Source organism: Crocodylus siamensis, chromosome 1 (assembly GCF_052110815.1).
Source record: "Crocodylus siamensis isolate JL-2025a chromosome 1, ASM5211081v1, whole genome shotgun sequence".
Lineage (NCBI taxonomy): Eukaryota > Metazoa > Chordata > Crocodylia > Crocodylidae > Crocodylus > Crocodylus siamensis.
This window is the reverse complement of record NC_143395.1, coordinates 180,734,986-180,879,164: the sequence shown is the minus strand read 5'-3', so window position 1 is coordinate 180,879,164 and position 144,179 is coordinate 180,734,986. Positions and strand designations below refer to the sequence as shown.

The window sequence follows — 144,179 nt, the reverse complement described above, 5'->3', positions numbered from 1 at the left end:
TGGCTCTATGCTTGAAATATAGAACCATATGCTGTCTTTTACAAAATATTTCTCTATTCTACTCCTTCCAAATTAAATATTTTAGCACAGTCTTCCCTATTCTTCATTCTGTTCTGTGTAGATCTAATACTGCATTATTCATTGTCATACCCGAGTGCCTAAACTCCTTCTTTTCTACCCTTTGAACAGCTCATCAAGTAATGAGGTACTGTGGCATGACAAATATGTGGGTAGTAATACAGTGTGACAGGGCCATGGTGGTAATAATGTGTACATTTAATATTTCTATAGGGAGAGAAAGAACATCACAAACCAACTTGGTATTTCAAGATTGAAACCGATCAAGCTTTATGTCAACATAATAAAGCAACAAGAAAAAATGTTACTTGAAATAAAGGGGCTAAGTCTGGGATCCAAATACTTCTGAATTCTCTCTTTACATACATGGGATGTAATCTCCAAGTTTGAAAGCCTTTATATTGATGTGTAGACTTCTTAGCTCCACCTACTTCTGGTAACTGCCTGTCTTTTAAAACTACTGTATAACAGAAGAGTTTAAGAATGAGTGATCCAGTCTGTAAAGCTCTAAGGTTCATTCTGGCAATAGTGTAATTTAGAATTATTTTCTTTGAACAATTAATTTATCTGAAATGACAAACATGGGGCACATCCACATGAGTGGGCACGTCCGTCTTACAGTGTCTCAAAGCTCTTTGAAACACTGCAACAGGCACATGCAGGAATAAAAAAAACATTCCCTATGCTGCAAGTTTGCAGTGCAGGGGCAAAATTAAACCCTTGGAAATTAGCTCTATGGAAAACATGCCCGGCCAGCCCAGCCCAACCCAATCTGGCCTGGGCTGTGCAGCTAGTGTGAGTTTGCGCAGGAGCCATGCCTCCTTCAGTCGTTCATCCTGCTCTGGTGCAAATCCAGACTAGCGAGATGCGCTGGGCCAGGTCTTGCCATGTGCCTCCTCCCTACAGGCACCATGGGACAAGCAATGCTGCCACCAGAAGCAGGACCCAGCATGGCAGGCAGGGACAGTGTGCCGAGCCAAGTCAGGTCCTGCTGGCACTGGGGCCACTCGCACTACCAAGCCAGGCTGGTTCCATGGCTCTCTGCGCTGTCCCTGTACACTGCGTCGGGTCCTGCCACCATGGAAACAGCCTGGCCTGACACGCAGTCCCCACAAGTGGTGCCAGTCCCTGATGAGCAGCACAGGCGGTACTGGCTCCAAGCCGCTCAGAGCCACTCCATGCTGGAGGGGGCGGGCGGCGTTGGCAGCAGCAAGTTCTGAGAGCCCCACTCCCGCTGCTGCAAGGAGTAAATTGTGGGCCCTGTGCAGGGTAGCTGTGGCCCTGCAGGGTGGCTTGGACCCTGCATGGGGGGGCACTGTGGCCCTGCAGGGTGCCTGTGATCCTGCGGAGGATAGGGCCTGTGGCCCTCCAGGGGGAAGCTGGGGCCCTTCAGGGGGGGCAGTCCATGTGCTATGGGGGGCGGGGTCTAGGGGACCCACTCCTCCTGAACATCCTCCCCACAAGGTCCCCCCACACATATAGTCCCCCCGCAATCGCCCCACACCTACCGATACACCAACCCACATCCCCCCACATCCCTTCCCACCCTGATCCTGCAAACCCCACATCCCCCTATGACATGAGAAGGAAACCAAAAGCACACATCAACACATACAGATATTTACAAATTCTTTTATTATGATGATAGAGACACTGGTAGGCTTCCAAATTGCTTTAGCATTGTAAATATATCAATAAAGCATTGCCCAACTGATCAATCCCTGTCTGTCTGTCTCTCTCTCTCTCATATTTTATATATATAACTATATATCGAGAGAGAGAGAGAGAGAGTGGCCTTTTGTTCTAATTGTGGAAGAAGGTGGATTTTAGAGTATTTTAAAAAATTGATTTGGGATGCTGGTGCAGCAGTCCAGCTGGTACAGGGAGTAGTGTCCCCGGATACCAATTGGCTGGGCAAAAGCTCCTGTCTATTTGTAACACTCATACCGTGGGCCCTAAGGCCCACCTGGCTATCTAGTAACCCTGTGTGGGGCTAATGAGTGAATGGTACAACTAAATTCTTGGGACAACTAATGAAAAAAAACAGGATAGGAGTGTCATGTGGGTCAGAGGGTCAAAACATAAAAATAAGTGTGCTCGAGGGGGACAATGAGCCGAGCCCCCTGGGCCATACCCACCGGTCCTCAAAAGCATCCAGGGAGCTGGTGGATGCTGCCCACTGGTGCTCTGCCTGGAAATGTGCACAGCCAAGTGAGAGGAAAGCAGCCCCACAGTTTCTGGGCACTTTCCCAGCCAGAGCCTCCTTTCTGGTCAAGTACAGGGCCCACTTCACCAAAGCCAGGAGGAGGTTGGTCAGGAGGTCCTGGGACTTGGTAGGGCTATAGATGGGGTGAGCAAAAACAAAAAGGTGAGGGGTATTCAACAGGTGGAGAGGCTGCAGCCTGGTGTACTCAAGGGTCATGTGTGCCAAGGTCTCCCTCAGCCTGCAGAAGGGATAGGAGACCGGGGTGTCTGTGAAGCTTGCCACATACACACCCATGGCAATGGCTCCATGGAGGAGCCACCAGCTGAGGTCCCCAGTCGCTCATGGAATGAGGGTGGAGTACAGACTGAGCCACTGGGGTGCCTCAACCATGACCTCGCCCAACAGGTCCTGCCACTTGGTGTCTGGGCACGATGCGAGGGCGGCGTGATGGATCATGCAGCATGCAAGCATCTATAGGTGGCAGCAATGGATGGTGGAAAAGTGAATGAGTCTGGTGTCCTCCAGCTGGCTTAGGTGGTAGAGCGGGAAGCACAGTGAGGCCAGGAAAGGCGGTGGCCCCAGAACAAACTTTGGTGGGCTGGAGGACATGGGTGGGGGTTGGACCATCACTGTACAGGACCTGGTCAACAAGGGAAAAGGCGTCGGGAGGTATGGCAGTGTCACGGATGGCCCCGCGAGCGGCCGTGAGCTCGCGAGCGCCCCTTTGCCGTGCCAATTAGGGTGGTCTGACACCCTCTACTCGCCCGCCACGTCTTAGATCTTATTGGTTCAGTATGGGAGGCTGCCTACTCGCACCTAACGGCACCTCAATGGTCTCACTACCGCTCCAAAGTGGGGTCCTCTCCCCCAGCCTTATGGGCAAATGCGTGCCTCCAAGCCTCCCCCTTAGCACGCCCCAAGCCTCGCAGCTGTCCCGGGGGACGTTGTCTGGTCCCCTTCCTGTTCTGCGCCCTCTCCGGGCCTCGCCCTCTCTCTGGGGCCTGTATCCCGCTCTCCGCGCTGCGCCCTCTCTCTGGGGCCTGTATCGCGCTCTCGGCGCTCCGCCCTCTCCGGGCCTCGCCCTCTCACTGGGGCCTGTATCGCGCTCTCGGCGCTCCGCCCTCTCCGGGCCTCGCCCTCTCTCTGGGGCCTGTATCGCGCTCTCGGCACTCCGCCCTCTCCGGGCCTCGCCCTCTCTCTGGGGCCTGTATCGCGCTCTCGGCGCTCCGCCCTCTCCGGGCCTCGCCCTCTCTCTGGGGCCTGTATCGCGCTCTCGGCGCTCCGCCCTCTCCGGGCCTCGCCCTCTCTCTGGGGCCTGTATCGCGCTCCCTCGCTCTGCGCCCTCTCCGGGCCTCGCCCTCTCTCTGGGGCCTGTATCGCGCTCTCGGCGCTCCGCCCTCTCCGGGCCTCGCCCTCTCTCTGGGGCCTGTATCGCGCTCCCTCGCTCTGCGCCCTCTCCGGGCCGTATCTGCGCCCTCTCCGGGCCTCGCCCTCTCTGGGGCCCGTACCGCGCTCTCTTGGCGCTACCCCCTCTCTGGGGCCTCGCCCTCTCTGGGGCCCGTATCGCGCTCTCCGCGCCGCGCCCTCTCCGGGCCTCGCCCTCTCTGGGGCCTGTGTACCGCGCTCTCCGCGCCGCGCCCTCTGCGGGCCTCGCCCTCTCTGGGGCCGGTGTACCGCGCTCTCCGCGCCGCGCCCTCACGCGCTTGGGGCTCAGGTGGCCGTAGCCGTGCCTGGCCCCCTTGACCCTTTCTTGGGTCTTTTGCCCCACTGGGCAAAGCGCCACCCTTCCGGGCTGGGGTCCAACCCCGTGCTCTGTGCCACTCCGGCACCACCGTTGTGCCCCCCTGGCACCGTGCCCCTACTGGGCACCCGGAGCCCCCAAACTGCTGGGGAGCCCCGCTGAGGCCTCCTCGCTCCCCTACAGCCTCACCCGGTCCTCCGGTGTAAACTGTAACTTAAAGCCAAGCCCAAACGGCTGTAACAAAATCAACCAAGAGCCTACCTGCTCGTAAAGCCAACGCACCGTCCTACCTCTCATCAGGGCGATCTTGTTCCCTGCATCATTGCAGCCTGTTAGGGGTAAGGCTGCAACCCCCGACTCTGGCCGCTCAGCTCAGCCACAGAGCTCCTGCTTCTGCGGCAGCCAGAAGGGAACTGCTCCCTAGGCTTTGGCCTAGCTGTTTATAAGGGCCTGGCCCTGCCCCCTCCTGGCCACATGACCTGCCTGGTTGCCCTAGCAACCCCCATCTGTGTTGCTTCAGGCCTCTCCTCTTCCTGGGGCATCCTTAGGAGCGGGGCGCAGGAGTGCCCCGCGACAGGCAGATTTCACCTCCTGGACCAGATGGCAGATCACACATCATAGGTAAACCCATGCACCAAGCCAGCACAGCAGGGTCCTCCCACTCCTGCCTATTATAGTCCAGGAGGTCTCTGAGTGACACCAGCCAGGATCAACTTCTGTCGCAACCAAAGCACCTCTGCTGTCAGCACCTCCAGCTGGAGGTTCCACAGGAGGGGCTTGACAAGCAGGTTCGCGCCCTGGGTGAGTGTTACAGGGGATCTGGAGGTGAAGACCAGCCTCCAGGCCCAGAGGAGGTCCCGGTAGAACTCTGGGAGCCCTCGCAGGTCCTGCAGGGAGAAGCCCTGCAGGCCAAGGAGCTGCCAATCCTATCAGAGCACTCAGAATTGGCAGAAGTCACACCCCAGGTGGCCCCATACCATGTGGCTACTGACACTGTATAGCAGTCACTTCAGGGCCTGAAGGTGGAACATCAGGACCTGGCTGTGCAGGCAAACAAAGCCCTGGCCACCCTCCCACAAGAGGAGGCTCAGGACCTCTGCAGTGATCCAATGCCGCCCTGGCCAGAAACATTCCAGCCCCCATCTCTGGAACCCTGCCAGGATCTCAGGGGGCACAGGCAGGATGCATAAGCAGTGCCAAAGCATGGACAGGGCCAGCTGGTTCAGCACCAGCACTCTCCCACTCAGGGAGAGACATCTCAGGAGTCCTGCCCATACCCAGAGCTGCTCCACCATCCTTACCTCCAGATGGTGCCAGTTCTCCAGCAGGGAGGGGTCTGTGGGGGACAGGTAGACCCCCAAGTACAGCAGTGAGCCCACACTCCAGTGGATCTCATGGAGCTTGGTTGAGAGTGAACCCACCTGCCACCTGTCATACACCGTCAGGCCAAAGATCTTGACCCAGTTGACCTGGGCAGAGGAGGCCACTGAGTACAATGCCTGACAGGCCTCCACCTGCGCTAGGTTGCCTGAGTCCTGGACCATGAGGAGTACATCATCAGCATACTCTAACAGGACCAGCCACACCGCTGGCTCCTGGAGCATCAACCCCACCACCTGTCTCCACAGGAGAATGAGGAAGGGCTCCAGAATCAGGGTATACAGCTGGCCTGACAGTGGGCAGCCTTGATGCACCCCTCTCCTGAATGGAATGGGCTCCATCAGGGTCCAGTTGAGCTTGATCAAACACTCTTCAGAGGCGTACAGCACCTGGAGAGCCCGCACAAAATGGGGCCCAAAGCCAAAGGCCTGCAGCCTGCCTATGAGGTACCCATGATCCATTCTGTCAATTGCCTTCTCCTGGTCCAGGCATAGGAGGACCAAAGACAGGCCCTCCTAGTGTGCTAGCTTCAGGAGGTCCTGAACCAGGTACAGGTTGTCAAAGATGGAACGTATGTCTGATCAGGATGGATCATGTCCATCAGCACAGACCACAGGTGCAGTGAGATGGCCTTCACTGCCACCTTGCAGAGGAGGGACATTGGACGCCAGCTCCTCAGGTTGTGGGGATCCCCCTTCTTCAGCAGGAGGGTCAGCACAGCCCTCCGGCATGACAGGGGGAGTTCCCCACTTCCCTCAGATTTGGCCCAGACCACGGCAAAGTCCAGGCCGAGGCTGTCCCAGAAGGCCCAGTAAAACTCCATGGTCAGCTGTCAGTGCGCAGCGCCTTGTTGCCAGGCATCAGGCAGAGGGTGGCCGAAAACTCTGCCAGAGTGAAAGGAGCCTCCAGCCAGTCCTGGTCGCCCATGCTGACCTGCAGGAATCTCTCTCACAGGGTCTGACAGGCTTTGGCATCAGTCAGATCCAGGGAGAAGAGCTCTTCGTAGAAGGCCCACTCATGCCGGCGCATTTCACTTGGATCCATGTGGGGGGTGCCGTCACCCACCAGAAGTGGACAAATGCACTGCAGGCACACTGGTTGGTCAGAGCATAAAGCTCTTCTCACCTCTACCGACACTCTCTGCAGAGGGACAGGTTGGTTTGTTCAGTTTCCAGGTGTCTCTCCAGCTCCACCACTTCCTGCTTGAGCTGCTCCTGAACTGCCTCCCTCTGCCATGTTTGCCTCCAAGTGTAGCTGTGGCAAAAAAGCCAGATCCACACCTTCCCCATGTCCCACCATCTCTGAGCCAAGGAGAAAACTGCCCATTGCTCCTGCCAGGCCAGCCAGAACTCCCAGAAAGCCTCCCTGAAGCCCACATCCTCCAGCAGATTGGCACTGAAATGCCAGTAGGCCAATTCTGGATGCCCAGGCCTCATCATGGCCTGGGCCCAGACAAGGTAGTGATCGCTGAAAGGACTTGGCCAGATGCCAGAGGAGTGGGCCTGGGCAAAGTGCAGCAAAGAGATATAAACCTGGTACAACTGGGAGCAGCATGACTGCTCCTCCCCAACCCTCACATAGGTGAAGGCATGTGGGTAGGTAGGATGACAGGCACGCCAGACATTCACCAGGGAGTAGTCCATCAGGATCTCCCTGAGGACACCCACAGCAGCCTAGTTCCAGTCCCTACCCAACTGGTCTCGTGATCTAGGGCGACCATTAAAGTCCCTACCAAGGACGAGGCACTTGTAAGAGGTGGCTGAGAGGTGACTAAAAGAGACCCTGCCTCCCCATTCCAGCCACCAATTAGGCTCATTGGCCAGAGATGTTAGGGTTTTCTGCAAGAATAACATGGAGTACGCCCACTCCTGAAGGAAAGAGAGCACCCCACATCTCCAGAGACCCTTCTTGCAGCTGTGGACATTAAGGGTCATGATCTTAAATGACCTCGTGGCTGGGGGGTGGATTGGATGGTTCAGCAGCCTTGCATATCTCAACGCCCAGTGTGGGATCGCCAGCTCACACAGTGCCCTCCCATATAAAGGGAGTCTATGAAACTGCAGGCTCATCTATAGATCCAGGCATTGCAGCTTTTGGCCCCTTGCTTTCCCCCACCAGCACCCTTGCAGTGGCAAGGACACTGTCAAAATCTCCTCAGTGGTCCAAGGTGATCTGTACCTTGCTGGCAGACTGCTGGGTGTACTTGTGTTCAAGAAATGCAAGTAGCTCACCCCTGGGGACCGCCGAGACCAAGAGTTCCACAGACTCCATGGAGCTTGCTGGTTCTCAGGCAGCCTCCTCCTGGTCCTGGGGCTCAGTGGGCTCCTTAGCCACTGTCTGAACCCTCCAGGGGCGCTAAGACCATGGACTCTGGTTGGGATTGGGAGAGCTCTGCAGCCCCTTGGGACAGGAGTGGGGGTGGGGCTCCTTCACAAGATGGTAGAGTAGAGCTGGAGTCCCAGAGGGTCTGCACAGGGTCCCCAGCAAGATTGGCCTGTTGATTAGGGGACCCCACCCCAACCCCCTCTGGTGCGGGACCATGGGGCAGGCTGGAAGTGAGGTTTTTCTGGGAGAGGGAGGGAAGAAACCCATCAGGCACTGGGATGACTTTGGTGTCTGGCTCAGGATCCTGGGAAAGGGGACCTCCCTCCTCAGGACTCACTGAGGTGAGTTCCAGGGCCCCTATCTCCCCCAGATAGTCGGGGAGGGCTCCGCTACCACACCTTCCTTTGGGTCAGCTGAGGCCTCAGCCTTGGTGCCCCTGGTTTCAGGGGGTAGGCCCTGGCCAGCAGAGTGAGGGGCTTCCTCCATTGGCTCCTGTTCAGGACTGTCCAGCAGCCCCAAAACTTCCTCCACAGGGATCACCCATTTGATCTATCCTGTGGGTGGTGTGTCAGGCACACCCAGGGAGGCCCCCGGAACCTGGGTCATTCCTTCCCCCCATGCAGTGGTCCTGGGGTGGCGGGGAGGAGTCTTTCATGTTAGAGGGTTCCAGCTGTGCCTGGGCCTTCCTCTTGGCTTTGCGCCCAGATGGGACCTGCACCCACTTAGCCATGGGCTGGTCTTCAGGTGGACAGGCTCCAGTAGGAGAAGGTGAGGGTTGGGGGGGATGGGCCAGCTACAGCAGGGATATGACTAGGGGCAGGGGGGCCCCACTCCCTCTCTCTCCTTGGTGGCTGCTGCCCTCTCCAGGACCCCACCAAACTTGGTTTGGGGGTGGGGTCCTCTGAGCTCACAGGGGGCTGGATGATGTGGCTAAGGTGCCAGGGGGCTTGAGGGGGGAGGGGTACTGGTGAGAGGGGCACTCTTCTCACCAGTGGGACCTGCAGATGCCCTCTCCTCCTGGCCCATGGGGCACTCATGATGCAAGTGCCCTGGAGTGCAGCACTGGAAACAATCACAGGTCCCCCAGAGGTGTATAGAAAACCCTCGCCAGGGCCCCTTGAAAAGGAATCATGAGGCCTCCGTCAGCCTCCAGCCACGTTCCTACCACCAGCTGGATCATTACCTGGTGACATAAAGAGTCACCATGGTGGAGGCCGGGATCTTGGCACCCCAGTGAGAAGGCCACCACTAGGGAGATAGCTCTCCCCAGGTTTTGGAGCTGGGTGACCAAGGCCCAATTAAGGATATAGGGAGGGACAGAGCTGAGGACCACCCTGGTCCCCAGCTCTTTGAGGGGCTCAAGGGGGACATACCTGCCCTCCACCATTAGCCCCCTATCCACCACCTTTTGAATGGTGACCTCCAAAGCAAGGAAAAAGACCCCCCTTGCCATGAAAGCAGGAGGGTGCCATGATCTTGTGGGCCCCCACTACCTGAGCCAGGGCCTGCACCCAGGCCTCAAAGTGAAGGTTCTCCCGCTTGGGTAGTTTGCACTTCACCCCGTGCCTGCAGATGAGTTCTGGAAAGGGGGCCCCACTGCCCAAGCTAGAAGAGCTGGCAGTGGAGGATCCAGGTCCTGTGGCTTCGGGTCACCCCACAGCTGCCTGTGGTTAGCTGCCATTCCCCTGCTAGGGGCTGCATTGGTGGGGCCAGGGCTAGGGCCAAGGATAGGTTGAGTGGATGTTCTGGCTGGTGTAGTGCACTTGGTCCCCTCAGGCACTGGTGGTCTAAGCCCTTGCCTTTCCCACCACCAGTTGTGGAGGAGCCTGAAGAGGAGCTCTTTCCACTGCCCTTGCCCTTGGTCCCTGATGGCAGGGGTGGCGGCTTGGGAACCCCTCCTGGGTAGAGCCTGGCCAAGGGAGACTCCCTGGCTCTGTTGGCTCCCTCCCAGAGTCCCGCCTTCCCCTGCAGCATGGGTTTCAGGCTTCTCTGCCCCTGGAGGAGGTTGGTTGCACTCTGCCTCTTGGGTGGGGGCTGGAGGGGCATGCATCCCCTTGGGGGCTTGGTTGGGACTTGCCCCCATAGTGGGGGATGCAGGAAGCTGTATGAAAGCATCTGCCCCCCACCCCTGAAGGTTCCTGTCCTGCCATTGCTTCACATGAGGGAGGGGAAAACAAATCAAGAAAACCAAAAATATACAGTGGGGCTAGTGAATCTAATAGAGGCAGGAGCTCACTGAGCTACAGCCCCACAGGAAAAAAAAACAGGAGGACTATGCTTGGGGAATGCAGGGAAGTGGGGAAATGCACACACAAAGGCTGGGGGGGACTTGAGCTGCTTACTCAGCCATGCAACAAAACACCAGGGCAGGGGGGGAGTAGACCACAGGATTTACCACACAAGGGCAAAAAAACAACAACACACACACAGGGAAGGCTGCTGAAGCAGATGTAAAAGATGGCTGGAGCAGTGGAGGGGCTTTTTTTTTGTTGAAGATCAGTCCAGGAGCCCCTCAAGCCTCCAGCCAGGCACTCAGCAGCAGAGGAGTAGGCAGGAAAACAAAGCAGGATCAGATGCAGTGAGGCAGCTGTGGGGGGTGCAGGAGCAGTCAGTCAATTAGGGAGTAATCCAGTGCAGGTATGGTGTTGAGTAGTGCAAAGTGGTGCAGCAGGGAATCTCCCTCTCTCCTGAGAGGGGGCAGCAGCAGAACAACAACAATGATAGTGGCAGCGGCAACAGCAGCAGTGGTGGTAGTAGCAGCCATCCAGTTCAGCCACTCAGGGTATGCTTCAGGTGAAAGTGGAGGTGAAGGTGGGGGGTGGCCTGCCAAGGCAGCTGGGGCAGGCAAGGCACCTTTAGGGTCTGGCAGTGATGGTGGGGGAGGGGCCCACAGGCAGTGCAGGCTCCCTCCCCAGGCTGTCCCCTGACCGTGGCTTGGCAGTGGGCAAGGCAGCATGCTGGAACAGGGGCATAGATGCTGGGGTGCGGTGCATGCAGCAGAGGACCCCCCTGTGGGGGGGGGCAGCAACAGCAGAAGCGCAAGGCAGGAATAGGTGAGGCTAACCTACCCCCAAAAGCTCTGAGAACAAGCCAGCAGTAGCCAAAGGCCTGGCCATCTTTGCCCCAGAAGCTCCTGAGACCAAGCTTGCAGCAGCAGCAGCAGTTACCTGTGACAGGAAGGGGTGTGGCCAACTTCCTCCCAGAGTAACCTCCCCCAGAAGCTCCTGAGAGTGAGTAGTCCTGAGCTACTTGCTAGGGAAGTTTTTTATACTGCTGCAAGCTCTAGCTCCCCCTGGCTGCAGATCTGGGCGAAACCAGGCAGGGTTATTTTGCCCCAAGTGACACAATTTGCCCCACACCAAAATGCATGTCCAGGCATGTGTGCTAAGGGACAAAGCCCTGGCTCAAATTTGTACTGCTTTGATTTGAGCTCCTGCACGCACATGTGCCTGCATGTGTAGACGTGCCCATGAAGTCAACAGAGAAGATATTTCATTAAAATGTGACTATATTTCTTTGCACACCACACTCCTAATCAAAATGCTAATCAAAGCATTCTGCTGGGGTCTCAGCTCAGTGCTGTGGAAGAGATGGAAGGGCTGCTCTAGTGCCCCCCAGCTTCTGGCCTGAGCCACTGTAGATATATGCCTGGGATGTCTGCGCAGTTACAAACCAATTCAGCCTAGTCAGGTTAGACTAACCTGCAAAGTTTTAATCAATTCAGGCTCAGGCTTTTTGAATGTCTGCCTTTACCCAATGTGACAGCATGGTTACAATGTCACTAGTAGGTTTAAAATCTGGAGACACTCCAGACAGTAAAGGGTGAGCAGTCTAATGAAAAACTCAAAAAAATCTTTTTTTGACAATATGACTAAATCTTCTGCCCCACCTGAGACTCAGCAGGGATTAGTGTGAGAAGGATTCCTTTTGCCTTTATGACTGGATTACACTGGAGGCACTTCCAGGCCTTGACTATAATCGATGGTGAAGTAATCAATGGTGAATTCTTACTGCTCTTTCCAACCAGGTCTCCAGGGTAAAGCAGAGAATGAAAGAGTCTCTTGAGCCACTAGATGCTCCTGTTCATTGACAGCAAATTGCACTTTTATAAATTATCTGTAACAAGGGTGAGTTTAGATGAGGAATTATGCCCAGAAGTGGTGCATGGAATCCACCACAATGAGTAATTTTATTATTAGAGATGACCTTCTGCAATCACAAAGAAAACTAAACAAACAAACAAACCCCCACATGTCATTACACTTTTCTGCCAGGGTCATGCTAAACAAGCTGATATACAAAGATAGTATCTGAGTACTTGAAGAGCAGCCTGGACTAATATTGGCAACCAAAACTCCATTGAAACACAGTGGTGATGAAGGTCATACAGCTCATCTCTGGCAGCTTAGATAGAGTCATTGTGAAGCTTGTAAGGTACCATCATCTGCATAGTGCTTAAAGTCCTTGCTCAGTCTTGGAAGACTGAAGGCATTCAGTAATGTTTAAGCCTTAAAAAAATGTCAACAGAGTGTCTGCCACCAAATGTTTTGAGAGCTTGGCCAAGGTCGTTCTAAAGAGCAGTGAAATATTACCCTACTTTTTGTTTCTTAGTTGAGCAAGGAATTAAATTAAGTAGGATGTATGTCCTATAGCAGCGGATTCAATTTCACCTTTAAATTGTGAACCTGACACATTCTTTACAGCAGTTTATTTATCCATTGCTGCTAGATGCAGTAGTGGGTATGAAGGAAGGGAGCCACAAGGTGACAGCTTCTGTTAAGGATTGCTGAAGTATGTGGCTGTGAATTCAGGCCTAAAAGTGATCCGTACCTATGCCCACAGGGGAGAGTCATCTTTTCCTAGTGCCAAAGGCTTCCAGATAACAGGAAGTTTACTATATTATGAAAATTTCCCAAGCACATGGAACTTCCTGGTGTCACCCAAATCATCTCCCCTGAAACACCTGTTCCAACCTACAGGAATCTGTAGATTGTTACAGATAAGATGCAAATATCAAAAACAAACAAAACAAACAGGGTGAAGCTAACACCCTGGAGAGGAGGAACCAGATCCAGGCTGATCTCGACAGGTTGGGGAAGTGGGCAGAGAGCAACAGGATGCAATTCAATAAGGACAAGTGCAAGGTGCTGTGTCTAGGGAGAAACAACTGCCTATAGGCTGGGGGGCGACCTTCTCAGCGCCACTGAGGCAGAAAGAGATCTTGGAGTCACTGTTGACTCCAGGATGAACACGAGTCGTCAATGTGATGAAGTAGTCAGCAGAGCCAAATCGCACCTTGTTGTGCATCCGTAGGTGCTTCACAAACAGGTCCAGGGAGGTGATTCTTCCTCTCTATGCAGCACTGGTCAGGTCACAGCTGGAGTACTGAGTCCCGTTCTGGATGCCACAGTTCAAGCGGGATACGGACAACCTGGAGAGGGTCCAAAGATGAGCCACTCATCTGATTAGAGGCCTGCAGGGAAGGCCCTATAAGGAAAGGCTAAGGGACCTTGACCTTTTCAGCCTCTCCAAGAGAAGGCTGAGGGGGGACCTTGTGGCGCCATACAAATTCATAAGGGGAGAGCAACACAAAGTAGGCGATGATGTTTACCAGGGCACCCCTTGGAACAACAAGGAACAATGGCCATAAGCTACTGGAGAGAAGGTTTAGACTGTACATTAGAAAAAAGTTCTTCATGGTCAGGGTTGCCAGGATCAGGAATGTAGTTTAACTTTTGGGCTAGGTACAGATATCATGAATCCCCTTTATAGTAAGAACCTAGATGTGCTGGTAGTTTGAATCATCTTGAGTCCATCAGAGTAGAGACACCGAGTGGTGATAAAACACATTACACATAATTGTTACTGTTGTATAACAACTCACATTGCCTGGTATTTTAGATACCTCTGTACTGACAACATGGTCTGGCTAGCTGAAAGTTTGCATCACTCTGGGCGTGTCTACACAAGACACTACTGCGTAGTGGTTACAGTCAATAAATGCACAATAACTGGAGTTACTGTGCAATAGCACCGGGGAACATCTTTTTAGTGATGCTACTGTGCAGTAGCCTAATAATACTGCACAGTAGCATATTAGCACTGTTGGTGCTGTGACGCGCTACGGCACAGTATTATTTGGCTACTGCGCAGTTAGTGTATTGTGTAGACGTGTCTCCTGTCTTGAACAGCTTGAAAAAAATTACCCGTATTTGTCTAATAAAGGAGCAGTCTTATGCAGGTCACGCTGGCCAGATGAACCATAAACAGTGCCTTATGTGAGTTCTCCACAAGTAGCTGATCCAAACCACTTTTAAACCTCACCAGGGGATTGATAGAAGGCAAGGCACCTTATAGACTAACTGAATCAAAGATGTATAAGCTTTCATAAATAAGTGCTCACTTCATTAAATGCTGTGAAAGGACATACCTCTTGCTGCTCATGGGATTGATGGAGTGCTCAGGACATGCTGTTCCAAACCTTCGGACTTCACAAAATCAGTCAATGAGGTTCCTTACCACTACCCTTTTCTTCTGATATTACCCATAGCAAGAGAGATCATAGTAAGAGTTGTTTCTATCCTGTGTAGAATATTCACACTCGGTAATAGAGGTTGTGTCGTAGTTTTATGGGAAAGTGAAATATTCTGCATAAAGACCTTTGCTGTTCAGTTGGCACTTAGGTAAAGTATGCATTATATAAACACTTTGGAGGGAGGCGGTGTGTACCACTGGACATGTGTGTATGCCCATGGTCCACCACAACTTTATCTTGTAATCTTTGTAATGCTGTGTTGTTAACTAACCAAGTGATACCTAGCCTCTCCTAGCTAATCTCTTTTAATTTGAAAATAACAAGTAAATTAATTTAATATGCAACTTCAACTAAAATTGTTCACCTGCAGAAATTAAAAATTAGTCTTCATTCATCTACAAGTTAAAAATGATATCATGACACCAAATCTGTCAGTAAATAGCAATAAGTAAGACAGACAGATGGTTCTGCAGATAGAGCACTGGACCTAAGTTCAATTTTTAGCTTTGCCAATGCCCCCCTGAGTGACCTTGGTAAGGCATTTAATCTAACTGTGTCTGTTTCACGTCTGCCAGAAATGGGGACAATAGTACTACCTTATCTTTTGGTTTGTCAACTTATATCGTATGCTGTTTGGTGCAGAAAATTACTACTACTACTACAGTAGCATAATAATGTATGTCTGGCATAAGGAGGTGCCAATGTCAAGGCACTACTGCAATATAAACAACAACAGGAGGCATATGATCCTGAATCTCATCCTTTTGATAGGATCTGAAGGAAACATTACAGCATGAGTGTTGGCTCCATATACTACCAGTAACACATGATTTAAATGATTTGTCTATACTGCCTTTTTATTTGAAAGGGATATAGTGTTAAAAGAAACTTATTTATATTTATCTGTCTAGATCACATTCGTTCAAAATACATCAGAAGAGTTATTACCTCATGCTAGTCAAACACTTCAGTGATTTGTTTACAGAACAACTGTGCTAAATAGCGGGATTGTTGTCATGACCCTTTGCCCAGTTCTTTTCATAGCAGTTACTAGAATGCTGTACTAAAAAACCAGAAAAGCTTCGAACCAAGACTGCTATTAGAGGCACTTAGTATAACTAGAAAGCTGCATAAATTGTGCATTGTGCAGGAGCTAAACAGGTTCTCTGAGAAACAGCCTTTTTGTTGGATGAGTGACAATGTTTATATTAATATTTAGCAACAGGCTTACAGTTTTACATAGTAATGAATCACTGATAACTACAAGCAAGTGCTATTGCATTACTGTGTATCTACATGGGAATAACACACAGTGAAGCATTATACAGACGGAACCAAATCCTGAAGCCTATCCTTCTTTCTGCTTAGTCTCTTTGACTCTCATTGAGTCAGGATTGCCATTATTTATATCTTCTGCTGGAATTATCATGACTAGGGCAATGAACATTTTGCCTGAATAAGGACTGCTTAAAATCCACACCGATTCAGTATTTGGACTGTGTACATAGCAGAATGTTGTCAGAACGGATACTGCAAATATCCTTTACTACCCAGCACTAACCAAATTGTCTACCCTTCTTGTGTCTGATGAGCTGCAAACACTGATGTTGAAAATATTAAGACGTATGGCTCTTCACGGTTACTACCCGTACTTCGTCATGCATCGGGCAGTTCTTACAGACGAAATGATTCCTCGCTGCAGGGTAGGTTTGTAAATTTCCACTCCCCAGCCGGCATTGCATCACATCGCATCGCATCGCCCGTTGGCAGAACCTGCTGTGACCTTTCGGGCAGCGGAGCATTGTGTCATTGTTTGGTGTTTATGTACATTCCGCCATCCGCCTACATTCCGCAGGAGAGCTGAAAGGGGCAGGAGGGACAAAAGCAGGACCGAGGGACTGGAAGAGAGAAACTACTTAAACAGGAGATGAAACAGAAGGCAAGAAATCTGCCGTGGTTGCTGAGGCAAAACAAGAACCTGATCCCGTTCCTATTGAAGTCAAGGAGATTTTACAAATCAGCTGCACTGTAAGACAGATCAGGCTCACAGCCGTGTATTTTACCTTGCTTTTGGAGCTTTGGAGATATAGAGATCAAGCGGCCTTTCAGTCAAGTCTCTTGTCAAATTGGCTGTGGCTCATGCAGGTTCAGCCCTGTACCTGATTTCACAAGTGTTGCCCTGCAAGGCAACATGCGTCTGTCTGCAGTCAGTGGAATTAGTACTTATCTGTGGACAAAGGAATTTTCTGCTGCAGTGGCAGAGAAGACATCTTCTGTGGACCCAGTGGATGGATTGCTCCCACAGAGCCCTGAAAGAATGGGAAGTGGGGACTCCCTCCTTCTGGACAGATCTACAACCTGCTTGAGAACATGAAGTGGTGGGGCTAGGGAGGAAATGGATCCCAGTCCCTTGAAAAGGAAAAATGACAGGTGCCACTAGCTCAACAGACAATTTTATTGAACTTGGCCCCCAACATGACTCCTTACCCCCAAAGTGTGGAGAAACCATAGTGGGACAAGGTATAATCACGGCAGTGCCATGCAGGGGTATATACAAGTTCCTAGATTGTCCCCATCCTATTCCAGACCTAGATTAAAACTGTCATGCATCTGCTTGAAACTAATGCTTATTATTGTCCTCTAACTTTTCTTCTGGAACATTTTAAAAACTGTAGACTCATTGCAACCGTGTGCTGTGTCAGCCTCACTCTACCTTTCCAGGTGAAGGAAATAAATCCCATAGTCAGACTGTGACTCTGAGCCAGCCTGCTGCTCTATAAAAGGCAGCCTGAGTCCAGAAGGAAACTCTGTTCTTGGACCTTGTGTCACTGTCCCACCATCCCTCTGTCCCACCAGGTGGATGAATGACTAGCTCAGGTACCCGTTAGCTAGGTAGTATAAAAAATTCTAGCCATTCTCTGAAGTAAAAGCCGCAGGAGTTGCTAGGTGACAGGATTTGGTTTACTTTGTGATTAATGCTGGATTGTACTTTGATTCCATTAAAAAGGGTACTGAGGACATTTCAGCAATTCGGAAGATCTACTCACAATCCAGAAGGTTTAGGTAAGAAGCAGCAGAGCCAAGTGGGGAAAGAAGTTTCTCCTATATTGTGAGGGTCTAAAAACAGGTTCAGAAAGGTCGATGCTTTCAAAGGCAGGGTGTAACAAGCAGACTGGTAAAACTTCTGAGATAACTGGTAGCCTTAAAAGGCATTCAGCACAGTATAAAAATCAAAACCAGTTAAATTCTGAGTTTTTACTTTGATGTTAAGCTTCAAATCAACTTCTTAGGATCATCTCCAATGAAGTTTTCCATACCAGTTTACTGCACTTAGACTGATGCATGGTGATTAGAGATAGGGTCTCTATTCTATGTTGACTGGATTCTGTTTTTTGGGTTGAAACAGCTTGCATCTAATTTAAAAACTTTCAGGATGGTCAAAACCTTGCTTGTTGGTAAGCACATTCAGGTACACTAATTAGTCTGCTTACCAGCTAAAGTACCTGCCATTTTGGTAATGAGGCCCCTTCAAGAAGACTTAGGTTTTAAAAATGGTATTGGCCATGGATGAAAGTATATAGCTGCTCCTACTCCCTGGCCACATCTACATAAGACAGTTACTGTGCAGTAGCTTGTTACTGCTGCACAGTAGTGTCATGTGGCACAAACTGTGATGTGATGCTACTGCACAGTAGGAACAAGCTACTGTGCAGTCAGCATCACCAGGAAGCTGTGCAGAGATGCTTAGTATGCAAATACTAAATGACTGCACAGTAACAAGTGCAGAGTCAGCATCTCATGTAAATGAAACCCCTGGCTCTGTGTATGCCAGAAGTCCATAGTTATTTCCACAGTTTGGCCCTATCTCTTCCTGTCAGTGGCATATTTTTCTCATTGTTAGTAATTCACATTAAGAACTCAGTGTGCTCAGTATTTTCTCTTTCATCTTGTGATGAAGCAAAGAGATGATGAGCACACTAGGGGTGGCCCTAAGAGGCACTTAGCTGGTTTGTCATCTGTCAGCCTAAATGCATGGTCTGTCCATTGAAGTTCTTGAGATTTCACTTCATTTACTAACTTTGGCTCTACACAGACCTTCTGCAATTCCTGGTTAGATCATCTCATCACATCATTCTCCTCTGCTGTGCCTCCACATGCAAATATACACAAATTCAGTGCATAGTGCATCTGCCAGACATGGTCAGGAATTGACTGCCGCAGTTTCTTTTTTCTGTCTCAGTGAGGAACAAGGCCACTGCATACCTTGAATCCTCCCCTGGGAGATCAGGTAATACTACCAGAGTGGAGGATCTTGTGACACACGTATTGAAATTAATGAGATGCTGTAAGTATTTTGACAAAGTGGGAAAACTGTCTAGTGGAAATTACCACTGACCCCTTTGCCAGAAGCCAGGAAGGAAGGCTTGCCATTGAAAGAAGAATGATGCAGTGTAGGAAGGAACTGCAGCATATATGGTGCTAAAAGTAAAAATAAAACAGTGAGATGAAAAGGGGAAGCTGTGATGGCTTGTACTGCTTTACCCTCCAGAATAATGGAAATGCTTCTTAGAAGTTACAACTCACTATTTTTTTGGCTTACTTTTTTAGAGAAGCTGCAGAGCTAAGACCTGAAGATTGACCAACAGGCTTTTGAAAGTGTCTGCCTGATGAAGAAAGAGGAACACAGAAACTGAGGGCACTGACAGACATGACAGTTTGTTGCACACTCAGCCACTGAAAGTGCTCTATAGCCATGCACTGACAGAAGTGCACAGCTGCAGAGTGCTTTAAAAGTGCCCAATCCCACGACAATCTGAATCCTCATTATCTGAGGGTTCAGTTGAAGGCACTGCAAAGCAGAGTGCCTTCACTGACTTCTGTCAATGTTGCTGGGAGCTGGGCTTGGCTGGTGCAGCAGGGGCCTGCTCCACACACTGTCTTCAGAATGGGAGGGGGGGAAGGGAACAGAGGCAGCTCGTTCTAGGGGTTGCTCAGATGAAGCTGGAAGGTGGAGAGGGTGAATTGGAGCCCCCTACATTGGGGCTTGGACTAGGGAGGGGTGGGACTAAAAGAGAACAGCTGCAAAGATGCAGCTGCTCTAAACCGCAGCTCATTTCCCAACCTCCAGTGCCTTGTGAAGGCCCATGAGTTACAGTGGGGAGCTGCATGTCTGTCTGTGCCCTAAGGGAAGGTGGTTTGCATCTCCTCCGTCCTGGAAGTTGCTGGAGGCTGATCTGTATCTGGAGAGTTTCTGACTAAGCCTTCTCTCTTTTCTCCAACAACTCTTACCATCTTTAATACACTTATAGGGGCTCTTGTGGGGAAAGGGTGTTAAATAAGCACAGTCAACTCAGATTATCAGTCAGCTCAACTAATACACTATCCCCCTGGATGGATAGTATTTTATAGATGATGTATGGCTAATTTGCGACTCCTTTGCACCTGTGCAGCAAATATAATAGGATACTAAGAGATCTGGCTCAACAAGGAAATCCATAATAGCCTATTTCCAGGGTGGCCAATCTATAGCACAAGTGCTACATGTGGCATAGGCAGCCCCTATGCATGGCATGAGGCAGATGGGGGATAGACAGCATAGCAGCGGATAGGGCAATAAGTAGGAAGCAGAGCAGCAGATAGGGCAGAGAAGGAAAATCAAAATAGCACTTGTGGAGGGTGCAGGTTAGTTTGTGGCATGCTTGCTAAAAAGTTTAACTCTCCTAGAATCTATTTTGAATTAAAGATTTAGTAAAATAAATAATTATACACATAACCCACATACATGAGCTCTGTGGGTGTTTTTATTGATAACCTCAAACCAGGAGGCTTGAACCAATGCTAACAGGAAATATTTGTGTTTTAAGAAGAACAAAATGCTTAGCAAGAAATCATTGCCAACTAACAATAGAATTTAATGACAACTAAATGACTGGTAAGTTTTCTGCAAATGCACAAATTTAGGCTGAGCTAAGGCTTCCTTGGCAATTGAGACCAAAACTGTCTTTGTATAAAGCTGAGGTGATTAACATTCATCCTGGATTTCCAGGGGTGTGGCCCAGCATGATTAGCAAGTTAAAGCAACAAATACCGGCTGCAGAATTCAGAAGCAGATTCAGATTTTCTCAGAATAAACAAATACTTGCCAATTCCAAGAGGAAAATCATTGATTCAATTTTTGCCAAACAGGCACCTATAACACTTCCTACTACAGTGAGTCCAAGCCAAAGTCATGACCTTTTAAAAATTACCAAAAGAATGAGAGTGTTAAGTACAATAGTTAAAGAGGGGCCAGGAAAGAAGACCAAAATTAAGACTTTCCTGTATTTAAAGAATAAAATGACTTTACCGAACTCATATGCATATTTATATATATCTGAAGAAGGAAAACTGATTATCATTAATATGAAAGAATTAAACTATATTTAAAGAGCTAGAAATACATTTTTTCAGACCTAGTTGGTGGAACTTGATGTGGAAAGTATACATGGGAAAAGACCCCAAAAGGAAACAAAGTAAAATCAGATAGAAAGAAAATAATTTGAGGATAGAGGCAGAAATGCTATTCAGATGGAGAACTGGACTGACTGTTTTCTATACAAGTTGTACAGTTGTTACTTAATCTGCACAGTTAAATATGCAGTTGTACACTTAAGCTGCACAAATAATTGCTATAAACCTGATTAGTCATAATGTGATCATAATTAGTTATTTGTTTGGGCAAACTAATATTAAATTACAGTAGGTACACAGTTATTTACACACTCATAGAAATTGGTCGTGATATAGCATATGAAGACATCCTGTGCATCTCCCTGCTAGTGCAAGAGAGAAAACAAAAAGCTGAATATTTTGATGATTTTTTTTCCCCCTGAGTACGTAGTTCCTAGGGCTTGAGTGAATCCCATTCTATCCCACTGGAGCCAGTAGGAGGTTTTATATGTACTTCAGTAGCACTCTACATCTAAAATAAATACAAAGATTTTCAACTTCAAAATACAATCTGATACCCCATTTATTCAATATATTAATTTTTGCACCTGAGGTCATAGTAAGCAGGCAGTCTAATGACTTTAAAATAATATTTCTGGCCCCCCAGGGAACGTGGCACTACTACCCTACTACTACAGTTGAACATAGAGAAAGCCAAATACAAGTAAGTCAAACACTAATTCCAAGTTCACATGGACTTGAAGATTTTCAACCCTTTTCAGAATGTCTTCCACATTATACTTCGGACCCAATCACAAACAACTATGCATAAAATATATAAACAAAATACTGATACTAATATCTAGCTCTTACCTATAGTGTTTCTCTTCAGCTGATCTCAAAGCACTTAAAATGAAGCAAATCCTATACTTTAATTTTACGGATAGGGACAGTGAAATACAGAAAGAGAAAAATTACTTGCCCAAGGTCTTGCAGTCCACTAGGGTCAGAGATGAGAGCAAGACTGAAGACCCTGGAGACCCAGTCCAGTTCTTTATCCATTAGGCCATATTGCTTCTTCATCTAGAATTAAATTCTTGCAGAGCACACCCAGTTGAAGTGCTTCGCCTGAGTCTTCAGCCACCTGCACATGGCATCTAGATACAGAACTTCACCCTCAGAATGAGATTATAATAAGAAATAAATTTACTTCAATAATTTAACTTCCAGACTTCTACTGCACATTTGTGGTCTGGGAAATTGTACAGGATGTGGACCCATTGAGTTGCATTTGCCACAAAATTAAAATTAAAAGCAAATACTAAATATATAAGCCTAAAAGGCCTTGTGAGATTTTGTAGCATGAATACCCTAAACATACAAAAAATCCATCTCTGTTGTATTCATTTACAAATATAAAATATACATGTACACAGTACAGAAACAAAAGTGACAATGATGATATTCATAACAACTAGTTAAACACTGAGATGCTAGGCTTATGGCTGGGTTTCATAAAACCAGGGGAAAACACAATGGGCTACTATTAGGCTGTAGGAGACAAAGGCATTTCAGATAAAAGGGGGTTACATAACACTGGAGCATGTCAAGTTGGAAATCGCTTGGCACCAGCATCTTTTCCAGTCCAGCCTTAAGTTTAAGTAAACATCAGACCAAAGGGTGTAGGGGAACATACTTTACTTTTCTATAGCAAGGGGCAATACATTTTTTGTACCAGCAATACATTTTGACAAAGTTTGACTCTGTGCAAAGTCACAATGAAAACGCGGGTAGAACCCAACCTAATCATGGTTTAAGATGAGCTCAGTTGTGGCTTTTACATTCAGATAACAAGCCAATGTAACAGGGACCAAACTGACCATGATAAATTATTCTAGCCACAGTCTAGACTGGGGTAAAAGAAGGTGCAGTGTGTTGTTGTGAGTGTATGTTTAAGTAACACAATTTTAAAGCATCATTTAGCACATATTGTAGACAGGGTTTAATGCCATTAAATAAACATGTTGTTCAGTATTGCTGGCTATTGTTTTGCACTATTGAACATGATATAGTAAAATTCACTTGTTTCCCTCTTTAGATTAAAAATGCAGATCCTAACTGGACCAGTAGATGGCATAAACCATTTATTCACTATATTTTCTGCACTATTTACTGTACTATCTTCAAGATAAAGTGGTGCTACACATCCCTACTTTTTACCCTAAAGACAGTCACTCCTAAAACATTAAGATTGGTCCAAGAGCTGACTCTGCCCATTGGATAGTCAAGCTAGCTTATTTCTGCTCTTGCTGTAACTTTGAAGTAGAACTCTATTAGATAAGAACTTACAAGGTTAGAGATGCAAAAAAACCACTTAAATCTGCCTATAAGATCCTTCATAAAGAACTAGATTTATTTATTTGAGAGATATCTATTTGAACACACTAGGCATTTGCAAAAGCTATTTAAAAATAAATAATTATCTCTGTGTAAAAAGCAGAACACAAAATTAATGTTTTTTTAGCAACATGAGATAGCCATATCTAATATTGTTAGCAAAAGCAAACAAGCAAGCAAATTCCCCACTCAATTCATGTTGTACACTTGTAAAATGCACTAATCAGTGGCCACAGCACCTTGTAAAAGCACATGGAAAGTAGAAAGAATGATGGTTGTAGGTGTGCTAAAGAATTTTTGTTCTGGTCAGGTAACTTTTGATGACAAACCTATGATTAAGATAAATTAGATTTCCTACAGTTTGACGAATTGTGATAGCAATGCCTGGAATCAATTATAATAGCTGCTAAAATGCCTCCAGTGACTTAAATGAGAAAGAGGACATTTATAAGGCTCAGGTGGCAAGATCACAGAACAGATTATATTGACATTAGGGAAAGATTAACTGTTTCTTTTAGACCTTGCCAAAGATTGAAACCAAACTTCCAAAAGCAAATTTTATGGGGTGAAGGGGTGAAGTGGGAAACCCCTAAGGCTGATTGATATAAAAGCAAAACATCTAAGAGTAGGGTGGGCAAAATGCAGCCCAGGGGCCAAATGTGGCCCACCAGGCCACTCTATCCAGCCCACGAGCCCCTAAAAAATTTAGAAAATTCATATTTATCTGCCCTGGGCTGCCTGTCATGCAGCCCTTGATGGCTTGCCAAAACTCAGTAAGTGGCCCTCTCCCCAAAATAATTGCCTGCCCCTGTCTAAGAGTCTTTGGTGAGATTCTTGAAAATGGAATTATTGCTTAGAGTGGGGCTATGTGGCCATTGAGCAAACCTGGCCTTATTATGTGGGGCCCACAGAAGCACCTCTCCTAGGTTAATACAATGCAAGACCTAAAAGTGCTGAGCACCCATGGTTCTCTGAAGTCAATTTTCAGGCTCAAGCTCCATATAACAGAATAACTTGTTATTACATTGTTCTGTCCTGTCTTTGTTTGGGGTCAGATTCTGCCACCCTTTTTCAAATGAGGCAGTACCTTAATATATCTTATTACCTCCCACCAACTGTATAATTATTTAAGCAGCTGCATCTGAAATTTTGGGTAAAGCACTTAAATAAGCTCTCCAGGTATATGAATCTGTGTCAAGTTCAAGAGTCCATTAGAATTAGTGAGAGCCTCTCTATTAGCTGTGGCATGGGCTTTCAATGTCAAAAATTTTTGCTGTATACAGGGTTCCTGGAACTGGATCATTCATCCTTAGGTCCACTTCTGATGAGGCTTGTCACATAAAAACAGTCATGATTTGTGAGGCTTCAGCACAGGATTTTTCTAAAGGGCAATTCTGAAATAAAAGCAGGATACTTTTGAAAGAGAGGTTCCTGAACAAGTACTGAATATTTGCTTTTCCATACTAAATAGCAGGTAGAAAGCCTTAGTTCTTAGCAAGGGGGTACATCTACACATGTGCTTTAATGTGCAGTAGCCTATTCTAATATGTGCTAATACACTAATGTACAGTAGAATAGGCTACTGTGCATTAAGTACCACTAAAATAAGTGTGCTTGTGCTACTGCACATTCGTGCAGTCTAATGCACATTTCTTTAGTTCCTCATATTGGAGGTACTAAATTTAATGCACACTAGTAAAAGCACATTAATGCATGTGTAGATATGCCCAGGGAGTGAGGAACGGTGTGATAACAGGAGCAAGTTTGGATTCTTTTGTCTTGCGTGGAATTCTGAGGAGCAATAAGGTAACGGACAGCCTTCTGAGGATAAAGAAAGAAGAATAGGGCTCTAAAACACCGGTGCTTGATCTTTCAGCTCCATGGGCCAGATGAGTGGAGTGAGGCCAGTCTGTAAACTGGATCCCTCATGGGGTTGGTATGCATGGTTGGGCCCCTGCACCTGAACTGGATCCTCTGTCACCTCAACCCAGCCCCATGCACTGGAATCCGGTGCCAAGAAACCTTATCCCTGTGTGCCCAGTCTAGCACACAGAGCCACCTTATCTGGCCCTGCAACCCACGGATTGGAAAATATGGCAGCAGGACAGCTGCAATGAATGATTCCATTGCTCCCCACCACCAGCATTGTGGAGTCATGGCAAGCCCAACAGGCTGGATGACACAGCTTCACAAGCTGGATATAGCCTACAAGCCAGGGGTCGAGCACCCCTGCTCTAATATGTAATTTTCTCATAACTGTAAAGATAAATGATATCTATATGACTTAATGGATTTTAATTTTATATTTCCAAAGAAATGTGGCATTGCTTCATATTACAGGTCACATGCAACTCCTAGTTGCTCCTAGAAAGCAATGATTGGCCACAGAAGTATGTTAAACATTATGAAATCATAATCTTCTTATTAATATTCCCCAAACTACAGCTTCATCATGTGATAGACTAGCTGTAGATAATAGGGAGAGCATTATTTTAGTTATTTTTCAAGAGCAAGTATATTTAATAAAGGTAAATTATTCAGAAATGATCTTCAGAAATAGAGAAGTAACAAGGTCTACTGAGCTAAAACTAGAAGCTAGAAACAAAGTATATTCAGTTGAACTGAGGGCCATGAGCTCCCAAATTCTAATCCCCAGTGCCAGTACTGATTTTCAGTGTAATCTCAGCCAGTCTTAGCCATGCAGAGATGCTTGCCAGGAAAGGAACAGGATTTTTGCTTCCTTTGCATTTCACTGGATAACCAAAGAAATGGAGGCTGGCGTTCTGCATGCCACAATTTGGGAAATCTGTGTGAGATCATGAATGCTTCACACAGCTTCATAAGGAGCCAACTCCATATCTATCTCTATATTGTATGTTAGCCATTGTCTCTTCGTCTCCATGTTGTGCTGAAATTCCAAAGGGAATTAACACAGACCTAACAATAAAGAATCACTAAATGAAGGGCTTTCCAGCTATACCACTGAGATTAAATTACTCTAAACAATAACCAGCTCCTATTGAAAAAATGATTTGTCTTTGGATGGGGAGTGGAGGTTGCCTATCAATAAAGTCACCTGGCAGAGATCTGATCATCTGATAAGCTAATGGAGTCAGCTGATAGAAGGATACAAAGGTTATAAAGAAGCAGGAGATGGGCAATTAGCTCCTTTTGACTATTTTCAGCTCTCACTCTAAAAGGGTGCTATTTGTACTGGGAATCCAATAAGACCAGGGGAAAGCCTATTGCCTTGAGCTCAGACTCACAAAGGGGGAGGTGAGCTAGAGTGAAGGGCACTGTATTTAGGAAGCCAACTGATTTTTTTTCAGAAGCTCTTGTGCTTTGCTGTAAGTAAAGGAATAGTATGACCAGAAACTCTTGGCAAAGCTTTTCTTCTGAATATGCATTTTTTCTTTACTACTATTTATTCCATCCAGGAAGAGCACATATGAACTGCAGGTGCTTCTTCAGCCTGACCAAGGATGTTTATACCCAAAAACTTGCAAAGAAGAATTTTTCCAACTATTTGACTTGATTTAATAAGAGCTATCAGATTTACCCAAAGAACCTTGTCTGCCTTAGTTCACACTTATCATTTTTTCCCTGAAGAATCAAGCTGTAATTCAGAAGATGTTTCACCTTTAGTATGACTATTGGAAAAAGTGTAATTTAAGGTATTGTGGGAGGCTGCAATTATATACAAACAGAACAGTGCTAACCCTATCAGAGAATAGCAGGATGCAACTGTTATGTCTGCATGTTTCTATAGCAATAAAAAATGTAGCAAAAATCATGTCAACCTTAACCCTGCTTTATTCAGGTTCAAAGTTTGATCCATTTGGCTAATTTTTATCACTATAGGTTACAGAGGTAACATTTATATTGGAACAACAGATCCCACTCCCCATCTAAAGTGGCTAAAATGTTTGTCCATAATAAACCTGGAGACATACTTTTAGACTGTGAGTTCTAGCTATGAAATAGGAGGATCTAGACTTCAATCTTGAGCCCTCTAGACTCAGTCTTGAAGCCAGTGTCTAGATTTTGTGCTCCAGAGCCTTAAAATAGTGATCTCATGATATGGTCCTTTGATGGTAATCTGGTGCATGGCAAATAAGTCTAGCTCAGCAGAATGTCACTCTTGTCCATCCCCCTACCTTAGAACAGACACCAGTCAGACAATCTACTCCCATTCAGGCAGTCAAAGCAGAAAAATTGCCATTGCTGCAACTGAGCAAACAATACACCCGACTATATGGGGATGTTCTCATCAAGATTAGAATTTCCAAGCAAAGAACGTTGGACTATTCTAACCATCTCCCTCTGGGTGAACTCTTCTTGACTCTCTCTCTCAGGGTGGCTCTGGCTGCTTGCTGGGGTAAAGCCTAGAATGGAGCTTGCTGAAAATGTTAGGTTTCTACCCATGCCGTATAGCAAAGCTGTCAAACTCACCTGAAACCTCAGGTTAGATCTGGACCACTGTGCTCCTCATGGGCTGGATGCAGCCTGGGGCATGGGGGCAGCTGCAATGGCCACTGTAGCAGCATAGGATCTGTCAGCAATGGGTCTGGAGGAGGGAGACCAGGGGCTCAGAAAAGATCCAGGGACTGTCAGCTCATCACTCAGAGCCATGGCCAGCAGGGCTAAAAGGCCCTGAAGTCCATGACAGGCCACATCACCATTTCCAGCAGCCTACTGGTGACTCTGTGGGTTGGATCTGGCCTATGGGCCACATGTTTGACACCCCTGCCCTATAGAATTTGAATAGAGGTGAACAAAAGGTCCATATATAAGTGCAGACATATAGAAAAGAAAGGTACAGAGAACACAAATATAAGCAAGAAAGAAAGTCTGAGGCACAGAGAACTGATACAGGAACACAGAAGAGGGCTGGAGGAACCAGGTGAGAGTTTGCGATCCAAAGAGAAAGGGAAAAAGCAAGCATGAGTACAAAGAGTGAAGGCATGAGCTATCTGTTGTGCTAAAATGCTCTAATTTTGGTTAATTATTTTTGGGTGTCTGTACATGAGCCAAGAGGCTGCTCCAACCTGCTATAATTACAGCACGTCAGAGCAGACTCAATTAATCAAATCTGCTGAAGTGTGGCTTTACTATTACCTACAGTATATCATTATTATTTGTATTCCAATAGAACCTCAGAGTTTAAGTTGTGGATTAGGATTCCATTGTGCTGGTGCTCTACAAACACAGAATTGAGAGGTGGTTCCTGCCCTCTCAGTCTCAGGATAAGACAAGAGGCAACAGCTAACTGCAGCAGCACAAGGAAACAATAAGACTATACTGGTCAGAATGATGGTAAGCAGTGCTCATGGCACTGGCTAGGAAGAAACCCACTTCTTCCTGCCCATTGTCATGATTGTATTTGAAAAACAAAGCTCCTTTGCAGAAGTCTACAAATCACACATGGCCACAGCTGCATGACCTTCCTCAGGTCCCTGGGAGAGAAGTAGACACCTTCAAGATGAAGGTGCTCCAAAGCAGAGTGCCTACATTTACTTGTGTCAGTATACACCAGGAGCAGGGCTGGGTTGACACAGCTCAGCCCTGCTCCCAGCACTGTCTTCAGAATGGGAGGCGGGGAAGGGAGCTATAGGGAGTTCTAAGGTGAGCAGCTCCAATCTACCCACCCCATCATGAATGACACATGTCCCCAGGGTCTGGGCGGGGGGGGCACACAGTGACTGCCTGGAGGCAGCAGTGATGGTATTGGCGTCAAGCAGGGATCACCCGCAGGCAGCCTCGGTGACTTGCCGGCGAGGGCAGCCCGAGTGGGGACTGTGACTGCAGCAGTCTTGGTAGTGGGGAAGGGGTTGGGGGGCGAAGGCAAGCAGCAAGCAGTGGGTGGCAAGCAGGGACCGCCTGCAGTCACTGGCAGCTGCATTGGCAGGAAGAGCAGGGCAGCAACTTCCCACAGAAGCCAGTGGCAGCTTCGGCAGTGGCCAATCTTAGGAGGGGGCACATGCCCCCCCTCCAGTGTCCCCCTTACACATTGCCCATGCATCCCACCCTCCAGCACTGGCTGGACAAACCCCAGACTGATCTCCTGTTGCTCCCTTCCCTCCCTCCCATTCTGAAGACTATGTTAGGGCTAGGAGCAGGGGAAAGGTGGGGCTAGGGGAAAGTGGCTGCAGACTTGCAGCTGCTGAAAACTGCAGCTCGATCCCCTAACCCCCTGGCCCCAGAAGTGAACATCTGTTGAGTCTGGGGGATTGCTATAATTCATGGAGTTTCCTATGAAGTATCATGAGTTACAGTGGGGAGTTGCACTTCTGGCATGTCCCTAAGGGTGCAGAATTTTCTTGACTGTTGCCAGCTTAACTATTTTTAAGGTGTTTAGGCTATGCTGCAGAAGTGTGGCTAAAGCAGATGGCCTCAGACCCCACTCCTGACTGACCACAGAGTGAACCTTTGCAAACATTACTAGTAGACTGGGTTGACAAGGTGAAGAAAATGATCAATATGTCCAGCTAAATTAGTAAAGAGATCAAATTAAATAGAGTAAAAGGCCTGAAAGAAAACATTATTCAAGAAAGCCTCATGATAGAAAGTCCAGATACAGCATATCATAACATTAGCTTAAAATTGTTAGCCGTAGTGACTGATGTAACCAAGTGTATTCACTGTAGTTTTGCTAAATATTGTAGGTATATTTGTTTTAAGTTTCTTAGCTATGCTCTAAAAACAAAGCAGCATGGCAGTGAAGGCCATAAGCCAAGGTAAAGGGGAAAACATTCTAATATGGTGAAATAAGGAGATAAGAAACTTAATTTTCACAAGGACAGAATTCCCAACAAAACGATACCTTCCAATGCCGTTGTCCAGTTCCCAACGTATCAGTGAAACAAAGACAGTTGAAATCAACCAATCAGCAAGTGTTTATTAGAATAAGCCATGTATAAATACTGGAGAACCCAGGAAGTTCAAGAAAACCTGGTGCTAATCTGTATGCCAGCCTCTTTTGTCCTCCCTCTTAAATCTCTCCAGCCGGCATAACTGAGAATCTGGAAGTCACAGGTAGCCAGACAGACGCTAAGTGTCTAAATGTTTATTCTTCTGCTTTGGGGTATAACCAATAGAAGGTGGGTTTCTCGTCTCTTTTATCAAGTAGCCAAGCTACTAGTATCCCTGTGTCCTAGGGCGTAACATAAGCAGTGCCTCTGGTGGCTGCCATGTGGTAGGAGGTTGCTTGCATTTTTTGTGATAAAGCACAGGTGAGTCCACATGACCTCAACCTGAGTTTTGACCACATAGGAAAAAAAGTCAGTAATCTGACTTGGGTGATAGTAATATCTCACCAGTAATACCTTCCTAGAGAGAATGGAGAGCAAATGGAGAGGAAGGGTAATCATTAAGATAATTAATTCTGTACCTTAATGTCTATTTACATTGAGGTTAATCCTGTACCTTAATTCTGTGTTTAAGCCAAAAATAAGGGCCAAAATAAAATAAAATCCCGTTTTAAATGATTTCTTCTACTGTTTTATATTGTTTCATTTTATTTATTTTTATATATAAACATATATTCTGTTCGATTTTACTTTTGTTTAAAGTAGTTGTGTAACAGGGCACTGGTCCTGTTCTGCTCTGTGCTTGCGAGCTGAACCAGAGCCCACATGGAAACTTACTCCTGGACCCAAAGGTCATGGTGCAGACACCAGAGACACATGGCAGGGCACCCAGGAGCTGGCCAAGCCTGAAGTGGCTGGCCCTGGCATCATGCCCCCGTGTGCGGTTGGAGCGGGCTCCCACTGGCCACTGGGAGTCCTGCAGGCAATTTAATGGAGCAGCTGGCAGACAGGAGTTCCCCCAGAGAGAGGAATGCACGAAGCAGGTAGGGATCGTGCAGACCGCATGGAGATGCAGAATGAGAGCTGGAGCCAGAGCTGGACTGAAGTCAGAGCTGACAGACCAAGCCAGAGCCAGAGCCTAGACCAGCGAGCCAAACAGGGCCTAAGAGAGAAGCATCCCTCAAATCCCTCAGGTGAATTCCTGTGGTCTGGTCAGAGCAGAAGGGAGTGGCGATGCCAATGAATTCATGTGGATCAGGGACAATTGGCAAAGACCCAATGGAAAACCTGGGGAGTACCCCCACAACCAGCAGGGGATGAGGAAATTGAGGGTCTGGATGGTTGACTGTAGGGTGCAAGGGAGACACAACTTGTGATAACCTGGAGCATTGACAGCCTATCGGAAGGAAGAAAGGGGTGCTTAGAGGAGTAGGAGGGGAGTTAAACAGGCTGGTGCCCAACAGCAGACAATTATGAAAGTCCCTAGGGAAGGATACCTGCTATGGGTGACAATTTAAGAAAATTAGGACTTAAGCAAAGAAAAGAGGTCCCAACCTGAATGCGGGGAGAGACAAGGATATCCGAAGATAGGCTCCCTGTGGGACAGCTGGAGAAGACAAGCCCAGAGTGAGAGGGAGCACAAGTGGAACTGCTAAGACTATGACCAAGACCCATCGAGGAGGGGAAAGGTGCAGCATGTAGGGGATGAGGAGCCCTGTGAAGAAAAATCTTGCCCTCAAGTCCTATCACTGATTGTGATGAACGCCTCAACTCTTTTTTCTCTTTTCTAATTATTTGAACATCAAGGTGACAGGAGAGTAATGAGGGAGACTCTATAGAGACAGTGGGCAAGCCAGACATCCCTAGGACACCCTCTCCTACAAGTAGAGGGTGTAAGTTTCTTGTACGCTTTTACCAATAACCACAACTTATGCACTTTTTCATTATTATATAGCACGTCATTTTATTGCTAATTCTACTATCTTATTTTAGTTAGTAGTAAATAAACTACTTCCACTACTATACATTTACTTTTCTGGAAAGTTCTTCTCTGCTCCAGAAGTGTAAACAGTAGCTTCTATAAACTTAAATAAAAATGGCTCTGTTAAAGGAATTAATATAAGCCTCCTCATGAAGGCTGAAAGCAAATCATAAATGGCAAATATTCTATGGGATTACATGGATGTGGGCTTCTTGGAAGGCTCTTGGGTTTTCCTGACACAATACTCTATTATGAAGATATACATCATGCAATAAATGAATGAATGTCATTTCAGTGCCCTTGAGTCGACGGCAAACTCCTCAAATTTTCTATGACTCTTGTCTACTTTATTTTTTGAAGGGTACATTGTCTTCCTCGGTGAAAAAGTTAGTTTTGCAAGAAGTAAAGGGTGGTGGTAAATTGGGCTGTTTCACTAACCAAGGAAAAGAAGCAAATGCCACGCCCAACTTCTTAATGGTGCTTCACAACTGTGGGGGATGGGGTGGACTACCTTGGGTAGGTCGCCCGTATCCCCTGGATGGCCCCTGGAGAAGAGGGGGGGATCTGCCGTCCGTACCGCGCCTCCGCCGATCTCTCCTGCCACGACTTGATGGAATTTGGGGGGTTCACCCGTCTGGGGAAGCGGGCAGTCCGGACGCAGTCCCTCGGCTCTAGAGTCCAGGGGTCCTGAGGGCTCCTTCTCCCCTACACCCTCACCCGGTCCTCCAGGATAGCCGTCCTCTGGGTGGCTCCCTACAGGGTCCTAGTCCCTGTGGTAGGTAACAGGGCCAAAAGGAACAAAGCAATATAATGCTAACACACACGTCTGCACCCGCTTCTCTGGGGCGGAGGTTATCTCACTCCGCAATGGCCTTCGGCCCCGGTCGGGCGAGGACCTTTGGCCCCTTTGTCTGTTCACCAGTCCCGCAGTGGGGTTTCCTTCTCCCCCTGCTGGTCCCTATAAGAGTCCTTATGGTGCCCGGGTTCCTGGAAGGGGAAGGCTTCTGAGCCCGCTTCCGGGTCCGCACCTGGAAGCTAGGCTGGACTCCACCGGCTTCCGCCTTGCCCCGGCCCCCTGGGTCTTTGACCCCTTCACATACCCCACCCCTTGAGACGCCATTAGGAGTTCCTTTGGCTTGACAATTTCCACCTCTACTTTGCTTACCCCGGAGTGGGGGGCCCCCCCCAAGGGTTCAGGCAGTGGTTCTGTCTCTCCGCATCGGGACAAAAAGTCCACCACAGTATTACTGTGCCCCGGCTTGTATCCAATTTGAAATTGGAAGGGTTGGAGTGCCAGGGCCCACCTCATGATCCAAGCATTCTCGGTTTTGGCGGAGTTAAGCCAACGCAAAGGGGCATGGTCTGTCACTAGCTGGAACTCCCAGCCTAATAAATAATATTTGAAATAGTCTATGCCCCACCGTATAGCGAGGCACTCCCTCTCGATTGTGGAGTACCTTTGCTCATGTTCATTCAGCTTGCGGCTGGCAAACGCCACGGGATGCTCCGCTTCCTCAACCTCCTGTGAGAGGACCGCTCCCAGCGCATACGCTGAAGCATCTGTCTGAAGGATAAAGGGAACATTAAAGTCCAGCGTGTGGAGCACGGCTCCCTGGCACAATGCTCTTTTGAGCTCCTCGAAAGCTCCGAGCCTCTCCGGGGTCCAGTTGACTCTAGGAGGCTCCCGCCCCTTAGTCGTCTCCACTAACGGATTAGCCAGCTCCGCGAACCGAGGAATGAACTGCCGATAGTAACTGGCTAACCCCAAGAACGCCCGCATTTGTTTCTTCGTTAATGGGGCTTCATAATCTCAGAGGGCCGCCACCTTGTCCCTTAGGGGCCTTACCTGCCCCTTTTCTACCTGGAATCCGAGGTATTTGGTCTCGGAACTTCCCAAGGCGCACTTCTTCGGATTGGCCGTTAGGCCTTTACCTCGCAGCTCCTGTAGAATCTTCCTTAGGGCCTGGATGTGTTGTTCCCACGTCTGTGTGTACACCACAATGTCGTCTATGTATGCAGCGGCGTATTCTTGGTGGGGAGCGAGCACCCAGTCTATCAGTCTTTGAAACGTTGCCGCCACACCGTTCAGCCCGAAGGGCATTCTCTTAAACTCATACAGACCCCATGGCATCCCGAACGCGGTCTTGGGCTGATCCTCCTTCCGCAAGGGGATCTGCCAGTATCCCTTTGTCAAATCCAGAGTGGAGATAAAGTTGGCCTGTCCAATTCGCTCCACCAGTTCGTTCACCTGGGGCATAGGGAAAGCGTCAAACTGTGTTATGGCATTTACCTTCCTGAAATCGACGCACAGCCGTAGGGTACCATCTGGCTTGGTCACGGCCACTAAAGGGCTTCGCCAGGGACTGCGGGAGGGGGTGATAATGCCTTGTGCCAGCATGTGGTCCAGCTCTTCTTTGATCAGCTGGCGTCGGAAAATAGGTATCCTTCGCCACCTCTCTCTTGCGACTTGACCTCTTGGCATCACGATTGCGTGTTCCACCCCCTTAGCCTTCCCTGGACTCTCCGTGAAAACATCCCGGAACTCCGAAATCAGCCCTTGCAATTGTTTTTCTTGCTGGGCCGTAAGAGATGCTCCTTCCCCGGCAGATCCGTCTTCAGGGGTTACTGCCCCCCCCGTCTAGTCTTTGGTTGTCCACATCCTCTGCCTCCCAATCTGTCTCCAAAAGGAGCCCCTGCGGTTCCTGCCACTCCTTCAAAAGGTTAACATGGAAGATCTGGGTCTTCCTCTGTCGGCCTTCCCTCCGGACTTCATAATCTACCGGGCTGGCTCGCCTTATTACCCTCGCCGGTCCTTGCCACCGTGACTCGAATTTACTGTGGGAGCTGGGCAACATAACTAGTACCTTCTGGCCAGGCTGCAGTTCCCTCTGCCTGGTTCCCCGATCGTACCTGTCTTTTTGTTGCCTCTGGACCTGCGCGAGATTATCCTGGGCCGTCTTCTGGGCCTGGCGAAGCCGGTCTTGGAGCTCCTGGACATACTCGGCCGCCTGACGACCTCCCCGAGCGCTGGCCTCCCAGTCTTCCTTCACGATGTCCAATATACTCCTGGGGCGATGTCCAAAAGCCAAACTGAATGGAGAATACCCTGTGGAAGCCTGTGGGGCGTCCCGGACGGCGAATAACAAGGGCGGCACCAATAGGTCCCACTTCAAGGGATCTTCCTGTGTGCAGCGTCGAAGCATCCCCTTTAAAGTAGCGTTAAAACGCTCTACCAGCCCATTAGTCTGGGGATGGTACACGGTGGTTTTTAGATGTTTGATATGTAGCACTCTACACAGCGCTGCCATCACCGCGGACATAAGTTCGTCCCCTGGTCCGTTATTATTTCCCTTGGGATCCCGAACTGGGCTACCCATTTCATAAGCTCTTCAGCCACCTTGGGCCCCGTCACCGCCCGCAAGGGGACGGCCTCCGAGAACCGGGTGGCGTAATCAGTGAGCACCAGGATGAACTGATGTCCCGCGGTACTGCGTGGTAGAGGCCCCACCACATCTAAAGCGACCCTGGTAAATGGGTCCCGTATCACTGGCATCGGCTGGAGAGGGGCTCGTGGGGGCTTATGGGGACTCACTTTCTGGCAATTCCGACACGCTTTGCAGAAATTCTCCACATCCTCATACAAGTGGGGCCAAAAGCACCAGCGCGTTAGCCGCGCTTCGGTCTTGCTCTTCCCCAAGTGCCCCCCCATAGGGTTTCCGTGGGCTAGCCGTAATAAGGGGGCCCAATAGGCTCGGGGAATCAGGAGCTGTTCTATCTCCTCCCCTGTTTGGGGACCTGGCTTAATACGGTATAGTAGACCCCACCTTAGTTCGACCCGAGGGCCTTGCGCCCACTCCGTGGTGGGGCTTACCGGCTGCCGAAGTTGGGCGCTGGCTTCCTCGTGGAAAGGTCGCAATTCCTCATCCTCCGCTTGTGCCTCGCAGAACTGGTAGCCACTAATCAGGTCTTCCAGCGCTTCCTCATGCCCCTGCTCCATTTCCCCTCCGGCTAAGCCTCCCATCGATTCTTCTTGTGGCCGGAGCATCACCAATACGTCAAAAATCTCCGGCCAGTCCCTCCCCACAATCATGGGGTAGAGTATCTCATCACTCAGCCCCACGGGCAAGCGACGGGAGACTCCCTGTATTCGGACCTCGAGGATCCTTCGCTTGAAATAGGATCTTTTGTTGTGGAGGCAAACGAGGTGGATTCCCGCACACCAGGGTGCTTGTCTCCATTCCACCAGAGACGGTCGAACCAGAGTCTGGGTGCACCCCGTATCTACTACGGCCATAAGTGGTCGCTGTCCTACCCAGGTCCTAATTTGGGGCAACGGTTGAGGTGTGGAGCCTTCCCTGCAGCCGACCCCACATTCCATTGGTTCCTCCCTGGTGGGCTCCCGTTCTCTACCTCTTTCCAGTCTCTTACCTCATCTTAACCTACAGCCAGACTGGACTGAGTGCACCTGATCTTGGAAACTAAGCAGCTCTAGACGTGGCTAGTATTTGTATGGGGGACTGCCTGGAAATCCCAGGTGTTGTAGGCAGCCCCTGCCTTCGGAGTCCCTTATGGTTCAGTGGTAAAATCATTGTCTGCCAAACAGGAGACCCAAGTTCAATTTCTGGGTGCTTATACAACTACAGCCATAGAGGCACCAAACATCTGGACAGCGTCTGGTCTTTGGGCACTGAGAAAAAATCCTAAAAGGGGGATAGAAGGTCTGGGCAGCCTCCAAGAACTCCTGCCTAGGCATATGTATCAAAGGTCTGGGTGACCTTTCATGCATACACCATGATCCTGAAGGATTGATGGTTAACAAACAAACCTCACCTTATGGTCTGTAGTAATCACACTGACATTATGGTTAGGACACTGGACTTGGAATGTGACAGTCCTGGCTTCAAGTCCCAGTTCCTGCCACAAGTTTCTTGTGTAGCAAGTCACTTATAACACATTTAAACTGCAAAGGTAGAATGTCCCAGTCAGACCATTCCTGAGCTCACCCTGTGCACATGCTCCAAACTCATTTGAGACCAGGGTCTCTGGAGTGGCTACAAAAGGACACCCAAGAACAGCCTAGCCAGTATATTTGTGAGGTTGGTGCATGTGGACAGTTTGCACTCAGGAACAGCCCAATGAAGATGCCCTTCTAGTGCAGTGCAGACACATCACCAGTCCACTTGTACCTCAATTCTTCATCTTCTGCTGGAACACTGTTGTTTTTTTATCCAACACTTTGTCTGCCTTGTCTAGTTAGATCCGTGATTCTCAACCAGGGTGTTGAGAACGCCGGATTGCCATGAGACCCTTTGAAGGGTACCGGTGAGACATGAGGAGATAAGCAGATAAGCTCAGGATTGGGTTCATCCCTGCCAGGCCTGCTACCCTGCTATCATTGCCTGGCATTTCTACAAAGAGGTAAGCAGTGTAATAAATATGTTTGTTTTTGAAATGGGATGCACAGAATTTATTGAGGGGTGCCTCTACTCTAAAGAGGCTAAGAACCACTGAGTTATATTGTAAAGCATTTGAGATAAGGACTGTCTCTCGCTGTGTACAAAGGGGCCCTACTGTTAATGCCATAGTTGAAGTGTATTACTCTATAACTTGGGAGCTGGAGTGGCATGCTTGAACCATTAATATGAATTAGCATTAAGAAAACACTTCATATGAAGGGCTGTCCAGATTTTGTTAATTGAAGTGGTGATCTTTCATTTCCTTTCTTTTAATACAAAAAAGGGAGCTTCCCTAAGGTGATAACAAACATGGGCACAGTTAATCCAAAGGAGTATAACTATACTTCTGCATAGTAAAGACTTCTACCAGAAGTCCTGAGAAGAGTCAAGGGCTTATTCTGTCACACCCTCCAAGTCAGACTTTAATGAACTTTGCCATAGACAGGTTTAGGGAAAAGAGAGCTGCTTTCAGGGAAGAAAAAAGGCAATGGTTGCCAGTTCATTATAAGACTCATCAAAAGATTTAATCTGACATCAGAAGTCTGACTTGCAATGGCAAGACTAACCTTGGGCTGCACTTCTTCACTGCAGTGGATGCTCCTGTTGTAGCTGGGAGAGAAACATTTGAATGACCAGCTTGCATGGCATTGTCAATAAATGACAGAAACAAAATTAACTAAGTGTAGCACATTGGGGCCCAAGGGGCAGCCATGATACCCCCTTGTGGGTCCACAACTATGTTCTGCTTTGCCTCTAGAGTAACAATCCTTCGGTCTCATCTGCCATGACTTGATGTAATTATGGTATTAAAAGGGAGGCTGCCTATGATCCTTAGAATGGTCCCTGGTCCAGCTGAATCTCCTGGGGTTCCCCTGGACCCCACTGGTATCAACTATACCCTCAGGTTTGGTGGGCTCTCTCAGCCTAACCATGCCACTGCAGGACACCTGTAGCCTTAAGGGCTGGTTGCGTGGCTCCATTCCTCCCCTACGTCATGCCCAAAGCCTCCCAGGTGTTGCCGTACCATCATTCTCTCCTGCCAGAGTTTCGACCTCCTCTTGGACACTGGGACCTTTCACCCAGCTCTGGGGTCTGTGGCCCTGTTCCAGGCTCAGCACTTGCTCAGCCTTGAACCTGTCCCTGGCAGGGCTCAAGGCAATTGTGTGCCCCTAGGGCACTAATGCGACCTCCAAATACTGCCCCTCGCAGTTCCAACCCAAATCACCAGTTTGAACTATAACCAAACAATAAGCCCCCTGGTTATAACATAAACTCTCCCTTCTGGGCCCACCAACATCAACAAAAAAGGGGCAGCAGCCCTCTGCCCCTTTGAAAGGAAAAACTTAACCTCACCTCTTGTACCAGGTAAACGTCCCAGCTCTGGGTTACACTCCTGTGAGCTCCCAGAGCCTCACTGGTGCTTCAAGGCTGCACAGCAGTCCCTCCAGAACGCCTTGGTAGCTCTCCTGACCAGACACTCCTACCCCTGTGGCTAACGGGCCTAGACTGCCTTGCTAGCTCAGGCCCTAGGTTTATATGCCTCCCAGGGCCCTGCCCGCTTCCGGTCAGGAGACTATCCTTGGCTGCCTGCAAGTACCTGCTAAATGATGCATTGCCCAGTTACTATGGCAACCTGTAGCAGCTGTGCCCTGCCTGGCCTCCAGTGCTCCCTCTCTGGACTGCTTCTCTCTTAAAGTAATAGAGAGTCCCAGGCTCTGTATTGCACTAAACACTAATCAAACTTCAGTCAAAGTCTCACCACAGTCGTAGAAGTCAGAGATTGAAAAAATGATTAGATCAGGGTTTTTTTAACAAGTGTACCCCTTCTCTCTCAAAGTTGCAGCTCATATACCCCTTTACATTTTTGTCTTGTTTTTAAGGGGCGGGGGGAGATCGAGGCCCCCAAGGTGAGGGAGGGAGGGGGCTCAGGCTGGGACAGCACAGCCAGGGTGGGGTGGGGTGTGAGATGGAGCCGCACCTTGTCCAAGGGGCACAGGGAGGTGGCTTCTATCAGTGTACCCACCCTGGGAGGGCATGGGGGCATGTGTCCCCGGGTCTGCACTTGGGGCAGAGCGGGGTGGGGTGAGCTGGCCCAGTGGTGGGGGAGGGAGTGGGGCTGGGGCTGCACAGCTAGGGCAGGGCATGGGACTGAGCCATGCATGGGGTGGCTTCTGCAGCTGCATGCACCCTGGGAGGGCATGGGGGGGGGTGTGCCATGGATCTGCATGCAGGGCAGGATGGGCTGCCAGTATGGGCTGGGGCTGGCACTGGGCTTATCCTGGTGGGGGCTGGGTTGGGCTGTGCTTGTGGTGGGCAGTGGTGCTGGGAGGGAGGTTTGGGGGGGCTACAGCAAATTCTGAGGTGGCTGCAGCCCCCCCATAATCCCCTCCCACTGCCACTGCTGCCTGCCTCAGGTGCAGCTTGGCTCAGTCCCTGCTGGGAAGAGCCTGACACAGCCCCAGCCCCAGCCCACAGCCCCAGCCCACAGCTGCAGCCCATCCTGCTCCACACACAGATCTTGGGCACATGCCCCCCATGCCCTCCCAGGGTGCACACAGCTGTGGGAGCTGCCCCACTCCATGCCCCCTGGATGATCCATTTGCAGCTCCATCCTGTGCTCTGCCCCAGCTGGCACTTCTTCCCTGCCTACCCCCTAAGACAGAGGTTTAAATCCCCAGGCTGTGGCCTGGTGCTGGGCCATGGCGGGTCATCTGCCAGTCTGCAGTATGGTCAGCTGCTAGACCAAAAGTGGCCGCAGACCGCCAAACCGCAGCCTCCCATAGCTGGGCAGAGAGGCCACGGCTCTTTCCGCAGGGCCTGTGGCAATGCAGGGTTTGACCCACCTCCCACCCAGGGGGTGGAGCTATCCTTACCTGTCTTCTGGCTGGAAATTCCAGGTGCAGTTGGCTGCGACTGCTGGGCCATGGTTTGCTGGGCCATGGCGACTTCTGGGCCGTGGTTTGCCAGGTTGCAGCATAAAAACTTTGGGAAACCCTGCCCTAGGACTTTCTTAAGTACCCGTAGGGGTATGCATCCCCTGGTTGACAACCACTAGATTAGATCATCCAGTCCTCCTGCCAATGCAGGATTGCTCCCTACAGCAGCTGCTAGCGTATTATCACAAATTTTTTAAAGTTTCAGGAAATGGGGTTTGCTGTACTTCATTTGAGGATTCCACACCCTAATTATCATGAAGATGTGTTTTCTGATATTTTTATTAAATGCATCCTCTTATTCCTAACTGTAGCTGTGTGAATTATGTAGAATTCCCTTCCATGCAACGCTGTTTCTATGTATGCTATTTCCATCCATCAAGTAGTTATAACTATTACTTTAGTCAAACTAGCATTTAGAGAAGCTATTCTTATTTAGGTTGTTTAATCTTTAATTGTATCATTTTCTCCAGGTTGTCAGTTATTTTTATTGCCTTTTCTTGCAATCTTCAGTTCTCCAAGGTACTTTTAGTAGCATGTTTCCCAGAAAAGAATAGGATATATTCCAGAGGTGGGAATTTTACCCTATCTACTACACTAAAAAGATGACTACATTTCTCTTCTCTATGACATAGTAACTTTGCGTGTGCATCCAAAATTGCACTGACTTGTCCAGTTATTTTGCATTGCAAATAACATCTGACTTGCTCTTTGCTACCTGACAAAAACAAGCAGGTATAAGAGAGAGCGAAACAACGTCCTAACTGATTGCCAAAATAATGACACAGAATATCTTCCCTACTATACTACCATACAGGATAAGCAAGTTTGGCAGAACTACTGAATAGAAGATTTGGGTAAAGCAGCTAATCTTGGAAATAACCAGATTGATGTGTTTGGAGTTCGATGAAAATCAAACATGAAAAAGTTCCTTGGGGATAAAATACATTTAACTATCTATTGTTCCTTACATTTTTCCTTCTCACTTACAGGTAGATTTTATTCAATTGCAGATGATCATGTGGGTTATGCTCTTGCTACTTACTTCACAGCATGATAAAAGATCAAGATTAGTAGGATACTGAAAAAACAGCACATGGATTTTCTGTCTGTCTTCTGTATGGTTAGGTTTAAGTTTTGTCTCTTTTGTAATGTCACAGATACACTCATAATCCCACAGTACCTTTCCCAACAGCTGTCCTAGTTTTGCACTTTAAAATGTGTCCATTCTTCACTTTGGTCACCCAGTTTTCAAAAATGGTTGAAATTTGGGATTCAAAGTGCAGAGACACTGGCTAATATTACCTTAGCTAGACCAATTTGGCTGATGTTTTTTAAACACACTTTCCATTAACAATTCCTATGTAAGGAGACCAGACATTTTTGGAGGAATGGGGAATCTACTCCTGGATTTTTATCAGAGATCACATAAAGCTTCTAAAAACTCTTCCTGCAAAGACAGAACTTTCTCTTTTTAATAGCTTTAAATTGCCTACTTTTTCCTTTGAGGCAACTTAAAATGCTGTTTGAATATGAGTAGTGACTTTCCATTCCTTGCTGCCAGAAAGATTATAATAATGACACTAGTTTAAAGTAAATTAATCTTTTAAATGCATTTTCCAGTTCTGAAATTACAGGAATTTACTGGTATTTTGCTCATATTTCAGATCATATTCACTATATAGACTTTTATTTTTATTACGTCTTCAGAAACCACACTTGGGGAGAACCGGGTTGTAAAAAATTCTAATTGGAATACTGTAGGAGGGTATGCAGCTTTAAAAAAAGTGTGTGCTGCTGGTTTGATTTCAAGGTTAATTCCTCAATTTAGATTTGCTAATTTTTTTAATAAACATTTGGAATGTGCCAAATGCGTCAATAATCTATAGGAAAACCCTGTCCCTACACTTTATTGTGTATAAATGCACAGAGACAGAGGATAGTTAAAGTAAGGCAAACTGAATTTGGCCTCTCCTTAGACTGCTCAGCCCATGATGCTAAATAATGTTATTAGTCACTATTTCATTCCATTCCTCGATAGATAAAAGTTAGTTTTATAGATTTCTTAGATGGTTCATAGAATATAAATACTTCTATTTATTCCATCTCTATTATGTGCAGCACACACTACATGTCTGAGGCTTTTGGGTGTTAAGTCTACTGGATATTTGTGGTGGAATTTTGATGCATTCATGGCTGTGATATTGAGGAATGTACTTTATTTAATTTGTTGAAGGATGCTCCTACTCCCTGTTTCTGCCCCTAGACTGAAACAGTAGACTGATAAAGTTGCAAGACTTATGCAATTTCCATATTAGAGACAAGTTTCTTTTTTTAAACTGTATTCATGATGTAGTGCTGATCTCTATAACTCAACCTCCTTTTCCATTATTTTGTACTATATTTTACAACTGAAAAAGCTTGTAAAATGTTAGTGGTAACTGTTAAAGTGAACATAGATTCCTGCTAATGGATTATTGATTATACTTGGATGACCTACTGAATATGATATGTATTTTTGTGGTTCTTTGCAATATAATTTCAGGAATTTAAGTGCTAAAAATATTGTTTGCAGTATGTTATATGCTAACAATTCCCACAAGAAAGAAAAAAGATTCACTTGAGAGTATGCGTTTCTATATCATAAATGTCAGATATCTGTTCATTTTTTACTTGAAGTGCACAATAGTTTTACTGCAGTATTCATATCAAACTGTCATTGACATTTACTGCTGCTCTAGAGTTGGAGGCCAGGTATAGAGTTGGAGGCTGTAGGTTAGAGCGCCATAACAAATATCTGTAACACATCCCATCGTAACTCATGGCAGGTTGCATTTTGCCAGCTACTCATGGTGCACTGCAGCATCCCACTCCCCCTTTCCCCCCACCCTGGGTAGTGGTTTAGCCTCTGCCAAAGCTTGAGTATTGGGCCATCTCCACCCCCTAGCTGTCACTGATAAGAGTCAGCAAAGCCCCTGTCCCCAGGCCCACCCACATCCTCCCTCCAGGTAGTAAAGATCCACCACACAAAGAAAACTGCTTATTGCTGAATTTCATTTATTGCATATTGTCTTTGGTGCAGATGCTCGAGTGCTGAATGTGGATCTGCTGGTATTTTGCCTCTGCTCACAGTTAACCTGTATTAAGAACTGATTCATCTGTACTGATTTCTGGCAATGAGCAAGTTCCTAATGGAAGGAAAAAATGTGCTTGAACATGCCTAAAATGTACATCAGCACAGCTGCACATACTGATAGGTAGCAGCACTACTTTCTGACTTTCTGGGGAAACTGAATACCTGTGTAAAATGTAGAATGTGAGAAGCACTTACACTGCCAGTGCTCAATACAGGATGCAGAAACAGGAACCTATGAGTCCAGCCCACATAAGATGCAGAAGCTGGCTGGAGTGAGCTAATTAGCCATTAATCGAGTCTGTTCCCACATGCTGTAATTATAGCACATTGGAGCAGCCCCCAAGCACATCTACAGGAACCCCCAGGTATTAGATTTAATGTGCATTAGCTAAAGCTCAGTAGTGCACATATAGATGCTGACAAACAGCCCCAGACATGTCTGCATCCCTAACCCTGTGCAAGCTGTCCATGGCCCCTGCTGGGCAGCAGGGGAGACTGCAGACCTAGTGGCCATTTGGAATGACACTGAGGTGCAGTGGCAGTTCAGCTGGGGTACTTGGGTCAATACCCACATATATGAAGACACATTGGCCCACATGAGAGAGTGCAGCTACAACTGATCCAGGAGGCAGTGCCAGGTAAAAGTCAAGGTCTTGCAGGCACAGTGGGTTCATGTGATGAACCACAGCAGATGGTTTGGGTTAGCCCGCAGGACCATGCCATGCATGTAAGAGCTGGTCAGAATTGTGACTCCCAGGGACCAAGGCCACAGGCAGCATACATACTCCAGGACTGGTGGGTGTCCCTGTAGCCCAGCCCTGATGAGGAGTCACTGGAGGACAGCCCCTTTGGTCAGCAGTGCCAGCAGCCAGCACACTCCCTACCCATGGCCTCATCGTCCAGCATGGGCAGCGTGGGCCAGCACCTGCCCTGGCAACTGCAGGCCTGCACCCACAGTGGGAAGGACAGGCCAGGGAGGGTGCACTCCCCACCAGTGCACTCTCCACCCATAGGCAGCTCCAGCTTCTCCTTGGAGGGGGCCTATGGCTGTTTGGCCAGGCACAGGGCCTCGACACCCCAGCACCCTACAGGCAGCCAGACCACCTCCCTGCCACCAGGCTCTGAGTTCAACTGCCAGGACCACCTACCATGCCCAGCCAGTAAGTCCCACACAGAGAGGAGGCCTTAGGGGGGCACGATAGCTATCCATGCCCATGCCACCTTACCTGCTCACCCCCTGCCTGCAGGCCTGGCACCAGGGGTCCCACCTCCCCTCTCCTCACCCTGCCTGGCTGAGCTCCCCCTGCCCCTGCCCCTGCCCCCCTGCCCCTGCCTGGCTGAGCTCCCCCTGCCCCTTGGAGTCCCCCCCTAACAGCACACAGGGAGGCAGGAAGCAGTGCAGAAGTTTATTGAGCAACCAGCACCCTCCCAGCTAGGTAGCCAGGGCACATGCAGAGAAACTTGATGATGGCAGCAGTGATCTCCTCCTTGGATGTGGGCATCAGGCACTCATAGTGTAGGCAGAGGTACCCCTCCAGGTGGCACAACACATTGTGGGGAAGCCTGGGCTTGCCTGGGGCACCACTGAAGCTCAGGGCTGTGCGCCAGGTTCTCAGCTGTGCCTGGAGCACCATGGTGACCAGCAGCAGGGCATAGTGGCTTGGGCATCCCTTGGTGCACTCAAACAGCCTGTTGTGGTGTGCCTGGGGGACTGTCAGCAGAATCATGCTCAGGGTGCAGGCCATGCATGCGGGGGGGAGCCTGCCCCAGCCCACCTCTCTGGCAAGGCCCACCAGGGGGAGGACAGGGCTGTCACCAGCTCTGTGTCCTAGCTGGGCGGGAGCCCCTCACCCCCTGAACCTGGCCGTGTGAGGGCCTGGCCCCATGAGGGCAAACTTCCTGGTGTTCAGGAGAAGCTGGGGAGTTTGGCCAGAGCAACCATGGCAGCTGCTGCCAGGAGCCAGCCCTGGCCCAGCCTGGGGAGGGGATCCAGAAGGCAAGTTGCCTATGGCAAATGCCAAATGGGCTGCCTGACCCTGTGGAGGGAGTGGGGATGGAGGGCTCGGCTGGCAGCCACCTGTGGCAGGGCGTGCCTGACCAACTTACCATGGTCCTTGGGCACCTGTGTGGACCTCAATGAGAGGCATATTACTTTCCTTGAGAGGATGGTGGCCACACAGGAGTGGCAGGCCTCTGTGGCAGCTCAGGCAGTGGGGGTCAAAGAGGAGGACTGCTAGGTGCTTGACAGCATGTTGGCCTTGGCAGCCTCCTTCATGCCATCTACCACCCAGACACTGGCCTTAGGTCTGCCTGATGCCTGGCAGCCACTGTCACCTATCCACTGGCCCCAGCCTCACCTGCTGCCTAGCCACCATCCCTGCCTGCTCTCTGGCAGCCTCCCACTGCCCAGCCACTGGCCCCAGTTCTTACCCTGGCCCTGGCCCTGGCCCTGGTCCCAGGGCAATGGTCCCAGGAAGAGGCCCAGTGGCAGCAGCAGCAGCCAGGGCCCCTTGCCACTGCTTCTAAGCCAAGTTCCCTGGCAGCCAGGCTGCCCACCTGGGCTGTTGCTCCCCCAGTCCCCTACCTGCCACGAGACCCCTGAGCAGAAAATGGAGCCCACCAGACCCATGGAGGAGGAGAAGGAGTAGGCAGACCAGCAGCCACCATCATCCCTGGCTGAGCCCCCAGGCCACCAGCCACACCCTGGTATCCACACTCATGGGGATGGAGGGGAAATATGTTGGTGGGAGTGTTGGGGGAGAGAGTGTGCTGTGTTGGAGGGAAATAAAAATTGTTGATTGGAAACTGTTCAGCATGTGTGTGGTTTTGGGGGAGAGCTGTGGGCCTCCAGTCCATGGGCAGCAGTCCAGGCACTCTACTGCGGGAGGTGGTGGAGGAGTTGCTCCACAGATGCCTCACAGACCTGGAGGTGGGAGTGGGGAATGTCCATGACACACTCACCACAGGCTCCCAGAACAGCATCCCTTGCCAAGCTGTGCCTGCCCATCCCCACCTGGAGACCCCTGCCAGATTGAACCCTTCCCTCCTGGAGCCCCCGGCACTCAGACAGTGTGGCCAGAAGCTACAGCTCTCCTTAGCTGCTGCAGGAGGGCAGAGCTGGGCAGGAGTGGCCCTGGATCTACTTAATCCCGTAAGTATTAAAACTGCTCTCAACAGGGTGCACATGTAGACATGTTTCCAGGGCTGTCTTACTGTGTAGTAGTTTACTGCACAGTAACCCTAAATTGCATTAATTGCACATGTAGACATGCCCAGTGTCCTTAATGTTCCCCTTAGGAAAAACCTCACATTTTTCAATGGGAGGAGAGGAAACTCTTTCTCTGCCTTCCCAATCTGCTGCTTGCAAAAGAAACAGTGATTTGGTTTTTCCCTTCTGAACCCAATAGATTTCCTAAAATCTATACAGAATTCTGGAAATAGGGTCACTGTCCTGAAGCCCTAGTGAGTGGAAGCAATCAGGTTGTCCCAGTTGCCAGTTTATGCCCCAGAAAGGATGACTTAGGATCCCCAGGTATTTGGTACTGTGTCAATATTCCATCAGTTCTTTTTTTTAATTGTCTAATTAGCTGGCACCCTGACATTACCAACCAATCAGAGGCATTGTGTGTTTGTAGGACAGGCAGTGGAGCCATGACCCACAGGGTCAACAATACACTGTTTACTAAGAAATTATTCCAAGGTTTTAAAAGGCATTGATTGTTTGCACTCTGGGCAATAACACTCCCATTTTGTGTTTTGTGAAGTGGTCTAATGCAGGGCTTTTCAACCTTTTTAAAGATGTGTACCCCTTCTGTCTCAAAGTTTCAGCTCATGTACCCCTTTATATTTTTTCTTGTTTTTAAGTGTGGGGAGGGTTAAGTGGAAGGGGGGCAGAATGAGACCCCCATGGTGAGGGAGGGAGTAGGGATGGGGCAAGGGCAGGTGCTGCACAGCTGGGGCAGAGCATGGCATGGAGCCATGAGCAGTTCATCCGGGGGGATATGGGGAGAAGGGGGTGGCTCCCACAGCTGCATACACCCTGGAAGGGCATGGTCGGCATGTGGCCCTGGGCCTGGCATGGGGCAGGGTAGGGTGGGCTGCTGCTGTGGGCTGGGGCCACACCAGGCTCTTCCCGGTTGGGGCTGGGCCAGGCTGCACTCAGGATGGGCAGTAGCAGCACTGGAAGGGGGCTACAAGAGCAGCTGCAGCCACTCCAGAATCCATCATAGCTTCCCCAACCCCCTCTCCCAGTGCCACCATCACTGCCTGCCCAGAGCACAGCGTGGCCCAACACCCCTGCCAGGAACAGCCTGGTGCTGCCCCAGTGGGTTGGCCTAGATAACCTCCTGAGGTCCCTTCCAGGGCCCTCATTTTCAATGATTCTATGTGTGTGGGTGGAAATTAGGAAGCAAAATCTTGCCTGGGATATTTTAATAGCACTCCACTTTCATCACCTGAAGTCTTGTGTGAGGGAAAAAGTAACCAAAAAGTAAACTGTTGTCTTGTTTTCAGTATCTACAACCAGTAATATCTGCTCTCTCCACCCTGCATTCTCCCAAATGATTTCAGATGCATCCAATGCAGTAAGCAGCAGCTGACAATCAGAAGTATTTTGTAATGTCCTGATGAACCAAGTTTGTGTTTGCCTGAGACTTAAGTTAGTTCTGAACTAAAAACTCTTTGGATTTTCCTAGTTCTTTAAAAAAATCACTTTTACATAAAGAAGGGATAAAACCTTAAATATTACATTTCAATGTAGGTGTGGGGGAGTGTTTGCATTAAAGTCTTGGATCTGAACCTGGCATATGATTTTGGTTCCAGAAGTAGAATAGTTCTGCTTATGGCTCTTCTTGAAGAGTTATAGCTCCGGATGATAGGAAGTAATGAGAGGAGATAATTTTTCCTTGTCTCTATCTTAAACCTCCTCTGTAATCATCCTTTTAAAAATCTCATGCCTCTCCATACCACATCTGCCACCATGATTCACCCCAACTTTCTACCTGGGTCAGATATATATACTACATATCTAGATGTATTTATTCTTTCTATAAATATCAAAATAAATTTGTAATAATGCAAAACAACCACTTGACAGTATGGTGCCTTGTGCCTCCTCACTTGTGACACCTATACTGATATTGAAATCTTCTTAAAACAGGGACTTTACAAATCCCTTAACTGGCATGGTATAAAGAAAAAGTAGAAGTGAAAAAATGAAACTTAATACAATTTGGCAAGTACTATTTGGGGTTGAAATTTATAACATCCCACTACTAAAATCCAGTACATTAAAGTCCTCCATGTTATTAGGGTGTAAAGTAAGGGTGACTGAATTGAGAAGAAGGAAGGGGCAATGCAGGGAGCCAAGTCTGCCACAGGCTACCCACTGTGGTCATAGCCCTCTTTCAGGCTATTATAGGCAAGAAGCCCCCAAAGGAGTTGAAGTCAGAGAAGGGGGGTAGTGGGTATGCTGGGGCATAGAAGGAAGGTGAATTGCTAGCTTCCCCCCCCCACTCCTGCTCTCCCCAGCTGAAGCATGAAGCTCAGCCAAGATGCCAAGTTGCCATTTCTTACAAGGCCATGCTGTGCTCCTTGGGAAATTTGAGCCTAAGCACAGATACCTCAAGTGTTTGAACATAAACAGCTACCCCTCCCCCAAAAGCACTCATGCAAAGGCACTGATAGCATTTATTGAGCTGCTGGCTCTGGCCGCTCGCCACTCCCCCGCACAGGCTGATATGCCCCAGGCCTTGCGTACCCCTAGGGGCTGCTCTGCTCCCAGGTTCCACACCTGGACAGGCTGCCAAGCAGCTCAACAGCACTTTTCTACCTCTCCTCGATTCTGATCCAAGAGTGAAGTCAAATGGGCACTGGGTAATGTTGACTCTCACAGCATAGGCACTCACTGTATTAACACTTCAGGGCAACCCCACCTCCCCTCCTGTGATTGCAGACCCAGCCTGGCCCTGGATCTGCCCCTGCCACCGCCCCCCCACCCCAACCCCTGCAAGCTAAGCAACCCCTCCCCCTTGTCTGCAGGCTCCACATGTGTGTGGAAGGCCAGCTTGTGGTGCTCAGCCTGGTGAGGCCAGGAAGTGTGGCCAAACTGCTGCTGAGCAAACAAAAGATGTGTATATAAAAATGCTGGTGAAATGGAAGAAATGTTACAAGTTCCATTTGCAGCCTCTGAGCTCAGGCCCTGCACCATGGACTCTGGTTGCCAGGGGCTGTGAGACTGGCATGGGAAACAAATTGGGCTGTGTACAGGGGAAATGGACAGGCTGGGGAGTACTTACACCTGGGCTACTAAGTTGCATGACAGGGGGCTCTGGATGGCCACCTGCTGTTTGGAGGAGACACCCCACAGTGCAGTGGTACTGAGAGTCACAGTGCCACACGGGGTGTTAATGCTCATAATCCTGGATTGCTGGCAGTTGCCCCATAGGTACAAGCACCCCAAGCAGTTCCAAGTCAGTCTTGAAGGGGTGCAGGACTGCCCAGAAGTGGAGGGAAAGGGCAGCTCCTGGGCCAGGCAATAAGTGGAGGAGCTTTTGGTAGCAGACCCCGGAAGGCACAGGGGGGTGGGGAAATCTTCTGCTCCCTGTGGCCCCACACAGGGGCCCAGGTCCTGCTGCAAAGAAATGATGCTGCTTTGGCAGGAGTAGGCAGCTCCCAAGCTCAGGCTGGCTGCCTGACATGAGCCCCAGGCATTAGCAAGGGCCACAGGTCTGTTGTCCTTAAAGGGGGAGACATGGCTGGGGTCCCATGTGGGAGGTCAAACACACACACAACCCTGGTGTCTGGGATACACACAAAGAACCCAGGCGTCCCAAACACTCAGGCACATGCATACAAATGTACACAGAACCCAGGGGTCTGATGGACACACACACACGACTCAGATGTCTGACACCCACACATGCACTTGGCAGGTGCAAGGCATGCTGGATAGTCATGTGCAGGACAGCCACGTGTGGCCATGATGAGCTGCTGCTACATCAGGTCCAAGTGGGCAGCCGTGATTTCACTGGCAACCAATCAGGCTGGATTGGCTGTTTGACTCTGCTCAGGAATCTTTGACAGCCTGGGGAATCCATGGGACACATTTGGCGGTGTGCAAAAGCCCCCCTACTGGCTGTACTTGGGCCATGCAGGCAGGCTTTGAGTCCTCCTCGCCAAAGGGCTAACATGTGTTCTGCTTCCTCCCGACCTAAACAGGGGCACTTAGGGCGTGTCCACACATACAGGCACGTGCACTTGCAGCAGCTCAAACAGGAGCGGCACAAATTTGTGCCGGAGATTTCTGCCTCAGCACGTGTGTCTGAATATACACTTTGGTGTGGTGCAAATTGTGTCACTTGGGGAAAACTGACCCTGCCCAGTTCCTCCCAGATCTTTAGCTAGGAGGAGCTAGAAGCTAGAGGCCAGCACCCACACCCACCCTGCAGCACACAGCACACATCCACTTCCTTGAGATACATAGGGGTTTTTTCAGCAGCTTATTCCATTAAATATATTTATGCTGGAGTAGGTTGATAATTTGCAAACTTCGGGAGAGAAAAACAATAATCTTATTTCATGTACAATGTTATAAGGATCTCTTTTCAGTCTTGTAACTCTATACTTGTTTTATGTGTCTTCAATCTCAACAGATTCAAGTCCAAAACAAAGACCATGACAACATCCATAATGGAGCTCCAATATGTGGATGACAATGCTATCATTGCTCAATATGAAACAGACCTCCAAACCATTCTTAATATATTCCTGGAAGTTTGGCTTAACTCTAAACATCAGGGAAATGCAAGTCTTTTACCAACCTGCTCCAAACGAAGAAACAAACCTCTCTTCCATTCAAATCAATGGAGAATTGCTGGAGAATGTGGATCACTTTGCCTATCTTAGAAGCCATCTTTCATCAAAGGCAGATATTGATGTGGAAATACAACACCACTTGAAATGTGCGAATGCAGCCACTGGATGTCTGAGTAAGAGGGTCTTCTTAAATCATGACATCCTTGCTGAAATTAAGCTCTTGGTTTATCAAGACATTGTCATTCCAACTCTGCTCTATGGCTCCGAAACTTGGACCACATACAGAAGACATCTCAAGAGCTTGGAAAAGTACCACCAGGGGTGACTTTGCAAGATCCTTTGGATTAGCTGGGAGGATAGAAGCACAAACATCAGCATCTTGGCTGAAGCAAATTCCAACAGCACTGAGGTCATGATCATCCATAACCAACTTTGCTGAACAGGCCATGTTGTTTGCATGCCAAACTCCTGCCTTACAAAGAAAATCTTTTCTCACAGCTGAAAGGTCAGCAAAGAAAGAAAGTGCTTCAAAGACATCCTGAAGGCAAACATGAAGAGGTGTAACATCAACACTTGGGAGACCCTTGCTCAGGACCAACCAAAATGGAGAAAGGCTCTTTGGGAAGGACCTCAACCCTTTGAAATGGATCGTCAACGGACAGAAGATGAAAAGAGAAACAGGCAAAAAGAACATCGGAATGTCCAATGCAGCAACACAATGCCCATCCCTCCTGGAAACACCTGTCCTCACTGTGATCAGACATGTGGATCTAGAATTGGGCTGTGGAGCCACCTGTGGACTCACTATTGAGATCCTTGGAAGATAATCTTACTTATTTGTGAGTGATCACCCACCACAGTATCACTTGTTAAAATGTGAAATTTCATGGAATTCCTAGAAGTGTGGCATGGAATTCCAAAGCCCTGTGATCTGGGACATGCCAGGTTTGACCATGTTTGGAAGTAACTGCTACAAGGAGCCACTGAGATGGATCATGCTTCCTTTTTAGTCTTTCTTTATGACCCAGTTCTCAAAAATAAATCCCTAAATATATTGGCCAAAATATAATAAGCCATGGAACGCTGACAACAATAATCATACTATAAACCCTATGAGTACAGCAATTTTCAACCATGTTTATAACTAGGTCAGAATGGTTAAAGGCACACAGAATTCATATCTGCAAACTGCATAATAGTTTTGCTCACCATGTTTCGAGAACATGTGTCTTTAATTCCCAATTTCCTCATGCAAGCCATACTTAAAAGAAGCAATTCCCAAATATTTGAAACTTGAACACCCCCATCCCTTTGTCTTGCCTCCTGCAATCTTCATTTATACATCTACACCCCACACAAGGTGATCCTTTGTGAACCCCACACTTTGGGAAATGCTTGTGTAGCTCTTTGTGGCATATTTCAACTTCTTTCTCACGTGCCTTGCCAGGAAGTTAAATATTTCATCTTTACATTTAAATGGTCATTTTAGTAGGTAGGGCTGCCTCCCTCACAGCAGAAATGTGCAATTACTTCTATTATGGCATTGTTAAATACACACACCAGTGGATTGATTCAGTATCTGGACTAACATATTGCCTATTATCACGTAAGTTCTGTGATTAATATGAATGATGATGAGCCATGATACCAAATAACCTCTTCTAAACTGCAATTTGAGGGAAGGTGACACCTAACTGGTTAAATTTACCAGTGACAAAATGACAAGCAAAAAAAAACAAATAAGAAACTCTACAAATCCTGTCATGAATGTAGAATAATGTAATTTGGCTAAAAGTAAAATGTTATTGTTTCATCTCAGTGCTCTCACATACACCAACTGGATCTAATCATACAACCTTTAAAAGAAAGAGTCACGCAAGAGATTGTAGTGAAATAAGAATATTAGATCTGCGTACAGCTAGAATGAAGAAAGGAATATAAAATAATTGGAAATGGTGGGAGAGAGACATACTATATAGCTATATCCCACCTATGGCCTAATTTCTCATTTTTTGTGTCCAAAAATCATATTACAAAATCCATAGGACTTTTAGACATCCAAGGAATGCAGCACTTCTGTTTACTGGATGCAATTTATTCCCTTAAACAGGTGATAAAAGAACTTGATGAAAATGAGTCAGTATAAGGCAATGATTATATGGGAAGAGAAACTGGAAAGAGAATTAGGATCTTTGTGAAGATGTGAAGCAAATATTTGAAGGAAGTGCATAAATACATGAATGGTATAGTGAAAAATTCAGATGCTGTTTTTAAACTTGTGTCACAGAAAGCAACCATCACAAAAAAGGATCTAGGTTTTACAGAAGATAAATTAAAACTGAGCTGTTTGCTCCTGGAAAAGGTAAAGACAGGATTTTAATGGTCTGATAAAAGTAGTTAGCTGATCACCCACAAAATGTACTATGTTCTTTAACATGTTTTGTGTCTTTGTGTGGCACTCTATAGGTCACAGTGAGAGACATGACAACAAATTAGACAGACTGATAGATTAATTCATTGAGTAAGCCCTCCAGTTATTTAACTGCATGCTGAAAATCAAGTCAACACAAATTATCAACCTAGTCCAGCATAAACATCTTTAATGGAATAAACTACTGAAAAAAACCTTATGCATCTCAAGGAATTCAATAACATAAAGTATGGTGTATACCTAGCAGTTTTCCCCAAAATAATTAGTTTCTATATATGGAAAATTATGAACGTATTATAATTTTCCATGTACAGAATCTAAGTACTGGAAGGTCATCTTACTAGTCCTACCATACCACTATAGGGAGGAAAGCAGTAGGGTGGCTGCCCCCCTGCTTTGTCACCCCCAGCACTTGCTCCCCCTGCTGCCGCTTCCCCTATGAGGGCTGTGACTTCAGCTCTGGTCTGGGGCCTGAAGCACGCAGTGGAGACATCTACACATGCAATTAAGACAATGCAATAAACTCCAGAGCACTTTGAGCCAGAGAAAACTGCTCCTGATTGCAGTGTCTACATGTGCTCCTGGGACAGCAACAATTTGAGCTGGGGCAGAGAAGGCCCAAGCTGGCAGAGGCTAATGGGGGAGGGGTTCACCCTGGGCTCCAGGTGGTGGTGTCTGGAGGTAGAGGGGCTGGCTGGGGTACAAGAGTGAGGCAGAAATCTGGTCCCCGGCTGGCTAGGCTGATTGGGAACTATTTATGGTTGCGGTCACCATCTAAACGTGCATTTAATTGCACGTATTGACTCTGCCATAAAATAATACTGTCCCCAACAGTACTCTTATGGCAGAATTAATTAGCTTACTGCAGCCTAAAACTGGTGCATGCGTAGACAGTGATGCTTTGTGGTGGAGCTATTTCGTTTACTCTGCAGTAAAACATACATATAGATACACCCAATGGAAAAGTGTCAGGGTCAAGGCCATGAGTGACTGGTGCCTCTTGAATCTGGAGCACACCCACAGAAGCCGCTGACAGTGGCAGCCCTGTCAGGGGGGCACCAGCCCTGCCGACAGCATCAGTGTCAGCCATCGGGGGGGCACTGGCCCTGACAGGGGGGGCATGTGTGCCCCCTATTAGTTGCCTATGGTCAAGGCCAGGGCTGGGGCTAGAGCCAGGTCCAGAGAAATTCCCCTACCACTGTACAGTCTACCCCCCACCATCTCCTGCTGCATAAGCCAACATAGCCTTCACCAGGCAGTAGCAGCAGCAGCAGCTCCAACCCCAGCACAGCCCTGTACTTGAATGTAAGGTGTTTGCACATGTTCAGTGGAGAAATAAACTTCATCTTGGATTTGAGCATATACTGTAATTGGTGATCTATCTGAGCAAGTTGTGTAGTTTCAGTCCAGATCCCAGAAGACTGAAATCTGTAACACAAGACAAACATCGGCACAAATGGCATTCATCAGCAGTCATCAGGTAAGGTTTTCTCAATTGTAGAGGTAGTTCCAGAGAGTCTAGTATAAAAAAGATCAACAGGACTACATGGGAAAGCTTTCACTGCCATTGACCAAAGTGCATCTGTTCTACGATTAAATAAAACCTCCAGGATTCACACATATATAATGAATATTTTTTAAATGAATCTTAATGCAAAAGATGGGAGATGAGTTTATTTTAGAGAAAACATTTATTAGACAAAAAAATGGTTTGAAATGTGATTGAGTTACCTTGCAATGCAGCAGTTAATGTATGTACCTGAGGTAGAACATAACCACCTTTCTACACAAGTACTCTATGGAGTCTTCTGAACATCAGTACTGAAATGGAGAAAAAGCCTTGCACATTTCTCATCTGCACACAAATCCAGATCCTGTGATTTACATGCAAGGAAATAAAAGACTTTTTACGTGCGTGCGCACACACACACGTGCGCACACCCTATTATTAGTGAAGTATCTTAAAAAAGTCTTATCTAGTCCCTGCTAGTGCCAGATTTTTCTTTGGAATGTATTGTTTAATATAACCTAGGTCTGCTTTTAAATCACTTAATGAAATGGGCTTCCAATATTTGAAAAACCTGGAAGATTACTCCATTGTTTTATGAATCAAGATTTTCCTGATATTTAGAACTCATCCCTTTCTCATCTTCATCTGATTATTTTGATGATGCTTGCCCCCCATACAATGTTAAATTCTCACAATTTTTTTTATTGTTTATACTCTTGAGATATTTATATATAGAAATATCTCCCCTTGGTCATTGCTTAGTCAACCTGTAAATATTTAATTTCTTTACTCTTCCCTCATGAAGCAATTACCATTGTGCTTCTCTGAAATAGTGCCAATCAGTTCACATCTTTCTGACAATGAGATACACAGAAGACAACATAATATTCCAGGTGTAATCTCCCCAGAATTATATTGAGAAGGCCTACCACCTCCTTGTGCTGTAATTTGATGCCTCTGCATATACAGCTTCACATCATATTGGCCAGTTCCCTGCCAAATCACAAAACAAATTTCTGATATCAGAACATTTTTTAAGTTTTGACATTTTCTACACCGTTGGCTGTTTGCTCAACTCCACTCACACCCTGCCTCAAAAATCTCATCCCATTAGCTTTACTCCATCCGCTTCTATTCACTAATATTCTTCTAACCAAAACCCACCCAGATTTTTTTAAAAAGAAATTGCAGTACTAAATGTTTACTGTTTGTCTGACTCTAAACTTTCATGGCAGAGATTGTTTGTTACTGTTTGCATAATGATTGATTATAGTAACAGAGTCCCATTCTTGGTTGGTCCTATGATAATACCATATTATTAATAATGAGAAGTCCCTGTGAACACAAGCTCATGGAATTCCCAACCCCCACAGTAAAAATAAGTCATTACAGAAAGTTTAAGATACTCATCCCCAAAACAGAAAATAATGCAGGTGAGATTACTTTCCCCCAGCAGCAGAAATCAAAGGAAAGAAAGTGGCTCTGTGCAGCTCATTGATTTGAGTGAAACAGCTAGCAAGGGCTTTCCCCTTGCCAATACACATCAGGCTTTATTTGCTGACAGTCTGAAACTATAGCTGCCTTCACCCCACTAACAATATGTCTAGAGCAGTGGTTTCCAAACTCTGACAGATTGCGTACCACCAATTTAAAATGATACAACCTTAAGTACCACCCACAAATTTCTTTCGTATAAAGTAATTATAATAAATCTGTTAATGGGTATCACTGACAGATTGTCTGCATACCACTGGTGGTACCTATACCACAGATTGGGAACTGCTGGTCTAGAGGTTACTTTAGCATGAAAGCTCTAATAATTTCTACATTTTATATTGCCCTACTGAAAGTAAAGCAGATTAAAGATAAGGCGTTGTGGAGTCATTTGCTCATTCTTGATGCTCATTGTTTTCCCTTCTGGGTTTGCTGTTTTTCATTTGGAAGCTGGACTTCCTTCAGAATAAGTAGCTCTGCAGGCACCATACCTCTTCTCACCTTGCAAGGCTGTGGTGCAATACTACAGGAGATGCTTTATTTTGTGATACTATATGGGCACAGACAGAAGTGGCCACAGAAAGCAGTTTATAGCTGTGACCAAACACAAGTGCACAGCAGCAAACAGCTTCAAAAATGGCTGATCAAGTAAAAATCTGATTCCTCACTGCATGAGGTATCAGATCAAGACATTTCAAAACTTAGCATCTTTAGTAACTTCTATTTGCACTACCTGCTAGCCTGTCACTGAGACCTGTAATATGGTTCCTTCATTATACAATCAATACTTATCTTAGGATGCATTTAAAGGGCATCTCAATTATCAGGTTATTCAATTTAACTTTTAATTATTGCTTTTACAAATCTTTTTTGGTATCAAATAGTATTTTCTTTTGCTAAAAGAAAGACTAATTGCATAGGGAATCACAAAGTTGATTACATTAGTGATTATGCTATGTTCATAATACCAGGGAAGAATTAGCAACATTCCTACTATCCTGTATTAAAAAAAATATTAAAGAAAAACTTGATTTCATAAGCCTGGGAATAATGCAGAAATGTCACATTCTACAAAAAAGGGCACTTTGTATTTGAAAGTTTGTCTGACATCTCTCCCAACTACACAGTTGACCTACTAAATAACACGTAAAAAGTACTTGTCCTTTGTATATTTCCTGGACCACCACAGCTACAACAACAGTACAACTGATGTCCTACCCAAAGTGTTTCTAGACAATTAATGGTTTAACTTCTAAGTATGTCAAGCATATTTGATTAGACTCAAAAGTAAAAAAATTGTTAGTACAGAGGTCTAAACTAAAAAAAGGATAATATCTTGAACTGATTTACAAACTATTGACTTGATATTGTGAAGTGTTATTCACCTAAAAAGTCCTGCTGAAGACAAAGGAACTACTCATGAAAGGACTAAGTGTGCAAGAAGAGGTTTGCAAGACCAGCCACACGATACATTATGAAAGCAATTGTGGGGACTCCAAAGCTAATACTGTGCTAAGTTTCTCTTTTAAAGAAATATTTAAACCCTACTGTTTCATAGTTCAATGACTATATTTAGTTATGTTTACCAACATTGGTATCCAAAGGACAACTAAACCATATGTTCTATGGAGTTCTGCAATAAAATTAGTTACTATTTTTCCTAGAAAAAGTTAAAAGGGAAAGTTAAAATTTGGCCCTGTGCACTTTGCCCACTGACAAAGAATCAACAAAATAGCTTCTTCTGATGTGCAGCAAAGTAGCTAACCAGCATACAACCTGGTGTTGGAGAGGTCTCTAGGAAAGAAACTTTCCTTGGGTCTCTGGAAGAGAAACATGGTAGAGCTAGACAGCAGATGGAACATGTGTTGTGTAAACCTCCATATGTAAATAAAAGCAGGACATAAAGAAATTATAAGGGAGCCAACACATTTTAGATGCCCAAAGAAACTGAACTTCTCTAAATAAAATTGATGCCATTGCAGACCATGTTTATATTCTAAAGGCCTATGATAAATGACTCCAGAAATACTAGAATTAGGCCACAAGTCTGACATCATTACTGTTCTTTTTGCATTGTTGCACATAAGCTATTCTACACTTAAAATTATCACAGGCTCTTTTGTGCGCCTAGCTGGCTAAAGAACAGTGGTGAGCATGCAGCAGCTCAAACAGTTCTCTAAGTTGATGACAGCAGGTGAAATGCTGCTCAAACAAATCAGTAGATTGGTTATTCCTGCAAAAGTGGAAGATAGGACTTGCATTCCTTAAGCACCCACAACTTAATTGATTTAACTGGTGATTCAGGCAGTGAAGATCACAGCGTATCTATTCAAAGGCACAGAAGTGAGGTTACTATACTATAATTAGTCAAAGATGCTATATTGAGAACCCTGGACCTTGAAGTTGTCTGTTTCTCTCCACTGCTCTCGGCAAGTCCATTCACAGCATTTGGTGAAATAGCCTGTAGCCTAGGAAAGCTAATGGCTTTCTATATTAGCCTTTAAGGTGCCACCCTGCCCTGCTTTTTCAGAGTATGGGCAACAGCTAAGTAAGTTTCCCCATGAACATGCATTAGTCTGGATTAGTGGTTCATTGTATTCAAGCTGTAGCACCCTCTCCTGCTCACAAGAATATCATTGTTTTTTGTGATGTGGTGTTGCCACATGTCTAAGGCCACTGTAGCAGGGCACTAAGGAGTCTGCTACTTGTAGAGCAGGGATAACTACCCAGGTGCAGGTTGCTCAGGCAACCAGAGGGCACCAGTTACCCACACCTGCCAGAGGTCAGCTGACTGGAAGGGGCAGGGCCTGGCTCACATTTAAACCCCAGGGCTGAGGCCAGGCAGGCAGTTCCCTGCTGGTAGCCAAGGGGGAAGGAGCTCTGCTTGAGCGAGCAAAGGGAAGAGGTCTGACTGCATGAGCAGCTCCTGATCCTGGTGAAAGATGGAGCACCCTTGGGGTGTCTTGAATGATGTTTTGGCTGAGCGGCATGAATTTATGTTATAGGCCTTGTGTTTTGGTTTGCTGTTTTAACCAGTGGCTTGGGTGAGGCTGTAAGGGGATGGAGGAGGCCTCATAGGGGGCTCATGGTAGTGTGGGGACCACGACCCCAGAGAGGGGGCAGCAAGAGAAGCCCCAGAGAAGGGGTGGCAAGCAAGACAGGGCTGCGGAGAGCCCGAGCACCAATGATGGTGCAGAGTGAGACTGGGCTGTGGATAGTGTGAGCACCAGGGGGCCAAATTGTAACAAGGTCCAAAACAGTAATAGGCTAGAGCCTCAGAGTCAAACCCTGTTTGGTGGGTTTTGGATGGGAAGGCCTAGCTAGAGAAATACAGGGGTCAGGGCTGTGTAGGTGAAAGACCCCAACATACGAAATAAAACAGGCAGTCTCCCAATCGCAAGAACATCAACAATAATTTCCATCAAGACGTGGCAGATGAGTAGAGGCCAGGACACAAGAGCTCCAAATCAGACTCAAGGGCGCCCTCCGTAAGGTGCAAATGATAAGAAGTGTCCCTGAAGAAGTGAAAATAGTGGATTAAATTCCAGTTATGTTTATAGCCACTGGAGTTTTATCACTGACTTTAGATTTCATCCAGCAAGTAAGATAAAAATATGGATTGTATGCTGGGAACAGAAGCAGCAAGTCAGTGAGTTCAAGTCTGGCTGTGGCAGCTAGCGACTGTGAATTGGGTCAAAACAAAAAGATTCAGCAACAATTCTGGTGACTGAAGTAACTCTACTGCCTGGAGGACTGGACGCCATCTCCAAACCAGCTCCTGTCTGTTTGCTGCAATTTTTACCTTTGTATCATCTTTTCAGCTAATGAAAGTTCTATTCCTGAGTACAGCTATTCCATTAGCTGCAGAAGCAGCCAGCTCACTATGAATTACCAGACTTCTGCAAACATCTAGTTCATTGAAAATATGTTCAGAGAATTCATGAAGATATTGGCATAGTCGCTCCCATTTTGACAGTTGATTACCTCAGTGGCATAGTAATTTTCATACCAGAAATACATGACCTATTCCTGCAAAACTAATTTTGGTATCATACTTGCTGCCTTGAATCTCACCACTTTCAGATTGAAATATAAATGCTACTTCATTGTTTTCACAATAAAAACCACACACATAACAAACCGTCACCATAAGCCAGAAACAAACATCCTTATAGCACTTGTTGAACCTGCAAGGTATACAAGTATCATGGTGATGACTGCAGCAGAAATATCCAGACTAAACAGGTATGGCTACAGACTACTTGCTATTTATTATATATTTTGATTAATGTATATTATTTTTATGAAGAAAACCTTTGCTGCATGATCTAATATTAAAATTATCATAAAAATTGGAAAATCAGTTTGGAATGAAACTGCAGACTGTATTAGGCCCTAAGGTGTTTAACAGCATTTTCTTGCATCTGCTTGATCAGAGTTTGGGTTAAGGAAGAGGCAAAGGAAATGAGTAGGTGAAGGAATGTCATAAACAAAGAGTTCAGAAGGCACGAGAAAGACAGCTAATGGAAGATGGATACAAGTTGCTCAAAGTTCATTTCGTGGCTTCATACCAGGTAGATTTGGTTTAGGACAGGACAGTTCCAATAAGGAACAAAAATAGGCATATTCTTATTAATGATAAAATAACCTATTAGGCACAATTTTGTAGACTTATTTAGCAAGCTTTTGAAGTTGAGCCAAGTAATCAAGTATACACATCTTTGCTCTTCAGCTTTGAACTGTGATTCTTGCTGAATAGTTCATCTGCAGATGAGCAAAGATGAGCACTTTAAAGCTTGATTTTTAAACCTAGGTGTGGCAGAAAACCAAAGTGTGCCTGTGCCTTTAAGGGCAGAAGCAGACTAGCAAAGGAGCCAGGCAGACTAGCAAAGCTCCACCACTGCAGATTGGCTGAGTAACAGGCTTATAAGGTGCTTGCACCTGCAGGCAGTCAGCTGACTAGAGGGAGTCAGAACCCAGACAGCATATAAGCTCAGGGTTGGGGCTGGCTGGGTTTACTCTCACTGGCAATTGCCAGGAGAAGGAGCTCCTGCACAAGAGAACTGTCCGATACATCTGGTTGCCTGCTTTGCTACCTCCAAATGCAGTAAGGCTCTAGCAGCTCACAAGGGACCCAGGACTAAGGCGTACACTATTTTAACAGTAGGAGTTTGCCCTCTAAAAGGGGCAGAGTGCTGCCTTCATGTTGTTGTTATGTTATAGCTTAGCTCACAATTGTGTTGCGCCCCTCTGGCACTGGGCTCAGGAATAGGTGATGTGTATGGGGGGGGGGCCACAGGTGAGGTATGTGCCCCACCCCAGCCCAAGACTGCTTCTGTGGGCGGTCCCTGCTCATTTCCCGTTGCTTGCCACCCCCACCCCTGCCACCAACACCACCATGGCTGTCTATGGGCAGTCCTCACTCAGCCCCCGCTCACCACTGGCATCTCCGTAGCCACCTGCAGATAGTCCCCACTCGCCGCTGCTACGCCCCTGCCACCAACAGTGCTGCCTGCAGGCGGTCTTCGTGTCCCCCACAGCCTCTGGGGGCACGCGTCATTCATAGGCACAATCTTCAGAGGGCCAGAGATCTAGTGTCTGAAAGCTGGGCCCAACACAGTGAGTCTAGGCTAGAAGGCTGAGCTATAGTAAAGGGGTAGAGGCTGAGTGGGCTGAGACCCCCCAACAAAGGAAGTAATATTTAGACTACCATGCCCCATAGTAACCACATGCCTCATGGGTGTTAAGGGGAGGTTTGAAGCCATGCAATCAGCCCATAAGGCCTGTGCGGCCCCATGCAGCACTGTACTAAAGAGGCCCAGCAAAGGACCCAAAAACCAGTGAGCTTGATTGGAAATTCAGCAGACTGGGTCCAAGCAAAGGCTCGTGGGCAGCCCCTCAATTTATTTTGCCAACAAGATGTGACAGGCAAGACAAGAGGGTGCCCTCGGGGTGGAGCTTGCAGGGTTGCGGAGCCGCCAGGGGCATCACTGCCACCCCTGGGGACCCAGCTCCGTGACACTAGACACAAAGTCTTTTTCCTTAAGAGGCTGGCTACCTTTCAGGGGGTTGTAAGACTTCAGACTTAGTAAATTTAAGATTACTCTCTGGTTTAGATATTAAAATTGGTCACTAATAAACACATGATTATCTGGTTTGATACACTCATCATTTACATACTAGTTGCATTTTAATATCAACACTGCTATTGAAATCTATTTAAACATATTCTCGAGTACTTGATTTATGGTGGAACACGCTCCCCAAACTTTCTCTGATCCCCTGAGCACCACTAAGGGTCAACACCACCAATTCAAGTACTGTTTCATTGTGGGCTAAAGACAAAGTGACAGTAAATTTGATTAGAGACAAAAGCAAATTGACCTATTTCAGTTTTGCTTCAGTTCCACTGGCCAATCTAAAATAAATACAAAAGTAAATATGAAAGTTAGTAATATCTTCTAGAAATACCTTGTTAAAATCCAAAGTAAGTTCTTAAATCATGGTTTTTGAAGATCACACTATCAGATTAGGGAACTGTGGGGAAAAATGTATTAGAATTTGGGATATGAATTGTTCTGTATTTTTGCCTACATATCATTTTCTTCCACACAGCTCTTACCTTCTCCAGGCAATTTTTAAATTCACTTGACTTAGCTTGTCATATACAACCCAATAAAATGGTCTTAAATTACATTTCTAGGTTTCAGTAGAAAAAACAGTGTACCTTTCTACTAAGAAAACATCTCCATTTTACAAATGCTGACTTTTGCATTCTTTCTGAATATAAACTTCCAAATGATGATACCTTACCTTTTACCTGGCCAAAAATACCCAAAGCTGAAGATCCTTTGCCTATCAACCCATGCTACAGAAAAGCTACTCATTTAAATTAGAGATGAACCATACAGATCTTCTAAGAGAAGTGGAAAACGAAATATATCTTTCCATTTTTCAGATGCTTCACTTTTTCAACTGGCACTTAAAACAGTCTCAGCTAAATAATCCAGTTCTTTCAAGCAGCCCGTCCTTGGGAACAAGTATCTTTCTCTGGAGGCATCATACATAAATCAGTTATTTACAACTCTAATAGTTTCATCACAGTCCTTTTTAGTGTTCAAGACTGAAATATCATAATCACTTTGTGTTCTAGAGCTAGTAGTTCTACTCGGATTAAGTGCTTAGCACAATGAAATGAGTACACAGACTTTAGTCTTTGGTAGAACCAGCCTGAAGAAAAACTAATTATATATTTCTATTCATGGATTCAGCAGAATTGGCTTTACAGACTCTGGGGGCACGCAGACAGTTTCCTTAGATCTATTCAAGCCTGCCAGTTTAAATTCTTTAGTAGAACTAACCTGGCTGCAGCTCTCAGGCACAGCTTTGACGAAAAGCTAGTGAAGTTCCAAAGCACAAAGATATACTACTTTTAAACAGCATACTACTTTTAACAGCCGTCATCTATAATGCAGTTAAATTCGCATAATTTATAGAAACAAATTGTTCCAGCTGATAAGGTTACTAGCATTCTTCGTTAAATTTAAAAGCACGTACCTAAAGTAATTTTAGAGGAAACAGACTTTATTAGAGAAGAGTGTCCGGGGGGGAGAGCGGGAGGAAGGACCCCATACCCAAAAGGGGGAACCATGGGAAAGAAATCCCTGTGAAGAAAACAAATGTAAAAAAAACCCAAACAAACCAAAGAAAATACTTGCCAGCAGCAGGAACAATGGCACAGCTGGAATGAGGAGGGAAACCTGCATGGCTCATCAGCTGGGTCTTCATACACCTGTGGCCGGCCGGTGACATAACCAGCAATTACCAGCCGGTAAGAATAAAACAAACTGCCAGCGGAGGAAGGGAGAGAGGGGAAACGGGCACAAGGGAGGCACCACCACAGTGTGCCTCTTGGGAGTTGCGCAGGGAAACAGAAGAACAGCCTGCTTGGGCTAACAAGGAGCCAAAGGGAGTCCCGGACACCGACTGGGACAACTGCAGCGAGAAGCAGCTCACCGGAGAGAAGGACAAACCTGAGAAAGCTACTGCAGCCGGCAGAGACTGCAGAAGCGGAGGGAGCAGAGAGAGGGATGCGATGTCCCACACCTTAAAAGGTGGGAGATGCGGGGACATTTGGGAGGTGGAAGAAAACCCCTCTTCAACAGGCTTCATGCAGGAACAGCATGAAGGGCTGCGAAGAGGCGAGTGCTGCTCCTGGGTATGAGGAGCGACTGGACATGCACAGAGGGGCCACAAGGCACCCGAGTAGTCACGCCACTAAAGAAATGGAAGAGGAGTGGAGCCATAACAGTAGAAGAGCCAGAAAGAGGGGGAGAGGCAACACAAGAGAGGGGTCACGAGTACATGGCTCCAGGTGGGGATTATCCCCTGGAGAGATTTAAGGAATAAAGCACCTGGTACCCTGACGAAGGGGCTACTCCGGCTCCCCTTTGCAAAGAGTAGATTGTTAGCTTGTGGGGTTTTTTGTGTTTCCCTGTTTGGAGGGGTTGAGAGGCAGGAGTAAATGCCACAGCTGAGATAGCTGCTGCAGAGCCATTATGGGCTCTGCTATTTTTGTTTAAAGTACTAGTCAGGAGTTATACCTGTTATAAGTTATGAGACTGGGGAATACTGGCTGCAAGGCTGAACTAGCAAGTCCATCCCGAGAACCAGTTACCCAGGATGAGAAGGGGTATGCAAGGCTTCCATGACGTGACAAGAGCAGGAGTGTGGCCAGGAAGACCCGGTGATCCATCAAGGTGGCTTAAGGTCGGGGTGTAGGGGCGGTGGAGCCCTGCAGGTGACTGCCAGACAGAGATTGTGCTGCCAAGGAACTCTGAGTAGTCACCCCACCACTGGGGAACGTTCAAAGTCATGGCAGGCGAGATTGGGGAAGGCTACTCGAAGAGCAGACACTTACTTGGTGGCTTACTAGAGACTGGGGGGGTAATACCATAGACCACTCAAACCAAGGCTGCATGTGACCGTACGTTCGAGGCCCGGTGGTCACAAAGAGGTAAGACTGAAAATATACGTCCACTTAAGGGAGAGAACTGGAAAGAGCCTTTAAGATTGGCTGAAAAATGAAAAGTTAAGAAATAACTTAAAAGCTGCAAAGCATAGAAATAAGGAATGCTTAGGAAGTCCAAATAATCTCAACAGTTCTTTTTAATGTCAGTCTATTTATTTAATGTTACCATTCACAATTAGTTCAGAGAAATGCTTAAAAATAACATTTTCTGGAAACCACATCACCCTGTATGGGTGCCTTTGTCACTGTCCACTATCAGTCTGTGCAGATTACCCTGTATCCAATCAACTCACAGCTCAACTACATATCTAAATAAGCCATGGGCTGGTGATATGAGGGGCATTGGCAGACAGGAGGGAAGGGAGAAGTTATTTTACAACTATAGACATCGTAAAGTCTTCAGACAAATTGGGGGGGAAAAATAGAGGTGCACCAATATATCAGTGCCATATCGGATTGACACTGATAAAAGGAAAATTAGCATTATTTGCTATCTGCTTTTTTTAGCCGGTGTAGCCGTTGATAATGTACCAATAAATATAATGTGCCTTCTGGCTGGGGTCCTGGATGCTGTGTGTGCATGCAGCCGTAGCATGCACGTGGCCAGGAATGCAGCCAGGCACCGTGGAGACCAGCACCCTGCAGTTAAGTATCTGGAGGGGAAGGGGTATGCGGAGAGGCAGATTGAGGCCCCCACAGTGAGGGAGTGGGGCTGGGGCAGGAGGCACTGCCCAGCTAGAGCAGTTAGTAGGACCCAAGGCTGGGGTGGGGAGCAGGATGGAGCCGGAGGCAGTATGTCCAGGGGACATGGGGGAGAAGGGGGTGGCTCCCTTGGGGGAGGCATGGGGTTATGTGCCTTGTGGCAGAGCACGTTGGAGCCTAGTATTTTCGATGATATCCGTGAGGCACGGGACACTGCATAGAGGAGACTGAAGCCGCCCTAGGCATTGGGACACTAAATGGGATGCCTCCCATATTTTAATATACAGTTTAATACTTCAAGTCATGACAGGTGAGACAGGGCAGACTGTCCTAGACAGGTGCAGGCAGACATCAGGGCCGGCCTCACGATGGCTCCCTGTTACATGTCCCCCTGGATTTGTGTGCAAGGTGAGGGCAGATGGAGGCTGCCCACTGAGGGCTCAGGCCTCCTGCCCTCCTGCCCTTGCCCTGGGAGCTGCACAGCCCCTGCCCATCCAGCAACATTGGCAGTGTCGAGTTGTACCCCCTGCTTCTGGACAGCCAGGGAAAGGCAGCATGCAGCCAGCATCCACCCTTGCCCTGTTCAACTCAGGCTAGAAGTGTCTCTGCATTTAAAAATGATAGTGGCAATGCTTTAACTAAAGCTCATTTGACAAGCTTTAGTTCAAGTACTCCCATTTTTAAGTGTTGGGATGACCCCCTGGATGAGCCACCCACAGCTCTGTCCTGCAGCTCACCCAAGCCCCAGGGTCCCATTCACTGCTCTGGCTGGGCAGGACCCCCAACCCCAGCCCCTCCCCCTCCCTCACCATGGGGCCTCAATCTGCCCCTTCCCCTCCACAGACTTACTTGCAGGATGCTGCTCATTTTGCCCAGCTGCTTTCCTGTAAATCGATTATCTGATTGGTATTGGCCAATATGCCTGGTGAATAATTGGTTATCGTATTTGCCAAAAAAACCTTTATTGGTGCACCACTAGAAAAAGACCCAGCAACACATGGTTGCCATTATGTTTATATACTGCAGCCTACTTACCTTAGCTTAAGTAACAGGCCTCCTGGATGACTCTCTCAAGGAGATGGAAAAAACCACAAAGACAATGAACTAGATATGATGCGAATACACACAGGGACAATCAGGTATGGAAAACAGCTGTTGGTGGAGGAGCATGGGGTCACCTTAATCAAAGTTCTATATTTCATAGTTTATTTGTAGATATTAAATATTGGAAAGTCGAGAATGGAAGGGCTTACCTTTTTCTTTTTGAAAAACAAAAGCCTTTTAGTTTCTTTTCCTCTTAGATTATATCAAACCATAGAAACCTGCTTGACAGACCTGATACGAGTAGCCTAAACTAAGCTTCTGTGCAGAAATGCTACAGCCAGTAACACATGATAGACTAGTATATGCAGTGATGTCAGGTGCTGCACCAAACTCTTCCCAAAACACCTGTTAACTTGTTCTACCCTTTAGTAATGTCACACTTGTATGATTTCTACATTTTCCACTTTGGAAAAACAACAGAACTAGCTGGTTCTCGCACAAACATTTTTGTTGGTGCTCTTCAGTATCTTGTTACAATTTTTCTCCCCTGGACTATGTTGTAAGATGATTAGTTTATTCATGATCCAATATAAAGCCAGATGTAGAATATGCATATTTTATATACAGTCTTTCATGGAAATAATACTTATTTCCAGATGGGGTGAGGAATCTTGGTAAGTTCTAAAGGATCTAGTGAGCGTGCGATATACTCCAACTACTAGTGAAGTGCCTGGAACAATGTACAGTTAAATAAAAAATTATAATCTCTAACTAAGCATTGGCTGAATTCTCCTCATGTTATAAAAGTTACTAAGAGCAAAGTGACAGCCATACCATGCAAGAGGAAAAAGCTTATTAGACCTAATCTTTCCAAGACAACTAATCACTTGATTTGGGGATGGTATTTTAAGACACTTTAAAACAGCGGGGACCAAGTTTTTGGGCAGGTGTGCCATGTAAGCCCAGAGAGCCACTTTGATCTGTTTCTTCTACCTGATCTTCTGCTCAGCTTTCTGATCTCTGACCAAACTTCTATGCTAGTTTTTGCTTGTACTCCCCACCTGATCTATTACTCTGCCTTCTGCTCCCTGCCTTATCTGCCACCATGCTCCCTGTCCTTTCCCTACGTGCTACACATAGATGTGGCCTATGCCATTTGTGGCATGCATACTAAAGGCTGGCCAGCCCTGCTTTAGAAAACCCTGGTTTTCTGAAGGTAATCCTGAAGAGTCAGACTTCTATGGGAGGCGGCGGGGGGGTCTCCAATTTGCCATCTCAAAATTCCCTGGTCAGTTTTGAAAAACATATAGAAGTACATAAATGTAAGGCACAGAAATTTTCTTCTTCCAGTTTGACGACACCATCTTCCCAAGTGTCATCTGCAGGAAATTCTGCGAAACACAGAAATAATCCCTCTTTACATCTGCCTTTGGTAACAGTACTTTGCTTCAGAGATTATGCAGGTTCTTCAAAGAATGACCAAGAGGGCAAAACCCAAGGTACAAATGCCACGGAGCATGGAAGTCCAACGTGTGTCACGATGGTTTCAACCCAACTCAAAGAGGTCCAAGAAGTGAGGGTTCAAACCTTGTGCTTGGGAGAGTTTATCACTCCTCTCTCATGAGAAAATCACCCACTGACTCCTCGATTTGCATCTTCACTGACAGTCTTCCTTGCATGCACACCAACCTCTAGCTTCTTTACTACCTATTCCTTCCAGAAACAGCGCACAACAGCTGCAGGGGCTTCCTCAGCCTGAGGAAGGGTATTTATGCCTGAAAGCTTCCCAAGAAGTTTTCCAACTATTTGCGTTGGCCTAATACAAGATATCACATTTATCCGAAGAACCTTGGATATGCTGAGCTTATTTCTTAGGGCAGAAACGGGTCTGCAAGTCAACCTCTTGCACGGAGCTTCTCCCAGCATGGGTTGCAGCTGTAGGCACTGAGGCTACTGCAGGGACGAGCCCAGGGATCTACCCCACTTCCTACAGAGCAATGGGCTCCTACGGCCCCCTCCCCGCCCCGAGGAAAGCAGGCCGGAGCGAACACACCGCGCACCCCACCCCACTGCGCAGCGCCAGGGGACCCCACCCCTCCCCGCAGCGCGAGGCCAAGCACCGCCCCTCCCTCCGCGCGCCTTTGTCGCCACGCACCCCCCACTCCGCCCACATGAGCGCGCCATTAAAAAAAAAAAAAAAAAAAAAAAAAAAGCGCCGCTCACCTCTACGTCATTCCAAGCGCCCAGCCAATCAGCAACAGCCCCTTTCCCCCGCGCCCGCGGGGTTGCGAGCTGGGGGCGGACCCACACTCTTTGAGCGACAGCTCTACGCGGCCAGTGAGAAAGCGGCGCCTCTGCCCCTCTCCCCACCCCCTTGCGCGCTCAAATGGCTGCTGGCGAGGGGGTGGGTCCTTTTCCTCCCTCCCCTCCCCTCTCAGTCTCGCAAGAGACAGGCAGGCCGGCCAACCAATGAGAGGCGCAGCCGCCTGCGCGGCGGCCGCAGCGGGGACCAATGGGAGCGGCGGCTGGGCGGAGGCCCGAGGTTTCCAAACGCTCCGCGGCGCCATGGGCTGAAAACTAAACCGAGATGGAATCTCCCAGTCTGAACCGGTTTGAGCCGGTTCCGAGCCTGTGGCACTAGGAGGGGGAGACGCGCCGCGCTCAGTCCCTGCCGCCGTCGCCTCCGCCGCCGCGTGTGCCTGTGTGTGGGGGGGACCTGCTGCCGCTCCAGGGGGCCAAGCGCAGCTGCGGAGCCGCCGCCGCCGCTCCGGGGGGAGGGACATGGGGGCGCAGTGAGCGCGCGCGGCCCCGCACCCCCAGGCCCAGCCCGGCCCGGCCCGGCGCGCAGGCGGCGGGGGGAGCCCCGCGCACGCAGCTCGGCCCGGAGGCGACAGCAGGGGCACAGTTGAGCCCTCCCGGCGGCGGGCGGGGACCCACGTCCGCCCGCCCGCCCGCGGGGCAGCAGCGGCCCGGGCGCGGGGCGGCTCCAGCGGCTCCTTTTTTTTTTTCCCCTCCCCATTTTTCCCCCCCCCCTCATTTTTTTTTTTTTATTTTCAAAGGCTGCCAGCTCCACTCGGGTAAGTGCTGTGGGGGGGGGGGGCGTGTGTGCGGCAGGGGCTGCCGCGGGCTCCGTGGAGGGGCTGAGGGAGGCTGGCGGGAAACGGTGGGGTCGCGGGGGGAGGGGGCGGCGGGCCGGGATCTGCAAATTATTAGGAGTGGAAGTTTCCAGAAATATTTTCGTGTGTCTGTGCAGCAGGATTGAAACGTCCCCCCGCGTCACGTGGGGGCCTGTGTGGAGCGCGCGGCTCGGGCGGAGGGAGGGGCTGCAGTGGTGGCCCTGCTGCTGCTGCCGCCGCCGCGCCGGGCCGGGCCCTGCCGTCCGCATGGGGGGGGCTTGCACCAAAATAATAACGATAATCATGATGTGTTTAAGGAGGGATGTGGTGCCCGCGCTGCAGTGTTGGGGGGAGGGTGCCTGGGAGCTCCCGCTGCAAATGGAAGGTTTCTGCTTTGGAGGGCGCTGGAGCCACGCGGTGGTTAGTGTGCGACACGCGGGCGCGCACGCGGATTTTCGCCTGGAAAGTTGCTTTCTGGTGGCCTGTGTGCTTGAAACCCCCTGGCACGTGTGCACATGCAGGCGGTTGGAGAGTTTTATTAGGGATTTTGTGTGCACCGGTTGGAAATGAGCTGATTATTCACACCTTGGGTGGGTGGCTGGTTTCACATGAGATTTGTCCTTGGAGGTTGGGCCGCTTCCTAGCCTAAAGTGGGGCGTGGTGGGGATTTTCTGCTAGCCCTGTGTTTAAATTAAATTACTGCTCCCCCCAGGCCTTAAGCAGTTGTTGCCTTTTGCAAAGTTGAATTTGACCTAGAGGCTAACTTCCCCCCCACTCTTGCTTTTTGGAAGTGCACCCTATTTCAGCAGCCCAGGTCTTTTAGAAGCAGGGTGCAGATCTGTTAGGTAGCAGCAGTCTTTGCTTTCAGCACAAGTGTTCTTGTACTTGTGCAAGGCTGCTCAGGCTTGGCTCCACTGCATGAACGGTTTGCTCATTCTTTTGGGCTTCTATAAACATCTGGTTCTTTCCATGTGGCCTACTCATTTTTCATTGACTTGTTTAGTTGTCTTTACTGTTTTGTTGTCAGTATCCAGGTTTATTAGTAATGTTTTGAGTTAATCTAGTGCAGCACTTGGAGGTAATGCTTAAACTCTGCTTAGGTTCATGTGGGGAGGTGGTGTGTAGTAAATCAGATGTTACAATTCTGAGGTAATAATTTTGGCTAGGAGTAAGTAAGGAATTAAGTTGATCGGAGGCTGGCATTGACCACAAAGCCGCCATTTCAGTACTTCACATCAAGACAAGGTAGGTCATTTGAAGATAATGCTGGGAGTGGCAAAGAGCTCTAATCCAACACTTCTGCTTCCGTGGGGCTAACTTTCCTTAGTCACGTGGAAGATGAAGTGTGTTTTTTACCACTTGTTTTAAAGTAGTTGAAGGAGATTTAAACTTAAAATAAATGTGGTTACTAGTAGAATATGTTGATTTAAATGTTGGCTAAACTGAAAAACAGCTATTCCTGTGCCCTGGTTAGCTACAGCGCGCAGATGCAAACTGAAAGGGGTGTGTCTGCCTGAGTGCATTTGGGTGAAGAGGGGAGTTTTATTCTTACTTAAAGATTGTATCAGTTGATTGGGGGGGGGTTGGTTTGTGGTGGTGGTGGTGGTGGTGGTTGTTGTTGTTGTTGTTTTGCTTTTTTTTGTTTTTGTTTTTAACTGATGCCCCTTACTGCTTTGTCTGAGGTACAGTTAAGAGAGGGAGTCTTCAAGAGCTAAAAGTAACTAAGCCTCTTAGTGTCCTTGTGTACTATTCAGCCTATTTTACACTCCTGTATCTGTCCTTTGTATAATCCTAAAGGAGGTGTGGAATCCAGAGAAAAACATAATGACTATGTAGGATTTTCTGAAGTCTACAACTAAGCCACTTTTTTTTTTTTTTTTTAATTTGGCGTACATCTTTCTGGATAAACTTGTCCTATATATTCTGGCATTTATGCTAAAAATGCTAACCATGCAAAAATGTAACTAAAAATTAAACCACCATGCTGAATGAATTTCTGATTTTACTGAATTAATTTCATGATTTTAAAGCAAAGTTCATATATTCCTCATTGGTATTTAAGTAGTAGTATTCTGTTTTATCTTTAAATGGAAAACCTGTTTAGCATTATTTGGTTATATAAATCAGAATGAGAGGCTTTCTGAATTAGCCTTTTTCTGCAAGATCTTTTTCATATTGTGCAGCAGTTGCTTAAACTGTATCCCAGGTATGCCTGTCTTCAGCTTTGAGTTAGTTGTGGAAAGCCTAAATCTGTTCCTTAGTCATTTAAAAACCAGTAACTTTTACACATGGTTGCAGGATCCTTTCTAGGAGTGAGTTGGGTCCAGAGGCAGAGGAAATCATCATAGGCAAAAGAATCTAGAAATGGACAAGTTTTAGTGCTAAACTAGTTGGATCTAGTTTTGACCATGGGGTGCTAGGTAGAATTAGTTTGACTGCAAGGTGATAACATAACTATACGTGCTTGTCATGTTTGCATTAATGCAGCATTACATATGTGGTAGCCACCTGTTAGTGTTTATAATTAACCATTCTTAAATGTTAGAAATTAACAGTATGAAAAGAATCTTAAAATTAACTTAATTCATATTTTACTATATGTACTGTACGTTTCCCTTGTGGTGTTTGTATTGTGTTCATCTGTGTTTACCTGCAGTGTTCCATTGTATTAAAGGTTGTCAGTAAAAGTTTTCTTATGCTTACTCCTGCTTCGGATAGGTGCCTTGATTGCTGCTTGTTCCCAGATTTAATTATTCCCCTGTGTTTGCATAGGTAACAGGGGATCCTAAACAGGAAGCTGTGCACCCTCAATATTTCGATCCCAGTCAGTCAGTGGTTCTCAACTTTTTTTAGACTCAAGGTCCCCCTTAGAATACAGTAGCCCATCACTCATCATTTTTCCACAGTCAAAAAAAATAGAGCAGAGAGCTCAAAGACTGCAACAGGTCAGTGTTTTTAAAAGTATGGATTTCTATTTGAAATCCATGGGTTTATCTTGTGTGCGGGTGTGATTCACCTAATAGTGCTAACACCGTGTAGCACTTTGGGGCACACTTGAAAGAATCTTATGGGACCCTCATTGAGAATTGCTGGTCTGAGTGCTTAGGTACTGGCTGAGAGTTTGGTTGCTTTGAAGCAGGAAATCTGCAGTACTTCCTTTGTGGTTTTAAACAGCAGTATTTCTCTATTTTCTCTATGCTTTTCATTCCAGGGTTTGAAAGTTCTGGTTCTATCAAGGCCGCATTAGCAGAGCTGTCCTTGTACCTGACTATACCGGGTCATGAATAGTGAGGATGCCTCATTCTAGTGAAGCTGTTTAGTAGTACATACCTACAGTGACTGAAGTCCTTGGGATATGACCATTATTGGGGCTAATATTACTGCACTGGTGTCCTGTATTAAATCTGGTGTGGTACAGGGAGGCAGTGGAATAGCTACTCTGTAAGAGAGACTCTTGGTTTTCAAAAGCATTTGGGGTTCACTTTATATTCTAAGCTCTTATAGATGCAGGAATTAAGACCAAAGAAATAGTATTGTAAGGACCTTTAGTATGCTATAAAAAATTAACTAAAATTAAGTTGGAAAAGCAAATTCAGGACTGACAGACCCAAGTCTTGAATTCAGAGGGCTGCTAGAGAAACTACTCAGCAGACAAAGCTCTTTCAGCATTGCCTGAAAGGGGGTTCAGGTTGCCAAGACCTTTGCTCTGAAATAATAAGTGCAAGTATTTACCAAGGAAAACTCAGCTTTTATCAACTGCTTGGCACAAGTAAATACTGTGGGTGTGAGGTGTAATGTGGAATTACAGATGAAAAGGCAATAATGCTCTGTGCAGTTTCAGGACTGGTACTTGGTAATGTCAGGATTGACAGAAAACAATTAGTGTTCCTATGCTGTGGATGCCCAAGCTACCAGTCCAGTAACTCCTTTTTCTCACAACTAAAACCCAGACTTTTTTTCCTTTAGTATCTTGAGATAAGTTTACTCTTCGAAGAAGTTAATCCAGAGATGCTAAGCTTAACCTTATCACTGTCTGTGGGTGGGGGAGTGGGAGTGGTACAAGCTCACTTGATCCTACCTTGGGACAGTTAGCTTTGTCTTGGATTGATGCAGAGTACCGACCTCCTTGGAACACTGCCACTCAGTTTGTGGCTATGCTTACTGTGCCTTGCTTTGGTAGACTTCCAGGTGAAAAATATTTGTGGGTTCTCTAGAAGCCTGGTGTAGCCAACTGCACTCTCTTTGGTTTGAGGGTGGTCAATAATGAGCACTAAAAATGATAAGGGAAAATGTGGTGTACTACTTTCACTAGCTGTTGACTAGGTGGGCCTATTCAGTAGATGTGAAGAAAACAATAAAACTTGAATAAAAAGTGTACCTTGATCTGTAAGGGTAAAAATTTAAAAAAACAAACAACCAAGAACAACCTGTCTTCTGTCTTGCTGAATCTGCAGAGAGCACTGATGTTTTTGTTGGTGATTATGGACTTTGCTGCAGTTATAAAACATTGGGATCTGTTAATTTCACTCTGTAGCTGCCCAGGAAGTCTACAAGCATGAAACTGGGAACTGGTAGAATTCAGCAGGGAAATCTCTTGTTCATTGTGCATTGGGGGAAGGCCAGGGGAGTTTGTTTTTTTTTTTCCCCCCCAATACCTGAGTAGAGGTTCTGAAGTGATTTGGATTTCTGTCAGCCTTTGGCCTGAAGGTATAGAACTTGTCCTATCTGGCAAGTCCCCGGGGGGGGGGGGAGAAACATGATGGGGGCAGATTGAGGCCCCCATGGTTGGAGAGAGGGAGGGGCTGGCACTGTCCAGCCAGGGCAGTGAATGTGACCCCTGGGCTGAGAGTGGGATGGGGAGGGTGCACTCCTGGGGGAGGCCTGGTGGGTATATGCCTCCCTGGATTTGTGTGTGTGGAAGGGTGGGCTCTGGGCCAAGGGCTTTGCCAGTCTCTTCCTGGCAGGTATGTTGAGCCAGGGCTGTGCTCAGAGTGGGCAGTGGTGATGCAGGTAGGGGTGCCTACAGGGTGGGCTATAGCCACACCTCCCAGTGCCACCACCCACCCTGCCCCCACCGGCTCTGAGTTCAGCTTTGGCACAGGCCCTCACCCTGAACCCAAATCTGGGGAGGGGTACATGAACCCCATGCTTCCCCTGGGGGGGAGGGAGGGGTGTGCAGTGGTGGGGAGCTGCCTTCCCCATGCCACCAGGATGAGCTGCCCTCACCTCTGTCCTGTTCGTGGCCCTGGGGTCTCATTCACTGTCCTGGCTGGGCAGCCGCTGCTCCTACCGCACTCCTGTCACTGTAGGGGTTTCAGTGTGGCTCCCATGTACACCCCTTCCATCCCCCCCACACCTCCTACCTCCTGCCCTTGAACCACAGACTTACCAGCAGGAGGCTGTTCTCCAAGCTGCCAGGCTTCATTTGCAGCGCGTATCAATGACGTTATCAGCTACAGTGGCCAAAAACGCCAATTGCCAATTATGTTGTTTTGCCTGTTATTGGTGCCGATTCAGTGTACAACTGATGTTATTGGCGTACCCCTAAAGAAAAAGCCCCCATGTAGACTCTGGGATAGTTATCATCCAAAGAATATGTTACTCTTAGAGTGTGCGTCTTAACATATTGGTCATGGTACACTTCACATTTGCATTTTACCAGTTTCTGGTTGATATTGGGGTGGAGTTGTACCCCCTTTTGATTCCAGCTGCCTGGACAGGGCAATCACACTTCTATTTAGGCAACCCTGAGAGAGTCGATTGACTTGATGGCTCTTTATTGGCCACTTGATCTACGCTAATCTCTCTTCATTTCACAGGTGCTAAGGACCCTCTCTCCTTTTAATGGTCTTGATGTTCTATTAATTGAGCTATCCTTTCTTCTGCCATTTTGCTGTCTGTTAGCCATTTCTAGTAACAGCTTTCTTCTGTTTCACAGCATTGCAGACTTTTTAGTTGTAGCTAAAAACTTTCTTAGGTTTGGTAATATTAATTTGTGTGACTGACAGTTGGACAAACTGTCAAGATGCTCAAAGAGGCTAGATTTTTTAAAATACAAATCTGAATAAAAGATGCATATGACTATGACTACAGGACAAGCAATTTCTCTTGACCGTTTTTCCTAGTTGTGTGTTTTTAACTTGATATGTAATCTAGCAAATTGGTGCAGTTATATTTGTTTTTGCTTTGATCTTAATAATGTAGTGCTAATGTACCTCCTCTACTGTATTAGTAAAACTTCTAGCTTCTCTTTAACTGGAGAAAATATATTGTGTGTGAAGATGCACCACCCTCAGCCTCCTTATCAAAATTTTAGATCTACCCATGGCTTATACGTGCCCTGTACATTTTTCAGGCTCTTGAATTTTATTGCATTTTGCTTCACGTAAATACGAGTTTGAAGAAAAGAATTCTCTTGAGATTTATTCCTGTGTTGTTTGCATAGAAAACTTAATGCAGATTCCTTCTGGTTAAATGGGACAATTTATATGTTCTGAATAACTTATTACAGTAAAAGCTTTGTTATGTGGCACCCATGAGGAATGGAGGGTGCTGGTTAACAAAATATGCCAGTTATCTGAGCAACCCGAACAGGTGTCTGCCTGTTTGGGCCATTGCATCTGGGGTGTTGCGGCCCCTCCAGTCACATCACTGCCCCTCCTGTGGGCCCTGAGGGACAGGGAGGGGAGACCCACACAGGCTGCTATGCCCTGGGCTGTGGGGGCTTGGCAGCACAGGCTGCTTTCCCCCAGGCCATGGGGGTTCCGCAAAACAAAGTGCCACGGTAGGCACTTCAGGTTTCACTTTTTCCTTACAAGCCTCTATAAATCCGCTTGCCGGTTAAGAGAGCGTGCCGGCTTGTAAGGTGCTGGGTAACTTAGCTTTTACTGTACTTTGTTTTTTTTTTTTTTTCTCCTTGAAGTTTGCTTCCAAGAGGAAAGAGCTCAATTGTGAGCAGTTAATAATAAATAAAGCTGCGATTTGATGACATGACCGTTAAACCAGTAACGCCACTCAGTTTTCATACATGTATATGGTTGGCTTAGTAGTCATATAGTCGCGTTCCAGTTTTATTTATTATTGTAGAACTAAGTTTCTGGCATACATATTTGACTTGAAAACTTAATTCTGATGGAGTTGTCTTTAATATTACTTGGAAGGTAATGATTTGGTAAATATTCCTGTCTGCAAATTTGCTCATTAGAGTGTGGGCAGAATATGACCTTAGTTGAGGCAAAATAGTTGTAAAATATTTAAAACAAATATTTTCAGGACTTTGTTTTATTAGCCTAGCTTAATTTTTAGTGTAACTTGCTGATTTTGTGATTTATTGCATTTGGGCACTAATGTCTGTAGTCCTGTTGAATTGCAGAGGAAGTTTGTAGTTGTTATACATGAATAAATTGTACTGAATAAAACTTAGTGGAGACCTATTTGTTAGAGGGATAACTTAGAAATTTTCAGATGGATGCAGCTTTTCAAGTTTGTTCCTGTTTTATTTTTTTCAGTAATCTATGCCAGCAATTATGACAATGTTAGCAGACCATGCAGCTCGCCAGCTGCTGGATTTCAACCAGAAATTGGATATCAATCTCTTGGACAACGTGGTGAATTGCTTGTACCATGGAGAAGGAGCACAGGTAACTTTATATGTTCAAAAACATAGAAGTTTTTGCTCAAGGGTACTGTGAAGTGGGTTATGTCAAACTTTTACTATAAATCTTCAGAAGAATAACTATTTCAAATTAATTAAGCATGTTACATCCAGGAGTTTATTTAGACTGAAGTGCTCTCTGGTTCATAACTATAATGTTCATGAGGAAAAAAAGCACTTGGTATTTTTAGTAACATTAGTAAAAAAACCTAATGCTGAATTTGAGACTCATTGTTTATGTGGCTTTATTTAACTAGCATCACTTAGTATTAACATAGTTTATTTCTAATGTTCTTTCATCTGTTGTTGAAAGTTAAGAATAAGAAAGGGCAATTTCCCTTGCAGTTCTGGTTCTTTCCCTTATTCCTGTAGGGAGATCCTAATTGGGTCGTGTGTGATAATGTTACCATGGTAGTAATTGTGATTTCACAAATTCACCATTGACTTGAATGCAGGATAATATTTGAGAGGGAAAATATTTTGCTTAAAATTCTTTGGTAGTTGTACTTGGCAAAAGGAAAACAAAAACATGCATTTCTATGTTGTCTTCCTTTTGCCTTTTTTTTTTTTTCCCAAATCTTCCTTTGTTGACTTTTGAAATTTTGCTCCTTGAATCAGATTTAAGCTTGATTATATGCTACTGGTCTGCGAGTAAATTGGTTGGAAAAAAACATATAAATTAGGTATTTAAATGAAATTAAGGTAGGTACTCCCTCAAACTACCAGTACGTCCACTCTCTTCCTGGCATACTTGTCTTTGCTTGCTACAATCCATCACCAATTTGTAGTAAGTTTCTTACTGTAATGTATCCTCAAGCAGTGAGCAAGGCTGAAGAACAGGGGCAGGCAATTAATTTGAGTGGAGGGCTGCTTATTGAGTTTTGGCAAGTCATTGAGGGCCACATGACAGGCAGCCAGGGGCAGATAAATGCTAATTTTCTAAATTTTTTAGTGGCCCTGTGGGCCAGGTACAATGGCCTGGCAGGCTGTGTCCAGCCCACAGGCTGCATTTAGCCCACCCCTGCTGAAGCAAGACAAATTAGAATTTAGCCTAATTTTATGTTCATCGATAAACTAATTGCAAGTAACCCTGTATATACCAACTTTGTGCCTAAATGCAGTTTTTGCTGTACCGTATTATTAATGTGAATTCTTAAAGTGCTGAAATCAACTGTTGAAGAGCCTCTTATGGGATATACAGTTTGTAGGATCTCCATTTCTAAATTTTAAATTGACACAAGCTTAAGTTTTTAAAAGAAGATGGCTTCCTGTATACAATGAAACACTTCCATGAATTGTTCTTACTCAAATTAATATGGTATTGGCTCTTGACTCTGTCACTCAAATAATATGTTGCAAGTCTCAAATTTGCTATTTGGATATATAGCATCTAGTAGTATTTTGTTGATCTCATGTTGGATAGTAGGAAGATTTTGAAGCTAAAATATGTGAACGCCAGGGATGCTGGTTTTCCCTGATTTAAAAAAAAAATGCAGGTTCTCTGCTAAAAAAACCCCCCCTAAATCCGTGATTAAAGCTAAAGCTGCTCTGCCCCCCCCAATCTGTGTTGGTGCCTCTCACTCCCCACCCACAGCCCCTGCTTTCCCAGCCCTGCTGGAGGGGGTTTCCCCAGCTGCCAGGGCTACAGACCCAAGTATGCAAACCCCTGTTCCCACTCCTCACTACTGCTTGCTGCACACTCTGGTGGGGTGGCTTCCTGGACCTGTGCCCCCAGATCTGTATGTGGGGCAGGCTTTAGGGTCGGGCTCCCACCCTGCTTCCCTCCCCCGGGGCCTTTGCAGCCCAATGGGCACGACCTGGTGTGGCTGGAAACAGCCGGGCTATGTAGGGATTTCCTTGCTGTGAGCTCTGCCCTGCCCTGGCAGTGTACCTCCTGTGCATGCTGCTGCTGCCGCTGCTCTTATTGCAGCCCTGTGTCTAGGGGGCAAGTCGCCAGGGCAGCGCAGAGCTCGCAGCGGCAAGCAGGTTCTCTGTGCTGTTCCTCTGTTAACCTGCCATACTGGGTTGCACCCGCTGGCCTGTGGAGGCCCCAGGGGAAGGAAGCAGCTCAGAGCTTGCAGTGGTGAACAGTTTCTCCACGTGGGCCTGCTGCTCCCTGCCACTGTGCTTCTCTCCCCACTGCTTCTCTCCCTTCCCAGCCCAGTGGGTGCACCCCAGCACAGTAGGGAAAAGAGGAGCACAGAGAACCTGCGGGTTCTGTGCTGCCTTGACAACCTGCACCCCTCGAAGCAGCAGCATGTGCTGGAGGTGTGTTGCCAGGGCAGTGTAGATCTTGAAGTGGCAAGGAAATCCCTGCATGGCCTGGCTGTTCCCTGCTGTGCCAGGTTTTGCCCATTGGGCTGTGGCAGCTCTGGTGCAAGGAAGTAGGGCAGGAACCCGCAGCCTGTGCCATCCCCACATACAGATCTGGGGGGTGCAGGTCCCCCCTGCTCCCCTGGAGTACATGTGGGTGGTGGTGGTGGTGGTGGAGACCTGGTCCTCTCCCTCCCCCCGGATGAGCTACCCACGGCCCCATCCAGCTCCCCACTGGAGCCTTGCATCTGTCCATTGCGGCCCCAAGAACCCCCCAGCTGGGCAGCAGCCCCAGCCGTGCTCAGCTCCCTCCTTCAATCTTCCTTTTCCCTCCCCTGGAGCTACTCTGCAGGCTGCTAGGGCATTGCGTATGTACGTGTGCATGGCGCAACCTGTCCCACCACCCTCCTCCCAGTTCCCTGTGGGCCTGTAGGGAACTCGCTGCAAAATCCATGGGTTTCTCTAGTAAAGCGAGAAATCTGTTTGCCTCTGGTAAAAGGTAAAATCTGTGGTTTACTTCATTTTTCTGTTGGAAACAGAAAATTCAAATCCCTGGTCATCGCATGATATAAACATGAAACAATTTTGGTTTCAGTGGGGTAATAGAAGAACTTGAATCATTCCGTTTTTAAATTAGATCAGTTTTGGGTATAGTTTCATTGCATTAGGTCTTTTAATCTTTGGATATTTAAATAAATACAAGTTAAAATAGGAAACCAATATAAATTAGTGTTTGATAGTTTTAGACCGGGGTGGGCAACTATTTTGGGCTGGAGGGCCACTTAAGGAGTCTTGGTGAATTGTTTGTGGGGTGGGGGGAGTGGTGTCTGGGAGTGGGTTGGGCAGTCCAGGCCAGGATTGCAAGGTGGTGACTGGGTGGGGCCGGAGCTCAAGGCAGAGCTGCAATCTGCTCCCTGCATGTCCCTGTGGTGGGCTCTGGTTCCATGAGCAGCGAAGCACGCCCTGTCCTTGGGGGTCCCAGGCCAGTTTCTGTGGACAGGTAGTAGTTGTTCAGTTCTTATTTAGAGGCCACTCCACAGGCCTGCCTGCCTGTTCCATTTAGTGACCCTTGCTGTAGGTGTGGGGCAGACGGGCCAGAGTCCAGCAGCAGATATACTGGCAGTGGCAGCCACAAGGTGAGAGTGAGAGCAAGCTGCTGGGAAGCAGAGTCTGGCCACTACACTGCTTGGCCCTGCAGCTGAGAGCTGTATGCAGGGATAGGGCAGGCTGTGGTCCATGCTAGGCATTACCTCCATGCTCAAGGCAGTAAGAGTGGCCACAGGCCAGATAGAATCACTTGGGCTGTATTTTGCCCACCTCTGGTTTAGACTAAGCTTTAAATGCACTGGGGCCAGAGTAGTCATTGTGTTGAGGCAAAGAAGCATTGATACATGGCATATTGATGCGTTTCTGTTCAAGTACATGCCTTCTGTGGAATACCTTCATAGTAGGGTCCCTCTTACCTCTCCACAACTTTCACAAGTACCTGCAAAAGCACTGCTTTCCAAAAGGACAGGCTCAGTAAAGAGCATGATTTATAAAATAGTAGGAACAACAGAAGTACAACCGTAAGAGGAGAAAATCTTTTAAACACAAAGGATTTAAATGAAGGATCTTTCTCAAGCAGTACCTTCTATATCAGGGGACTTGGGGAGTGGCCTCTGAATAAGAGCTGTACAGCCACTACCTGTCCAACTTCTGAGTGGCTGCACCTCATCACTGCCACCACCATGGGTTGTACAAGCCCTCCCAAGGAGGAGCAGAAGGAAGTGGAGGCTGGAGAAGGGAGGAGGAGCCCCTTAGAGGGTGGGGACGAGGGGCCAGTGGCAGCTGCAGCAGCTGCAGGGAGGAGGGAAGTAACACTGACCTGTTGGCAAAATGCAGGGGCCTTGAGAATGTAAGGGCAGTGGGAGCTTACGGTCCACAAGCACTCTGAGCCAGTTGGATAGTGCTGCATTATTTTATCCTCCTTTCAGCTTCTTCCTTTAGATATGTGTCTTCTGTAAACTCATGCAGAGTTTTACTTGCTGATGATAGCCCTTTTCCATCCTGGCTGGAGAGAAAAGGTGTTCGTTGTTTAAATGCTTAGCAAAACTTAATTTTGGGTCAGTGTCAGAAAACATTTTTATAAGATGTTTTTTTTTTTTTTCTGACTTCATAATTCAGACTGCTCTTGGCTAAAATGGGATAGTGTATATACTGCTTACAATGAAGATTTTGCTTTTTTTTTTTCCTGTGACAGAAATGACTTCCCGAATGTATCTAATGCTTTTTTAAATTTACTTTTAGCAAAGAATGGCACAAGAAGTCTTGACTCACTTAAAAGAACACCCTGATGCATGGACAAGAGTTGATACTATTTTGGAGTTCTCTCAGAATATGAACACCAAAGTAAGGACATGATCTTCCATTGACACTTTTTTTTCCTTCCCTTTCTTCCATTCATAAACTTTGAGGAAGGTATCTCATTTTTAGCATTAGTTTTTGTTGCTTCAAATCACATTTTTTGTTTTGTTCCTAAAGTTGCCTTAAAGCTAAATTTACGCTAAACAGGCCTGGTATTTTAAATCTCCCTTTACATTGACAGCTTTCTTAAGGAAGAACTAAATTAGGATTAAAGTACTTAGAAATATGCAAGATTTGTGTACGTTCTGAAGTGTGTGTGTGTGTGCAGATCCAAATATGGTAAAATCTCTTGGAGCCAGATTTTGTTCTTTAGTAAGTGGTTGGCTCTCATTGAACTCACTGGGAGCTATGTGCCCATAAGTGATACCAGAATTTTCCCAAGTATCTTGAAGACAAAGAATTGATCAAAGATTATTTTGGGCTGTTGGATCAATACAAGTTTGGTATCCTTAACACTGTAGCATTGGATACAATCTTTACTGGCTTGCAGAGCACACTTTAGTCTATGCAACTTTTTAAGCACTTCCATCATGGTTGTGACTGATAAGGGGGACAGTACTCCTTTTATTTTTGCAATTCTAAATGTATTATTCTAAGACCTTTAAAGTGTGACTTGGAAAGTTGATCAAAATATGTCGTGACCTGTATTAAGTTCAATTCACACTTGAAACTATTAAAGGGGTTTTTATGCATGGTTTTCTGCTTGCTACACGCACAAGTGTTCAAACAGAAAATAGCAGTGTTCAGATTTATTTCTGAATTAGCTTGGTATTCACGAAACATTTCTAATACATACATACTTATTTTAAAAAAAATTACTTTGTAAATTTTAGAGGAGAAGAGCTTAAGAACTTCCTCAAAGTGCTAACCTTAAGTAACAGTGTTTGCCTGTTTGCTTGCCTGGTAAACTTTGCTTTTTATACTGACAGACGTTACTAATGTTTAAGTTGATTTATCAACAGTATTTTTAAAAACTCAAATTTGTCTTGTGAAAAATGAGATGATTAGAGGAACAGAAAGAAAGCAACAGGTAAAGAATTCTTCAATTTACATAAATTGCAAATAATTTGGTGCTAAATTTATGCACTCTGACATTTGGCTTTTATGCAATCATATTTTTTCTTTAATTAAAGCTGTTAACACTACCTGATATTAATCATAATGTTCCATTATGTTGATTGCTTGTAATAGGAAGAAAAGGGGTGTCTTCCTGTGCAACTGACACAGCTAGGCTTTGACGGCAGGCCTCCACAAGGTCTACCCTTTTGATTCCCTTTAACTGAATTCTGTTCATCAATTGTTTTTTTGTTTCTTGGGAGGTGGGAGGGGAAGGGGATTCGGTGGATAGAATAAGTACTTAATAAGGATACCATAGAAATTTCTGCCATAGGGATCATTTCATGCATTTTTTTTCTTTCAGTCTTTGCTGTTATCTGTCCCTCACCTTCATAACTCAGCAGTGGATATCTGCAATACTTCTTGATTAGAATAAGATAAACCAGAAACTAAATGAATATTAGGAAAACATCTACTTTTAATTTTACGTGCAGCATATTTGTATGTATACATGTTTATAAAACTATGTTCATGGTAGGAATCCCATCTGTGTTCAGAATAGTATTTACAACTCTGGACTGAACATAATTCCATCTCTTGCATCTGGGAAATGCTTGAAAACATGGGCCGAAAGTTGATATGAGGTTGAAGAAGCTAATGTTCAATATAGGCATTAGCAGCCCTAGACACCTGCATCAGAGGGTCTGTCAAAGTCCTCTAAGTCTAGAATGGTAAGGTGGGGATGGAATGAGAACAGTAGTAGCATTCAGTTGATGTTTGTCTTTTTAACTGCTTTAGGTTCATGTACTAGTGGCAAAGCAAACTGAATTTTGTTAACTTCAACTTTGCCTCTGCTTCTATGGGAAAGGGTGGGAGAGACTGGGAGAGAAATTAGTGTACAGAAAAGATAGGAGGGAGAATGGAGACACATGAAATACAGATTAATGGTTAGATGGTTTGTGAACTAAGTTTGGCATTCTGATATTACAACATTATTTATTTGTTTGAGCTGCTTAAATAAAAATTGCCAATTTTAAAGCCAAATCATTTCAATTGTTTAAAATCGAACTTGGGAGTTGAGTTAGAATAATGACTAACCAAGACTTTTAAACACGTTGATAGCTTTAATTAATAGTGGTTTAGAACGCCTTTATTAAAGTATGCCTGATATAAATATAGGTCCATGTAACTTTCAGGTTTGGTTTTTTGTTTTTTTTAAAATATTGATTTTTGTTAGCTTGTATTAACCTGTAACAGACACACATGCCATACCTGTAAAATTTAGGCATAAAAACTGCATTTTGTAAAACAAAGCATACTAGTTTAGAAACTGTATTCATGCAGATCATTCTCCCATACAAGTGTTTTCCCTAGTTTTGCTTACATTTTTTTCAATCTTAATTTTACAAACTTAAGAATAAAACCTAGGGGCTAAATGCTTGGTCTTGATTGTGAGAGGAATGACATTTTCTGTAATTGCAGAATGTTTCTTTGTATATAGTGCTTTAGAAGTTTGTAAAGATTATTCTGCAAATGCAGAACTTTGAACAGGGGCAACAGTAGTGGAAAGGTGAAAAGTGTATGGAGGTAGATGCTGTCAATGAGAACAGCAAAAACATACAAGTTTGAGTGCAATGTAGTTTGGGACAGTCTACATTGTGCTTGTGTTAACGTAAAGTTCACGTGATCCCTTTGGTTGAAATGTTAATGATCCTACTTTGCTTAACAACTAACCATTTTAAAGAGGAACTCTTATTCTCAGCCAAATTTTAGTCATACTATTTCATAAATACAAATAAGTTTACCTTTCAGGCATTGGCACAATTTTCCTCCCTAAACAACTGCTCACTAAAAGAATTAAAATTCTTGTCCTTTTTCCCCTTCTGTCTGGTCATGTTTTAGAGTTGTTGGTTATGACAATCTTGCCACGAGTGATCATGTCATTACAAACATCTTTTCCATTTTTACATTAAGTAGGCAGTAGGGGCAAATGGATAGAATGCAGTGACTTTTTTAATTCAGTGTTCTTGAAAAATCTTAACCAATTTTGTATCAGAGCCTAGGAAGGAATTCCTGAAAGGTAAAAGGATTTCAAAGTGCATGTTGAAATTGTCATTCTCTTTTGACTGAGCACAAAAGTTCATCTTTAAATAGTAGAAATAGCTGCCATAATGGGGTGGGGATTGAAATTAAGTAAACCTGGGGTTGTCTTGCTGTTCCTTAAGTAACACACCAGTGAAGTTAGGGAAAACTTACTCTTTAGCAAGTGCCAGTCATAGTACATGTAATGCTAAGCCAAGATCTTTCAGCTTGCCATGGAGTAGTAGGAAGTCTGAGACCCTCCAAGCTGCTAAATTTTTTTTTTTTTTTTAGGAGCTTGGTTGTGTTAATACTTGAACACTTAAGCAGTCATTTATGCTGTGAATTCATATCTGGCTGCTACTTTCTCTTCCACAGATAGCCGATTTGGCTGCCAGAGGGCTTGTTTATTTAATTTCTCCTGGTGTGAGCATGATCAAACAGCAGGACTTAACTTAGAGTAGCAAATGATAAAGCCAGAAAAATGCATGAACATCTCAGTAAATGGGTGAATAGACATTTTTCTTATTTTAACTAAATTTGTTAGCTTAATATTTTTCAAATTTTAGATGTTAAGTGTGAATGTCTGATTGAATGAGAATCCTGAAAGTTCTTGTTGGTCCAACAATAACATACTCACATATTGTTCTTCTCCAATTTTCAGTATTATGGGCTGCAAATCTTGGAAAATGTGATTAAAACAAGATGGAAGATTCTTCCAAGGAACCAGTGTGAAGGTAGGGAAGCTCTTCTTACATCTTTGCTTATTTTAAAATAGGTTTAGAAGATCGGTGTACAATGTGAACTCTGTGCCCCACTGGCAAGATGCACTTTCCAATAGTGGGTTGCCACTAGTGAGATCTACTCTGAGCTGTAATTCAGCCTGTTTGCAAGTGGGGAAACTAGACTGCACCTGCAGATACATGCACAGATTAGCGAATCATTGCATAGTGCAGACACCTGACTGCATTGCTTCTCAAATCTTTTTATATTTAATAAGTCCTTGTTAAGTGCACCTGTGCGATAGTCCTGGTAGGCTTCATCTCACCTGTCAGCTGTATGCATACCTTGTTCAGAACCTTCAGTGGGTCATGTAAATAACCTAAAAATTCAAATACAGTTTTTATTATGTGAACTAGAAAATACACTAACAGTTGATTTTGTTCTGTAACCACGTAATCGGCAAGGATATTGATAATCCAGTGACTTGAATTACTCTGTTGGAATTCACTACTTCTGAAAATCATACTACATGCATCTCCACTGACTACTTCCGGACTTTTTTTTTTTAAAGTTATAAGTTGTGTTGGTCATTTTATTCCAAATGGTATAAATAGTTTTAAGGGGCATTTGTATTTAAGAGACATTGTTCTAGACAGTTGGATACTACACAGCCTCCTTTAACTTGAGTAAAAGATGTCCAATTTAAGATTTGCAATGGGGCAGATTCTTAATTTATTTTCTCTTTTTGAACTTGTTGACCAGGCCTCATTTTTCCCTACCATGTCATGACAAACACCTTTTCCATTTTTACAGTGAGTAGGCAGTAGGGACAAGTGGATAGAGTGAAACGGCTTTTTTTAATTGTGTTTTTGCAAAATCGTATCAATTTTGTATTGGAGCTTAAGAAAAGAATTCCTGAAAAGTAAAAGGATTTCAGAGTGCAGGTTGAAATTGTCATTCTCTTTTGACTGAGCACAAAAGTTCATCTTTAAATAGTAGAAATAGCTGCCATAATGGGGTGGGGATTGAAATTAAGTAAACCTGGGGTTGTCTTGCTGTTTCTTAAGTAACACACCAGTGAAGTTAGGAAAAACTTACCCTTTAGCAAGTGCCAGTCACAGTACATGTAATGCTAAGCCAAGATCTTTCAGCTTGCCATGGAGTAGTAGGAAGTCTGAGACCACTCAAGCTGCCACAGAAATAGGAGCCTGGTTGTATATACTTGAACAACTTAAACAGTCATTTTGCCTCTCCCCCACTTAATCTGCAACACATTTTAAACAAACTACAGTAGTTGTTGTAATTTTATACTATCTGATGAAGTGGAGATCATTACTACCCTTTGCTAATTCCTGCTGTATTGTGTACCTGAAGCTTTTCTACTCACTAGTTGGTACAGGACAGTGATTCTCAACTATTTTGATTCAAGATTTCCCTGAATTTTAATGGCACTCCAGAGGATAGTTTGGGGCTAGACTGGAAAGTAGCTTCAGCAAGATGAACCAGATGTAGGCAGGAGGAACACTCCATCCTTTTTAAGGTGTTAGTGGTGCCACTGCGGTAACCATGCGAAACTGTCCCAAATCTCCTGATAAACCTGATACAAGTAGGAGCACTCTCTCTTGCCTGTATTTTACTAGTTGCAGCAGCAACAGGGAGCAAAACCACCTTGCTGCTGCTTGGATAATGGGGACCAAATGGGGCCTCAACTAAATCTGTGGAATAGGAGACAAACTCTACAGGTCATCATCAATTTCTCTTTTTTATATGCATATTTATAGTTAAGGATTTAGTGGCAGATATTAACTAGTTGTTGTGTGTAGGACTGTCCATGCTCTTCTCACCTGCAGCATTTGGTTCAGGGGTAGACAAAATATAGGCTGTGGGCTGGATCTGGCCCACTAAGGGATTTTATCTAGCCAGCAATGGGTGCCTTGGCCCCACCTGGCCCAGGAGTTATGGGGCAGCCCAGGCCATAGTGCGTGTGTGGCTGGTCCTGCCATCTCTTGGTGCAGGGTGGAGATGTTGTGGCAGCTGAATCTGGCTTCCTGGCAGGCCCTGCAGCAGCGGCTTACTGCCTGGCTGCCAATGCCAGTCAACCCTGTACCCATTGCTGGGGATGCTGGATGGACTGAGCTGGTACATGGAGTCTGCGTGGAGACTGGGCCCAGGACCTCTGGACAGGGTGTGCTTGGCCTGGCACTTGGGATGAGGCTATGGGTGGGCAGGGAGTGGCATCTGGGAGCAGGCTGGAGCTGGGATTGAGATCATGGGGCGGCAATGGCACAGGGCCCAGGCAGAGCTATGATATGTTCTCCACGCATCCTTACCTGTGGAACTGGCACCTGTTGCAGGGACATGCAGGCAGTGGATTGCACCTCTGCATTGGTTCAGCTCTTGGCCCTGCATTTTCACTGCTCTGTAATCCCTGACCCTGGCTGCCCATCCCTCTTGTCCACCTGCAGCCCCATCCCATCTGTCTGGCGAAGCATACCCTGCCTACAGGGGTCCCCAGCCAGTCTCCATGGAGACACAGCCTACATACCAACAGCTCATGGAAATTGTTTAAGTGGCCCTCCACCCCCAGATAATTGCCCACCCCTGATTTGGTAGTTGATCTAGGTGTTTGCTTCTCACTGATCTCTTCCTACTGGAGTTGGTCATGGAATGCTTTGGGGCTGCAGTTGAGAAAAGTTAATAAGTCAGTGACATTTGTGCCCCTCAGGCAGTGGCTACCAATATATTTTTTACTGCAACCCTAAATCCAGGTCGCGACCCCCGCTGCTGACTCACTCATGCCCGGCAGTGCCAGAGTCTGGGACAGGATCGCAGGGGGCAGTGGTGACGAGAGCTGCACAGACCGTGCACTGGGGAGCCCTGCAGGTTGGAGGGGTGGGCCCCCTCTGGCCCTGATTTGGGTCATGTCCCAGAGTTGGGAGCCAACCTGCCCTAAGGGAAAGGAGTAAAATGGGAGGTGGCAGTGGCCTTTAATTTTACAAGTGTGACCAGCTTAAGGTAACTGGCTCAGAAGATAACAAGATGGTCAGATATAGCAGGTAGTTGCATGTAAAATACATTTTCCATCTTGAAAGCCTGTACTGAAGTTGAGTGCATAAGCCTGGATCCATACTTTTTTCTTGAATGTTGTAATAATAGACAATACTTGAGTCTAAAATGCAATTTTGCCCTCCCTGTTTAGTTGAATTCTTCATTACATGTGTTGAGAAATCAGGGTCTGATGTTAGGATTAGGTGTTTGTTGTGTTTTTGTTTTGTTTTTAAGTCAGAGAGCTCTAATGATTGAATCTGAAGCAGCAAGAAAACTAAGCTATACCATTTCTCTTGCTTTTGCCTGGCTTCTAAATTTTCTTCCAAACCATGCTGTCACTTGTGAAGGTAATGTTATGGGGATAAGTAGGGATACCTGCTTCTAATTTGTTCTGCTTATTCTGTATATGAAGGAAGGAGTAGGTAAATAGACTTCCTAAGATATGGCTTTAGACCATCTTCTGGTTTCAGCCCTGTGAGAGAGTGCAGAATCTGCTGTCTGATGTATTTATTTTCTTTGTTGCTCCATATTCATTATCTTGGTCTTTAGGAATAATGGCATTAGCTGGGGGTTGACACAAGAGAGCTGCTGTTCTTCTCCAATCTTGATCTGGCCTTTTTTTTTGCTTGAGGAATTAAGCACAGAGGGGCAACAGGCTAGATGACAAAACTTTTACCTGGAGAGAAATAGAATATAGTGTGGGGATTTATGGGATGTATCCATACTCAAGTGTGGCTTAAACTCAGCATTCACTAATAAACTATTTGGTACTTATCTTTCACAATCAAATCGTGGTAATGCTGCAGTATGCCTTTACAACACTTTAAAAGTATTTATCTTGATTTTTTTTTTTTTTTTTTTTTTTGCAACCAGTACCAAATGTACAATAGATAAGGATCCAAGTTGTAAACTGAGCGTGCCAGATATTTCTGAATGGCAGGGAACGTTTGTTTGAACTGTTACCAATAAACTTAAGGTTTATGGCAAGCTTACCCAATGTTGTATATTGCTGAAAAGCTCCAACTCTAATTTTTGTGGAATATTTGTTTTTGGCTTTCATTATGTAAGGGCATAATTCCAAATGGACCCTCAGAATAGCCGTGCTTCTTGGTGTATATATATACAAGATGGCAATTTTTTAATTAGCTGACTGGAAACAAGTAAAAATTTAAGTCACCTGGGTGAACAGGTACAGAATAAAGAACTCTTAAGTAGCTTTAAAGAGGCCAGGTGTGTGGCTAGTAATTCTGCTGTGTGCAGTAAAAAGGCACATGTCTAGCTTACCCCTTTATGACATGCTGTTTCTGTGCATTACCTCAGGAGAAAGTCTTGCCCTGCCTAGCTCCCTATTACTAGTCTACAAGGTGATGCTGCTGACTTTGAAAGGAAATAGATTGCAGTGTGAAGAATGAAAATGGACTAGTTTTTTTTTCTAGCTCATGCATTGAGCTACCTTGCAGAGGAAGGGGCTTGAAAATTTTATAAAAGAATTTATCAGTGCTAGTTTCAGTGTTGTCACTAACAATATGATTTGGTCCATCTAGTGGCTTTAGTGTACTAATGTCTAAAAGGGCATAGTCTTGAGTGAACACCCCTTAATAACTTGGGGAAAACTTTAATGTACATCCATCAGTAATTGCTGGGGAAGCATTCTGATACTTTACGGGTGTGTCTACATGAGATGCTAATGGCACAGTAAACTAATTATGCTGTGCTAATGAGCAGTAGAATTAGTCTGCTGCATATTAGTGTAACTTAAAGCATGTGCTGAACAAATGTACAGTAGCACCAATTTATGGCACATCTAATTAGTACCTGTTATTACAGGTACTAAACTAAATGCACCATCATTATGGTGCATTAATGCACATGTAGGCATGCCCACTGAGAACAAAAATCCCATGTTGTGCATCCCTTATGTATAAGATTGATTAATATTATAAACTGGTGTTTATACCACTACATGCATTTATTTTGGTTAAATAATGGATGCACAGAATGACCCTAAATTATGAAGGCATGGTCTTTAAAGGGTTTTCCCATTATAAAATAGGGAAAGTTTTGTCCAGAAAGACATGGTCTTTATTCTCGTTGCATTAATAGGCATATTATTGATCTTGAAATATGAAATTCTATTCTTCTCAATGGACTAGTAGAGTGTCTTTTATGGTGAGCACTTATTTAAGCAGTCCATTATGGAAGGGAAACCTTTTTCTCTGGTTTCATTTGAAAATGAAGAGGTTATATAACATGCTGTGAAATTGGAAGGGGTTAGTTCAACACCAAGCTATTAGTTTAGTGAGGTCTGGATACTATAAAAGTAGCTAGAGGTACACTGGTACATTGGTCCGATTTATTGGATCAACACCAATATAAAGAAGGTTGATTGTAGCGGAAATCGGCCTGATGGGGCTGATAATTGGCTGATAAATGCCTGTGTGCTCAGCCACAGTGCAGCACCTAGGCAGTGAGTAGCACAGCCCAGCAGCTTGGAGAGCTGTGTGCAACTGGTAAGTCTTGTGTGGTAGAAGGGGAGGGAAGAAGTGGGGAGCAGATCAAGGCCCCCATGGTGAGGGAGGAGTGGGGCTGGGCAGGGATTGAGGCCAGCGCTGCCTGGCGGGGTGGGCGTGGGATAGAGCTGCAGCTTGTCAGGAGGGTGTTGGGAGTGGGGAGAGATCTCCCACTGCTGCCTGGGAGCTGCTGATCTGGTGCTCGTCCGGGTGGGCATGGTTGGGGGAAAGGGGCTGGGGCCAGGGCTGCACAGGGTTCTTCCTGCCCCACAGATCCCAGGCCACAGGCCCTGCCCCCCTCCCAGACAAGCAGTGGTAGCCACTGAGCAAGTGCTGGGCCAGCGGCTCCTGATCAAGCAGAAAGCAGTAGCGAGAGCCACCTCCCCATGAGCCGTGGCTCTGTCCTGTCCCTGCCCTGCCCTGCCCTGTATCTTATCTGAGGATCTGCCTGCACTTTTTTAAGTTTGTCCTCATGGAGGTAGAGGTTCAGCAAGCATTGTAGTTCAGAGCCACAAATATGGTACTTATCTTAATGGTCTTACAGCCTGAAATGTGCTTTTTTTGAAAAAGCAGTGGACAAGTGCAGAAGTCCTGAAAAACTCTTCCTTCTCTTAATTTAGTTAAAGATGACTACAGAATTCAGGAAAATTGAGTAGTGCTCTGTCCTTGCCACAAGTTTTGCCATTTTGCTGGTTGTTTAGTCTGGGTCACCCCTCAAACAGCTTTTCTTCCAGAATTCTTACCTCTCCAGGGTGGAGCAGTCTAAAAGTTGCCCTAGATGATGGCGTTTAGCTGAGCCACTGCACCTTGTATTTAGTATTCATTGCATGAGTAGTGCAGAAGGTGGTGGTGGTAAAGCTTCTGCTTCATTGGAGGCAAGGATCTGGCTAGAACCCAAAGCCTGCAACCTTCCAGAGCAGCATTATCTCACTGACCCATCTGCTCACTCAAGTTTTTTTTTTTTTCCCCCCCCAGGTACAGTTTTATAACTTGTATAAGCTCAGTATACATAACCACATACCTATCCAGCCAATGTACAGCTTACTGCACAGATAATAAACTGTGTAAATGCCACTTTTGGCTCTTACATGGCTGGACAACTGGTATTTAGATGGAGTAATAGAAGTCTGTTTAAGTGTCTTTGAAGGCCTTGGGTTAAAACAAGCAAACCTCAAACTGTTGATTTCATCCCTCTTAGTGTTTCCTTACTCTCTATTAACCCCCACCCCTGGCAGGATATAGTTTAAGCTTTCCTGGTGAGGGACATCTGTGGACTGTGGGTAAAACCCAGCACTGTAGAAGAAAAGAAAGAAATGTCTTCTAAGTCTAGAAGTTTTTACATTTGGCCTTTGAGGGAGCAAATGAATGAACCCAGTGCCTTCAGATAATGCTGGGATTGGTATCCAAGGCCAGCGCTAACCAACGTGTTGATTAAAAGGCATGCTTTGCCCTTCAGCCCTTTGTGTGCACCCTACTCTTGCCTCATTCTGGAGGAAAAAGGCTAAACAACTTTTAATGTCTTCAGAGCATTAAGAAGCTTTGCAAGCATTTCTTTTGGAGCCCTGGAGAATGCAGTCAATTAAGCAGGTTCAAACTTGTCATAGAGTGACTTTGCTGTTTCCTTGAGTTACTCCAGTTGCTGTTGTTGTCCAATGTAAACTTTGTAAACTTTATAAAAGGCTAAAGGTGGAACAGCTGTATATCCTTTTATTTAGAAATATACTCTAGGACTTAGCTTGTTGAAGTGTGGAGTGGGAATTACATAATGCTCTTTAAAAATTAACATTAGGCTATTATTCTAATAGCTGTAGAAGGAATGGATATTTCCACCCCAAATAAAGCTTTGGGAAACTGGAAAAATTTACTCCTGTCAAGCATAAAGAAATGTGACTTCTAGGTCACTAGATAGAGGTCTATAAACAGCAGTTATGATTGGCCAAGTAGTGTTTGTGGGGAAAAAAGGTGGTGACCTTTTTAAATTCATGGTTCACTGTTGTCTGCAGCACAGACTGTTGAGCTCCCTTTTTAGCAGACTTGAATTGAAAGGGCATGGAGCCTTAATTCTGTCGTCTCACTCTTACAAATGGTCTTGAGGGTTGAAGGTGCATTAGTGCGCCAAGTGCAAAAAAGCTTGTCTATTTGGTGATTGAAATGTTAATGTATCAGTAGCATTTTGACCACCTGAGAGGCTGATATCTGCGACTGTTATTCCCGTTACTAAAAATGTTTACTCCTGTTTAATAGGGGGGTTAGAATCGGAGTGTACGTGTCCCGTGTTTTTAATGCCATACCTAGCGGCTTTCATGGTCAAGCTGAAATGTTAATCTTCTTGCTATAACCAACTTTCTAGATTTTGTAAAATGAATTTTTCTGATGGTAGGAAAGAAACTTGAATTTATGTGCTGTCTTATATGAAATGTTAAATAGCAAAAATGTGTGCATTTATTTCATAGTGTGGTGCATTCAAATGTTAGGGAGTTTTGAGTTAAATTACAATGGCTTGTTTTTTTAAAATACTCGGTATATTCTGAGGGTTTTTTGGGGGGTTTCCCTCACCAGCAGAGCCCTGCTACAAGCAATTTCTTATGCATTTTTAAGTTTCTAACCTCTGGTGAGAGGCAAGGATTTTTATGGGCAATTTATCTTCTTTTGGGCCAGCTTCATCGTTAGCATAGATTTAGATGAGCTTTCAAATGTAGGGCATATTTTCTTCAGGTGATACCACTTCCTGGACTGTCACAGCTAGAACCTCCCTCTGACGCTAATCCCTGATAAATATTTGTTAATCTGTTGCAAAAAACTGGAGCGTTAATAATGTTAACAGTTCAGTACCGTGCCCTCTGCATGTGGAACTTCCCTTGAAGTTGGATAGCTCTATGTGGAGGGAAGAGTAGGCTAGGTTCATTATCACAACTTATTTGCAAACTTGCCCTTTGATATCTGCCATGGCTATCATGTTTTTGTTACTACTTTTGAGTACTTTTTATGACACAAAATTGAGTGTTTTTGACCAAATCCTTGTTTAAAATCTGCAAAGGAAGGAAGGAGTACAAAATACTATATTCTTAAATCTTGCCCCAGGAATATTGTATACAGGTTTCCCTTGATTTATGCAGGTTCTTTATTTGTGAATTTGCTCTTGTGCGATGAGCATATTTAGACGTATAATTCATTAAATGCAAGGTAAATTTGCTCTTATGTGATCAGCATAAATTTCCTTCTCTTTCTCTTCCCCTTCCCCCCTCACCCCCCCAACAAAAAAAACAAAAACAGAAACCAATAACAACAAAAAGCAGGTAAGCTTGTACAGGGAGGGGAAAGCACCGTGGTCCCACTCCAGTTCCAGCTGCAGCAGCTGCTGGGCTGCACCATGTTTGTTTGTCCCCGCGTGCCTGTGCTCCGCTTGTCCGTACTCACCACTGGTCCTGGGCTGTGCTCTGCTCTGGTGCAGGCAACTGATGTTGGCTGCTCCCAGGGCCGCTCCAGCACAGGCTGGAGTGAATGCCATGCCTCATGCTGCCTGAGCCTCTGCTTGTCTGCACTCACCTCAGTCTGTTTTAGAGTGGCCCTGGGAGCAGCCAACACCCGCTGCCTACACAAGGGCATGGGGCAGCTTAGGAGCAGAGGTGAGTGCAGACAAGCAGAGTCTAGGTGTGGGGGGACAGGCGCTGCACAGCTCAGCCCAGTGGCTGCAGGCTGCTGGTGCTGGCTGCTCCCAGCTGGGGCTGGGGTGAGTGTCACTCTGTTCCCTCTGCTTTGCTGCCTTGTGCAGCCCCAGGAGCAGCACCCCTCCCCTAATTCCAGCTTCCCTCCCTCACCACCATGGGAACCTATCTCTGTTTGTTGCATTGTAAAGTGGGTTTGGTTTATGTGCTGTTCTCTGGGAATGCATAAATCGAGGGAAACCAGTATTGGAAGTGATTTAATATAATTTAGTTATCTTTTTTTTATCATTGTTTCACTAGTTTTAATGAGTTTTTAATGTGGGCAAACAAGATTAGTTGAGAGTACTGCATGATATTTGAACCTTCAGTTTCTGGGCAAAAATGTACAGAAACATTCCCAGCATTTGAGCTGAGCTGATGTTAAAATTAATAGCAGCCTTAAAAAAAGATAAGCCCATTTTTACCACTATATTAAGTCAAACCTGTTGAAATATCTGTTTAATCAAGAAGGTGGTTAAAAAGGACTCCTGTCTACACTATGAATCTCCAGTTTTTAATGTCAACTTTGCTGAAGGTATAGGAATATAGTTGTGCACTTTTTTTAAAAGGGTGTCTGATGAGGGATAAAAGTATACTTGGGAGTTTACAAATTACTATGCAAGGCAGTTTTAATTGTTGCTGTTAGACTCCATCCCTGAAACATGGTGGTATACTAAGGGTTTTCATAGTTTCTACCATGGGTATGTTTTCTTTCAATTATCAGTAGTCTCTATGGCTGTTGCTTTCAGAAGGTTGCAGAGCTTTTAGGCGCAGTCAGTCATAGAAATAGGTTTGGGTTAGAGAACACTAAATACATCGAAAATATGAGAAACTCCAATTCCAGTTGCTACTTATTTACCATTTTCATTGGTGTAATATCAAGAATTACAATCTAGGTACACTTCATTACTTGAAACATCAAAACAATTATAAGTTACTAACAAACTTTGGAGAGTTCAGAATGTTTGAGACTTTTTTTCATTTGTACACATGTGCATTGGACTATTTTAAAGCTTCATATACATATTCCTTGGAGACCCTTTGCTTAATGCTTGGAATCAGGTATTTCCAGGTAATCCAATATCAGGTGGGTTGAAAACATAATTTTTACCTCTTTACAGGAATAAAAAAGTATGTTGTTGGCTTAATTATCAAGACCTCATCTGATCCAACATGTGTAGAAGTAAGTGAATTCCTGTGGGGGTAGGGGTGGGGAAGCATTACTGATAACCTAACTCTACCTGTCTTTCTTCCAGAAAGAGAAAGTATATATTGGAAAACTGAATATGATTCTTGTTCAGGTATGTTCTAGTTCAGTTCTATTTTTATTTTTTATGAGAATTTAGAAAAATTACCAATTTGACCAAAATAAATAATTCATTTTGTGCAAGCAGCTATTTAGGAAGAAAGCCATACCCACTACACTGTTTTGATTTTCAGATTCTGAAACAGGAATGGCCCAAACACTGGCCAACATTTATAAGTGATATTGTAGGGGCAAGCAGAACAAGTGAGAGTCTTTGCCAAAACAATATGGTGATCCTTAAACTGTTGAGTGAAGAAGTGTTTGATTTCTCCAGTGGACAGATAACTCAAGTAAAAGCTAAGCATTTGAAAGATAGGTAAGCAAAACATTTTGTAATTTTTTTTTCCTGGTAATTTTTAATGTAAATTAGCTTAACAGTTCAGTTATTGCTGTTGAAGAGTTGATATAACTACAGTTTTCCTGTTAAATACATACTTATACTGCATTTGCTTTTGAGATCAGATGGAATGTTTACCGCCTCTCTCAAGGCTGCTTATATACTGCAGTTGAATGTATTTTTATGTTCTTAAGCTTCTACATTAAATATTGCCATTTTAAAAAAGCAGCGAGTAGAGGGTACAATATCCCTGTAATATGTAAACTGAGTTTGCATATGAGAAATTGGTTATTAATCTGATAAATTTCATGGCAACTTCTCTGGATTATTGCCGATGCATCTTTTTGAAGTGGATGTGTCATTCACTTAATATGGTGATTACATCAGTATTTAATATATATGTTTTTGTTTGTTTTTTAGTATGTGCAATGAGTTCTCGCAGATATTTCAGCTGTGTCAATTTGTGATGGTAAGTCTAATGCTACTAACTTTTTCATGAAAACCTTAATTATCTTTATTTCTTTTAAAGACAGTGTTACTTTACATATGGTTCTGTTACAGGAAAATTCTCAAAATGCTCCCCTTGTTCATGCAACTTTGGAGACTTTATTACGGTTCCTTAACTGGATTCCATTGGGATACATATTTGAGACCAAGTTAATCAGCACATTAATATACAAGGTAATCACTCTTTTAAAAAGTGACTGCTATTAGAAAGTAGGGCTGTGAAGCTGTGGTAGCCTATTTGATTTGAAGGAAATTTGGCTTGATTCGGGGGCCGAATCTCCAAATCCAAATTTAATCAAGCTCCAAATCAGTTCAGAGATTTGGGTGGTCCCTGCTTGCCACCACAAGGAGCGGGAACCAGGCTCCATACCTGTAAGTAGGGGGCAGGGGGGGCTGGAGGGAGGGAGAGGAGACCATGGGGGACCCCTGCCTGGCCCCAGTGTCTTTCACTCACTGGCTGCAGCAGTGGTGATTGGGGGCTTGTGGCAGAGGCCCCCATATAGTCCAAGGCAGCAGGAATTGGGCCCCCTGCTTGGCACCTGTGTGGCAGGATGCCACGCACTGTCCTGGAGCTGGGGTGGCTCCAGCAGCTGCCTGGCAGTGCTCAGCCCAAGTGTCCCTAGCTCCCAGAGTGTGTGGAGCCCCATGGTGCCCTGCAGAGCCTCACTGCACTTGTGTGATGTGACAGCTGCCCCATGGGTGCTAGGCGGGAGTAGAGGGAGGCTCTGCCACAAGCCCCCAGAGGCCCTGATTGCCATTGCTGCAGCTGATGAGTGTGGGGCTTTTCTTTTCTTTTTTTTTTTTTATGTGCCAGGACACTGGGGCCAGGTGGGGCAGCCATGGGGAGGCACCTGGGATTGGGGGGGTTGTCCCCACTCACCACTGCCTGTTCAATTCAGAGGAGATTTGGCCCAATTCGGCAGCCAAATCTCTGAATCCGAATTGGCCAAATGGAATCAGGACAGTGATTCAGATTACCAAATCCAAACCACTGCCCCTCTGAATCAGCCAAATTGAATACTTTCTGCTTCACACAAGCCTACTAGAAAGTAAGATGAGAACTTTGGGTACCAGAAATAAAATGCCCAACATAAATGTTTGCGTGCTATCCCTAATCCTTCTTTAAAACTTTTTTTTTTAACAGTTTTTAAATGTTCCCATGTTTCGAAATGTCTCTTTGAAGTGCCTCACAGAGATTGCAGGTGTCAGTGTAAGCCAATACGAGGAGCAGTTCGTAACTCTCTTTACACTGACCATGATGCAGTTAAAACAGGTAACTTTTTTTTCTTTGTGCTTTAATAAAACAAAATGAACTTAATTCTAACTATATTATATTTAGCAAAAGCATCTTTCTAGAGCAGGTTTGGGGAAAATGCAGCCTGCAGGGCCCCTAAAAAATGTAGAAAATTAATATTAATCTGCCCCTGGCTGCCTGTCATGCGGCTCTTGATGGCTTGCCAAACTCGGTAAGCGGCCCTCCACCTGAAATAATTGCCTGCCCCTCTTCTAGAGGAAGACTAGCTTAAGCTTACAAATACGTATTTGTTATAGAGCTAGTTCTTTCTATCAGACAAACTCTGTATTTAGAGTTCATAAAATAGTGCTTGTGATTAGATCAGAAGCCATCAAAAATAGCCATCACTTCAGTTTTTAATGTTTGTGTGTAACTAGCAATTACTTCTAAAGAAGAGATTTCTTGAATCTCATATTGTAGAGTAATCTCATAGTTTTCTCAGAATTGATGTGATCACCATGCAAGTTTGCCTTTTTAACCTGTAAAATGTAAGGGCTTGATTGGAAGCTTTGCAAGCAGCCTGTGACCCAGGAAATCTGCTTACTTGGGTGGTCTGCCTATAAAGTTCAAGAACATGGCTTTGGTAAATGTACAAGACCTACATGACATTTGGCCTCACCCCTGTGAACTTTGTAGCAATGTGTCTGTACTAAGTCATTCTTTGGAATGATGCATTTCTGCACTTACAACTACAAGTGCTTCTCGAGTGTTCTAAGTTATATTCTTCAGTGTGGTTGTTGGTGAAAATGAGTAAAAGTCTAGTTCTTTCTAGCTTAGCCTTAAAGGTGGCAACCTTGCACTTTGATTCATTTTATTTATCCATGGGAAGGAAATCAGTTTAGCTGACTTCTAAATGCTCAGTGTGGTTGTTTTAAAGATGTGCATTGTTTCAGCATCAGAATTTCTTCCAGGATTTTAGTTCTGTGGCTATTCACTTGCGTACTGAGGTATTATTTGGGTGAGTTTTTAACTTTACAACTTTTGATTGTTTCTTTTCTGAAACATGACCGTTATCAGAATTTTCCAGTTTGAGTAATATCTGTATGTAGCTTTCATTTCACCATTCTGATATAGTATATTGTGGCACAATCTCTTTTAGTACTAAGGTTCTAGGGCAAAAGAGCTGCGACTTTCATTAGCATTTCATTCTCAAATGTTGTGAAAGGGTTTTTTGTTTGCAAGTAGTATTGGCTAAGGAATGGGAAAGTTCCATAGATTTCTGGTGGCTTGGTTTCCTTGGGTGAGGAGTGTCTTTCTCAGTTTTTTACTGATGATGTGACTGTCATCTTGCAGTCTAAGGCTTTGTGAAACCTTTTCCAGTTTCATTAAGTTTAAGTTTAGTGCTTCCCCTGAAATTAGTCCCCAAAATAATTCTCATATGCAGTGTAGGATCTAATGTACAAAAAAATTGGATGCGACTATAGACCAGATTCTTTTTCCAGGTTCCTTTGTGTGTTGATGGAAACCTATCCACCTGTTGTCTCAGGCAGTCATTCCATATTAAGTAGTATGTTCTTCTGAAATGTATGTTATGCATATAGGTATTGCTGCTCTCCCAGACCTGATGTACAGGCAGCCCTCAGACTTATGACACAATTGGTTCCTGAATTTTCTTATAAGAGACAATGTAATAAATGGGGGATTGGTTCCTGATGCAAGGCCCGATACCCTATTTTCACCAAAAATACCCCAGAATGTTGTACTTGATCAATAATAAACTAGTAATATAGCTACATCAATGTATTTATATTGTAAATAGCAATCATATTGATTTGGAAGGACTTCTTTGAGCTGACTGCTGGACTTTTTGAAGGGCTCTAGGTTGGACTTCTTGAAGGGTTCTTGGTGGGAGTCTCCTCAGGAGTCTTGGCTGCAGGTTTTTCTGGAGTCTTGTCTGCTTAAAGAAAGTGTCCAAGGAAGTTTGGACAGATGTTCTCCAGGGAGATGAGTAATGCAGAGAACTTGTTTGCTGGCGTAGTGTTGCATCGTATCGAGTGTTGTTAAGTCAAAACTGACGTTATAAAGTTGAAACAGGGTGTCAATTTATAAACGTTTTAAGTGCAAAACGTTGCAACTCAAAATGTAAGTTGGACTACCTGTAGTATATTGAACATCCTGGTGTCAGAAACTTGTGCTCAAAATCCACCTCACTGTCTGAGCAAGAGAAACCTTCTTTATTTTTTTTCAAGTTCCATGCTATATGGAAGATTTCAGAAATCTTCCATTGTATGGATATCTGAAATGATTATTATGGTATTTTTTTGTATTTTTTCCATTCTTAATTTGCATCATCTAGTGGATGTATATTTTTAGATGCCTCAATTGCAGAGCTAACATTTATTTAAAACATTACCTTCTACCCCTCCCATCTGCCACTGATACAGCTTTGTTTTTAAAAATATTAGAATTATACCCACTTAGGTATGAGAGAGAGCTTAGAATTCTATTTTGCACTGTATTCTAGAAGTTATTTTGTTTAGTTGACTGGTGATCTGTTCTTTCATCCTTGTATTAGAAATATTAATTCTAAATAGCTTTAAAAATGCTTGGTCAAGTAAATTTCAACTGCTTTATACAGCCAATTTGGGAATGCCAAATTGGGCATTTTGGCTACTTTTGCAACTTGCTGCACCCATTTTATCACTGTATCATATTGCCATTTTAATTTGGCTGAACTTGGCCAAAACACTTTAATTTGACCATCTTTCTTATCCCAAGGCTCTAGTTTTCTAAACTTGTTTTCTAAACTTGTTTCAAGTTTATAAAACAAAAATGGTTTTGGAACCATCAGATTTAATTTTTTTGCAAACACAAATTAGGTTCACTGCCGCACTCAGGGTGAATAAAAATTATCAGTTAAAATCCCTCCCAAAGAAGTTTGGGGTGTTTTTGTTTTTAATCATATTTTTTGTTGAGCTACATTAAAGCAAATAAACATATAAAGATGGCTTTAAATCCAAGGTATGTTGAAGCTCAAAGATATCATGAAATAGGGATTATAACTTCTAATTTTATACTGTTTGAGACAATATATCCATGTATCCTTTTCAGAAAAGTTTTTTATAAATAGGTGACAGCAGGATATGGATTATATTAGGGACCCAATCTTACAGGGTTCCCAGAGGTTTCTCTATAGATTAGTAAAGGTTAAAGAAGACCACTCTAACCAGTGGGACTCAGTGCTCTTCCTAGAAGATTCCATTAAACATCTCTGATGTTTAGTTCTAGTTCTTAAACTGTGAATTTTGTCTCTCCAGAGATATTGTTAACATCAGTATGTGGAGATGAGAGCATAGACATGATCAGCCCTCTTGTGTGTCTGCAACTTTGTGTACAGAGTCAAGCTCTTGCCTCTCTCTGACGGTGCAAAGTTTCAAGAAATTAAATGAATAAAGGATATCAAACAACAAGAATGCACTTTTTGTAAAAACCAATGATTAAATCGAGGGTTCCTGGCTGGTGAATTAAATTATGATTTAAATCAAATCCACCCTGCACTCTCTGAAATGGAAGTCTTGATATTAATCTTTAAAGTTAACACATTGGAATTGTATTTAATTTTTGCTTGTATTGTGGTATCACCTATATAGTAGCTCTAGCTTAGGCTAGGCATTGTACAAATATGTAAAAGAATAATGGATTTATACTTCCTGGAGAATCTTCCATACAAGTGTAACAACAATGTGCCATTATAGTGACTGGCTAGAGTTAGGTAGTGTTGCATCTTTTAATGCATCTATTGCTAAATGGAGGACAAAATGGGGAGGCGTACTTTTTTTCTTTTCTTTTCTTTTCTTTTTTTTTTTACAGTGCCTTTTGAGTAACTTAAAAACTAGTTAAGTTATTCCAAGGTACTGTAAAAAAAAAAGAATCTTAGTCTGTTTCTCTGCACATTTCTTAAGGAACACGGTAAACTTAGAAACTAGTTTTAAGTCGTTATAGACAGAGTCATACATTTCTCTGTCGACAGGAATTTGTGCACCTGGAGTTGCCCTGTCTAAGACGAGTTTTGGGTTATGGGAAGGAGCAGGAAAGCATATGTAGGGTAGCTGAAAGAGCAGGGATGCCAGAAACACATGTTGTCTCTTTGTAGGGGGGGGGCAACCCCCCCCCCAGAAGCCTACTTAAAAATACTTGCGTATTCCCTAACTTAGTGGTTTTTCTTCATGAACAATTATTATGGTTTACACATTGAAATTGGAGAGCTGCAAATGGGAAGGGTTACATCTAAATTAGTAATACTTCTGAAGCTGTCCAAAATGTGCAGAAATGTTAATTATTTTACTCTAAAACTTGTACTTTTTCACTGTTCCATTAGATGCTTCCTTTAAATACAAATATCCGGCTTGCATACTCCAATGGAAAAGATGACGAACAGAACTTCATTCAGAATCTCAGTCTATTTCTCTGCACATTTCTTAAGGAACATGGTCAACTGATAGAAAAGAGGTTAAATCTGAGGGAAACCTTAATGGAGGTAAGGTTTCATAGTATGTTATAACAAGCGACCTGGGTTTTCCATTTGCCACGGAAAAACTCCAGGTTTTTTTCTTTAATGGAGAAAACCGTAGGAAAGCATGGGTTTCCCCTTGCAGGCTGGCAGAGTCCAGTATGTAAGGGGCTGCTGGGAAGAAGGGGTGCCATGTGCATGTGTGTGTACATGTGCATACAGCAGCCAGGCAGTGTGGTGGAGATCAGCTCTCTCCAGGTAAGTCTGTTGGGTGGGGTGGCATGTGCCCCTTGAGATTTGCATGCCCCTAGCTGGGTACAGGGCTGCAGCCAGGCTGGACCCAGCTCCAGGCAAGAACCTCCTTGCCTGCCCAGCAGCAGCAGGTGGCACAACTCTGTGCTGCTGCTACTGCTGCGCCTCATGTTGGCAGCCATGGTGGCACTGCGCTCCGTCCTGTGCCAGGTCCTATTTGCTGGGCCACGGAGGTGGCTCCTACCCGGAGCTGGTTTGGCCAGGCTGCAACCCTATGCCCTGTGTAGGAGAAGAAATGGGGTGTGCACATATTTTCCACTCCCCCATGCATTGCCTGTACCTATACCTCCCCTGTTCCCACACGGGGTGGGAGAGGGGAGGAGACTCTTGGGAGTGAGGGGCAACAGTATATCAGGGCTGCTCAGCACCGCAAAGCAGCAGGGTGGTAGCCACAGCTGGACCAGTGTCCTGGTGAGCAAAGAGGGTGGGGGGAGCTCTTTTTCAATCCCCCCCCCCCCAAAAAAAAATAATTATAGGTAGTTAGACTTTGTTATATTGATTGAGACATTGGCAGGTTGCCACATTGCTTTAAAATTGTAAACATACCAGTAAAACACTGCATTCAACTGATATCTCTCTATATAGCGGTGTTTCATTTTAATTGCAGAAAAACATGGTTAGCGAGGATTTAGGGAGTTTCTGGAGGGGTTGGACGTATTCAAGTCAGCCGGTCCGGATGATCTCCACCCTAGAGTTCTAAAGGAACTGGCCACGGTCATTGCAAGTCCCCTGGCGCGGCTTTACGAGCACTCGTGGTGCTCTGGTGAGGTACTGGAGGACTGGAAGAGGGCCAACGTGGTCCCCATCTTCAAAAAAGGCAGGAAGGAGAACCCGGGAAACTATAGGCCGGTTAGTCTTACCTCGATCCTAGGCAAGCTGTTCGAGGAAAATTATTCTGGCACACATCCAGGAGGGGCCAGCAGGGGACTGCATGCTTAGGGGCAACCAACACGGGTTCATCAGTGGCAGGTCCTGTCAGACCAACCTGGTGGCCTTTTACGACCAGATCACCAGATCATTGGATGCAGGGGTAACAGTGGATATAATCTTCCTGGATTTCCAGAAGGCTTTTGACACTGTCTCTCACCCCGTTCTCATTAAGAAACTGGAGGGCTGTGGTGTAGACACCCACACAGTCAAATGGGTCGCCAACTGGCTGGAGGGCCGCACCCAGAGGGTGGTAATGGATGGTTCCTTCTCAACCTGGAAGGACGTGGGCAGTGGGGTCCCGCAGGGCTCAGTCCTCGGGCCCGCACTGTTCAACATCTTCATTGGTGATTTGGACGAGGGGGTAAAAAGCACCCTGTTCAAATTTGCTGATGACACTAAGATGTGGGGGGACGTGGGCACACTGGAAGGATGCAACAGGCTACAATCAGACCTAGACAGGTTACAAGGGTGGGTGGACGAGAATAGGATGAGTTTCAACACAGACAAGTGCAAGGTGTTGCACCTGCGGAGGAACAACCAGCACCATACCTACAGGTTAGGGAACTCCCCTCTTGTTAGCACGGAGGTGGAAAGGGATCTTGGGGTCATCATTGACTCCAAGGTGAACGTGGGCCGGCAGTGTGGAGAGGCAGTTAGGAAGGCCAACCGCACTTTGTCATGCATCCACAGATGCATCTCAGGCAAGTTCAAGGAGGTGATCCTTCCCCTCTCCGCGGCACTGGTCAGGCCGCAGTTGGAGTACTGCGTCCAGTTCTGGGCGCCGCACTTCAAGAGGGATGTGGACAGCATGGAGAGGGTCCAGAGGAGGGCCACTCGTATGATCAGGGGACAACAGAGCAGGCCCTATGAGGAGAGGCTACGGGACCTGAACCTGTTCAGCCTCCAAAAGAGAAGGCTGAAGGGGGATCTTGTGGCCTGTTATAAACTAGTCAGAGGGGATCAGCAGGCATTGGGGGAGTCGTCACTGTTTCCCCCAAGCACCGCCAGGAATGACCAGGAATAACAGTCACAAGCTGGCAGAGGATAGGTTTAGGTTAGATATCAGGAGGCGCTACTTCATGGTCAGGGCGGCTAGGGTCTGGAACCAACTTCCAAGAGAAGTGGTGCAGGCTCCTACCCTGGGGGTGTTTAAGAGGAGGTTAGATAAACATCTTGCTGGGGTCGTTTGACCCCAGTACTCTTTCCTGCCATGGCAGGGGATCCGACTAGATGATCTGCTCAGGTCCCTTCTGACCCATGAAACTATGAAACACGCATTTTTGGATTTTTTTTTTTTTAATCAAAGAATTTTGCATTTAATTTTTTTTTTTTAAACGGATTTTTTAAAAAACAGAAAACCAAGTTATAACCATGGTTCCTGTGTCCTATTACCTGAGTATCTCAGATCATGTAGCATAAATGCAGTTGTCTGAAATTAAGATAAAAATACTGCATTCTTTTAGTGGGAAGTATTAGAAAATGACATGTCCTTGTGTAAAGTATTCATTTTAAATATGGGAAGGAAATTTAGACACTAAGTCTAGATTTCACCAGATTGGCTTTTATGTAGTGTCCCTATGTCAATAAGATGCTGGAATACTGCAGGACTAAGACCCCATTGTGTTCATATATAAATATTTACCAAGAGTGTGTTCTTAATAGCAAGAAAATGTGTGGGATGGGTATGAATGGTAGGGCACTTAGTTTTCAACTCAAAGAGAAAATGTGTTGGCTCACTTTACACCATGAGAAATTATGCTGTTTCACAGTAAAAGCACTCCATAACTTTTCTGAATTTAGTGGCACTCCATGTCAGCAACTCTCATTTCACTAGTTTTTTTGCTACAGAAGGATTATAGAACAATTCTGTTGCTAAAAATCCGGACCATAACAGGTCAGTGTTTTTGATGTGATGAATTTCTGTTTGTTGCCATCTTTTTGGTGGCTGCCTAACTTTTTGTTTTGAAGTGAAACAACACTAGGAGCGGTGTAATAGAACCGAGAACAGAGTCACCTCAGGTTAAGAATAGGAGAAATTAAAATTCCAGATGATCTTAAGAAACACCAAAGGTGTCTTTAAGCCACAGTGATAGGGTAGTTAATGGTAGATGTACCACATTGTCCTTAAATTTGATTCAGTGTAGTCTAAGTACAGGCAAGAGCTCAGTTTGAGGTGTGCTTGGAATAGTAAATTCTAGTCATGAGGAATTTACTGTTCTCAGTTTAAGCATTGTGAAATGTCTGACAGCAAAAGCAAGTTCTTTATTTGGTTTAGATGTGTAAGAAAGAGTTCTTTACTTACTATGTGGAGGTGAACATACTAAAACTGCACAGTTAGTTTTTCCATTATCTCTAGTGTATGTACCGGTACTACTGCATGAAATTATTTGCTCTGCTTTGTGGGAGCTATAGAGGGTGAAAGTTGCTTTGGTCAATGTTGCAAATTAAAAAAGAAGGAAAACTTAATTATGAATGTAAGACCTGTTTCAAAATGTTGCATCTTTTTGGACACTTAGAATAGATTTTGAATATAGTACAATTACAGATCAGAGTACTTTTTAGTACATAGCCTGGAATTTATAATCAAGTCTCACTGGCACCCCCTTTTTTGAGGTTTTTTGTTTGTTTGTTTACTTATGGCTGGTGACATGGTATATGGTTGTCAGCTAGTAGGGAAGGTTAGGAAAACAATATAGAAGCCCATGTACTTCTGTCTAATCTCTGTGTTGATTACTTAATGATTCTGTATGTGTGAAAATAAAAATAGCAATTGGCTTAATTTTGTGCTCTCTGTTTGACACAACACTATAAGCAAAGGAAATGTTTCATATTTTTATTTCCCTTGTGGAATCCCTTTGCAGGCATTTTTTACCCAATGTAGATGATTGGTATGTTCACCTTCTATATTTCAGCAGTCTGCTTTCTGTGAAATAGGAAAAGAAACTGAATTCTTTGTAACTGGGGCTCTTGTATACAATTGCAGTGAATGTCTCCAGTTGGCAGATCCAGGATTATCTTGCTGAACCATCATGGTAGTTCAGGAAACTGTAAAGCAGAATGTTATGCAAAATAACAAAAAATGCAAAATAATGACATATTTTTGAAGCATAATTTGCAAAATCACCCAAGGTACTATGGGGTTATAGAGTTGGTGGAAGTTGCAGGGTGTTGCCAGTTAAGGCTGCTAATTTAAAAGTGGTATTGTAGCATGTTAATTGCTTTTTGTTGTTAAATCTTACTGTGAGGGTGTAGGAAAAAGCCTTTTCCTAAATTATTGCATTAAATAAACCTTAATGTCCAAGCTCTTAATTTCTAGGAAATAATTAAATGAGTCTTAATCCCATTTTGTGTAAATCATTTTTGTAGGCTCTTCACTACATGTTGCTTGTGTCAGAAGTTGAAGAAACTGAAATTTTCAAAATCTGTCTTGAATACTGGAATCATTTGGCTGCTGAACTTTATAGGGAGAGCCCCTTTTCAACATCTGCTTCTCCATTACTTTCGGGAAGTCAGCACTTTGATGTTCCTCCTAGGAGACAGCTTTATCTGCCTGTGCTGTCCAAGGTAATGTTAAATCCGTGGTAACTCAATGCATTGTAAAAGTTTTCATATATCCTATTAAAACTGAAATAATGAAAACTTGTACTTTGTTTAGTGCCTCAAGAGTTACAGACATTAATATGTAGTATGTCTATGTGTTAAATATTTTGGGCACTAATATTTCCAGGATATATAGTAAGTGCCACTCATTACTGTTCAGTGCATTTAAACCTTTTCACATGCTAGCAAAAATTAAATGCAACAAGTTCAGGGGGAAAAAAATTAGAATGAAAATAATATTTAAAAATCTGATTCAAAATATCTTACAGCATAATATTTTAATATAGCAGTTGGAGAAATTGAATTTTAATCTTCTGTTGTGTGGGAAGAACCTAGTGAAAGCTTGCCAGATTCACTAATACTGAAGGATGTTGGGGCTTTTATGGGTGTTTTTTTTTTTAACATAGTGTTTGTTTGGTGTGGTGTGCTCCGTTTTGAAGGCTGTCCATACCAAAATGCAGTCATTTGCTGGATGGAAAGAAAGGAAGACTAGAAATTTATTTCCAGGGTTTGTTGTAGTCTCCCCTTTTTTGTTCTTTCATCAGACATCCCAAAGTGGTGTTCCTGAGCTCAGCTGAAGTAGTACTTGATCACAGAGTGGAGAGTAGCTTGAATAATACTTGCAGAAGTCTGTCAATAAAGCAGCAGTTTTAAAAGATCTGTGCTGATAGTATTAATGTAACTGATCTGCATTGCTTACTGATGATTTCCTGTTAAACCGATATGTTGTGTGTGTTCAGCATTTTGGAGTCTTCCTTGTAGAGAGCTGTCACCTAATGCTTTGTAGTTTTCCAGTCAGTATTGCCTGCCCTTTTATTTGGAATCTTATTTAGGGACTTGAAGGAATATGGCCTGCCCATAGCCTTGTGGAGGTCAGCAAGTTGATGTAGTTGGGTGCTTCTCTGCAATGTGGCAAGTGTACCGGAGCCAAGTATCCTGCAGAGGTGTTATTCAGAAACACTTATTTTTGAAAACATTAACTCTTTAGTTTGATATATGTGTAAATTTCTCTGGCAAATGCAGGTCCGGCTGTTGATGGTTAGCCGCATGGCAAAACCAGAAGAAGTGCTAGTTGTGGAAAATGATCAGGGGGAAGTTGTGCGAGAATTCATGAAGGACACAGATTCCATAAACTTGTACAAGAATATGAGAGAAACGCTGGGTAAGTTAATATGCTGCGTGATACACTTGCTGCTGTTAGAGTTGGGTGCTGTAGAGCAAGCTTATGAGCTAAGTTAGATGGCAAACCCAAGCAAAAATAAGCTGACTGGGACAAGTATAGAGAGGAAGTAATACCAAAAATGGTGGAATGAAATGTTGCAGTCTGGCAGTGTAGTTTTGTTTCAGGTTTTTTCCTTGCTTTTTGGGTTTGAGTCCATCAAATTTGCTGCGTTCAGCTACAACGGGCTCTTAAGCAGATAGCACCAGCACTTTAGTTAATAATGAAAAGCTAATTAAATAGGTATGTAGGTAAGAAGGAAGGATGCCTCAGTAGAAAATGAACAGCAAATATTAATCAATTACTACAACTGCATATTTATAATTATTCTAACCATATATTAAGCAAGCAAAATACAGCGTAAAGGAAAGTACTGAAAGGTAACTACATGACTAGTTAGATTATTATGGTCATCAGCAGCTCAGCATTTAGTTGGGAGGAGGCATTGAATCGGATTTCTCAGGGCTTTGCCTTGGGTCTGGTATTGTTCAATATCTCCATTAATGATATGGAACATGGGATTGGGTGCACACTTAGTAACTAAGCCAAATAAATATTGTTTGCTACTCTACCCAACAAATCTGGGCAGAGCTGCAGACACTCAGGAGGTTAAAGATTGGGATTCAGAATGATTTTGATCCTTGAGAAATGGCCTGTAATTAATAAATGGAATTTAATAAGGACACATACACTTGGGAGGGAACAAGTGTATATGCACATACTGAATGCTGACAGACGTGGGGGGAAAAATGTGCCTTACTGGAGGAGTCAGCATATGAGTTTGATCTGGCTCCATAGCATTTATATAGGTTGGGCACATCAGCAGGGCTCTTTGGCCCTTTTTTAAAGCTGATCCAATAATTTATTAAATAAGTGCTGCAAAAGCCTCACTGAAGTGCCCAATCTGTATAGACGTTGGGTCAATGTTGAGTGAGCCAAGTCAAACTAATGTGCTGCCTCTTGGGCATGTGCTGCGTTCAGTGCTGGGGTGTGCCCAGTTTAAAGCGCCTCTTGTTTTGTGTTATATCTGTAAACAGCCATAAAGATGGGGAACTACTGGCTAGGTTGCAGTACTGCAGAAAAGGACCTAGTATTTATAGTGGGCCTTAAGCTGACTGGGTCAGTAGTGTGCTCTTGTTGCAAAAAAGGCCAATAACATAGGGTGTATTTAACAGGGTTGTAGTTCCTCAAATCAAGGAGTATGGTTCTTCTACTCTATTTAGCACTTGTGAGGCCTCACCTGAAATCTTGTGCGCAGGTTTAGGCATTTTGCTTGAAGAGAGACATCTACAGCTTGGGGTAGAAATAGATGCCATCAAACTGAGGTGGATCAGGCATGGTGTGGGGGCCAGGGAGTTCTCGGTGTTCTTGCTCTCTGTCCTGGGACCTACGTTGATCCATGCATTGCTCAGAGGCCTGGGGTGATGCATGAGCTGGGAAATTCCCAGTGCCCAATGTCTTTGCACTGGAATCTGCCCTGGCCTGTCCCAGCATGGAGGCTTGAGGCACTGAGAATTCTGTAGGTCCTACCTTTCTTGCACCCCTGGGATCTCGTGGTGGCTTAATTGGGTAAAACCCAGGGTTCCCAGGGATGTGCCTCCATAAGCAGGGAACCTTGGGCTTTTCCTGCATAAAGAAATATAGCCCTTGGGCTCTCCCTGGAGCATCTCCTTAAGTGGGAAACCCTGGGTTTTCTTACTTAAGGAGGTCCCAGGGGTGCATCTTACTCCAAAGCATATGGGGTCTGATCCTGCTTGTGAAGCCTGGGGTGCAGTGGGTTGGGCCTCAAGCCCCTGGAGCACCTTGCCTGGGGTGGTTGGGGAGCATGGTTGGCTCTGGCTGTCTGCTGTTATATAGTGGCATCATCTATTACCACCTTTGTTACGGTCACAAATTTCCAACGTTTGACATTGGCAAGGGGTATGGATGTCTTTTTGCTTCACCTTTGCGCTGCCAGAAAAATATTGATGATGGCACAGAGACCAGGAAAGGCAGCATCTGTTTGCACCATTAGAGTCCACTGCTTGACTGGAACTTTTAGAAAGAGATGAAACTGCCTTGAGCCAGAAGATGAACTAAATTACCTCCTGAGATCCTTTCCAGTCCTTTCTTTGTGGCATTTTGGTGTTGTGCACAAATTCAAAGCATAATGGACTTGTTCACTCCAGAGTAAGCTAGGGAAAAGAACACCCCCCCCCCCCGTAATGTTCTGCATTTGTTTTAATTCCCTTCTCACAACATGCAGCGCAGGCCACCAAATCTGACTTCTGGAGAAGTGAATTACAGTGCTAGAAATCTTTCCAGGAGAGGGAGCATACAACCATTCCAGCCTGCACTGGGGGCTGAGGGAGCTCCCTCATCCACAGCTAAAAGTGCAGGTTGAGATGCCCAGCCTATTCAGCAGGCTTCATCCCCAGTGGCAGCTACTGGGAGCTTCTTTTAACAGGCATGCACAGCTGGAGATGGGGGAACTCCCTCCTCTTTCTCCTCCTGGCTCCCGCTTACCCAGCTTAAATGTAAATGTTTCCCTCACCAACCACGATTTTGCCAAGCATGGTTTTGAGCATCTGTGGTTAATACTCCATATACCATTTTGGCTACCACAGTATACAGTTTTGAATAACCACAGTTTTCCATGGCTGCACATCAGTGTTCCTGGTCCTGTTCCTGCCACTCCTCTCCCCTCTGCCCCCAGCCTTGCCAGAGGTTCATGTGATGGTGGGAATCTGCCCTACGTGTGGTGACAAGGAAGAGCAGGCCCACTCATCACTGTTCCCTGCCTCCCTGCTTCCCTCCCCCGTAACCCAGTGTGGCAGGGAGCAGAGAAGCTGCATGGGGATCTCTTCGCTTGCCGCTGCTTGCCTTGTGCTGCCCTGGTGGCATGTCTCCTGTGCCTGCTGCAGGTTTGAGGGGCGCAGCCCTGTGTCGCTGCCCTCAGTGCAGCCCCACGTGCAGGATGTGGGTCAGCAAGGCAATGCGACGTGAGCAGCGGCAGGCAAGGAGATCCCCACGTGGCTTCTCTGCTCCCTGCCAAGCCGAGTTTCAGGGGAGGGAAGCAGGGCGGCAAGGAACAGCAGGCTGGTGGGCAGCTCCTGTTGCCACCGGACTTGGATTGTCCCATGACCCGGCCCAGCCAGAGCCCCATTCACGGTGAATGAAGCCCCGGCCGGGCTGGGTCATGGTACAGTGGCTCGTCCAGGGGTGTGGGTGGGGTGGTTCCCGCTGCTGTTGGGCTCAGATTGTCCCACAACCCAGCCCGGCCAGGATCCCATCCTCTGGCTGCTGATCGACCAATTGTGTGCCACCAGAGGTGGACGCAAAATACCACCACCCCACCATTCAGATGGGTGGGGGTAGAGAAGCGCTGTGGTGTTATGCGGGGCTGGTTGGTGTGTTCCTTTCTTCTCCTTTCCTTTCCCTTCCCCCTCCCTTTCCCATGTAAGAGGCGAACACACTGGGGGAGATGCTGCTGCCACGTCCTGGGTGTGTTTGGTTTCCCTCCTGCCAGCACGTACCCCCTATAACCTGTCTAAAGTACCCCTATGGGTATGCCTATGCCTGGTTGACCGGGCATATTTAAATGTGTAAAAATGTAGTACACCCTTTTATTAAAGGTAAGTAAAAATGATTCTTATACACTAAACTGTATGGTATTCAAGTCCCTAACCCCATCTTTCCCATAAGCCTTTAGTTTTACAAACCACAGTTTTGCCAACCATGGGACCTTTCCAGAACCTAACACCCACAGTTTGCAAGGGAAACCTGTACATGTTTAAAGAGGGCTTTACTGCCCCAGCTAGACTTGTACACCCCAGAGTGATGATTCTCCCAGTAGAAACTAAACACCTGTACGTGGCCTGTGTAATTCAGGTTCTTCCAAGGTGTCCACACCACTCTGAGCACCAAGGTAAAGAGAAAAGTAAAGACGTTGGCTTTTTACCTTTTCTGGTTAGGTTAAGCAGCAAGATTTGTTCCATCATGAAATTCTTGCAATAGAACATTGAACATTCAGAATTTCCAGTTAAATGGAATCTCAGACTTTGATTTGGTTGAAACAGTGTTTCAGTAATGTTGAGACAAAGTGCTTTTTCTTTTCCTATTGCAAAATGCATACATGATGTTGATCCAAATCCCTACCTTGCATTTCATATTAGAACATCATGGCTACAGTGTTACCCCAGCATAATCTATTTAAGAATTGTTGAGGCTCTTCATATTCACTGTTTAGTGATAGTTGTTAGCCTTTTAGTTTTGATTCTTGAATGCTCGCTTGTGTATTCTGGTCATAATTTTGTGCCTAGATGATTGTTAAATTGAAGTGTGGATATAAAAGTAACTCAGATTTAAAAATGTTCCTAGTGATAATGTAATTGCATCATAACTCAGTGTTAAATCCAAGAAATTGGGCCTTTAAAGTTATTTAATAATCTTAACGTGGTAAAACATCCAAACCCTACTCCTGTAGCAACAAAATGCTGTGATTATTAGAAGGCTGTACTAATAATCCTATATTTTGTGATTCGTGATTGGATTAAACTGAATGCAAAGACATCTAATGTCTTCCATATTTTCTACTCTGATATCAGGCAGATTTAAGGTCGGTACGGTACCCTTAGTGCTTGGTTTTGAGACGCGTCTCTGAAGTATGTGTTTTTTCTAGAGTTATAAATATACATACTCAGTTTCAGCTACATACTAATGTAGATAATTTCATATGGGCACCTGAGCCTGCAGCACTAAACTGCAGGTTTAGTTGTTGACCAAATTGGAGTGCTTATAAGCTAGTTAAGCTGTTGAGCTACTGGTGTGTTAGGACAGTTTGTTAAAGGAACTATTGCTATAAAAAAAAAAACTCCTCAAAGTCTTGAATTGATTCTGTTTTCATACCTGGATTCAGCTTTTGTCATTTTCTGCTTAATAGCAGCCTAAACAATCCATGTAAAATGGCCTCAGTACAAGTCTTTGTTCAACTTTTAACTGCTTGGAATGTTTCCATTGTCTTGCTAAGAGCATCTGGGACTTGATACAGATACTGAATTCCTTACAGAACCAGTTTTTGAACTGTTTTCTGCTCTAGGCCAGGTTGATTCTGTTTTAAGAACAGAATGAACAGAGTTGAGCTATGCATTTGTGATTGGCACTTCTGCTTAAAATGTCTCAATGTTGATTATTTCTTTCAGTTTATCTTACACATCTGGATTATGCTGATACTGAGCGAATAATGACAGAAAAACTTCATAATCAAGTCAATGGAACAGAATGGTCATGGAAAAATTTGAATACTCTGTGTTGGGCTATAGGCTCAATCAGTGGAGCAATGCATGAAGAAGATGAAAAAAGATTTCTTGTTACAGTAATTAAGGTATAAAGTTTTAAAACTGAGCTTCTCACTTACACTAGGCAGAAGGTGTAGCATCTTTTATAGTCAAGGAAGAATGAGCTTTCGTAAGCTACTGCCTACTTTCATCAGATGTCTTGAATATATTTGCAGAGAGCAGGAATACTAAATAGAAAGGAATATGGTCACTTAAATTCAAAGGATGTGTGTGACTGACTGAATTACTTTTGAATGTGCTACAGTGCCCTGCCTTCTGTCTAACTTCAGGGTAACATAGCTAACTACCTCTGTCTGCATACACGTATGTTAGTAGTGACTATTAGATTAATTACTGGTTTCTGCAGGGTGAAAAAAATGCCTCACTTCTAGTAAACTATACAATATGAAAAAAACAGATCAGAGCTTTTTCCTACCCCCACCTGATAGCATTATTAGTTCAAATTGCTTTTCTCAGTGAGGATAATTTTTCTGGAGAAAGTTGTATGTTGTTTTTACTAGTTATGATCATACTCTTCTTTATTAAGATAATCAAGATGAGAAATAGCTTTTTTTACATTCTGTTGCAGCCTCTGGTGGTGTTGCAGAGTAAGTTGTATTGATTAAAACAGTGGTGGCAGACCTTTTGCCAGGTGTCACAAGTTAAGTTCTGACCCTTCACTCCACTTTTCCAGGGCATATGTAATAAGTTTGCACCCTGGGTTGCCAAAAGGGAGGTGGGGGGCTGGGGTGGGGCGGCACACTGCTGAGAGGGATGTCACTGCCAAGTCAGATTAACGTTTCGCTGGCCCCAGAACTTCTGCTATTTTATGCCAAGTGAGGATCTAAAGCCCTGAATTTGATAGTGATTGCAGGGCTAGGGGAAAAGCTAATCTGGCCCTTGACCATGACACTTGATACCTCCTCCTCTGCCACCTCTCTTCTCCTCTTCCCCCCCGCCCTTGCCCCACACAGCCAGAGATTTGAGTCCCCTTTTCCTCCATCTGGCACCTCACTTTACTGAATGCCCAGGGCTTGCATGCCACATGCAGCAGCTTGTTGCACACATGCCATGGGTTGGCCCACTCCTGTATAGGTATATTAGTTTCTTCAGCAGAAGCAAACATTTACTAATAAATGGTGGAGCAATTAGACCTTAAGATTAGATTGTCAAGAATCCTAGGATCCTGCAGGTGAGACATAGCAGAGCAACCTGGTCTAGCTTCACCTCATGGAGGGCAGGGCCACAATCATATGCGACAGGCTGAGAGAGGGGGTGACATGCGGGTTCTGGGTAACCAGTTTGTGGCTCTGAGTGCTGGTGTTTTTGTGGCAGTAGGGGACTGCTTTTGGGCTTTTCCCCTAGCTGCTCTTCAGTCCTTTGGCCAGAACAAGCAAGACTAGGGGGCATCTGAACTCCAAGGCTTTTGGAGCTGGGGCTTACAAGTAGGATGCCACCTCTGCAAAAAAAATAAATAAATAAATAACTAAAAATGTTATATCAGCATGTTTGCCCAATATGGGCTGCTTAGAAAAATGGAAAAAACAAAATAACAGCACGTTAAGCTTGGCATCCCCACACACCAAGTGCAACGCATGTCCAGAATTAGTTGTGTTGGTTTGACCTGGCTCACCCAATGTCTGCATAGATTGAGTGAGTGCTTCATCATGGTGTTTGGCACTTTTTGCTATTAGCTAGTTAAATAGATCAGCTATTAAAAGCACCAAAAAGACCTGCTGAAGCATACGATGTATACAGATGCTGCAGGGCCAGGTCAAACTAATGCATGTCCTCTTCCACTAAACTGCTAGTTTTCTTGTCTGTGGTGTTTTGCTGTTGTTTTTCACATCTGTCAGTAGTCATGTTTTACATTCATGCTCAGTGTTGGTTGCATTTAATCAGCTTGATAGTTGGTTTCCATTTACTGAGCATATGCTGCATTTAGCAGTAGTATAATGATGGCCAAAGTGTTTAATGCTGGCTCTTTCCCCATGGTGATTGGAGGGAAAAATCTTGTCTTGCATTCAAGTAAATACAGTAATAATTGCTGTCTAGAGTTGTTTGGAATTGGGGGGGTGGGAATCAGCAACTGTAATTCCAACTTTGTAATTGAAACACCTAGCAAAACTTGAGTTTGTTGGCTGTTTTCAAGGTTTTCCTGATATGTTGATTTTAACATGGTTGTGGTAGTGTTCTGAATCTTGTCCCATCACACTTAAGGAAATGGATGAAATAAATATTTGAAAAGAAAACTAAAAGACTTTTTTTTTTTTTTAATAGGACCTTTTGGGACTCTGTGAACAAAAGCGAGGGAAAGATAATAAAGCTATCATTGCATCAAATATCATGTATATAGTAGGTCAATATCCACGTTTTTTGAGAGCGCACTGGAAATTTTTGAAGACGGTAGTTAACAAGCTGTTTGAGTTCATGCATGGTAAATATGACTGAAATTTCACATGTTCTTGATTCAAATACTTGAATTCCTTGTGGCAAGTGCTGAAAGTATTGGGATGGTAACATGTAATCTTCAGGCTTTTGTAACTTTTATATTGAACATTGTTTTTTTTTAATTTAGAAACTCATGATGGCGTCCAGGACATGGCTTGTGATACCTTCATAAAAATAGCACAGAAATGCCGCCGACATTTTGTTCAGGTCCAGGTGGGAGAAGTCATGCCATTTATTGACGAGATACTGAATAATATTAATACAATCATTTGCGACCTTCAGCCACAACAGGTAAATCTAATTCAGTGGTTAGGTAACATATGTAATACAAAAAAAGAAAAATACGAAAGCCATAGTGAAGGTTCACTGGTAGTGGTTTTCAGGAGACCAGACTAATACTTGTAGTCTAGTTAATGGAAGAAAGTACTATGGCACTAATCAGATGTAAGCATGTTTCGTATGCCACATTTCCCAACAGATTCAGGGCAGCTTACAAGAAGACGACAAAATAACATTGCATAAGGCTTTATTTGACATCCTTCAAATAGGTTCTTTAGAAGAATAAGTGGTTAATTTTAATGGCTGTAACTCTCATCAGAAAATAAATAGCTCTAAGCTGAATAATTTTAGGCTAAATATTTCAAGTACTCATCCCTAGTGATTCTTGTATTTTCAATATAGTATGCTCTTATTGCAGTAGTATTTGAAGACACTACTAAAACCTATGGACTCATAGAAAAGTAGGTTTGGTGTAGGGCCTTGTGGAGCCATCTTGTCCCCAGCCCCCTGCTTGAAGTAGCATCATCCTTATTCAAACCATTCCACAGAAGTCCTCATCTAACCTACTCCTAAAACTATGCAGTCAGCTCTGTGTAGCGGAACTGCAAGTCATGTTGCCCAGAGACACTAAAAGCAACAGTTAAAGCAAGGGGACAAGAGTGGCTGGTGTCCTGCTGCTACAAAGGTTGTTGAAATACCTTCAAGGGATTCAAGTAAGAGGGCTGTTCCCCATAATAAGGGAGGCAGAACCCTTCCCCCCACCCCAGTCCATGCCTGTCTAACCCATAGGGTGGACTTCCTTCTTAATTCCAAATAAATTTGTTTTGACCCCTGAGTAGGGGAACCCTCCAGGCTTTAGTCCCAGCAGGAATATTATCACACCCTGGTCAAAAATCCCTAGCCTCAAGTACAGCCAACACCCAGTGCTTCTGAGAGAAGCAAAAAAAAAAAAAAGCTGCTGACCCCTGTGGCAACATGAAGGGGAAAAATTATAAACTCTCCATATCATGCCTTCTGTGGAGACCCAGCATTTCCCTTCTTGTATCCTCTCAACAAACTTATCCCAGCTGTTTTTAATCTTCTTTCATAACTAAGCTGGTTGTGGAGCTCTGCTTCCTTCTTCAGCTGCTGAGCATGGTCCTCTGCAATATCTACCTGCTTTGGACTACAGAGCTCTTCTCATTATCTCCCAGTGATTTGAGGGCAGAGATGGTGTCCAACTGTTGCTCCTTCATAAAGCATTCCGGGCATAGCTACTTATAGATTACTTGGGGGGGCAGGGTTTGTGGTTCTTCTGGCAGGTGTGCAACAAACTAGCCCTGTATCCTCCTGAGTGCCACTCTGATCCCCTTCCCCAGCTTGATCCACTGCTCTGCTTTCTGCTTCCTTCCCTGTGCTCCTGGTTCAGTCTGCTGTTCTTCTTTTTGCTTCCTGTCCTAGTTGCCACTGCTGGCTGCCCTTTCCCCTTCCTGTGCCATGCAGGCTGCCCAGGCCATTTGTGGACCTCTGCTGTCATCCCTGACTGATACTGAGGAAACAATTGTCTCTCCAAATCAGAAATACAGTTGATAAAGCCAGATAAATGCAAAAACTTACATATGCCTCAGGTTTTTAGTGTTTTTAGTAGACTCTACAGCAGATGCTGAAAGATGTGCTTTATAGTGATACTTGTTTCTTTAAAATATAGAATCATGATGAAGTGTAAAAATGGGTAAACTTCCAGACTTTGAAAACAATTTTCAGCTATAATATTTTGTAAACAAAGTGCGTAAATGACTGGAGATGCAGTAATGACTGTAAGCAAAGTTTTGTCTTAACTCCTTAAAACTTTCCATTTTGTTTTTTTTGGTTCTAATTAGGTTCATACGTTCTATGAAGCTGTTGGATACATGATTGGGGCACAGACTGACCAAACTGTACAAGAGCATCTGATAGAAAAGTACATGTTGCTCCCTAATCAAGTGTGGGACAGTATAATTCAACAAGCAACAAAAGTAAGAGTTACAGAAGTGTTAATGGTGTTTAAAACTTACATATTTAGTTAGGGATATTTTGTTAAATGTTGGGTTTCCAGTAAAGTTTTTGGTGCTTAGTGGGGCACTGTTGGGGAACTACTTCACAACTTTTGCAGAAATCATGAAATCAAACTTAAAAATAAACCCCTGGCTCTCCAGTGGGAGCCAGTGCTCCTTGCTGCCTTCACAGCCCACTTGGGAGATGAAGGCACTAGCTGGTGGTATGGCAATCAGCAGCCAAGATGATGGCTGGGGCTCTTTGTGATCCTCCCTCCTCTTTTCCCCCTCCCCACCCCCATGGCCTCTCTGCCAGTCAGTGGCTAGAGGTGGGACCTACATGAAGGGCAGTCATCAGCCAAGATGGCAGTCCTCCCCCCTGGGGCCATTGCCAATAAATGGTGAGGGACCAAGCCACCAGGAAATGCCCATGAAATTGGTTCTTTGTGCTGTGACTAAGCTGCAAATTAAGTAGGTCCCTAGGCATTTTGTGGATTAGTTTTGGAAAGATCTGGCTTAAGAGCTGTCCAGTAGTGTGGTTGGCATGATATAATATTAAATCGCAAAAACAAGCAAGGGGAATAAATGGGAAAATGGACATGTTTATAGTCTGTTTAAAAAAAAAAAAAAAGCAACATAATATCAGTTTGTACCTATGCCTGAGCTTCATTGAATCTTTGGGAGACCAGCTACCTCTCCCAACATGTCAGTATGCCAGGTAGGAGAGAATTGTCTGAAAATCTCAAATGTGAACTCACTCCTAAAAGCATACCGTTTATTCAAAAAGGTGGCAAGGAGGAAAAATATACATTTCTAATCCCCTATTTAAACCTCCAGTTCTTTCAGATAGATTGCTCCTCTTTCCAATCCCATTGCAGGAGCCTGTGCAGTGAAGAGTGATTCTTCATGGAGTCTCACTTAATACTGTTCTGAATTTTAGACTAAAGCAAGTTTCTCCCTCTGTTTCATTTTCTAGTCTGTTCTTTTCTTAGTCCCCTATTCCAGTGTTTTTCTCTTCCATTTGGCTAGTCTTAGCATTGTTGCTTGTATACTTAGTACTACTTCTGAGGAGTAAAACCAAAGTAATCCAGGGTTCATCCTACCAGTCTTCCTGCTATCTTTGTTAAAAGCCCTGAGCAGCAGTATAGGGCCTGTTTTCTCCAGTGGCAGATTCTTCAGCCTTTCTCTCTTAACAGTGTGCTGTCAATGACTGTTTTTGAATATTAACTTCAGCATCTTAACTGACTCTCTTACTGAGCAGACCTGATTTCAGTTGTTGTTTTCAACAGAATGTTGATATTCTGAAGGATCCTGAAACAGTTAAACAGCTGGGTAGCATCCTGAAAACAAACGTAAGAGCATGTAAAGCAGTCGGCCACCCCTTTGTGATTCAGCTTGGAAGAATTTATTTAGATATGCTGAATGTATACAAGTGCCTAAGTGAAAACATTTCTGCAGCTATTCAGGCAAATGGTAAGATGTTCCATGTGTTCTTTGTGAAAATGAGAATAATAGTGTTTTCCTTACACTTCAAAGCATGTAATTTGAGGAGCTATACACCATCCTCATTGTACAGGTCAGGAAGCTGAGGCATGAAGTTGAAATTAAGGTTGTAGAAAATATGGCTTTCATAAGTGTGTTTTGTTTTTCTCATGATCAAGAGCTGTATTGGTTCTTTTTTCAAATCAAATTCCTTCACGTGTTTTGGTGAAGAGATTCTAACCTCTTAGTCCAAAACAGTTTGCAGAGCTGTAAAAAATATCTCCCATACATTGTAATAAAGCTCAAGAATGCTTTTGGGGGGAAAAAATTGTAATCTATTTTTTGTGAACCACTTACGATTTTTTAAGAAACTTAAATATCTGGAGCTAGTAGACTTTACTGGTCTTCCTCGCCAAGATGATTAATTATTTGGAAACAGTGCAACTAGAGCTTGGGACATAGCGAAGTTGAGGTATACTTCTTATGCCTATCTAGTAGTAGTATAACTGGCATATATGAGAGATTCGCAATTCCTCTTCAGAAAGATCATGTGGAGAACAAGGTCAGAAGTGTGGAAGACCTTCTTTGCCTACCAAAAAAGATGTGAAGATTCTAAAGAACACTAAAGGTTAGGTCATATGTTTGACTGTGATAGGTAAAAGATTCCCCAGCAGTTGACTTCTACCAGACATCCCATGTAGCTTCAAATGCAGTTGAGTTTCTGACCTGTAAAGCTTCTTTAGTTTTATGCTTCCTTTAAGGTGCATGCTATACTTCTGGCTAGATGTCCACTGGGAAATGGAATGAAAATAACTATAGGTGTTTTTTGTGCACATGCACATAAACTCTTTGTACATCTGCTGACTACTAGAATGAATCCAGCTGTTAAGTCTCGCACTTGAAATTGTTGTACTAAGTTTCTACAATAAATTTAAATTTAATTTAATATCCTTAACTGAAATTTTAAAACTTTTTTCAGGTGAAATGGTTACAAAGCAACCTTTGATTAGAAGTATGAGGACAGTAAAAAGGGAAACTTTAAAACTAATTTCTGGTTGGGTGAGCAGGTCCAATGATCCTCAGATGGTAAGTAAATGTTAACGGTCCATAAAACCATCTACTTTGAAAAAATCAATAATTATGGCATATCAAAAAATGTTGTCATTTTTTGGGAAATCTAAAACACAACATATACTGAAGGCATGGGTGGTTTACTTGCATTATGATGGAATGCTGTTGAGCTGCAGTTAAGTTTCAGTTGAAATGGATCTATTTGAACAATATTCTGAGGCAAGAACGAAGTTCAGGGAAATGTTACCAAAAAGTAAATTTTTAAAGGAACAATTGTTGGTTATATGATAAGTGTGCACATTCTGTAAACTTATTTTTTTTTCTTTAAAGGGAAATTGAGTTGTAGTCACATAATGTATTTCCTCAAATGCAGGGAAGCTTTTTTTCCCCCCAGTCAGCATGGGGAGGGAAAGCTGCTCATCTTACATTGGCATACAAGGAAACCCTGTCTATCACTACATGGCATACGTTTCAACTTTTTACTCCCACAGCTGCACCAAGCAGGGCCCCAAACTGTTCACCCAGAATTTTTGTCGCCCCTTCTTTTAGCCGGTCTCATGATGTGTAGCCCTGCCCTCCATGAGGTGAAGCCAGACCAGGTTGCCCTGTGTCTCATCTGCAAATAAAGTTTTGAAGGATCCCAAGACTCATGACAAGAACACCCAGTTCCTGTCATGAGCAAGGGGCTAATTAGCGCATGGATTCCTTTGGTGGCGGCGTTATCTTGAATATGCACAAGTACTGAGCTGTGGGGTCACCATAGCTTGAAATACTGTTGGCTCTGCTGTTCAAAAGTGTGTTTATGGAGTACCTGTGCTAAAACTTGCAGTGGTTTCCAAAAAAAAAGGCAACGTGCATCAGTTCTGGATGAAATTAGTATATGGGTACTATATGCAAATTATTACAGGTCAAAGAGAGCAGGGTCTGACAGTAATGAAGAGATGAAGTAGTTGCAGGGGGAAGAAGTGGGGGATTTATTTTCTCTGCTGTAGCAGTAAGAGGGGAACAAATTCAACACAGACCTCCAATAATTAGATTCTACATCTGAAAAATAACTGTATAAACACTGAATTTGGGAGTCATCTTGTATTAAAGGTTGTCTTATTTGAGTAAATATGGTAAGTTTAAAAAAAACAAACAACCAAACAAACTAGGGTGCCTATACATGTGTTTTTGAGGTAGGTTGGGGGGGAGTGTGTTTTAATTAGAGTGGTTCTTGGGATGTAAGATGACCCTGGCATCTCATGAAATCAGTGTCCTGCATTTCAAAATGGCAGGGGCATCTTACATCCCGAGATGTATTTGGGGGGGCACTTTAAAGCTCAAATGAACTTTAGTTATAGTGCCCCTTCTGGCATTTTGAAATGCAGGACACGGCATACACAAGATGCTGCAGCACGCTGGAGCATTCTGATTAGAACGCTGCAGCAGACTTGATTAATCGAGTCTGCTCCATGTTGTAGTCAGAACATGTTGGACTTGGGTGTAAAATTGCCCTTGGAGTCTGCTATAAAAGGCTTACTTTGATAATTAAACAGTGCACTGTTTTTCTTTACCAGGTAGCTGAAAATTTTGTTCCTCCCCTGTTGGATGCAGTTCTTATTGACTACCAGAGAAATGTTCCAGCTGCTAGAGAACCTGAAGTACTCAGTACAATGGCTATCATTGTAAACAAACTTGGGGGGCATATTACTGCTGAAATACCTCAGATATTTGATGCTGTTTTTGAATGCACGTTAAATATGATCAATAAGGTATGTGTTTAATGTGCAGTCTTTCATGTGGTGTATGTACTACACTGATTAAAGAGAGCTAGAGATTCAGATCTGCTACTGACTTGGCCATTGCTGTTGACTTGATGAAAGATCCTTAGATGCTTCAATGGGTGGCAGTATTTAAAGTGTAAGGTAGACCTATTATAGCATTTCCTTGCTCCCTCTACTTGAACTGACCCGACTCTCAGATGACTTAGCAAATGCTAAGGTATTGGAATTTACAAATTAGTCATAATCTTATCAAAGATACCTTACTTAATCAAATGTGACATGTACCTTTTCTGAAAATGAGCTGCAGGAAGTTGAGGTGTGTGCATCTTAAATGTAGAAGCAAGGAGCAGAAGGCCCAGTTGTGCTGAAGCTGGCTTGCCTGCTCCTTGAGCCACATGGGCTAGGCAGCTAAGCAGAGACCTGCTGAATTGGCCTAGGACTCACCTGGTAAAGCAGTTCAACTTTAGCAGGTTCAGCCCTCAGCTGACTCAGCAGGCACTGAACTGGAACTGCCCAGCCCCTTTTCTGGAACTGAGTTGGGTGGGCAGTCTGTAGCTGCTGCCAGGCCAACTGAGGGTCAGTACCTGCTGGAGCCAAAATGTTCTGCCCTTCTTGAGCTGGGTACACTCTCAACTGGCTCTGCAGGTAGTGCTGGCTGCCTGCCCACTTCAGCTTGAGCAGAGAAGAGGCTGGGCTGTCCTGCAGCAAGGGGGCTAACAGAACAGTAACAGGCTTTTGCTTCCCCTGCCATGCTGTAGCTGCTGGTGGTTCCCCTGCAAAAATGCCATACTTACTAGTATTTTCTAGGAAAGATGGTTTTGAAAGGCGGAATGATGGGGGGAAAAAGTTGCTTATCTGTCTTGAGGTTGTGTAGTATATGAAAAAATATGGTAGCATTTTATGAGCCACCTCATCATTTTGCATTTATGTACTATTGCTTGTATGCAAAAGTTTTTTGGGGGAGTGGATTTTTTTTGGTTTTATTTTTGTCTTGGGAACCAAGTTTTGCTAACCTGGGTTGTCTTAACGGCGTACCTAAATATGGATTTAAACATCTAAAGTCTAGGCAGCCAAGTTTTAAAAATACGTTATTAGAGTCTTGGCATCTAGGAGAACTTGCAATGATAAGCTTATGATCTGTATAGCTGGAAGCGGAGGATGTGCTAGCTATGTGTCCCTGAAGGTCACAGCTTGGTAACCATTGTACCAAGCGGTCAGACCTTGTTTTTTTGTTTGTTTTGGTAAAAATAGTCCTCCCATACTAAAATACACATATGGTGCAAGCATGCATAATTCTGATACAGTGGAACCGTACCAGAGAGTGATGATACTCCTGGAATAGTAGGGCTCACACAACCAGAAAGTTTTTTCAAAGTATTAACAGTACCAAGGCTCTCTACACTACTCTCCAAGCTGCTGGACCACATATCGACAATCGTATGGCTTATTTGATAATTGACCATCAGTATCAGCTCAATTTTTTTTATCAGGCTAGACCTCACAAGTATAGGGGTGCACTGTCTGAAATGCTTGTAGTGTTGCATGGCACCTAAATCTTAGCTAATAGTGAAGATCCCCCTTACATTAGAAGATACATTAATTCACTATGTGAAACATGAATTGCTAATTTACTAAGCAAAACAGGGTACCAGAAATAATTTTAAACTGCAGGGCTTTTAAACGGAGAAACACCAGAGCCGAAGTACTTTTGAAGTAAAATTACAGGAGTGTAGGTCATAGCCATGTTGGTCTAAGGACATAGGCGGACAAGGTTCTTTGGGTGAATCTGATATCTTTTATTAGACCACCTTAAATAGCTGGGGAAAAATTTAGCAAGCTTTCGGGTTTAAAAACCCTTCGTCAGGCTGAGGCCTGATGAAGGGTTTTTAAACCCGAAAGCATGCTAAAAAATGTTTTCCAAGTGTTTTAAGCTGGTCTAATAAGATACCAAATTCACCCAAAGAACCTTGTCTGCTTGAAGTAATGTGGCATTTAAACTTGTATCCAGATGTTCTAAAACATTATTGCTTTTGTGATCTCAAGGTAGTCTTTAAATTTTACTGTTCTGAACATTAGACAATTTCTTCTTGATTTTCTATCACTGGGTGTCTCCAACTCACTATGCAGGAAAGAAATTTGTACATTTGGAATTAAGTTGCTTGGTTAATGAGAGTGTGTGTGTGTCCTGTTTCAACCATGGTTACATGATCAGGCAATAAGAAATTCAGAAAAACTGGCATTTTGTTGTTCAGAGGAAATAGGCATAGTTACAGAACCTGAGTATCATTGTTGTTGGGTAGATCCCAGAGCATCCTGGAAGCTGGTGTGTTTCTGTGTTCCTGTTCTTCTAAAGATGTGTTAGTACTGACCTTCCCTGCGCACACCCATGCTGTCCAGTACGTGATGTATTTCTCCCAACTATGGTGCCTTACCAGGCAGTGATTTTATGTAGTTTTTGAAAAAATTTTATTCCCCCTATTCTGCTGTAACAGGAGCTTTTCTGTGCTGACCCCTTAGATTGTAATGTTGCCAGACAGTTGTGGAAAGAAACTTAAATAGCTTATCACTAATTTAAACAGTTCCTGCTTGATAACCATAATAAACTCTGGCTTGACTATAACTTTTTCAGAACATACTGGCCTTTCAGAATACTTGCATAAAGCCCATGTGCTGTCCCTGTGTGATTTTTTTAAAGGAAAAAGGTTTATCCTTAGTTGAAAAGTTACTACTCATTTTGGCATTGAAGTTTTGTTTGTGACAGTTGACATTATGTACTGTTGATTATTTAGGGAGCTTAAAATTTCATTTTTATGTATTCTCTTTTAGGACTTTGAAGAATATCCTGAACATAGAACAAACTTTTTCTTGCTACTTCAAGCAGTAAATTCTCATTGCTTTCCAGCATTCCTGGCCATTCCACCTGCACAGTTCAAACTAGTTTTGGATTCTATTATTTGGGCCTTCAAACACACAATGAGAAATGTTGCAGATACAGGTAGATTCAAGTTACACATATTGCAGATTTGAAGGCTTGCCTTTTTCATCATTTTTTTTTTATAGGATGGGAATATGGCAAGGCAAAAGCAAACTTATATTAAAGTACAAGACTTAAGCTTGTGGATTGTATATATGCTGATCCTGTGGTTGTACTTCCTATGGGTGCTTACTCATTTTTTCCTTGCTTCTGGTGCATCTCCAAGAGTATAAGTTAAAAATACTTGAATGCAAGTTGTTTTTTTCCAAAAAGAAACTGGATGGGGAGTGCAACTTGAGTTCCTTAAAATACTTTGGAATGTCATGGACTTTAGATTTGCTTCTCCCCTCCCCCCATTTTTGCTTCTCCCCTCCCCCCATTTTGCATAGCTCGTTCTCTAGGTTGTCTAAACTCAAGAAGGTTTTTTTCAGTTTGATCCTATCTGCTTACTAGGGAGGTTTAAAAAACAAAAACCCATATTCTGAGTACTTGGAGTTTGACTTCTATGGGTGGCTTTGGCATGCTTTTATGTAGTTGTAATGGCAAAGTATAAAACAATATATTACATCAAAGGTGGGAGTTGGTGGATGTCTTATCTGGCAATGGATTGAGATCTTAAAGGTCAAGAACAAGATTCTTAGTTCATTGAATGCTTTGTAATTAGTGAGCAAATCCACAAAAATATGGATGCAGCCCTCTTCTGGCTGCGGAGATGGAACTGTTAACTGTCTTTAAAAGTTCTATTTAATAAGTTAAGAAATTTAAATTCAGAATTGTGTGTGGAAAAATATAAAATTTATCCCATTATAATAAGCTGCATCTTTTATAATAACTCATTTAAAAAAAAAACAAAAATACCCCTATGGTTTCTGAGATGACTTGCTAACTTACTTTGTTTACCATGTTGTAGTGCTTTTTTGGATGTGGGCAACTTCCTATGAAGACAAGCTGATATCAAAGGTTTTATTTTTATTAGTAGTAGTCAACCCCATCTTTTATCGATTATTCCAGGCCTTCAGATACTGTATACGCTATTACAAAATGTTGCGCAAGAGGAAGCTGCTGCCCAGAGTTTTTATCAGACTTACTTCTGTGATATTCTTCAGCATATTTTCTCTGTTGTCACAGACACTTCACACACAGCTGGTAAGAAGGTTTGAGAAAATTAATAGACACCCTTTAAACTTGAAAGCATTTATTGTTCATACGAGTACAAATTTCATTTCTGCTACAGCCTACACCCTAATTTTATTTCTGTTGTTTTTCACAGGTTTGACAATGCATGCATCAATACTTGCATATATGTTCAATTTAGTAGAAGAAGGAAAAATAAGTACTCCCTTAAACCCTGGAAATCCCGTAAACAACCAAATGTTTATTCAGGAGTATGTTGCTAATCTTCTTAAATCTGCATTTCCTCATCTACAAGAGTAAGTATGTTGTGACTTTTTTTTGAATCTTTCATTGCTGCTCTGATGTTTGATGTTCTAATTAGTGTGTTTACATTTAGTGCACAGGTTAAGCTATTTGTAACAGGACTCTTCAGTTTAAATCAGGATATTCCTGCATTCAAAGAACATCTAAGGGATTTCCTAGTCCAAATTAAGGTAAATTAGTTTGATACTCTTGCATAACTATTTAATGTGGGGGAGTTTTAAAATGGAAGCACCTGATTGACTTGTAGAAGGCATGTGATGATTCATGCTCTTAACTTTTTCAGGTTTTGGTTAGATTTCTAGCTTTAAACCTATCTTAATTTCCTTCAATGATAACCTCAGATATCTAACGATACACATCGCACTTGCATATTTACAAGTCTCCCAGGTTTCTGTTTTACTTTTACTGGTGGTTTACAGCATAATTTTTGTTTTTAGTTCTCCCAGTGTCTGAATTTTATATTCTTTCTCCTTTTTAAGGGTGTAGAACTCATGATGTAGCCCTCAGCAAAGCGATCTCAAATGCAGTATTTTTACAAAGTTCTTAATATTCTGATTGGGTAATGGTGCTTAGCATTAAATATAACTGAAAAAACCACCCAAAACAGGAACCTGATGTGGGGGGGGGGGGGGCAGTGTTGCAGCAGTAAAAATGTGACCATCCCACACTGGAAGCATTATTCCTTTGGGCCGATTGAGATTTTAAAAGCAACATGCATATTAAAACATTTTAAGATTTCTATAATAACTACGTATTAATTTAGAAGCTTATTTTGACACTTTTTGCTTTCGGAGCATTTAGTATTTTACTAATGTTGTTTGTGAATTATTCAGGAATTTGCAGGTGAAGACACATCTGACTTATTCTTGGAAGAAAGAGAAACAGCTCTTCGACAGGCTCAAGAGGAAAAACATAAACTTCAGATGTCTGTCCCTGGCATCCTTAATCCACATGAAATTCCTGAGGAAATGTGTGATTAAAAATCATAAAACAAGTTATGCAGTTTTCTCTCTGTGCAGCTTTGTTGTGATGGAAGAAAACGGCACTTGGATATTTGTTGACCAAAATGATGCCAATTTGTAAATTAAAATGTCACCTAGTGGCCCTTTTTCTTATGTGTTTTTTGTATAAGAAATTTTCTGTGAAATATCCTTCCATTGTTTAAGCTTTTGTTTTGGTCATCTTTATTTAGATTTGCATGAAGTTAAGAATTAAGGCATTTTAAAAAAAATAATACTTCATGCCCATTTTGTGGCTACAGGGAAAGGAGTCAAAACCCAACTTGTAAAGTCTATTCCAAAATTATACACTTCTCCATAAAAGTACCAATTTTTAATTAGGGATCACTTTCTTTCTGGTCTGCCCTGCAGCCTGGAAGAAAAGGTAATGAGTAAAACAAATTGAGTTAATTGTTAAGCAGAGGAATATAGTGCTGCATTATCTGAACAGTTAGCAGCTTTTGGACTGAGTGATAAGGCTAGGCTATATGTATTTGCAAGTCATACGGCAAGTTTGCAGCAAGATCATGTGCATATCATCCCATTGTAAAGCAACTACAAAAGAGTATGGGAACACAGTACAGTTAGTTATTTTTACACAGTTCTTTTGTTTTTGTGTGTGTGCTGTCGCTTTGTCGACAACAGCTTTTTGTTTTCCTCAATGAGGAGTGTTGCTCATTTGTGAGCCTTCATTAACTCGAAGTGAAATGGTTAAAATATTTATCCTGTTAGAATAGGCTGCATCTTTTTAACAACTCATTTAAAAAAAAAAACAACCTCTGGCTTTTGAGATGACTTATACTAATTTACATTGTTTACCATGCTGTAGTGCTTTAAGAACACTACTTAAAAGCAAAATAAACTTGGTTTACATTTATTTTTCTTTGGCTTATTCTTTTATTGGATGAAAATGCTGTGATCACAAAGATTGTATTCCAGAAAAAAAAAGCCCAAGTGAGCTAGATAATTACTAAAACTCCCATAACTGCAGTGACAAACTTTAACATGCAATAACTCATCAGTAAGCTCTTAAATGCGTGGGTTTTTTAGTTTAGAAATCATTTTGAATTTCTAACATTATGATTAAGCTAGCATAATGCAATAAGAGAATAATATAGAGGCTTGGCCTTGGCTACACTTGAAAGTTAATACGAATTAAAGTAGGGTGTGAATATAAAGTACAGGAACTGTGCCTTAAATTGCATGCTGTCTTAATCCATGTTAAATCAAGACTAATTTATTGGCAAGTCCTACTTATTTTTCACTTTTTTTAAAAATAGTTTTAATGCCTTTTGCTATTTCTGCTTCATACCTCTGAAGCAAAGAAAATAACAGGTTTTTATAGTTTAGCCCCCTTAACCTTTTTCATAATGTTCTTCCTTTGCCATCTAGCAAAGAAATATCTTGATTTCTCTTTTTTGTATGACAGTCTTTGAATAGGTGCTGGCTTTCTCTTTGGAGCAGTTTGGTTTGTAATCATAGGAATGTCACTGAAACAAATTCAGCATTCATGTACAGTAGTGAAAGGAAGTAAGGTTAGACAGTTGGTGAGATCTTTTATATAAAACTTGAATATTGTAGTTTACATATTTTGTATTGTGCATTTCAAAACAAAGATCATTAGCTAACAGTATTCATAAATCATAGCTGAGCAAAATGTTTCTGTGGGCTTGCATATTTGCTCCATATTTCTGCTTATGAACATATCCCCATTTGCTTGACTCAATTGGTAGTTAAGGCAGAGTTGTATCTGTAGATGGCTTGATAACAAAAACGGTGTGTGAACCAATACCATTTAAAGACTTTGGGGGATGGGGTGCATGCAAGGATGGTTATTCTTAAACCTTTTGTCTTGGGACTTTATTCTTGTTGGTAATACAGCTATTCTCTCTCTTTATATAGGTGTTTCTTCAGATGGTGATAAGGTGAAGTCTAGGACTAAGTGTAGCTTTCTGTTGTGGTTTTGCCAATTGAGCATCATCTGCAGTGACCAGATAATGTTTAACTTTCTAAACAAGTAATACATACATTGTAGAGGATTCTAAAGTAGTGACACATTTGGCATAAACAAATAACCCACTTGTACAGGCTCTTATAGAGCTATGGACTAGTAAAACCTCATTGCTGCTGTGCAAAATCTACAGTCAAATATCTTTATTTAAGGGAAACGTGCCGTTATATTAAACTGATGGTATCATCTGAGTGCTGCCTCAGGGTTGGTCAGTGAAGAGCAGAAACAAGGGAATGGTAATGAAACTAGTTGTGGTAATGTGAAAATGACTTCCACATTTTTCAGTTCAGTTTAAAAACAAAACTACAGGACTACGTCTTTCCAGTTGGGATTGAGACAAGACTGCTTCCATAATGCCACGTTTTCGCACATTAACTTTTGCAACAAAGTCAAACCCGTAGGTGTTCCGCAGACTGCATTCTACTGTGAAAAAAAGTAAATGGGATAAATAAGGAAGGAGTTAACTGTTGTTTTGCGTATGCATCTAATACATCCAGCACACTTCTGCATCAGGCTGGTTGAAATTCAAATTCTTAATGTGTTCTGGCTCCAACTTCCTATTAACCTAGAAAATCCACAGCCGTCTTAATTTGTCTTCACAAGGACTGGTGCCTTTAACTGTTCTCTACGGGTCCAAGAAGTATGTAGAACTATTGTGCATACAGCCTTGTTAAGTCATTTTATATCTATATTAAGAACAAAGTAACCTGGACAGGTGCATATTTATATTCAAGAATAATTGCAACATACAGCTAAAAACAACCCGTTATAATGTATGCTTTGAATAAAAAAAAAAAAATATGTAGAGCCAAATGTGTAAACTGTCATACATTTTATAAACAGATTAATTTATATATGGAAACAATTAGACTTTGCATATTTCTATAAAATGATATTTTTTTCAAAAATACTAATTTGCTGTATGCTTATACACACATCATATGTCTATACCTTTTTAGGGCTTGTCTTCACATGAGTTTTTACCCAAGTTATTTACTGATTTTAAGTGGTTTACATTTTTAGTAAAAGCTGATGTGCACACTCCCTAAATATCCGTTTCAAATTACTGTATTTATTAGTGTAAGCTGAAGCAAAATTGCTTTCCAAACCTTTTCTTTTTTTCCCTTTTTTTTATTTAGGTGATAGTTTGTGTACGCTAATCTGTTAAGCATTGATTTTAAAATGTCCTCATTTTCAATAAAGTTAAGATTTATGCTGAATGTCATGTTTTAGAAACACTTGTCTCCATGGAATGTAGAAGGGGAGCAGCCCAGTCATTTTAAGCAACAGGCAGGAAAACTTCAGACCCCAGACTGTCACAGACAACAGAACTATAAAAGGAAAATACTGCACTGGCAAAATGTGGAAAGTGAAAATCTACTGATTAGCTAATGACACACTGTAATAAAATGTCCTGGGTACAGTAAGGTAGTTTACAGTCTGGAACATGCTGAGACTTCTTGCAAGTACTGGAAATAACTTGGACTTTGTTTGGAATATGGTTGCACAACTTAATGCCCCTTCCACTATGATCTTTGTTTCCAGATAGAACTCCTGTCATGTCCTGTCCTTTTATTTTATGAGTTGAAGTGTTAACATTGATTTTTTTGGGTGCTGCAATGAGCAAAATGCTCACCTTCTACCCACTCCCCCCGTCTCCCTTAGGAACTGAAATTTTACAGAATTCTAGTTTCTGAAGGTTGCTGCCTTCATAGCTGAGAGATCCCTCACCGATGTCTTGGTAATTCCAGATGAAGGATTTATTTCCAGAAAAAGATGAGTGAAAGCTCCCTTTCAGCAGTTCACGAGCTGGGCAAAGGGGCTTAATGGGATCACAATTGAGTATCTAAAAGGGCAATCAGTAACCAAAAGAGTGTTGCCACATGCCAGCATTTTCACTTCAAAATAGAAAATGATGAAATCTTATTGTTGATAATACATCCACAAAGTGGATTTGGAGATTAAAAAGAATTGGGGATTAAAGGGGGAAGCTAGAAAATGGTGATCAGGAGTTGCACAAAAGTTGGGAGTTACAAATGGCTGGAGAGGGAAGTTTGTTGATTTCCTCCCATATTGTAGTATAGATTCTCTGGGCAAGTAATATGAAGAGGTCTGGGGACTTCCTGATATATATTTAAATGGGAGTTTTACACAGGTGATGAACCCAGTTAAAATGTTTGGCATGTTAGGGAGAAGTGGGTTTTCAGGAGCATGTTATTCCTGTGCTCCTATGTCTTCCATGGCTTGTGGTAGCTTTCCAGGTGCAATTCAAGGAGATGATTTTGACCTGTAAATCTCTGAGCAGTAGATTCGTCCTTGCATTCCTAAGGGATTGCCATCTCCGTAATGTTCTATTTGGGATCTGTAGGATTCTCCAAAAACAACCTCCTGCTACTACCATCTGTGCACCACAAGTTCAGTGAAAACATGGGAGGTTATCATCAGTAGTTGCTCCTCTGCTCCTGAGCTGCTTCCTTTTGTGGTCCATCAGCCTGAATGGATCTCAGGATCTTCCAGAAATGTAAGATGCTTTTTTTGTGGGCTGGTGGTCTTCAGCAGGCAGGGTTAAGTTACAACATTGTGTAAGGCTATGTTGTGTAAGAGGAGGAGAGGATATAAATCTAATAAATAATTTGACTTGTGATATTTTACTTATCACTTTGTTTTTTGCTACTGTCCCATTCTGGAAAAAAAAAATAACATCTTCCCCTGAATTTTCATGCAGTCCCACACTTGTGTTCACCCCTACTGATTTATCTCCACCTTGTGGCTTCTGTATTAATAAGATAATCACAAACCCCTGGACTTGGGACTGCCTGGTAATTTGGGGCTGTCCCTACTTGTCTATAACAGTTAAGTTTAAACCCATGCAAACTGTCCATGTGGTGAAGCCACTAATCAACCAAGACTGGAAATGACAGTAGCTTGGCTCAGTATATTGCAACCCTCATGGGTCATCTTTGATTTTTGTTTAGTATGTTGATCTTCAACCTCTCAACATCCTTGCCAGAACAGCACCTCTCATGCGGTTGGATCCATGCGAGTTACCTCTGCAAGTGGTGAGCCTAAGGACTGTATCGCAGCCTGTGTACACACCACTGGGGGCTGGAGTCCAGGGGAGGTCCATTCACTACAGTTGAGCATTGTGTTGTGGTCAGGAACGAGCATGTGGAAGATGGGATGTGGAATGGGTTTGATAGAAAATAAATGCTTGGCAGCAAAAGTATTCTGCAGGTAAGGAGAAGGGGGGCGTGGAAAACTGAAGATGCAGAAAAAAGACAAAATTGTAGAAAATAAGGGATGGGCAACCTTTTCTTCCCTGCTGTCCTCAAGCTGTCAACTCCTTCCTGTATATACTGCATTACTAGATACCCTCTACAGCAGTGGTTCTTAACCTCTTGTACCAGGACCCATTTGTAAACATCAGTGACCAGTCCCAACCCAGTGCCCCTCCTGACTCACTGCCCCCAGTATGTGAGGGTGTGGGGGGCCCAAAGCAGTCCCTCTCAGGCTGGGACTCCACCAGCCTGTAAGGGTAAAGCCACTGTTTCGTGTTCTTCTCCTTTAAAGGAGACTCCATTTTTAAAGTTTGATCCATCTTCAAAGTGTGTTCATGACCCTTTCCATATATTCTTATGACTCACTTTTGGGACATGATCCATGGGTTGAGCTTAAATGCTCTCTCCCCTATTGATGCAAAATCTTGAATTCCTACCTTCAACATCTCTTTGCTTTGTAAATGCTTCTAAAGTATTCCCTCAGCATATGAAATACCAGCGTTTTTACATTTTGGGGAACTTTACAAATTCCTCTGTTTTTAAAGCTTTTGGACAACCAGTTTTGCTGGATTGAGCACAATACCCATGTCCCATTTTGATCCATTGAAGACCTTGGCAGATGGTGATCAACTTTGGCTTTACCTCGGTTTCATACCTTGGTCACCGCAGTAAAGAAAATGTGCTGTGAACTATTTAAGTTCTGCTTTGAAGCAGTACTACTTCATACTACCTTTATTGATGCCCAAGTCAAGTTGGGACTGGCATTGTCTTGGTATTTGCGTGAAGAGCAGAACACCTGCTCAAGCCTTAGTATTTTGATTAAACTTACCTGTTTTTTTTTCTCCTTGGAGGGGTTTCTCTAATACCCTTAGCCTATTGGAGCGGGCCTGCAAAAATGCTTGTGGGTTTTTGAGAACTCTTCCTGTTCACCAGGATCACACCACCTTGACATGAGGATTTTTGGCAGGGGATAGCAGGTTCTGTTTCAAGTGTTCCCAGATCCAAGTGACTTTATGTAAAACATGGAGAAAGAAAAAAATCCGGGGCTTTTCCTTGTAGGTCTTCTATTTCTGGAGAAGTGGAGCCCAGGTCCTTGGGCTGGGGTCGTGGCATAAGTTGATCATTAGAAATATTTTACAAAGGAAAATTGTTAAAAGGTTTTGGGTTTGAGGGGCAGGTTCATCCCCAGTTGTTGGAGGGGTCCAGGGGTGTAGGTTATAGCCATGTTGGACTAAGAACATTGTCTGCCTTGGAGCAGTTCTAGCTTTCTACACAAGTTCTATACTAAGCTGTCACCACCCTGCCTTGGAATTGTTGGTGTTACCCTCATAGCTGTTTACCAGTGAACTGAAAAGCAACACGTGCTATATCTGTAATAAGTCTGTGTAGACCAGAAAAGCCTAGTGTAGATGCAGTCTGTAGTGGTTGAATCCCTTGTGGACAGTAACCAGCCTTCTAAATTGGACACAAATTAGGTTCCTGTATACTTTGAAGCACACTGGGTCTCAACATTATTTAAGATGCGGCCTCAGGTCTGACTTCTTAGGCATGCTGTAGGGGCCACTCTCTTTGGTACCTTTCCTTAGGCTGTGGGGCTCCATACTCCTATTTCCCTTGACCCCATCACCAGTTCTGAACCTACCTGAGATTCCAGTTACCTTAGGCATGCTCTTTCCACAGCTCTGTCCCTCTTGGGATCTTTGGTCTGCAGTTCAACTCATTGACAGCCCTGTGCTCATTTTTTAAAACCTGTGGATTGATTCCTTGGTATAAAAGGAATTTCTGAAATACACATTTATCCACAGAAAAACAGTATGTTTACAGGTGTATGGCAAAATAGACACTAAAGTAATTTCATCACTGCTAACAGCATTTCTAGATCTTTGTCCATGTCCTTCAAGGAGCCCAGTCTCTCCACCCACCTCTCCTCCTACTTTCTTTGCATCTCCCTGCTTAAAAGGTCTTTGTCAAAATCTCTGTCATACCTTTTCTTATGCTAGAATGTTTAATGATCCAGTCGTTGGTTGGAAGGACTCTCAATGGGTTGTTTAAAATTAACAGTTCCACCAGTAACCCATATTGTCAAAACAGTTTAATGCTATTGATTTGCAAAAAGCCTTTGATAGCCCTGTTGCCTAGGGCTAAACACCTAGGGCCTTTATAGATGTGCTCTGGGAGGCAGGTGTGGGGGGAGGTTGATTAGCAAGCTGTGGTAATTAAAAGCACCCAAGCATCATGTGTGTCAGTATCCCTGCGCTGAAAAAGTGGTAGCGGGGTGCTTTGAACTAAAGCTGGTGTGGCAAGCTTTAGTCCAAAGCACCCTGTCACCATGATAAAAAGTCAAATGCCCTACTGGAAGAATTGAAGCGTAATTACAAAAGACTAGGTTCTACTTCTGAAACCACTTACATTTATAGACTCATAGAAAAATAGACCTGGAAGAGACCTCAAGAAATCATCTAGTCCAGACACCTGCTCAAGACAGGATTATCCTTGTCTGAACTGTTTCGCTCAAGTGTTTGTCTACCCTGTTCTTCACAAATTGCCAAGGATTGAGATTCCACAGCCTGTCTGGGAGCTTGGTCCAAAGCTTCATAATTTTCATTCTTTCCAATATCCAACCTAATTTTCCTTACCTGAAATATAAAACTTATATTTCTTGTCCTGTCCCCTGCATCAAAAAAGAATAGTTGGTCACCATCCTCTTTATAACCAACCTTCAATTATTTGAAGAATCTTCTCTTTTCCAGACTAACACATCCCATTTTTTCCAACCTTTTTTTAAAGTCTTTTTTTTCCCCCCTAGGTCATTAATTATTGTTGCTAGTCTCTGTCAAACTAATTTGTCCATATAATTCTTGAAGTGAAGGGCCAAGTGTGGACACAGGATTCCAGGTGAGGCCTCACCAGTGCTGAATAGAGCAAAAGAATTGTTTTCTTTTGTGTGCAAGCAACACCCTTATTAAATACACCCTAACAGGATCTTAGCCTTTTTTTTTTTTTTTTTTTTTTTTTTTTTTTTTTTTTAACAGGAAAACATGGTTGACTCTGTTTAGGTTCCATTACAATCCCCTAGTCCTTTTCTGCAGTACTACAGCCTAGCCAGTTGCTCCTCAATCTGTATTTAGTACTTTGCCCTTGTCCTTACTGAATTTCATTCAATTAATTATGGACCATTTCAGTAGCTTATTAAAGTCTTTCTGAATCCTAGTCATTTAACCTCCAAATATTTGCAAGTCCACCCAGCTTGGTGTCATCTGCAAGTTTTCCAAGTGTGCACTCCGTTCCATCTTCCAGATCATCAATAGAGATATCAAAAAATACTGGACCACAGAAGATCCCTAGGGAACCCCATTTGATAAGTTTTCCAAATGAAACATTGAGCCACTGATGACTATTTTTTGAGCATCTTGATTCAGCTACTTATACATCTGCTTTACTATGTTTTCATCTAGACCTGTGGTGTTTTGGCCCCATGGGCCAAGTGAGTAGTATGGGGTTGGGTTGTAGGCCAAATTGGGTCCTGCATAGTTTCATAGTTTCTAGGGTCGGAAGGGACCTGAGCAGATCATCTAGTCCAACCCCCTGCCATGGCAGGAAAGAGTACTGGGGTCAAACGACCTCAGCAAGGTGTTCATCCAACCTCCTCTTAAAGACCCCAGGGTAGGAGCCAGCACCACTTCTCTTGGAAGTTGGTTCCAGATTCTAGCTGCCCTGAGTGTGAAGTAGCGCCTCCTGATATCTAGCCTAAATCTAACCTCTGCCAGCTTGTGACCACTATTCCTGGTCACTCCTGGCAGTGCTCAGGGGAATAGTGACTCCCCCAATGCCTGCTGATTTCCCCCCCCCCCCCGACTAGTTTGTAACAGGCCACAAGATCCCCCTTCAGCCTTCTCTTGTGGAGGCTGAACAGGTTCAGGTCCCGTAGCCTCTCCTCATAGGGTCTGCCCTGCTGTCCCCTGATCATGCGAGTGGCCCTCCTCTGGACCCTCTCTATGCTGTCGACATCCCTCTTGAAGTGCGGTGCCCAGAACTGGATGCAGTACTCCAGCTGTGGCCTGACCAGTGCCGCATAGAGGGGGAGGATCACCTCCTTGGACCTGCTCGAGATGCATGTGTGGATGCATGCCAAGGTGCAGTTGGCCTTCCTGATTGCCTCCCCACACTGCTGGCCCATGTTCATCTTGGAGTCAATGATGACCCCCAGATCCTTTTCCGCCTCTGTCCTGACAAGAGGGGAGCTCCCCAGCCTGTAGGTATGGTGCCAGTTGTTCCTCCGCAGGTGCATCATCTTGCACTTCTCTGTGTTGAATCCCATCCTATTCACATCTGCCCACCCTTGTAACCTGTCTAAGTCCGATTGTAGCCTGATGCTTCCTTCTAGCGTGCCCACATCCCCCCACATCTTAGTGTCATCAGCAAATTTGAACAGGGTGCTTTTTACCCCCTCATCCAAATCGCTGGTGAAGATGTTGAACAGTGCGGGCCTGAGGACCGAGCCCTGCAGGACCCCGCTGCCCACGTCCTTCCAGGTTGAGAAGGACCCATCCACCACCACCCTCTGGGTGCAGCCCTCCAGCCAGTTGGCGACCCATTTGACTGTGTGGGTGTCTACACCATAGCCCCCCAGTTTCTTAATGAGAATGGAGTGAGAGACAGTGTCAAAAGCCTTCTGGAAGTCCAGAAAGACTATGTCCACTGCTACCCCTGCATCTAAGGATTTGGTAATCTGATCATAGAAGGCCACCAGGTTGGTCTGACAGGACCTGCCACTGATGAACCCGTGTTGGTTGCCCCTAAGTATGTAGTCCCCTGCTGGCCCCTCATGGATGTATGCCAGCATAATTTTCTCAAACAGCTTGCCTAGGATCGAGGTAAGACTAACTGGCCTATAGTTTCCTGGGTCCTCCTTCCTCCCCTTTTTGAAGATGGGAACCACATTGGCCCTCTTCCAGTCCTCTGGCACCACACCAGAGCACCACGAGTGCTCATAAAGCCATGTCAGGGGTCCTGCAATGACCTCGGCCAACTCCTTTAGGACTCTAGGTTGGAGATTGTCCAGGCTGGCTAACTTGAATATGTCCAGCCCCTCCAAAAGCTCCCTAACTAGTTCCTTGCTAACCTTTGGCTGAGGTGTGCCTCTCCTGGGGCCTGAGGGGGGGCCCAGCAGGGAGGTGGCTGTTCTGGTCCCTACTTAGGAAGACAGAGGCAAAGAAATCGTTAAACATGTTAGCTTGTCATCTGGTGTGATGACCAAATTTCCCAACGTGTCCTGCAAGGGCCCTATGTTACCTGGGACCTTCTTTTTGCCCCCTATGTATTTAAAAAATGACTTATTGTCCTTAATCTGAGAAGCTAGTCCCAGTTCCATCTCTGCCTTGGCCTTCCTAACTACCCCCCTACATCCCTGAGCAACTACAGAATAGTCATCCCTGGTGATGACCCCTTCTTGCCATTGGGTGTAAGCCTCCCTTTTAGCAAGGAGACATTCCCAGATGCTTTTGGTGAGCCATGGAGGCTTGTGTGCTCTCCTGCTCCCTTTGATCCTCATTGGGATTCTTCCTTTGGGCTTGGAGGATCGCCTCCTTAAGGAGTGACCACTCTCCTAGGACATCTGGCTCCCCTCCCCTCTGGGACCTTAGCGCATCCCCAACTATCCTCCTTAGCTCGTTGAAGTTTGCCCTCCTGAAATCTAGGGCTGCTGCCTTACTGCATGCCTTTGCCACCTTGCGCTGTTGAGACTGGGGGCCCTGTGCTGCTGCTACCTGGCTCTGTAGGGGGCTGGACCCCATACCAACTTGTATGCCTCATCTGTTGCTCAGGGCTATGATCCATTGGGCTTCTCAGCCTGTCTAGCCAGCAGAACTGCATTTCCGATATGAACCCCTTATCTAGCCTGTGCTTCCTATATGTACTGAGCTGAGAGAAAACCCTCCATCTCTGACCTTTTAAAATTCTGTATCACTACTGATGCTATGTGTTTCAACCAACTGTTTACAGTAACTTTGAGAGGCAGAATAGGAGATTTCTCTATTTTTTTCCCTTTAGTCCAGTTAAGAATTTCCTATGGCAGTGGGTTCAAACATGGGTAATGTGTGCAGGTTGCCAGAGTAACATCATCTCAGTGGTGTCAAGCAGGGTCTAAAGCTTCACCCTTTAGTTTATGCAATCACACTGACCATTCCAGAGGCCTGTTTACATGCCACTGGAGGTTTTGAAGGCATGTTTAAGTGGATTCCAAAAGAGCCTCAAAATAATGGATCTCTGTATAATGAGAAATTGGTATGTATGTTATGATCAGGGATCTAATCTGTTTGCCAGAGAAAAACATGGAATTTAAATTTTTTTTTATAGAGAATCTCTAGAATCACTATGGGGGGGGATGGAAAATAAAATGCTGGCTTCCCAGTGGGAGGCAATGGTTCTCACTGCTACACTGGTGGCTTGCTGAGGGGAGAAGCCACCAGCACACAGAGAAGCAGCCAAGATGGGAGGCACCGTCTCTGCTACTGGTTAGCTAAGAGGGCTGCCTGTTGTGCTGCCCCACCCTCTCTGCATGAATGGCAGCCCTCAGCCAATCAGCAGTGAGGGGTGGGTGGGCCTGCCTGAAGGGCAGACCTCTTCACCAACCAGCAGCAAGGGGTGGGGCCATTGCCAGGGCCCGGAAAACGGATTTTTATGGGGTTTTTAAATTTTTTTTTTTTTTTTTAATGGAAAACTAGGATCTCTAGTATGATTTAATCAAGTTCTATGGAGCCAGATGAGGATAACAACATCTGAGTCTTCATTTAAAAAAAATGTTTCTATCATGATCATGGTGAGAACCTTGATAATGTGATGTGAGCATAACCAATACACTAAAACAGCAGTGCTGAGGCATGAGGAATCCTATTGGTATCCAGTAGGGATACGGAAGGTTAAATGGTTAAACAGTAAGTGTGTGTGTATATGTATGTGTATATAACGTTAATACATTACAGTTAACATTTGTGCCAGTCAACATCCACATGTGCACTACTGTGCAGTATATGTGCACGTGTAGACAGTGACGTTTTACCACACAGTAGATTAGTCTACTGCGCAGTAGTGTCTCATATAGACACACCCAATGATTAATAGTCAGGGGCAGATCCAGAGGGATGGAGGGAGCAGTGGTTCACTGCCCTGGCCCCCGCTTTGATTCCTGGGCCACCCAAAGTTTAAAACCAACTGCCTCACGGTGGCAGCAGTGTTCCAGTTGGGGAGCAGAAAGGAAGTCAAGACCAAATAATGATGAATAACAAAACCAAACCTGCTTCTGGATTTAATTTTAAGACATGGGTATTATTTAGAAATGTATGAACATGGGGGTTTCATCCTCCTTGTTCCAAATAATATACAAAGCATAAAGTGGGTGGGGGTCAAAAATAAGGTCTCTTCTGTTCTATGTACACCTAAGTTTGCAAAGTGAACGTACCAATTTTTCCCAGTATATTGTATGCAACAGCTGGCAGTGGGGGAGGGGGGATTGAGGCCCCTATAGGGAGGGAGGGAGTGAATTGGGCAGGGCTGGGGCTGCTGCCAAGGCAAGCAGTGCCTGGGGGGGGCTCCCTTGGGACGCTCCATGCACTCCAGCATTGCTGCATTCATGGAGCTGCGCCTGGTACCTTGAGGCATGTAGAAAAAACATTTAAAGCTGTATCTATCTCTGAATCAGCATCAAATCTTCAGACTGGGATTTGGTCGAATTGAATCGGGGACAGTGATCCAAATCAATGAACTGAATCAGTGTTCCCAATTTGGCCTGAATCCAAATCTAATAGGGCCCATTTTGCACACCCCTACCAGTTAACCCTGAGAACCCTATGAGATAACTCCTTGTGGTACCTTAAAAAGCTCATTTTGTTTTTATTCAGCAATTACCCATAAGTGTTCATGGTATGCCTGTCAAGAAAGGGCAAATCACTGTTGTTGTTTATTACTGGTACAAACATAAGATGCCGACAGCCATCTCTTACTCTTCTCAGTTGTTCCTTATAGTTGGTCAGCTTTTTGAGGTGGTAATTCTCTGAATTACAGCTAAAGTGGAAAAAACTATCATCTCAGCTGCTTCTATCTGACTGGATCCTTCCAATGCAATATCCTATTTTGTCCCCCTCTTTTTTAATATATATATACACAGACTTAAGACATAAAAGGGTTTTATAATATTCCTTTAGAGCAGTGGTCTCCAACATTTTAAAGTAGATCACCTTTGGTATTTAAAAGCAACCCAAGATCTATTGTGTGCTGCCGCACCCCCCCTCCACTCTCCCACCCAGCAGGTAAGTTTGTGGGGAGGGAAGGAGAAGGGCAGATTGAGGCAGAGAAAGAGAAAATTATTTGGAGGCACACCCCAGCAGGTAAGTCCCACCTGGCTGGGGCCCCATTCAACTTACCCCTGCTCCTGTGGCACTGTCCCTCACCATGGAGCCCTTGATCTAGCCCCCGCTCCTTCCCTACCCCATGGACTGACCTGGGGCATGTGCATGCATGCACACAGGCACTTAGCACCCCCCACCCCAGCCTTGGATCAACTTCAAGAGGCTCTGAGATGTACCGGTGGATCAAGATCCACTGGTTGGTGACCACTGCTTTAGGTAACAATCACATGCATACTTCATAATACAACTCAGCTCTGAAAAATTACTAACATATAGAAAATTGACTGTCAGTTCTTTCTGAAAGGAATAACCTGGCAAGTGCTCATTTAAAAATGGTTGTGTTTTAATTTTTTTGCTAGAAAGTAGGCAGTCCGTGTGACTTTCCAGCTCATCTTTACCAAATAACCAGACAAGAGCTACTCGGCAAGGTAGAAATGTTAGCCATAGACTATCTATGCACAAGTTCTACCAAACAACAGCACTTCAGTATGCTGTCTCACAAAATTACGGAGAATCGGTAAGAGGATGAACAACCTGGAAGCTTTGCCAGAACAAGAGAGTTTGTTTTGATGCATTTCTAGTCTTCGAGAACACGATGGTCGATTGCTTTGTATAGAGCTAAAAACCTGAAAAGGGAACCGTTCTTAAACTCTGAGATGTTCTTCAAACTGGGTTGTCACCTTAGGACTTGTATGTAGGGTCTAGC

The 144,179-nt window shown here is 44.5% G+C and overlaps 1 protein-coding gene across 4 annotated transcripts; it reads left to right on the top strand.

The window, feature by feature from the left end:
• The first annotated feature begins 69,970 nt into the window (after nucleotides 1-69,970).
• On the top strand, nucleotides 69,971-130,659 carry XPO1 (exportin 1). Of its 4 annotated transcripts, XM_090050255.1 has the most exons (26): nucleotides 69,974-70,134; nucleotides 70,493-70,510; nucleotides 78,058-78,189; nucleotides 82,806-82,907; nucleotides 86,722-86,794; nucleotides 97,164-97,225; nucleotides 97,299-97,343; nucleotides 97,483-97,664; nucleotides 98,106-98,154; nucleotides 98,247-98,366; nucleotides 99,337-99,465; nucleotides 103,805-103,963; nucleotides 108,545-108,742; nucleotides 109,802-109,940; nucleotides 115,178-115,359; nucleotides 117,593-117,749; nucleotides 117,891-118,054; nucleotides 119,902-120,036; nucleotides 121,344-121,527; nucleotides 122,516-122,622; nucleotides 124,167-124,361; nucleotides 127,200-127,368; nucleotides 128,359-128,493; nucleotides 128,618-128,777; nucleotides 128,858-128,954; nucleotides 129,618-130,659. In XM_090050255.1, exons 3-26 carry the CDS (start codon nucleotides 78,064-78,066, stop codon nucleotides 129,762-129,764), a joined length of 3,216 nt encoding a protein of 1,071 aa, XP_089906381.1. In that variant the 5' UTR covers nucleotides 69,974-70,134; nucleotides 70,493-70,510; nucleotides 78,058-78,063; the 3' UTR covers nucleotides 129,765-130,659. The 4 variants fall into 4 exon arrangements, with proteins under 4 accessions (XP_089906372.1, XP_089906381.1, XP_089906390.1 ...); XM_090050246.1 differs by having other exon boundaries at nucleotides 69,971-70,510; XM_090050264.1 differs by lacking the exons at nucleotides 69,974-70,134; nucleotides 70,493-70,510 and adding an exon at nucleotides 70,949-70,969.
• Nucleotides 130,660-144,179: the final 13,520 nt, after the last annotated feature.

Bases quoted from the DNA above. Each gene is read 5' to 3' on its own strand.
- XPO1 (XM_090050246.1), top strand. From the start codon at position 78,064: ATGCCAGCAATTATGACAATGTTAGCAGACCATGCAGCTCGCCAGCTG. The intron at 98,367-99,336 runs GTAATCACTCTT...TTTTTTTAACAG, and splicing joins TCAGCACATTAATATACAAG to TTTTTAAATGTTCCCATGTT. The intron at 128,778-128,857 runs GTAAGTATGTTG...GTTTACATTTAG, and splicing joins GCATTTCCTCATCTACAAGA to TGCACAGGTTAAGCTATTTG.